General features: G+C 46.1%; 4 protein-coding genes across 15 annotated transcripts; 3 read left to right on the forward strand and 1 right to left on the reverse strand.

Moving 5' to 3' along the window:
- Nucleotides 12,593-18,422, forward strand: CCR2 (C-C motif chemokine receptor 2). Its single transcript, NM_001001619.1, is given in 2 exon segments — nt 12,593-12,918; nt 16,514-18,422. A coding segment is annotated over 1 exon segment (1,122 nt). The 5' UTR covers nt 12,593-12,918; nt 16,514-16,524; the 3' UTR covers nt 17,647-18,422.
- On the forward strand, nt 26,241-31,760 carry CCR5 (chemokine (C-C motif) receptor 5). 2 transcript variants are annotated; one of them, XM_013981569.2, is made up of 3 exons: nt 26,241-26,589; nt 27,216-27,268; nt 28,797-31,760. In XM_013981569.2, the coding sequence occupies exon 3, from the start codon at nt 28,808-28,810 to the stop codon at nt 29,864-29,866; it is 1,059 nt and encodes a 352-aa protein (XP_013837023.1). In that variant the 5' UTR covers nt 26,241-26,589; nt 27,216-27,268; nt 28,797-28,807; the 3' UTR covers nt 29,867-31,760.
- Nucleotides 46,346-54,366, forward strand: CCRL2 (C-C motif chemokine receptor like 2). Of its 10 annotated transcripts, XR_002337502.1 has the most exons (6): nt 46,793-46,921; nt 47,353-48,434; nt 52,220-52,409; nt 52,663-52,765; nt 53,660-53,855; nt 54,115-54,366. XR_002337502.1 is itself a non-coding variant. In NM_001001617.1 (3 exon segments), a coding segment is annotated over 1 exon segment (1,053 nt). In that variant the 5' UTR covers nt 46,396-46,477; nt 46,668-46,786; nt 47,353-47,364; the 3' UTR covers nt 48,418-48,465.
- LTF (lactotransferrin) lies at nt 57,744-89,609 on the reverse strand. 2 transcript variants are annotated; one of them, XM_021068563.1, is made up of 17 exons: nt 89,392-89,609; nt 86,659-86,816; nt 82,829-82,931; nt 82,307-82,489; nt 81,830-81,977; nt 80,952-81,007; nt 75,339-75,517; nt 74,705-74,879; nt 73,785-73,939; nt 72,246-72,336; nt 69,983-70,030; nt 68,692-68,847; nt 68,008-68,149; nt 63,602-63,669; nt 61,504-61,688; nt 59,647-59,836; nt 57,744-57,971 (listed from the first exon to the last, which is right to left on the reverse strand). In XM_021068563.1, exons 1-17 carry the CDS (start codon nt 89,432-89,434, stop codon nt 57,937-57,939), a joined length of 2,115 nt encoding a protein of 704 aa, XP_020924222.1. In that variant the 5' UTR covers nt 89,435-89,609; the 3' UTR covers nt 57,744-57,936.

Raw genomic sequence — 112,480 nt, forward strand, 5'->3', positions numbered from 1 at the left:
AACTGATCTACATATTCAAATCAAGTCCTATTAAATTCTGGTTTATGCAGAAATTGATACACTGATCATAAAATTTATATGGAAATGCAAGGGACCCAGAATAGCCAAAACAAACAAACAAAACAGAATGAACAATGAAGATTCACAATTGCTGATTTCAAAACTTATTATAAAGCTTCAGAAATCAAGACTGTGTGTTACTTGTATAAGAAGAGACGTATAGGGAGTTCTCTTACGGTGCAGTGGTTGGGCATCTGGCATTATCACTGCAGCAGCTTGGGGTGCTGCTATGGCATGGGTTCAATTCCTCGCCCAGGAGCTTCTGTATGCTGCGGGCATGGCAAAAAAAAAAAAAAAAAAAAAGACATACAGATCTATGGAACAGGATTGAGAGTCTAGAAATAAAACTTTATATTTACGGTTAAATGACGTTCAACAAGAGTGCCAAAGTAAGGGAAAGAATAGTCTTTTTAGCAAATACTTCTGGGATAACTAAATATTCACACTATTCAGACTAGTCTGAATTCACAGATCCAGATGAATCTGAGCCCCAACCTGGAGCCAAGCAGGCAGAGGTTCCAGTGAAACTACTGATGTTCTGCTACCCAGGGCTGTGCCAGCAATGAGGCAGTTTACAACTCTTCTCCCCTCAAAAGAAGAATAAATTTGGAGTTTCCATTGTGGCTCAGTGGTTAATGAACCCAACTAGTATACATGAGGACGTGGGTTCAATCCCTGGCCTTGTTCAGTGGGTTAAGGATCTGGCACTGCCATGAGCTGTGGTGTAGGTTGCAGACACAGCTCGGATCCCGCATTGCTATGGCTGTGGTGTAGGCCATCTGCTGTAGCTCCAATTCGACCCCTAGCCTGGGCACCTCCACATGCCGCAAGTGTGGCCCTAAAAAGACAAAAGATTTTAAAAAAAAGAATAAATCTGAATGCTTATCTCATACCATATGCAAAAATTAACTCAAGATGAATCATACAGCTAAATGCAATAGCTAAAACTATAAAATTCCTAGAAGAAAACACAGGACTAAATCATCATGACTAGGGGTAGGCAGTGGTTTCTTAGATACGACACCAAAAGCACCAAGAACAAAAGGAAAAATAAAAGAACTGAACTTCATCAAAATTAAAAGAACTTTCGTGCTGCAAATGATACCATCAATAAAGTGAAAAGACAATCCACAGGATGCGAGAAATATTTGCACATAATATATCTAATAAAAGACTTGTATCAAGTATGCATAAAGAATGCAACAACTCAAGGAGTTTCCGTCGTGGGGCAGTGGTTAACGAATCCGACTAGGAACCATGAGGTTGCAGGCTGGATCCCAGGCCTCCCTCAGTGGGTTAAGGATCCAGCATTGCCGTGAGCTGGGGTGTAGGTCTTAGACAAGGCTCGGATCCCGAGTTGCTGTGGCTGTGGTGTAGGCTGGCGGCCACAGCTCTGATTGGACCCCTAGCCTGGGAACCTCCATATGCTGTGGGAGCAGCCCCAGAAAAAGACCAAAAAAAAAAAAATGCAACAACTCAAAAGTGGGCCAAGGATATGAATAGATATTCCTCCAAAGAAGATACAAAAATAGCCAATAAGCACATGAAAAGATACCCAACAAAATTATCTATTGGGGAGATGCAAATCACAACCACAGTGTGATATCAATTCACGGTTATAATCAAAAACACAGATAACAGCTATTGCTGGCAAGGATGGGGAGAAACTGAAACTCTAATACATTGCTGGTAGGAACGTAAAACGTACAACAGCAGCTTTGAAGACAGTTTGGCAGTTTCTCAAAAAGTTAAACATAGAGTTATTATATGAGCTAGCAATCCAATTCCTAGGTATATATCCAAGAGAAATGAAAACATACGTCCATACAAAAACATGTACACAAATGCTCATATCAGCTTCATTCATAATAGCCCAAAAGTAGAAACAATCCAAATATTTGTCAACTAATGAGTGGATAAATAAAATGTGGTTTATCTATACAATATTAGAGCCACAGAAGGAATGAAGTACTGACACATGCCGCCACACAGAGGAAGCTTGAAAACATTATGCTAAGCGAACGAAGCCAGCCATGAAAGACTACATATTGTATGATGCCATTCATATGAAATGTCCAGAATAGACTCACCTACAGAAACAGAAGCAGAACAGTGTTTGCCTAGTTCTGGGCTGGGCAGAGGGACAGGGAGTGGGAGAGGTAATCAAGAGTGATTGGTAGTGTAGGTACAGGGTTTCTTTTTTGGGGTGATAAAAATACTTCAAAATTAGCTTGTGGTGATGGTTGCACAAGTGCTTTGTCCATTTTAAAACTGGGTTGTTTGAACCTAAATGTCCAATGGCAGATGAATGGATTAAGAAGTGGTACATACATACAACAGAATACTAATCAGCCATTTAAAAAAAAAAAAAAAACGACATAATGCCATTTGCAGCAACACGGACATGACTAGAGATTCTCATAGTAAGCGAAGTATGTCAGAGAAAGACAAATACCGTATGATGTCACTTAACAGCGGAATCAAAAACATGGCGCAAACGAACCTATCTACAAAACAGAAACAGATGCACGGACACAGAGAATAGATCTATGGTTGCCAAGGAGGAGGAAGGGGATGGAACAGACTGGAGGTCTGAGATTAGCAGATGTAAACTATTACTTTTAGAATGGATAGACAACAAGGTTCTACTCCATAACACAGGGAACTATATCCTGTGTCCTAGGATAGATCATGATGGAAAGTAATATTAAAAAAGAACATAAACACACACACACACAACTGTCACTTTGCTATACAGCAGAAGTGGCGCAACACTGTAAATCAACTATACTTTAATAAAAAATAATTTAAAAATAAAATTGGGTTGGCCTTTTTTTTTTTTTTCTTTTTATAGAGGAGCACCTGCAGTATATGGAAGTTCCCAGGCTAAGGGTCATATCAGAACTGCAGCTGCCCTCCATGACCACAGCAACACCAGATCCAAGCCACACTGGCAACCTACACCACAGCTACACCACAGCTCACAGCAACACCAGATTCTTTGCCCGCTGAACGAGGCCAAGGATTGAACCCGCATCCTCATTGTTACTAGTCAGGTTCGTTACCCACTGAGCCACAATGGGAACTCCCAGGTTGGCCTTTTTGTTGCTAGGATATAAGCACTCTTTATATTTTCTGGATACTAGACCCTTAACAGATACATGATTTGCAAATAGTTTCTCTCCTTCTATAGGCTGCCTTTTCACTTTATTAATGTTTTTTGATGCACAGATGTTTTAAATTTTGATGAAGTTCGGTTTATTTTTTTTCCTTTTGTTTCTTTTGCTTTTGGTGTTATATCAAAGATTCCATTCCAAATCAAAGGACATAAAGAATTATCTCTACATTTTATTCTAAGAAATTTTACTGTTTTAGCTCTTACAGTTACATTATTGAGTCATTTAATTTTTGTAAATGAATTGGGGAAGGGGGGTCTAACTTCATTCTTTTGCATATGATTATACATTTGTCCCAACACCATTTGTTGAAGAGAATACTATTTCTCTATTCAATGGTCTTGGTATTTCTGCTAAAAATCAGTTAGCAATATATGTAGGAGTTTATTTCTGGACGCTCAATTATATTCCACTGATATATATGTTTATCCTGATTCCAGGATAAACTGACATAAATTACGGTAGCTTTGTGGTAAGTTATAAAATTGGGAAGTTGAAGTTCTCCAAAGTTGTTCTGGTGTTGTTTCAACTGTTTGGAGTATTAAGTGTCCTTTACAATTTCATACGAACTTGAGGATCAGTTTTTCCAGTTCTGCAACAGGACACTGGAATTTTGATAGGGATTGCGTTAAATCTTTAGATAGCTTTGGACAATACTGCCATCTCAACAATTTAAGTTTCCCAATCCATTGACATATGCTGTCCTTCCATTTATTTAGGTCTGCTTTAATTTCTTTTGAATTAGGGTGTACAAGTCTTTTACCTTGATGGTTAAATTTATTCTTAGGTATTTTATTCCTTTTAATGCTACTGTCAGTAGAAATGTTTTATTAATTTCCTTTTCATATTGTTCATTGCTGGTGCATAAAAACATAACTGATTTTTTTTTTTGTCTCTTTTTTTTTAGGGCTACACCCGTGGCATATGGAGGTTCCCAGGCTAGGGGTCAAATTGGAGCTGTAGTCGCTGGCCTATGCCACAGTCACAGCAACTCAGGATCTAAGCCACGTTTGTGACCTACACCACTGCACACGGCAACACGAGATCCTTAACCCACTGAGTGAGGCCAGGGATCAAACCTTCGTCCTCATTCATGATTACCTGTCAGATTCATTTCCACTGAGCCCCGATGGGAACTCATTTTTGTACACTCATTTTTGTTTCCTGCAAACTTGCTAAACTTGTTCATTAGTTCTTACAGGTTTTTCCCTGAATTCTTTGGGATTTTTTTTATACAGGATGATGTCGTCTGTGAATATAGTTTTACTTCTTCCTTTCCAATTTGGAAAACTTTATTTTAGTTCCTTTTCTTGCCTGATCACTCCAACTAGAACTTGTGCATAGTGTTAAACAGCAGTGGCAAAAGTGGGCATCTTGTCTTGCTCCTGATCTTAGAAAGATTTAGTCTTTTACCACTGAGTATGATACTTACTGCGGGGTTTCATATATGCCCTTTATCACAATGAGAAAGTTTCCTCATATTTCTACTTTTTTTAGTGTTTTTGTTATGGAAAAAAAAAAGGGTGTTGGATTTTGTCAAATGCTTTTTCTGTTGAGATGATCACATTTTTTCTCTAATTCTATTAATGTTGTTCATTATTTTACTGAACCATGCTTGCATTTCCTGGATAAATCCTAGTTGGCCATAGAGAATAATCTTTTTAAATGTGTTGCTGAATTCAGATTGCTAATATTCTATTGATAATTTTGCATTTATATTCATAAGGCATATTGCTTTGCAGTTTTCTTGTGATGGCTCTGTCTGGCTTTGCAATCGGGTTAATAGTGACTTCATAGAATAAATTAGGAAATGTTTCCTCCTCTTCTATTCCTAGGAAGAGTTATGAGAAGGATTGATGTTAATTTTTCTTTATATGTTTGGTAGAAATCACTAGTGAAACCATGTGGTCCTGAATGCTTTCTGTTGGAAGGTTTTGAATTTCTGATATGATTTAATTTTTTTTAACATATCCTTTCAGATTTTCTACTTCGTGAGTTAGTTTGGGGTAATTTATGTGTTTCTAGGAACTTTTCTATTTCATTTAGATTATTTAGTGTATTGGTGGACATTGTTCACAGTATTCTCTTATAATCTTTTTTTATTTCTGTAAAGTTGTTAGTAATAAATCCTTTCAACTATTTTCAGTTGCTTGTATCTGTTCTTAATCAGTATAGCTAGGTTTGTCAACTTTGTCAATCCTTTCAAAGAACCAACTTTGCTTTTAGCCTACATCTCCATCCTGTCACACTGGTGAAGGTCTCTCTCCTTCTCACTATCTTCCACCACCCACTGCCTACCCAGGAACCCAGGATGAGGTCTCAGTCCTATCTTCCAATCAGAATCTCCACCACATCCAGCTTTATGGGTTTCTTCTCATAGCACCTGTGCCAGCAAAAAGCACCATCTAGATTTCTTGTAATTGGGACACCTCAGAAGCCACACTCAAACATGATGTCAGAGGTGGGAGAGGAGTATCTATGGTCCCTAACATATGAAACCTCATCCTGGAGGTACTCGCCTCTTCCTCCTACTCACTCCATTATGGGGGGGTGGGGGACAGGTAATGGTGGTGAGAGTGAATTCTAGTTTCTCAATTCCCAGAATCAGCCCCCAAACCAGTGCTGCCATGTCCTGGGGGGTAGATAAAAATGCCTTCTATCTACCCATCCCCAGCCAAGGCTTCCTCTCCAGAACAGGCCACTTCTGAAGCATCTAGACTAAGACCTGAGCCTAGTCACAGAGTAGTTTAAAGCATCTCAGCTAGAGATGAACTCAACATTATCTCCCTGCAACACGGTTCAAATGACATCACCTGAAGACACCTGAGAGAGCACGTGACTGTACTAAAGATTCTGACTTCAATCTACGTCCCCAAGGTTTATTTGGCCTGAAGATATGGAAGCATCCCATCTCTACCTTTACACTCTAAGTTAACAAAGACACATTACCATTTTTGAGGATTTTTTTCTATTTTTCATCACATATTCTAGCCTATTCTTGGTTCACTTGGAGGTGGTAGTGAACTTAGAGGATGAAAGAGAAACATGTCTCACCTTTGTTACTTGACACTTTGCCTTTCCAAAAATCATCTGTAGTATCTGGGTTTTCCTGCTGAGACTATAGGCCCTGCTGCATTACTTCGTCACTTGGAACAAAAACAGTAGAAATAGTTGTATTATTTCTATTATGAAGACATGACCATAACACGTAAGGACATAGAACTGTGCTTTTTCTATGAATATTAGTCCAGATCGTTGTTTTTAACCAAAAATGAAGATGTAAAATCCTAGAACTCACTAATCTATTTTAGTAGGTCACAGGAAGCATGCAAACCATAGAAACCACAATCAACCAAAAGCATTGCTGCTGAAAAAAATACGGCAAGAGTTTATTTTCTAAAAGTGTCAACTGAACAAATCCAACTGACGATGTCAAGGGGGCATGTCAAAATACCCTCCGGATGTAGATAAACCTTTCCTATCTCCCTGCCGCACAGCCATCCTCCACAGCCATGCTTTTCCCCATGTTTTCATCTCACTAAGTACTGCCATCCATGGACAGGCAGAGAGGTTCTCAGAACAAATCTTTCAGCTTCAATGGTCTAACTCCCAATTCAGCTGCTGACCTCCAGAGTCTGAATAAACAAGAATCTTAAGCTTCTCATGGCCAGTATCAGTCTGGTTCTTTCCTCTCCATTCAGGAAGCATGAACTACTTTTTTTTCATTGGTTCACAGAAGAATTGAGCATCTCATCCCTGGCCCAGTCACCTTGAGATGACCACAGCTGTGCCTTCTATGTGACCCTGCTTGGTCAGCAGTCACACTAGAGATAGGCTGGTGACGTGTTTTTCCCTATGTCACTCAAAAGGCCATGTTCCTCTGCCAGACTAAGAGTTTTAGAAATCACGAACTCAGCACCAACAGGTAGATGATGGGGTTTTCAAATTCAAGGAAAAGCATTTTTCCTAACTCCCTCAATGTGCATAAAGAATTCTAAGGTGTACTTACTTCAGTTCCCAATTTTCTTTTTTCTTTTTTTCTTTTTAGGGCCCATCTGCAGCATATGGAGGTTCCCGGGCTAGGGATGGAATTGGAGCTACAGTGGCCTGCCTACACCACAGCCAAAACAATGCAGGAGCCAAGCTGTGTCTGCAACCTACACCACAGCTCAGAGCAACACCAGATCCTTAACCCACTGAGGGAGGCCAGGGATTGAACCCAAGTCCTCATGGATACTAGTCGGGCTCATTTCCACTGCTCCACAACAGGAATTTCAATTCCCAATTTTCTGACTATCTACATGGACCATGTGAAAACGAAGTGACCAAAAAAAAAATTGATGTGATAACTGTGTGATTATTTGTCAACCCCCCAGATCTACTCTGAGCCTCTCGAATCTGACATCTATGGCTACATCACCTGGACTCCCTCTAGCTCCCTCTTCCTGTTGGGTTCAATCACCAGGAGGCACTGGCAGAAGATGAGAGTGAGAGCAGGAGTTTTTTTTTTTTTTGTCTTTTTGCTATTTCTTTGGGCCGCTCCCGCGGCATATGGAGGTTCCCAGGCTAGGGGTTGAATCGGAGCTGTAGCCACCAGCCTACACCAGAGCCACAGCAACGAGGGATCCGAGCCGCGTCTTGCAACCTACACCACAGCTCACGGCAACGCCGGATCCTTAACCCACTGAGCAAGGGCAGGGACCGAACCCGAAACCTCATGGTTCCTAGTCGGATTCGTTAACCACTGCGCCACGACGGGAACTCCTTTTTTTTTTTTTTTTTTTTTTTTTTTTTTGTCTTCTTAGGGCTGCACCTGCAGCGTACGGAAGTTCTCTAGGCTAGGGGTTGAATCAGAGCTGTAGCTGCAGCCTACACCACTACACCATAGCCACATTAACACCAGATCCAAACCTCCTCTCACGGCAATACCAGATCCTTAACCCACTGAGCAAGACCAGGGATTGAACCCACATCCTCATGGATACTAGTCAGGTTTGTTACCACTTAGCTACCATGGGAACTGCTAGGATACCTTCTGATCCTGCTCTCTTGCCTGGCTGAAGTTCTGGTAGTGCCTATATCCTTTGACCTTCAGTGCTCAACAGGACTCAGTCTATTCTTTTGACTCTTCAAACATAGAGGTAATAGCTCTCACTTTTGCTAGCATCTCAGGGCTCCTCAACATCCCTGTTGGTTCTTCTAACCCAGCCAACCCCTTTGTGCATATTCCCATTCTTATAAAGTCTCTTCAAGATCTCAGCCAAGTATGTCATCTTGTCCCTGAAGTAGAGATAAGCCAAGGATTTGCATCCTGGCTCCACTGCTACCTACCACTGCGTTATCTCTGTTTATAAAATTACAGAACTGGATTTAAGGATGTCTAGTGTGAAGCTAAAATGTAGAGTGGTCCTAGTCAGCAACAGCAAAATTCCTGCGTCTTGACTTTCCCCATCCAAGACTGACTTAAAGGAACTAGCAGCAAGATACTGGAATAAGGAGATTTTATGAGTGGAAGTAGACCAAGTATCACTGGGGTGAGTATGACCTGTTTTGTTACTGACCCTTCCCACCCCTGCCCAGAGATGACATTAGGAGACAGTTGGGGAACTTTTCCTGTTCCTGTTCAAGCAAGGAGCTGTCTCCTAAGGAGAAATCTGGGGCCCTTCCTACCTAGCACAAACAAACAAACAAACAAAAAAAACAGGTCTTATGCAGAATACATGGTCACAACTTACTGAAATCTAGAAAGGACACCTGAACTGCCCTCAGTGTTTCTTTGTTGTTATTTTATTCACTGCTATTTACTAAGAGCCTACCACACACCAGGAAATGTACTAGCTGCTTCATATTTCCTTAAACCTCACAGACCCCAAAAGCTTTATTATTCCCATCTCATAGTTGGGGAAATGAAAGCCTAGAAATCTGTCAAGGTTACAGCAGGAGATCCTTCTACGCGGCCTATCCTGGAACGCTCCCGTGTGCATTTGGGAAGAATGTGCATCCTGTCGTTGTTGGGTAGAGTGGTGCATATATGTCTATTAAATCTGGTTGGTTACTGCGTTTGTTCAAGTCCTCTGTTTCCTTACTTCCCTATGGTTGTTTTATGCATTACTGAGAGCAGAGTATTGAAGATTCCAATTTTTCTTGTACAACTCTTTCTTTTTCCTTCAGTTCTTTCAGTTTTTGCTTCATATATTTTGGTGATTTGTCACTAGGTGTAAATGTTTATAATTGTTATTATTTTCTTCATTATCTCTCGTAAACCTTTTGGACTCAATGCCTATTTTGTCCGATATTAGCATAACCACCCCTGCTCTCTTTTGGTTAATATTTGCATGGAATATCTTTCTTCATCCTTCACTGTTAATCTATTCATGTATCTGAATCTAAAGTGAGGCTCTTATCGACAGCACAGCGTATAGTTAGATCATGTTTTTGTTTTGCTTTGTTTTATTAATTCATTCTGCCATTCTTTATCTTTTGATGGGGGGATTGATCCATTTATGTTTAAAATAAATACTGATAAGGAAGAACTTAATTCTGTCATTTTTCTAATTGATTTCTTTATGCCTTATAGAAATATGCCTTTTTTGTCCTTCATTTCTTTTTTGTCTTTTTGCCATTTCTTGGGTCGCTCCCGTGGCATATGGAGGTTCCCAGGCTAGGGGTCGAATCGGAGCTGTAGCTGCCAGCCTACACCAGAGCCACAGCAATGCAGGATCCAAGCAGAGTCTGTGACCTACACCACAGCTCATGGCAATGCCGGATCGTTAACCCACTGAGCAAGGGCAGGGATGGAACCCACAACCTCATGGTTCCTAGTCGGATTCATTAACCACTGCGCCATGACGGGAACTCCTGTCCTTCATTTCTTACATTACCATCTTGTGTGTTTAGCTGACGTTTGTCAGCTTTTTGTAGTGGAATGTTTATCTTCCTTTTGTATATGTTCTGTAACTTTTTTCTTTTCTGTGGTGGTTACCATAAAGGTCACATTCACCATCCCAAAGTTATAACATTCTAATTTAAATTTATACCAGCTTAACTTCAATAACATACAAAAATTCTGCTCTTTTATCTGGGAATGTCCTAATTTCTCCCTCAGTCGTAAAGGGCCGTTTTGCTGGTTAAAGGATTTTTGGTTGACATTTTTTTTTTCTCTTAGCACTTTGAATATACAGGTCCACTGCTTTCTGGCCATTAAAACTACTGATAAGAAATCTGCTTATAATCTTACTGAGAATCCTTATCTGTGCTAATTTGCTTCTCTCCTGCTGCTTTTGAGATGCTGTGTCTTTGCCTTTTGAGAGTGTGATTATAATGTCTTAATGTGAAGCTCTCTGAATTCATCTTACTTTGAGTTCATGACTCTTCTTGGATGTTTATATTCATGTTCTTCTTCAAATTGGGGGAGTTTTCAGACATTTTTTTTTTGGGGGGGGGGGCTGTATGCCTCACATTTATTTTTTTTTCTTTTTTTTTTTTCTTTTCCCACTGTACAGCAAGGGGGTCAGGTTATCCTTACATGTACACATTGCAATTATAGTTTTTCCCCCACCCTTTCTTCTGTTGCAACATGAGTATCTAGACATAGTTCTCAATGCTATTCAGCGGGATCTCCTTGTAAATCTATTCTAGGTTGTGTCTGATAAGCCCAAGCTCCCGATCCCTCCCACTCCCTCCCCCTCCCATCAGGCAGCCACAAGTCTCTTCTCCAAGTCCAAGATTTTCTTTTCTGAGGAGATCAGACATTATTTCTTCAGGTATTTTCCCTGCCCCTTTCTCCCTCTTCTCCTGGGACTCCCAGAGATCCCTTAAGATCCCAGAGATCCTTTTTCTTCAATCTTTTCTTTCTGTTCCTCAGACTCAATAATTACTATTGTTCTATTTTCAGGTTTGTTGATTCTGTCTCCTGACTGTTCAAATCTGCCTTTGAATTCCTTTAGTGAATTTTTCATTTTTGGTTATATTTTTCAGCTCCAGAATTTCTTTTTGGCTTCTGTTAAGGTTTTATATCTCTTTATTAATTTCTGCATTTTGATCATACATGGTTTTCTTGATTTTCTCCATATCTTCCTTTAATTTTCTGAGAATCTTGAAGACAGTTGTTTTAGTCTTTGTCTAACAGATCTGCCATCAAGTCTTTTTCTGGAACCATCTCTGTTGATTTATTTTTTTCCCTTTGAAGAGACCATTCTTTCCTATTTCTTTACATGCCTCCTTTCCTGTTTCTTTATATGCCTTGTGATTTTTGTTGTTGTTGTTGTTGTTGAAAACTGGACGTTTGAATCTAATAACATGGTAACTCTGGAAATCAGATTCTCCCCCTTCTTCAGGGTTTTCTGCTTTTTTTCTAATTTCTTTTTGTTTGCTTTTTATTTGATTGTTGTAATCTCTAGGAAAAGGATCAGTCTGAAGTGTGAACTTACAGTCTTCTCAGGTCTTTTCTGAGCCTGTGCTTTTTGCTGGATATGTGCGGTCACTTCTAATTTTCCCTGGAAATGTACTTGCTTTTGAAGGTCCCAGTCTCTAGTGTATGACTCCCAAAAAGAGAAAAATGAAAGGGAAAGAAATAAAAGGCTCTTTAAATCCCCTGAAAGTCACTTCAGCCAGAGGGGGAGGGACTTGCAACAATGGGGGGGGGGCGGGAATGCAACAACAATGGCCCTTCTTTCTGTCTGCAATTCCAAAAAGAGAAGTAGTCATCAGTGATCAGAGCAAAGATCCCCAATATTTGGAGGAAAGGGTCCAATATATGCCCACCCTGGCTCCAGCAAGCTGTGTACAAGCTGCTCCAGGAACACATGCACAGCTGCCTGCCAAGGTGTGTGGGGTGGGGGTGGGGGTGTGGTTGCTATTGTGCTGAAATTGGCCAAAATTAACTGCAATTGGCCAAGTCTTTCCCTGAAAGTTGCATGCCCTCAATAGACTCCAGAGTTCCAAAAGGGTTAGTTCAGACAGATTCTGCCAGTGGAACTGCTGTCTAGGTGAGGACAGAGATTCCTGGTGCTTCCCACTCCACCATCTTCCCAGAATCTCAATGGTGCAAAACTTCTTTCTAAGGAAGGGAACAACTAAGGACCCTTTTGTTAAGGACATCTCTGATACAAGGCCATTTAGCATTCCCTTTTCATTAAAAAGCCCTATCAAAATAAGATTTCCAACCAAATCCCAAATCCATGGTATCACTGAAATTAGTGCATATGATCACATAAAACATAGTCATATTCCCTTCACCATCACCAGCAGGCCCTGTTAGCATTCATCATCTGGGAGATGAGGTTCTTGTGAGCTTGCTTCATGCAAATTATTACTGGCAGAAGTCAGTGAAAGATTTTCAGATATAGAGACCCACAACACAAAGAAGCCCAGAGTCGTTATACCCAGGAGCAGATACAGGGTGTGTCCGATTCAACCTCAAAGTTGCATAAGCAAGATTTCAAAATGAATTCTACTCTGGAGACCTAAGCCCAGTGTACAATGTTCCTGGCTGGAAAAGAAGAACTACATCACTCTTTGTTTTCAAATCTTTACCATCACTCGCCCTTGTATCTCCGCCTTCTCACTCTGCAGGAAACTTTATTTCCTACTTCTGCACACCAAGTTTCTACCTCCAGTTCTGTTTGGTTCAGTTGCTGAGAAGCCTGACACATCAGTGCCACTTGGAAGAAGCAACAGACCGGTGAGTTGGGGGGTGCTTTTTCCATACTTTATGAATCAAAGGCTCAAAGCATCAGTGCTAGAGATGCAGGGACTGGGAGCACCCTGGGTGTCTGTATAGCCCAGGAACTTGGGGGATGGTCATTTGGGGATAAAGGGGTGGAGGTCGGTGTCTGCACCTCTCTGAATGTTAGAGAGACACAGATGGCAGTGAGGAAGCACAGAGCAGAGTGAGACCCCACCCCCGCCCCGCCCTAGGGCTCAGGTGGTAGGAAAGAGTGTGCTAACAGAGGACAATTAAGAAAGTAGGACAATCAGGCTTTTCAACTACTGCTCCCCTCCCCCTGAATTTTTGCCCCCTGTAGTGCGTATATGTAATAGTCCAGGCCCTGAACCAAAATTCACCTCTTGCCTCAATTCAGAGGCTGAAGTGAGGAATTCACTTTTCTTAGAGGCAGCTTCGAATCAATTCTGGATAATGTGTCTTTCAACACTTGAAAGTGACACCTAAACCAGTGCCCTTCCGCCACCTTGCTGAGTGTCTGCTGTGATATGAGCGAGGTGTGCTAGGGTGAGAGGAGATAGGTAATAAAAAGGAGAAGGTGGCTGGCACTTGAGAGGCCAGAGCATGAAAACAAAAAGCCTAGGAAACACATGGTGGAAATAAATGGTTGGGGCAATTTGCCACCAGCCTCCCCTCCTCAATTTGAATCACCACAGCAAAGGTCTGAGCTGCACATTTCTGACAGGTTTCCTGTCTGGTACTGTAGACCAGCATTTCAGAACCACTGATTCAATCCAAACCTGCCCAAAAAGATGAGGAAACTAAGCCCTGTGGTTAGTTATAGGACAGTCTGATGGACTTGCTGCAGCTAAGGGGTTGTGTGCTCAGTGCTATGAGATGATAAGGATCCCCGATATTTAAGTTTTTTATAAGATCTCCCCCTGGATAACCTGGGGGTGTAGGCCACAGAGGAGCCTTTTTTTTTTCTCAGCAGCTTGCAGCCTGCTAGTTCTCTGTTATTCACTTTTTCAATTGATATTTATTTAGCAGCTTCTTTGTGCCAGGCTGGGTTCAAGAGCACTAAGATATCTCATTGCAAAAGAAATCTCTCTGCTCTTATGGAGCTCACTTTCTGGCGTGTGTGTGTGTGTGTGTGTGTGTGTGTGTGTGCATGTGTGGGGGTGTGGATTTTTAGGCTAAGTGCCAAAGAAACTCTGTTCAAGGCATGGAAGAATAACTAGAAAATCCATTACTTGTTCTACATTCATCTCTGCTCTCAAAGCCAGAAGAGGAAAACCCCTGAGGGCCTTTGAAATTGGTTCAAATTCCAGCTCAGCTATTACTTGCTTTGTGGGTTTGGGAAAAATCATTTAGTTCATCCAAGTTTGTACTTCTTCAGTTGTAAAGTGTACACTTATTTCACAAAACTCTTGCAAGGATTAAATTATTTAACCATGCAAAGTATTTAGCACAGCACCTGGAGTTCATACAATTCATGACTATAATTTTTTAGGTGGATACATTTTTTTCCCCAAGTTTAATCAGAGATCTTACTTAGTCACTGTAGATTTCAGGAATCTGGTTCAATGATGTGAAATGCAAGATCTGTTAAATTGAAGAATGAGGTGTGTGTACACAGAGGAAAATAAATTCACTGTCACTCCCAGGAAAAAAATGAATGTTCTTGAGAACCACGTCAAATGATGTTAGTTGTCCTACTTATTATAATGAGTTTTGTGTATTTTTTCAGAGCCTCTTTTAGCCAGGTGTGACCATAAGAGCTGAAGGTGGAAACATGACCTAGTCTTTGATAACGTCCTTATTTGGAGGCATGCAGCATGCATAGTGTTATCAGATGATAAGAGTGATCTGACAGAGGAGGGGGGCTGGACTTCACAGAGAAGGGGAATTTGAGCAGAAGGCAGTGCAGGATGAAGGGGAATTCACTGGCCATTCTAGGCAGAGGGGCAAGCTTGTGCAAAACCACTGAAGCCTGCAGGAAATGGTGAGTCTGAGAGAAATGGAAAAGGACAGATATGGCTGGAGCACAGGATCTGGGACTGGAGAAGTGATTAGAGATGAAGCTGGGAAGAAGCCATGATGAGTAGTCTGCGCACTGCCTTTGAGGCCCCACCACATACAAATCGTGGGGCAACACCAGTTTGAAACTGAGAAGTGCCTGATACAATTTCAGCTTTAGAGAAGACAGACTGAAAAGGAGCATGGCTAGGCAGGAGGCATGAGCAAATGAAAAGGCCCAGCAAAGCCAGAAATAAGAAGCATAGAAGGCAAGAAAGTGGCAGCTGAAAGTGATGCAGAGGGAATGAATCCGAGGAGTTTATGAGGTAGAACTGACATAGTAATAATAATGTGGAGCATTTTTCTGTACTGGGTGATGCACCAGGCCTCTGTTTCCAAAGCAACTCAGCACAGTGAATATTTTATACATAAAGTAGCTGATAGTTGAAGAAGTAATTAGCCCCATTATTACACAACTTGCAGGCTGGAGGCAGGATTCAAATCTAGGTCTATGTACTCCAAAGGCCTGGCTCCTAATCTTCTGAAGAGGAGGGGACCCAGGACCATGTCAAATCTTATTTCTTAGGCAATGGAGTAAATGACAATTGCCAAAATAAAGAATCCACAAATTGAAGCAATGATTGGGGGCGGGGGTGTTGAATGTGAGGCACCCATACAATACCCACTTTGCCCTCCACTGTATCTCCAGTGCCTGAAAGAGACCCTGGCTCCTAGTAGGTGCTCAATAAATATTGGTTAAATTAATAGATCCATGGGGAGATATGCAGAAGGCAATGAAAAATTCAACTCTGAGGTGGGACTGAAAGGCAAAGCTTTGGGAAACAGTAGCCTACAGGAAACTTAGAACCTTGAGATTAGACAACACAATTCAGGAAGAACTTTGGAGCAAGGGTAAAAAGGTAAAAGGTAAAGAAATGGTGTGTAGAGACTTCTTAGAGTGTGGGTGAGAGGAGGGGACACCAACAAAGAAAATTAAAAAATGATGAGACAAGCACTAACCTCCTGGAAGCCAAAAGAGTTTTAAATGGAAAAAGTCAGAAGGATCAAATGCTTGACGAGGATGAGACTAAAAACTAGAGTGTTTAAAAAATGGGTTGTCATCTCAACTCTAGCACGAGAAATTTTGGCAGGATGATGGAGGCAGAAAGTTGACAGAGGTATCAGAACACTTTGAGTGGCAAGGAACAGAAACTGCAACTCATAATGACTTATTGTGAGCATCTCCTGCAGCCCCCTTGAGGAGTCCCCTTATATGCCATCACCCAGGAATAGGTCACAGGCCTTGTGCCACTGCAGAGGAGGCTGAGCTAGCAAGCGTCCAGCATGGCCAGCCTTATCATGAGAGTCAGGCTCTCTGGGAAGGCCAGGGGTATTGGGAAATGGCTGTGGGGAGATGACTGGTGTCTGCAACCAGGAATAAAGGGAAGTGATGGCCTGGCACACACGCTCTCAAGGAGATGGCTGTGAAGCAAAGACAAAGCCTGGGGCGTTGCTTAAGTGGAGCAGGGACCTTGGTAAGATGAGGGATTGCAGCCATTGTATTGTGCATCATCATTCCGTTCTCTGCTTACAGGGCAGAGGAAGATGGATGGCAACGACACGCTTTCCCGGTTCAGCCACAACGTGCTGCCCACATCTCACTCTCTGCTTACAATGAATATCAAGGGGAACGATGAAGAACCCACCACCAGTTATGACTATGACTACAGTGAACCCTGCCAAAAAACCAGCGTGGGACAAATCGAAGCCCTGCTCCTGCCCCCACTCTACTCACTGGTGTTCATCTTTGGGTTTGTGGGCAACTTGCTGGTTGTCCTCATCCTGATCAACTGCAAAAAGCTGAAGAGCATGACTGACATCTACCTGCTCAACCTGGCCATCTCGGACCTGCTGTTCCTCTTCACCATCCCGTTCTGGGCTCACTATGCTGCAGACCAGTGGGTCTTCGGGAACATAATGTGTAAATTTTTCACAGGGCTGTATCACATTGGTTATTTTGGCGGAATCTTCTTCATCATCCTCCTGACAATCGACAGGTACCTGGCTATCGTCCACGCTGTGTTCGCTTTAAAAGCCAGGACGGTCACCTTCGGGGTGGTGACCAGCGGGGTCACCTGGGTGGTAGCTATCTTTGCCTCCCTCCCAGGCATCATCTTTATCAGATCCCAAGAGGAACATTCTGGTTACGCCTGTGCCCCTTATTTTCCACTAGCATGGAAGAATTTCCATACAATAATGAGGAGTATCTTGGGGCTGGTCCTGCCACTGCTCGTCATGGTCGTCTGCTACTCGGGAATCCTCAAAACCCTGCTTCGGTGCCGCAATGAGAAGAAGAAGCACAAGGCTGTGAGGCTCATCTTTGTGATCATGATTGTCTACTTTCTGTTCTGGGCTCCCTACAACATCGTCCTTCTCCTGAGCACCTTCCAGGTATTCTTTGGCCTGAGTAACTGTAAGAACAGCAGTCAGCTGGACCAAGCCATGCAGGTGACCGAGACGCTGGGGCTGACGCACTGCTGCATCAACCCTATCATCTACGCCTTCGTCGGGGAGAAGTTCAGAAGGTACCTCTCCGTGTTTTTCCGAAAGCACATTGCCAAACACCTCTGCAAACAATGCCCAGTTTTCTACGGGGAGACAGGAGATCGAATGAGTTCAACATACACACCTTCCACTGGGGAGCAAGAAGTCTCAGCTGCCTTGTAGAGAAGTGGCAGTTCGCATACATACACAATCTATGTAGAATAAAAGGCTTCCAGGGTTTGTTGAACAGGACTCTTAAGTCTCTAAAGCAAGTGCCCGGGAACCACAGGGTTGTGTGACCCAAGAGAGACTTACGTCACTCCCTGTAGAGCCAACAGGTGCTCAGGGAATGTTCCAGGACAACTGTAGGCAGAGACTTGGACCCTCCAATGAGCTCATCGCAGCTCCTGGAAAACGTCACTTCGCCTTGTGCTCTGCTCTTTCCCTCCTCTTTACCACTTCTTCGCTCCCTCTCTGATTCTACCTATCTCTTTAATCAATCCCTTTCATCAGCTGGAGGTGGGGGAGAGAAAGGACAGGCACGGGTGAACAGAATGAGGGTGAGGGGGGTCAGGACCGAGGAGGATGAGGCGGAAGTGTGAGCATGGTTGAGCATGGATGAGGATGCAGGTGAGGGGTTCACTGCCCAGCCAGGCACTGGCCCTTAGCTCCGTCTCCTACCATCTTTAACTTTGAAGGCTTCCCCAGATCATGGAGAGCTTGAGAACTGTCTGAACTTTCTTTCCAGGAGCTTGAGTGGGACCCCTGATCCCCTTCTGCTAAGTGCATGACACGTGTCTGCTTTAGGATGGTTTGGCTGTAACAACCATGAACGCTACATTTGAAATCTGTTAAATAAGCGCTATTGTTCACATGCTTCTTAGGCCTCATCCTCCTCTACAAAAATGTATCAAATGTTTGTTTATAAAATATGCCTAATCCATAATGAGAAGAAAAACAAAAGCCCGTTTTGGTCTTTCTAGGGAAAGGGAGGGATGGAGGTAGTGACTTTGAGAAAGGGGTGGGCACTTCTAAGTTCCTTTATCAGAGGTGGTCGGGCGAGCTTGCAGGAGGACCCATGAAAACCCCTAGAAGGCCTCGTGTCTCTAGCTCTGACATGTTTCTTTCCTTCCTGCTGCCCTTGCCCAACTGTCCCCCGTAGCCTTTACCACATAACTCTGCCTATAGGATTGCCCCACCCCAAAAGCCAGTTTGTGGAGGTCCAGGAGAGCAGCTGTGGGGAGAATGTGTAACAGGAAACCCCTCTTGGGGCCTGAGAGAGGGAAAACAGTCACTGGGGACACAGGGTGTGTGCTCAGAGCAAAGAAGGGGTCCACTTTGGAAATCGTACATCAGCCCGTGACCTCAGGGTCAATTACCTAGATGAGGAAGACTGTTAGATAGGCTGGGAAAAAAATGTTTTCCAAACTACCTTCTGGCACCTCATTTCTGGATATAGGCAACATTCAGATACATACGTATACTTTCTTAAGGTAAAGTAAAAATTAATTTAAAGCTGAAAACTGCAACTTGCAATTGTGGTAAAGTATCACTTTAAGAGTTACTATTATGCCAAGCTAAAACCACTGTATTAGTCATAGACACAATTCTGGTGTTTGGCTTAAGATTGTGGAGCACATGGTATGTTTGGGAGCCTGCTGGTTCAACATAAATAGATGTTAATCAGCGAGTTGGAGGTATATGATCTATGGGTTTACTAGCTTATGGTGACATAGAATCTAAATAATATCTGGGTCACAACTCATCTCAACTGTGTTTTTATTCTCTCTGACTTGCTACCAAAAAAATTTTTTGGCATCATCATGAAGACTAGAGAATCATGGATGTAATCCTATTTAAATGCTTCATACTTTGCCCAATCCAAACAGGTCAAATTGCCCCCTTTGGCCAGGGGGAACTCCTAATTCAAGCTGACGCCTAGTCAAAAGTTTTAAAGCCTATTTGTAAAGAAGGGGAGTTGAAGAAGGTCACTTCAGTAAGCAAAGACTTTCATCTTGACTGAGTCAAGTTAGAGTGTACATTTATTTGCATTCCGATCTGATGCAAGCGTGAAACACAGGGCTCCTGGAACCCAGCAGCTGGGGAGTTGGACGTCACTATAGTTTTCCTTTCTTGTCTTATGGCTAGAGAAGGTTTCAGAAAGCAGTGTGATCCCTGGGTGGGGCATTTCACCTTCAGGTACTTGTATTATCCTAATGAATACATTACATTCTGTTTTGATGATGATGAAATGTAAATACTGTTTAAAAAGACTATGACTTGGAAAATGAATCAATGCTCTAACTACACCATTTTTTAAAAAACCTGTCTGATTACCAACCCCTGTGACCTCCTCCCACACTCTGACAACCACCATTCTATTCTTTCTCTCTCTGAATCTGACGATTTTAGATTCCTCATATGAGTAGCACTGCTCCGTTCATGTCCTTCTGGGTCTGGCTTACTTCCCTTAGTACAATGGCCTCTGGTTCCATCCATGCTGTCAGATATTGCAGGATTTCCCTCTTTCTTCAGGCTAAACAATATTCCATATACATAGAGACCACATTTACTTTATCCTTTTATCAGCATACACAGAATTTCAGCTATACGAGGTAAGTCCTCAATGTCTGCTTTACAAAAACAGTCTGCCTATAGAGAACAGTATTGCATACTTTAAAATCTATCAAAAGGGTAAATCTCATGTTGTAGTCTTATCACAATAAAAAAAATTTTTTTAAGCTGCCTGTTGTGTTATGCTGTGGTGGGACAGATTGTCCTTACCGTTGACAACTCTTCACTCCTTCCTCTGCGTGACCTGACACACCTGCCCTCGCCATTGCCACATGACTTGCAGTGTGCCCTCCTGGAGGGAGAACCTCTACCCCACCCATAGGCCGCTCAGCCAACAGCAAGTGAGCAGAACTGACATCTGCTTCATCGCAGCAGAGTCTGAAGTGGTTGGGTGCAGCCTCTGGCTCTCTCTGCTCAGCCGCAGGGAGACCCATCCCAGACCATGGCTCCTTCAGCCCAGGTGCCTGTTGAGTGAGCAGGAAGATACAGAGAGCAGAGCCAGGGCCCCAGCCACACAGAAGCCACATGTCACAGGTTAAGAGGTTCGAGTTTGCTGTTTTAAGCCCCTGAGTTGTGGGGGTGACTTGCGAAGATGCACAAAAGTTAACTAACACATACAGTACACATTGCCTTCGTAAATAAAATTTGGACAAGTGTCCATCTGTTTTTCCATCATGGAATTCAATGCGACAAACACTCCTAGTGTGCCAGGCTGGGGTGGGTATGAAAAGACAGCTATGTTTGTTCCCATGCCCTCAGACCTCCAAGTCCAGGGCTGATGATAGGAAGAAGCCGGGGGGAGAATGGAGTATTAAACAGCACGATGCACCGTGCAGAGCACACAGAGAGGGGTATGTGACATTTTTTGACAGCCCCAAGGAGAGAGTGACTAAATCAATGACAGTCCTGCATCAGAGTAATAACAGCTACAACAGGATTTTATTGCCACCAAGAAACTGCCACTTAAAGGTTGCCAACCATCTCCATCTCTAGAAGTGGAGACCTCAAGTCTCCTTCATTCCAGGAGAACATCTGAGTGGGCTGTTTGAGTCAGGCCAATGTCGGGAAAGATGACCATTCTAGAGGATGGGTATTGTAAGACCTTTTGGTGGAGATGGGACTTGACACAGTCCACCCCATGCCAGCCTCCTTGACCTGTGAGGTTCAAAGCAGTGGGGTGGTTTGAGCATTTCTCAGAGGGGCCCTGCAGGCTCCTGGGAGTAAGCCATCAACATGCCATCTTTCTAATTTGCTTTTTTTCGTTATTAAAATTACTTGACAAAGTGAAATGGCCTCAGGTGAGGCTGGCCAGCAGCAAAGGCCACCGAGGACGGCCAAGAGGAAAACTCACCACGAGAGAAGAGGTATCTGAGCTGGTACACTGACCTCTACAAGGCAGCCTGTGAATTTAGGGGAGGGCTGGCCCTGGGTGTGTTGAGTGGCTGAAGTTGGAAATCTCTCCAGACACCATCACTCTAGCACCGCGTTTATAACCTGACATCCCTGGGACAGCCCTGCTGCCTCACTGCCATGCCTTGTTTCTACCATCACCTGTCTCCAACTCCTCTTCCCTCTCAGCTGCTTCGCGGCCCAGTGGATGGCCTGCCCACGAGTGAGGTGCCTGCCTCCCCTTTCCGCAAGCCCTCATTCCTCATGAGGTTCTTTCAGAACCCCTCTCTTGGCATGGGGAGGGGGAACCCCACCCTCCTTCCCATCAACCCCACCCAATTTTACAACCCTTTCCTGTCCAATCTTGTCTCCTTAGACAGGACGAGGTGAGGGGGGTTGTCATGGTGACTAGGGGCACAGGGCTGATTCTGTCACTCTTAGGAAGCCCTCAGGGGAAGTGTGTGATCCCAGGTGTCAGTGGTTTTTTGTAGAACTGCAGGGAACTTAACACCTCTTTGCCCTCAGCCTCAGGCCATAGTTGCCTGTTCTGGGGCAACAGGAAAAGTCCTTCATAATATCCTGTTATGCAGAGAGCTGAACACAGAGCTTCAGGTGTGACCTGACCCAATGAAGATCACAGCACATCTAGTATACATCTTAATCAGTACATTAGACTTCTGTTGCCACACATAAGGTTGCGTTAGGCCCAGGTCTGGGCACTGATCTGAAAGAAATACCCAAAATGCATAGAGCAGACTTCCTGGTGGAGTTAGGGGGTTTCCACCAAGTCTGGACATATCTCATGAAGCAATGTGGAGGACCGCCTGTACGTGACTACTAGGGCTGATGACTTGCATGGGGCGGAGGACATGGTGCATGGACTGGGGAACTCGGTCATACCAAGAAGGGTCTAATGGACAGACACAGCGGGAGTGGAGAGGATGGCACGGCAGCCTCCCAGCCCCATCCGCCAGGGGTCTGGGGCAGAGGACGAAGGGGCACTGGGAGTCCTGAGACCCCGGCATGACTGCTGAAGCACCCAGGTGGCAACGTGTGACACTGGTTGTTGGGGGAGGGATTCTTCCTATTTGTTTAAGGACCTCTGGTGAAGGGGGCTTTGTGGACACTGGAACTTCCTCCTTGGTGGAGATATGAGAGCACTGACGCTGACACTCAAAACATGCTGTCCATGCTAGGGAACCATGGAAAGTTTCACTCAATGCTCTAATAGCAGAGCTCTGTCACATAGCCTTACTGCATGCTAAGGAACAGAAGAAGCCAGACAGAAAGAGGAGAGTGTCTGTGATTCCATTTATATGAAGTTAAACAGGCACACCTAATCCATGCATAGAAGTCACAATGGCTCCTGCCTTCTGGGGTGACAGGGCTACTCCCTCCCACCTCAATCAGGGCAGTGCTTCCATGGGTGTGTGTGTGTATCAAAACCTCACCAAGATGTACACCTAGGACAAGTGTGCTTTGCCGCTTGTAAGTTACACCTCAATTTAAAATAACAATTAAAGACCTGCATTTATAAGGAAGTTTTAACGACATGAGGAAAAGCCTATACTGAAATCTTTGGCCAAAAAAAAAGAAAAAGAAAAGTAAAGAAAAAAAAGAGCCACATAAAGAACTGGTATGTGTGAGAACAATTAATCAGAAATATGCACAGGAGGAGATGCCATTGCTCAGTGGCTAAAGAACCCAACTAGCATCCATGAGGACACAGGTCCAATCCCGGGCCTGGCGCTGCCATGAGCTGTGGTGTAAGTTCCAGATGCAGCTCGGATCCCATGTTGCTGTGGCTGTGGTGTAGGCTGGCAGCTACAGCTCCAATTCGACCCCTAGCCTGGGCACTTCTATAAGCCACAGGTGCAGCCCTAAAGAAATAACAACACATGGCATAGTGGAAATGAATCTGACTAGGAACCATGAGGTTTCGGGTTCAATTCCTGGCCTCGCTCAGTGGGTTAAGGATCCAGTGTTGCCATGAGCTGTGATGTAGGTTGCAGACGCAGCTCAGATCTGGTATTGCTATGGCTGTGGCATAGGCTGGTGGCTACAGCTCTGATTAGACCCCAAGGCTGGGAACCTCCATATGCCATGGGTGTGGCCCTAAAAAGGCAAAAACACTATATCACACACACACACATGGGAGAAGGTCTGGATTAAAACAGTGTTAAGAGGGACTGTTTTGGGATTGTGAGAATATGTCTAATTTTTTTCCTACTTTCTATTTTTCTGTCTTTCCTAACTTCATAGAGTGAGCATGTGTCAGTTTTATAATTAGACATTTGTTTTCAAAACTAAAAGAATCAGTTGCTATGTTCACAGCCCAGCTCACTGTTGGCAATAATGTAAGAGTCAGTGTGAGCTGCTGTGTGGCAGGGTATCAGCCCACTATGCTCATGCAGCTGGCCCTTGGGAACCCAAGGAGAAGATTCAATGCACCCCCTGCCACCCCATCCTATAAATGATGCTCTGAGTCTCGGTCCAGAGATGGCATGGGGCAAGGTGAGAGCAGCAGCCCCTGGAACATGGGTGCAATGATAAGACGCGGAGCAGCTGTGGAAAGGCTGGCCAGTACCGCACAAGGGGGCTGGCGTCAGACACGCCCCAACACAGACATCAAGTCAAGAGTGGCAGCCATTTGTAGCAACATGGATGGATCTAGCAATGATCATATAAAGTAAGCCAGACAGAGGAAGACAAATACCATATGCTACTGCTTATAAGTGCAATATAAAAAAACAAAAAGGACATAAATGAATTTGTTTACAAAACAGAGACAGACTCATAGACATAGAAAACAAACTTATAGTTACCAAAGGGAAAGGGGGGAGGGATAAATTAGGAGTTTGGAATATACATATACCCACTAACATCTACAAAGCCGATAACCAACAAGGACCTACTGTGCAGCACAGGGAACTACATTCAGCATCTTATAATAATCTACAAGGGAAAAGAATCTAAAAAAGAACATACATCTCTGACTCACTTTGTTAAACACATTAAATTAACATAACATTGTAAATCAACTATACTTCTATTAAAAAAAATAAAAGTCTAGAGTGGCAAACCAATCCAAAGATCATTTCTCACGGGGAGTCTGGATGCCATAAATATCAGAACCAGAGCCCTGCAAACTGGGAAACTGAGAGGGTCAATGTAAAAAGAGAAGCAGAGACTGTGAAACTAAGTCACAGCATGATAAACCACTGGTATGCTGCTGCTGTTGTATCCAGAGCAATGTTTCACTGGTTAAAGGCTGAAGACCCTTCCAGGGTCCTCATTTCCTATGCATCCCTGGGACGGACCCTTATCTGGAGAGGTGACCTAAGGGGGGGGGTCACATATTCTGCCACACTGTGCTTCCTTGTGTCAGCCTATGAACCCTCACTCTGCATTGCCCAAATGTGTCTGTTTCAAACCAACTTGGCCATGGAGTCATTTTGTATTTAAGGAGGGAGCTCCCCTGAGGCCCCCAAGTCTCACACATCATTTGACAGATGAGGAAATGGAAGCTGAGAGGGAGGAAGTATCTGGCCAAGTGCACACAGCCAGTCAGCAGCACAGTCTGGGGGACGCCAAGCCTCCTCCGCTACTCCACACTGCCCTCTGGGGGTGACTGCCCTCAAGTCCTCAGCCACCCCATGACAGACCCACAGACCACAAGGCCAAGCCCTAGTTCCGCAAGGTGGAGTGAGTACAAGCCAACTATTGCCACATACAGAAAAGTATCACTTGTCCATCAGCATCTGAGGGCTCTACCAGTCTATCACCAGTGAACACAAGGCTTCTCTTCTGCCAGCCCAAACTATATTTATGTTACCTACCTCCTGTGAAATTTTATATTCCCTTGTTTGCTACCAGTTTTGTACTCTTTTCACATTCTTCCTCAAGCATACTTTGTACTCTGTCCCTGCTTAACTAGCCCACAAAGGGCAGGCACCTAGGAAAAGCACTACACTCATTCTGTCATTTGATCTTCACCACAGATCTATTGAGTTAGGTTTGTGGGGTGTTTTTTTTGTTTGTTTTTTGGGTTTTTTTATTTTTTGCCCATTTTACAGGTAAGCAAACTAAGGCCTGGAGAGTTTCAGTAACTTGTTCAAACCAAGTCATAATGAGTGAAGCTGGGGGTTCAATCCAGACGCCTGACTAGAGTCCAGTTCTCAATCGCTGCCTCTTGAGTCACACATCCAGGGATGACTGGAACATTTCCATCATGACTCACTGTCCCGACTGTGATTACAAGCTCCTGGCTTTTTCTGTGTGTTTCTGGCTTTCCCCAGCAGTCATGTCCCCCTCTTCTGTAAGCACCAGACATTAGCTTCTCCCTCTCAGCTTCCAGCTTGACGACACTAATCTGCTCCAGACAAGGACCCCAGGGAACCAATTTCATAAGAATTTTATATAATAAATCTAAGAAAGGACCAGTGAGTAACTAAGAATCTGTGTTTATCGAGTGTGTATTATATGCTAAATTCCAGGCAACAAACCCAGGTTGGAATCCTCCCAACAAACCCATGAGGTAACTATCAATGGTCACATCCCACAGATAAGAAAGCTGAGGGCAGCGCCGGGCTTGGAGCCCAGGCAATCTGACAGCAAGAGGCCACTTGCTCTATCCTGTGTTGGCAATATCCACAGGTCTGGGGTCCCCTCAGATCACAAGCCAGTGCTTCTTATTCTGTGGCAGAGGAAAGAGAAGCCCCCAGGGGGCGCTCTTGTGGCTCAGGGCTGGCTCTCTGCTAGGTTCTCAGTTCTGCAGTCAACAAACAGTCCCAAAGTTTTCAGATAAGTAACCAACCACGCCAAGAAAGCTTGGTATGACCGCATTTAGGACTGAAGAAGAATCCTGAACCGACCCTATTCATCTGCTGTTTGTTGCCTGTTTCATGTGGAAAAATTCTCACAGAAATTCCAGGTATCACAGCTGTGGCTGTAAAAAAAAAAAAAAAGAAAGAAATTCCAGAAAGACTGTACCCTTGGAGTGAGGAACTCTGCTGCCTATATCCCTGGGAGAGGACAGACACCCACAAATGCCTGCTGACCTGAAGGGCTGCAAAAATGGTGATTAGGAAGAGTGAAAATTCATAATGACATGCACCAGGATGCTTGATCCAGAGGAAGATGGGCCACATGATTAGCTCACAGGTGAGTTAAAACCCTGAAGCAACCAGTTATTTTAGTCTGCAGAGGAAAACAATACTGGGTGGTGAGTATATGCATGTGAGTTGTGGTAGCCAAGGGGGGATGGCAGGATGGCAGATAAAGGGGTGCACTGGATGAATGTGAGGTGTTCCCTTCACTTTAAAATTGGTTCTAACTGGCTCTCCTGGAAGACAAACAGTAAGGGAGTCAGCATCTCTCATCCCACTAGCCTCCCCCGATAAGCCCTGTGGTCTTATACACATCACCTGCCTCTTGGACAACAGTTCCTTTCAGTAAAACTAGGGCTCTTGACCAAATGGAAATGAATATTCATCTCACTCTAATATCTTTCCATTCTTTCTGTTTTCTAACTGACTGTGTCGCAGGATGAACTGAGAACCAAAAAGAAATTGTGTAATCAGGGAAACTCGTGAATAAACTTTCAGACCAGAGATTTTCTAGTCTATTTAAGGCTCTGCTTTTAAAAAAAAAAAAAAAAGGAGGGGGCTATTCTCTGATGGGTATTTTTGTGTGCTGCAACACACTTATTCGCTAAAACTCCGCCCCCCGTCTCAGAAGAAACTGTGCATTTCCTACTTTTATGCTGTCTATATGTTTGATTTGCACAGCTCAGCTGGTCAGAGGAGCTGAGACATCCGTTCCCCTTCAAGAATCTCTCCCGGTAAGTCACCTCTCAGCCACTCTGTCTATTACTTCGCTCGGTTTGTGTGATGAGTAAAGGCCTTTACAGGAAACCAGAGGAGACATTAGAGAAACACCAGGTGCCCATTGAACTATCTTAAAATGTAATCTTTAAGATAAGGAAAAAGTTAGAATTTAGAATGAGTTTCAGACTGTGATAACATCAAAAGATACAAAACATGATTATGAATGAAAGACTTTATAGGGAACAATGCTACCTAAAAACAAAAACAAAAACCCTCATTTTTCAGAAGAAAGATTTTCAGGGAGAGGATGATTCCCGGCCAAAACCTTGGGAAATTGTCTCCTGGTAAGAATGGTGAAGAGAACTAAAACCTCCTTCAGGGGATGCCCTCTGAACGTGTGCCCAAGATGATCTAAGTCTCATTCTTTCTTTCTTTTTTTTTTTTTTTTTGCCAAGAAGGAAGCCTGAAAATTGCCAAATTAGTATCAAATTACAAATATCAAATCAAGTTTTTCAGCACATTTCATGAGTGATTCTCTTTCTGGCTCAGAATTTGAATGTGAGATTTTTCCATGTGCTTCTCTCAGCCACCTAGTCTGAGGGACCGGGATCTCAGGACTCACCAGGATTAATCACAGAGAGTTCTCAGGCAAGCAGTGGAACTTCAAACAGACCAAGCCAATCAGTGGGTTGCGAAGGGACTGAGCTATCTATCCCAGGATGCAGGATGGGAGATGGAACGTTGGCCACTTGGCCGTTTCTGGGGTGTGTTTGGGAGCTCTCAATCATAGAAGAAACTTCAGAGAAACTGAGAATGGCAGCCTGGACTTTACAGCTAGCTGCTGGCTCCTATGACCGTCTCGAAGTCTTGGGCATCTGCCTGTTTCATTCTGACTACATCGAGGCGCCAGACTGATGGTCCCGCTTTTAGTTCTCTCACCAAGGAGTGAAAGACAGGGGACCACAGCGATGAAGAGTGCAGGCTGCCTGAGTTCAAAACCAGGTGTGGCCTCGCTATGTGTTTTTGCGGGGGCTACTCATCCTCTCTGTGCTCTGAGGGCCTTATTTGCAAAACAGGACAATAACATGACCTGCTTCGCTGGGTCACCTTGGGGATTCACTGAGTGAGTGGAAGTGAAGCTCAGAAAAGTGCTCGGCATGCAGAGTGCCCCGGGAACTGTTCATTCTTTCCAACACACGTGTGATAGTGCTCTGTGAAAGCCTACTCCAGGGAACGGCAACTTCAGAACAGACTGTAAAACAGTGTCAGATCCTGGACATTGTCATCACAGCTTCATTCACTCACGTGGTTGTGTAACAACCGATTTCATCTGCTGAGGTGACGTTCTCCACCCAGTGAGCAGAGAAGCTGGTGAGAAACCATCCCTTACTGTAAAAGTTCACTGTGTGACCCAAAAAGGGAACTTAGTAGAAATACATGTGTCAATTTTTAAAACCTTAGTTGTGTATGAGATGGTTTGCATTCGTGGTGGATCACTAAATACATTCTAGGACTTTGTAAATGGTCTCTTCTTTATTATAGGGTCTGGCAAAATGGATTATCAAACGACGAGTCCCTTCTATGACATTGATTATGGGATGTCAGAGCCCTGCCAAAAAACCAATGTGAGACAAATTGCAGCCCGGCTCCTGCCCCCACTCTACTCGTTGGTGTTCATCTTCGGGTTTGTGGGCAACTTGCTGGTTGTCCTCATCCTGATCAACTGCAAAAAGCTGAAGAGCATGACTGACATCTACCTGCTCAACCTGGCCATCTCGGACCTGCTGTTCCTCTTCACCATCCCGTTCTGGGCTCACTATGCTGCAGACCAGTGGGTCTTTGGAAATACAATGTGCCAATTTCTGACAGGGTTCTATTTCATAGGCTTCTTTTCTGGAATCTTCTTCATCATCCTCCTGACAATCGACAGGTACCTGGCTATCGTCCACGCTGTGTTCGCTTTAAAAGCCAGGACGGTCACCTTCGGGGTGGTGACGAGTGGGGTCACTTGGGTGGTAGCTATCTTTGCCTCCCTCCCAGGCATCATCTTTACCAAATCCCAAAAGGAGGGTTCTCGTTATACATGCAGCCCTCACTTTCCATCCAGTCAGTATCACTTCTGGAAGAATTTCCAAACATTAAAGATGGTCATCTTGGGGCTGGTCCTGCCACTGCTCGTCATGGTCGTCTGCTACTCGGGAATCCTCAAAACCCTGCTTCGGTGCCGCAATGAGAAGAAGAAGCACAAGGCTGTGAGGCTCATCTTCGCCATCATGATTGTCTACTTTCTCTTCTGGGCTCCCTACAACATCGTCCTTCTCCTGAGCACCTTCCAGGAATTCTTTGGCCTGAATAACTGCAGTGGGTCTAACAGGCTGGACCAAGCCATGCAGGTGACCGAGACCCTGGGGATGACACACTGCTGCATCAACCCCATCATCTACGCCTTCGTCGGGGAGAAGTTCCGAAGCTACCTCTTAGGGTTCTTCCGAAAGCACATCGTCAGACGCTTCTGCAAAGGCTGTCCAGTCTTCCAGGCAGAGGCTCCAGATCGAGTCAGCTCCGTTTACACACGGTCCACAGGGGAGCAGGAAATCTCTGTCGGCTTGTGACCTGGCTTGGTTTCTAGATGCAGACCACAGGTGGGAACAGTTCTTTTAAAGAGGAAATTACTGTCATAGAGGGTTTAAGTTTCATCTATCCGTTTGGCATCTGCTCCAAGTATATTATATATTTCAAGCCCACCAATTCCAGAAAGCCAAATCAAAACACACTGATGAAACAGCAACCTTCTTGCCTCCCTTCCACATACGTCAATTTATTGGCAAACTCTGCCTTCACTGCAGAAGCTCAATGTAACAAAAAATCCTCAGAGAGGTGCTAATTGCTGAGTTTGGTTACCTGAACAAGAATAACAAAAGGAATTGAGGAAAGTATTGTAGAGTTTATTATCTGTGTAGGGTAACATCCAGGTTGCAAATGTGTTTAAAATAGGCCCTTCTCTTGCCGTGGGAAGAAAAGACACGCCCATGATCAGTTAAGAAATGGCACCTTCCATGTGGGATCTCCCCTCTGAGGTGTGGTTAATAAGTTCTGCAGATGTTCATGCCACGGACGAAGCTTGGCTGTGGGCAGACGTACGGATGGCTGGGGGAGCAGAGGAAGGATGGGGCTAGACCACGAGGAACCTGGACAGCATTGCTCATCAAAGTCTGAGAGCAGAGCAGGGATTCCTGGCCGGTGCTGCAGAAGGCTCATTCCATGACCGAAGGATGACCTGGAAAGGTGAGCATGCAGGCAAGGAGACCAGCAACAATCTGAGGGAGGAGGCTCGACTTAGGTCGAGGCTGGGGGATGGGAAGGAGGGGTGCATCTTCACAGCTTTAGGATGAGAGTCGGCAGAACCTGGGGCAGATGTGGCTTGGTGTTGAGGGGCAGAGAGGAGTCAGAGAAAACGCCAAGGTTTCAGGCAAGCATTGGAGATGCCCTAAAAGAGACACTGACGTGGAAGGAGGAGGAGGTCTGGGTCACAACAGGAGTAGGTGGAAGAAGAAGGGTCCAGTTTTGTGAGCTGAACACAGCCCTAGGCAGGCAGACCCTGGGCTGAAGGTCACTGACTGCTCTTGCTCCCAGCTTGGATCATGAAGCAAGTCCAGGGGCCTTTGAAACACCAGTTTTAAGAATGCATGAGCCTGAGGCCCAGGAATACTTTCAGGGCAGAAATGAGGTCTAAGTGAGGACTGATTATATAGTTAACAAAAATCCAGAGCTCTGTAAGCACTGAGTAAAGAGGTCCCAGAGACCTGAGGGAAGCCTGACGGACGGGTCCCGCCTCCCCGGGCGCAGCACTATTCCGGATGCAACTATCAAAAGGCAAAGGGAAGAAGGACACACTCATTTGGAAACAGGCTGCCTCAGGCTTTATAAGCCACAAAACATAAAATTCACCAACCTCCGTGTTTCAGGCTGAGTGTGGGGTTTTAAATATACTAGATCTAAGATGCCAGCTCCAAACAAATTTTACCCAAATACTAAGGGACTTATTCATTTCAAGGAGAGGATTATGATATTTTTTTTTTTTTGGAGTTGCGATTTACATTATTTTGTACATGCCTAAGACTATTTTGAGTTTGAGAGTAGCTAAGACTATAAAGATGAAGTAGGGAAACATAGAGGAAGAAGACTCTCAGGCGATAAAGGGGTCAGAATAAGAGGTACTACTGATTTTTCTCCAGCTCCAAAATGTGAAGCTTGAGGGCTGTGGCTGTCAACAGGAAGTAACTGGAAGGGTGTTTTCTTTTGCTCTTAAGGCTGTTGAAAATGCATACTAGACATATGACCCTCACTTCTTGGTCAATTCAAATATTCTGATATCTGATATTTGCGTATGTAGACATAGAAACATACAGATATAGATACACGCATATATATGACATTTTTATGTATGTATAAAGTTACAAATTGCCTGGAAGAAAATATGCATTTAATAAAAACTCTATAAAATAATTTATTGTATTCTTGTTCTTTCAGCTAAGTGTACATTTAGAAAATAGCATGTAAAATTGTGAGGGCATTTTGTAAATAACTGTCTTGGAAAATTTCACACACATACACACACACATACTAAGAATGACTTTTCTAAGTATTTTTACAAGGTGAGCCTCTCCCTGGGTCAAGAACAAATTGTTTTTAAAGATGTTACCAGGAGAGGAAGGGAATGGGATGGACTGGGAGTTTGGGGTTAGTAGGTCAAACTATTGCATTTGGAATAGATAAGCAATAAGCATAAGGAACTACATCTATTCACTTGTGATCTCAGAATGGAGATTCTAAACAACTGACCCTGGGAAGAAGGTTGCTCTTCTTTCATTTAAAAATCTCTCCCTTGATCTTGGCTGTAATTGCAGTGATGCCAAGTGGTGCCCTGTGGATCTCTGTGCACGTGTCTCTTACCCTCAAAGAGGACAGACAGGTGCTCCAGGTGGAGGTGACCTAGCCGGGCACATTCACAGGCAGGACAACCCTGGGTTGCCCCTGCTGCCCTGTCCACTTCCAAAGTGGATTCTAGGGCCGGCCACAGTCCTACACAGAGGTCTGTGGAATGAGCAGGAGACATGGACAACTGGAGCTGGCCCTCAGGACAGCCTCTCGCTAACCATACTAGAAGGACTACCTCCCATCTCACAGGGTGGGAGGGGGCTGGGGTGAGAGAGGAGGGAAGGGCCAGGGAGAAGGCAGGCCTGCCCCATAGGACAAAGACGGCTGCAGCAGCCGGCAGGGTCAGGTAGGAGGGCACAGTCTGGAAAGTGTCAGCTTTTACGGACGATCTATATGCACTTCTTATCTTCTTTCCCTGTGAATAAATGAATCCAATGCTAACATGAAGAAAAAGCTGTCCGAGGTGGCTGTGGCCTTTCCAGGGTGCATCCCCATCAGCCCTCACACGCACTCCTCAGTCAGTCCCCATTTGCCTGGACTCCCCCCACTCTGTGCCCCTGCTCTGCATGCCCCCCCTCCCCACTGCCCACCTTGTCTCTGCTCACCCCTTAGACGGACAAATGAGTGTGAACTCACCATGGCCTGTAGGTTCTGACTCCATTCACTGCCTCAACCCAGAGGCCCCATCAGGGAGGGGGTTTCATACATGCCATGGAGAAAGTCAAAGAAAAGGTGAGCGTCCTTAGCAGGAAGGAATCATATGCAAACTCATAAATGAGAATTCTGCTGACATATGCTCCAAGGTTCTTAGTGGAAGCAGCTCTAAATTAAAATGCACTGTCATTTTCAATTAAATTTATATGTCACTTACTTTCTAACTGAGAGAAGGACAGACTCCCACTGTGTTCATGACCCTTGGCACTAACCCTTCTAATGAAGGCATGACACTTAACACCAGCCACCCTGCAGGTGAGAAGTGAGACGGGAGCCCGAGGGCAAGTCCTGACCTTCTAATTGCTTTGGCTCCTAGTTGCTAACACATTCCTCACCCACAGTCAGAGTATGTGGGCACTTCAAAGACCCACAAGAGTGGACAGAAGAGGCAAAAACAGGCCTTTCCATAGCTCCTGGGCAATTAAATAAAGTTCACTGTAAAAATCTTTCTTGTATTTTTCCAAAACATAGTCAAACTTTAAGATTTTAGATGACGTCATAATTGTGCCAAATTCTCCGTTTTTCTTTTTTGTAAGCATTTTTACAAGTCTAATATTTGGCTCCATATTGGTACGACTTTGAGAATAAGTTCTGTGTCACTGTGATTCCGTCATACTTCAGGAACTTATTTTTGTTTCTTCTTAAAGTGGTAACTAGACACACTCAAATGTCTTTTTCAAATTAAATTCAATGGGAAGAATTTCAAGGCCATTAAAAACCTTGGACTATACTGCCCCCGTGTGGACACTTAGCAAACCACCAAGGGCTTCCAGCAGCATTCTGCAGACAGGAGGGCATTTTTATACTCCGCTATTTAATACTGGTCTCTGCTGGCATCATTCCTGTTGTGAACAAGAAGTATTTCCACGGCAGCTCAGGGTGAATGGTGTTTAAACTCATTCTTGTTATTTGTGAAGAGCAAGAGGAGCAGCAACAGAGGCCACACTGATGCCTGCAGTGAAGGTCCTAGTTGCCCAGGGCCAGTATTTGCAGATCACTGAACTCACAACCTCGCAACAAGGTCACAAGATATGCTGTGACAAAGCAGTTTTCAAAGTCCATAAAATGCCACAAGCCCCTCCCACGTATCCCCTGTATATATATACAACAGTCCTTGCAGATACCAAGAATTTGAAGCAATCAGATACGACTTGGGTGTCAATGGGTTTCTTTTTCATTCACACTCTCCTTTCTTTATCACCATTGTTACAACATGTAATTTGAAACTGAAAAGCCTGTTAAGGATCTACCGTCCCATCCCCTCAGACAGAGCAGAGACTCTGATGTAATAGGGCTGGGTCACAGCGCCATTCTGCTTTCAATCACACATGAGTGTCCTCACTGCATCTGGGCAGCCACAGACCAGCCCCGGGGTGGAGCAGGTGGAGGAGTTCTAATTCCCGCCATACTGGCACCTGTGTTCACGAGAATTGGGCCTGGCACTCATAAGAGCCATGCCCGTGGCCCTGGCTTATTCCGGATGCACACGGGGTCACCTGGGGAATTTTACAAATAGGGACATGAGTCCCACACCCAGTGAATCTGATTTCATCAGCCTGCAACGAGGCCTGTGGTTTTGACTTTCAGAAGTTCCCCAGGTGATTCTAAGCATCACCAAGTTTGAAAACCACTGCTTACACCCTGCAAACTGAGAGCAGATTCGGGAGAGGGTGCCTCTGAGAAAGATGCTGCCCAGCCTGGAAGTGAGTGGGCTCAGGAGTCTAGATTCAGATCCTCGATTTTCATAACAGAACATTAGCTGTCTTCCCCTGGGGCTGGTTTTTAAAGCATGTAAATCTAGACTTAATTGGCAATATAAAATATCTGTTTTCAAGGCTCCAGATATTTCGCTTTTATTTCTGGTTTTGGATTCTGTTTTGACCCATCCATTCCAAGTGAAAAGTAAATAAAAGTGGGATGTCTGGTGCCACGCTGAGCTTGGCAGCTCCAAATTCAAGTGAGAACAAGTTTCTCACATATAAAAAGTCTGAGATGTTTTACAAGTGAATATAGATAAATTTTACTTCTGTTGGCAAAAGAATTCTCCCCCCCCACCCCGCCAACTGCCCCATTTCTTCCTCCCTCCAGTAAGCCCCACCTTTAACCATGTCCAGTAAAGCATTATCCCCAAAGAACTGGATAACATGCGAGTCCCTGTCAACCCTGGGTGTGGCAATGCTAATTATGCAGAGAAATCAACAGTCGTAGAACAGCAACAGTTCATATGTGTCTAAAATTCCGAAGATAAATTCCTCTACTTACGCTTATTTCCATTAGCTAACATTTTCTAACATATAATCAAATCAGAGCTCTCTGTTGACTGGTTAACCTACTCTTTCCTGCAGGGTACAAAGAAGAGTCTGGCAGATGAAAAGAGCAGGTATTTAAAAATCAGATTGACTTGGAGTTCCCCTCGTGGCTCAGTGGAAACAAATCTGACTAACATCCATGAGGATACAGTTCGATCCCTGGCCTTGCCAAGTGGGTTAAGAATCCGGCGTTGCTGTGAGCTGTGATGTAGGTCACAGATGCAGCTCGGATATGGCATTGCTGTGGCTGTGGTATAGGCTGGCAGCTACAGCTCCAATTCGACCCCTAGCCTGAGAACCTCCACATGCTGTGGGTGCAGCCCTAAAAAGACAAAAAATAAATAAAAGTAATAAAAATAAAAAATAGAAATCAGACTGACTTGAGTTCCAGACGGTGGAAGCTTGAAGAAGGAACTTAAAAGACTCTGGATCCCAGGTTCCTTTCCTGTAATTTGGAGTACTATATATCTGCCAGTGAACTGTGCAGGGATACAGTGTCTAGACCAGCACTGTCCAGTAGGACTTTCTGTGAGGATGGAAACGCTCTGTATCTGCACTGTCCAATACAGTGGCCACCAGACCAGTGCGTAATGGGGCTAATGTGACTGTGGAACTGGGTTTTATTTTCATTAATTTTAAGATGGCCAATGGCTACATTAATGAACAGTGCAAGCGTGGCATACATACGACAGATATTCAGTAAAAACATCAGTACAACTTAGATCCTGGCATTAGAGATTGCTATGTTTAAATTCCTATGCATGACACTAAAGATTCCTAGGCCTCAGTTTCTTCGTCTGTAATATAGGGCTAATAATAATACTTACCTCACAGATTGGTTCAGAAGATTAAATGAAAAACTGCATGTTAAAGACTTAATGCAGTACCTGGCCCACAGAACGAAGCTCTTGTTACTGTTGGCTACTTTCCTAATAAGGGCTGTTTGCTCTTGAGACTAGGATTCTGCTCCCCCAGAGAATACTCCTTGATGGGGGGGTGGGGGAGTGTGAGCCAGCTCACCTTCTGCAGTGGAATAGAAAGCACTGCAGACCTGGGAGGGCTCTTTGGGTATGAAATCAAACACCACAGATTTAGAATAACGGATGGAAAGGGCCTCCCAGCTTTATGGCATTGTGTTAAACCCATCTGACCTTATGGATCTCCTTTGGAAAGCCTTTCAAAGGGAATTAACCTGACTACGTAATTCTGGTTGGATGCAGACCCAAAAGCTCAGAGCAAAATGGGAGATGATGGGTACGGGTGGCAGGTCAACGCCCCTCCCCTACCCCTGGGATTCTGACAGAAGCTTACACACAAGGAGAATCAAAGTAGGGATTTATTTATTAAGAACTAGGTAAGTACTGAAGATCCAACCAGCTCTGGCAAAGTCCCGCGGGCAGACGTAGCTTGGACAAGAAAGCACTGGGATTTCTCACCACTGCCCTCAATCTAGATCTGGGGTCCCCACCCTCAGGTGTGCCTGTGGAAAGGGGAGCAATCAAGAGACCCCCCAGCCCACTCTCCTCCTATGGAAGCTGGGGCAGTAAGGGGTGGGAGAGGGATGGTAAGTGTCCCTGCCAGCCCTACGCTGAGAGGGAGAAGGGATTTAGGCAGAGGCTCGGCCCTCCATGGAGCAGAAGCAGAAACCTGAGGAGATGAGAAATAAGGGAGGTCTCCCTAATACTGTTCAGTTGTGCATTAACCATGTGCTGCTCGTTCATTCATTCAACAATCATTTGTGCAGGGCCTACTACATGCAAGACACCAACCATGCCACAAAAGAGTCCTTGTCCTCAAGAGACTTGCTGTTTAGAGAGAAAGGCAGGCAAGTAAACAAAGCAACCTGGTGCTTGAAGAGCATGTGTGAGCCGAGTACAAGGAGAAGGCCCAGGGATTCGGAGCAGGGTGAGCTCTCCCAGCCCAAGCACAGGGGCCTGGGAAGGGGAGCCTGCAAGGAGGCAATGTGCACTGGAGCAAACTCCTTAGGTAGAGCATGGGGAGGGGACAATCAAGCAGGTGTGCAGAGGTGACAGAGAGCAGGGCACAGGCTAGGGGACTCAAGTGGCACAGCCAAGATGAGATGGAGGGATGGATGGATATTTAGATTAGACAGATAGATAGATAGACAGACAGACAGGCAGGCAGCATGAGTGTGGATGAGGGAGGGCATTCCTCCAAGGGAGGTCAGGAGTGGCGGCCAGTACGGAGGGAGAGAGGGGCAGGACCAGGAAGTGTCCCCTCCAGGCGTCCCCTGGGCAAACACTCTGCCCTCCCTTTGAACAGAAGCAAAGCACAAGGTGACAGGGAGTCCAGAGTCTCCCCAACACAGCATACCCAAGTGCATTCGCTATTTATGATTCCACATTCCCTATTTACACATTAATTCGACATTAACTGAGCACCCACCATGTGTGAAATCTATGTTCAGCTGTCAGGGGTGGATTCTAACCTATGAGCCACAGGAAAATGTCTGACACTCTCAGCTTTGCTTTTCAGAATACATCTTATGCCTGGAGGACAAAAGGAGAGAACCAGGGAAGGAGCACAAACCAATGGGAAGCAGTGGGAAGAGAAGCCGAGGATCACGTGGGCCCCAGGGAATGAGGTTTCCATGCGAGCAGAGTTATTTCCAGGTACCTGAGGCTCTCTGCTTTTACTGCCAGGGTTTTATCGTGGCCACAGCCACAGCAATGCGGGATCTGAGCCATGTCTGCAACCTACACGACAGGTCACAGCAACACGGGATCCTTAATCCACTGAGCGAGGCTAGGGATCAAACCCACATCCTCATGGATACTAGTCAGAGTCATTACTGCTGAGCCACAATGGGAACTCCTCCCTCACATTTTAATCCCCCACCAGGTTTGGCTCTACCCCTGTACTTTCAGTTAAATGACTGCATCCCGGGGCACCATTTAACTCGTTGCTCTGTGCCCTACATTTTCCTTGAACTGGTCCTCAGGTCTGGAGGCTTCATCAGCTGCAGGGGGGACTCCTTGGGGAGACCCCCTGTGGGAGGGGAGAGTCCTTCCATGGCTCCCCACAGGGGGTGGGTGCACTGTCACCAGGACCGTGACGTGAACACTCATCAGTGGGCTCAGGGCAGTTAGATCAGTTAAGAGAGTCCCCAGTCGGCCCTCAATGGTCTTTCCAGGGCACTGCAGTGGACACAAATTAGAGACAGCCTGCCTGATCTCCAGTCTAGCTTTGTGCTACCCAGGCAAGCCAGTCAGACTCTTGCTCCCCGAGATGGGGACCTGACTGGGGCCCACAGTGGTGGGCAGTGCCCTGGCAAAAGGACACAAAACTGCCTGGGGGTGTGGGGCTTTCCCAACACAGAACTGCCCCGGGTCATGTCTTTCCCAAGGCCAGATGGCTGGTGATTCCTTCGGTCCCGTGATCAACCCCAAGTATCCGCCAGCCCTCCCTTTCACTGCTGGACCAGCCTGAGTGCGTCCCTGCTGTCTGCACCGAGGGCACCTTCAGGATTACAGACACACAAGTCCCTACTTCTCCCACACACACAGCAAGGAGTATTTCTCCACGCCACACTTTGCACCTGCTACCTACTTTTTTCAGTGGAGTGGACAAGTTTTCAAACACAGAGGCATAGATACTCGTTCATCAGTTGTGGAGTGAATGCTTGTGACCACCCCCGCCCCAGCCCCACCCTGGCATTCCTAGGTTGAAACCCTAACCCCAATGCCATGGTGGGAGGAAGTGGGGCGTCGGGAGGTAATTAGGTCATGAGGGTGGAGCTCAAGAAGAGGATTAGTGCCTTTAGCAAAGAGAAGGGAGAGCTTGTTCTTTCCCTGTTCTTCTCCTAGGAGGGTACAGTGAGGAGGGGGCCAGCTCAGCAGACAGCTGGTTGCTGGCACCTTCATCATGGACTTTCAATCTCCAGAAGTGTGAGAAATAGATGACTGTTGTTTAAGCCACCTGAGGTGACTGATGAGTGTTCACGTCACGGTCCTGGTGACAGTGCACCCACCCCCTGTGGGGAGCCATGGAAGGACTCTCCCCTCCCACAGGGGGTCTCCCCAAGGAGTCCCCCCTGCAGCTGATGAAGCCTCCAGACCTGAGGACCAGTTCAAGGAAAATGTAGGGCACAGAGCAACAAGTTGAATGGTGCTATGAGGGAGAACCGTTCATCAGGACTTGGATTTAGGGAGGGAGGGAGCAGGGAAGGTCAAGGCCTGGGCCCAGTCCAGAGGCATGGGGAGCACTGGCTCTAGGATGCAGGATGATGGGTTCAGTTTTTAGGATGGGCTAAGGTAGAAATCACAGAGGACATCCAGGCAGCAGTGTCAGGAGAGGCTGGTTGTGCTGGCTTTGAACCCAGCAGAACAAATGGGTGAAGATCCACATGTGGGGTGGACAAATGGCTCAAGACAGAGCCCAGAGGAACCCTGGCAACAAAGGAGCCCCAGAAGAAGAAGGTGTGCAGGGCAGAACCAACTGTAGAGGACAGAGCTCTGAAAGGAAGAGGAAGTGTCAGTGATGTCTTACTGCTGCAACAATGCCAAGTAAGATAAGAGCAGAAAAAAACATCTCCGGACCCTGTGAGGCAATCCGAAAGGCACGACCTAGACGCTCCTGCCTGATCTCTTCTTGGGCTGGGGGCACAAAGGCAAAGGAGCACAGAATCATATTCCCTGCTTCCCTAAGAAAAGCACGACTTTTGTCCCCAAGTTCTGGGCTCTCCGAGGGGCAAGGATCAGCGTCTGGTTTGAAGGTCCTGGTTTATAGGCAGAGGAAGGCACCCTTTCTAATGCCCCTTTCCAGACGGTGTGGCTGAATCTTTGGAATCAGGAAGGGATGGGCTTATGGATGCAGAGATAGGAGCCAGCTGAGGTCCCAGAGCCTGGAAGGGAACCGTGGTGGAACCTCTGAGGAGCCTCAAGGACCGTCCCTGGGGGAGCACTAGGCAGGAAGGGAGCACGGCCTTCAGTCTCCAAAACATGGGGCTCACATGGGCCTTGGCCTTCGCAGGAATCCCAAGCAACCACTCATGCTAAGGACCAGGGCAAACCCCATCCTGCACAACTAAAATGTGCTATGATTTAATTTTGTTACAGGAAATATCCTTAAAGTAAGATGCTACTTAGCTTATTATCCTATGTTCATAAGAAAAATATTCTTATCTACTTAAGACATGGTTGGTCTCAGATCGGTGACTGTCCAACAGGACTGACCCTATAAAAGCTGGATTCAGGGGAAGGAGAGGAGAATGGAGAGCTGGAAGGTGGGGAGGGAGGGATAGGCCACTTCTCTTCCACTCTTCTCTTCACACCCTGATGACAGGGGTGGTAACTAAGGAAACAGTCAAGTGGAGCAAGTGCGGCCTCACTGCACACATGACCCCTCCTCCGCACACAGGACAGGCCAGGCTCACGGTCTTACCACATGGCTGCTTGGGAAATTTCAGTTTCCGTTTCTTGTCATTCCGAGTAGATGACATTTGCAGGAAACCAGAACTCTCAGCCCGTGCAGTAGGTGCGACGGCGCTCTCCCCCCATGCCCACTTCAGTCCTGGGGATGGGGCTTCTGCACTCCTCAATAGGAACCACCCTCAGCCACTGGGACCTGCCTGCCCTGGGGTGTCTGAGGCTGACCACTGGCTAGTGCAAGAGTGCAGAGGCCGGCCCCTTCTCTCACTGTGGGGTGGCGCTCAACCACCACCCCAGAGCTCCTCGAAGGACCAGCCGAGGCCTCAGCTGTACACACACTGCGGTGGCTTCTCCCTCTGCCCGGCCCTGCCTCACCCACTCCCTTTCACGAGTGTCTCCCAGAAGCTGCCTAACAAGACCCCTGCTTCTGAGAGTGCTCGATTCCCAGGAATGCCATCTAAGATGACCTGGTTCTGGGTTTCAGCTCTTCCACAGAAACTCAGTCACAGATGCTAATAAGTAATTAAATATCTCCACCTTGAGTTCTGTTACCTTCCCTTCTGAAATTCAAGTAGATGGTCCCTCAAAGACGCGAAAGGGAAGACTCAGGAGAAAAACGGAGGAGAGTGGCAGAGGCCTCTGCACGCCTGTCTGTCCAACTCCTATTCAGGCTTCGGGCTTAAGACTCCACCCTGGAAACCTTGCCCAGTGCTTCCGCCCGGGCCAGGTGCCCCGGATGACGGCTCCCTCAACTCCTGTGTGCTCCCCCAGCACCGCACAGGACCCCCTGAATTGGAACCAGGTATGCACCTGACCATCTCCCTCCTGAAAGTCAATGCCACAAGGGCAGAGAAGGGGTCTACTTTGCTCCCCATTTTCTCCGGGGCCCTGGCAAAGTTTCTGGCACTTGGGAGATGTCCTGCCGGGTCCTGGCAGGAAACGAATGGCACACAAGTAGGTCAACTGAGGAACGTTTGAAAGAGGGCTCTTTACAAAGATTTAGGCAGGGTAGAGGGAAAACACAGTACATAGTGGGGTACTTGGTGCTAGTGAGAGTAGGTCACCACTCCTGCTGCTAGGAGCAAAGGGCAATGGAGGGAGTAGGAGCTGCCATCTGACAATAGCTGCTTGGAGGTCAAGGGACACATCAACCCCACCAGGAAGGATACTCCTGATGCCCCACCAGGAAGGAGCCAGGGAGCTAAATCCCTAGACCCCGCTATCTAATCTCTTGCCTAAAACTCCCCATTGGCCAAACCCAACTGAAGCTCAGAGGACAGAGGAGCCTTCTGTTACAAGATAAGGATCCCTGGACATAAATCAGGATGAAGAGAGTAGAGAGTAGATATATTAGAGCAGAAGGAAGATTTATATGGCGGTAGACACACAATACTTGGGAAATGAATAAATGAATGACATTTTCCAACAAATATTCACTGAAATGCTACTCAATGGATATTTATCATTCTGATCACTGTCTCATGAAGACAAAGCAAAGGCCACACACATAAAAAGGCTGCTAAGTGTAACTCCGACCTGGGGGCAGAGAGCCAGGCCTTAGGCTGTGTGAGATTAGGATCTGGAACTGAGAGATCCTGACAGAAAGCTAGCACTTGGGAAAAGGTGCACCAGAAGAAATGCACCCAGAGGCACAGGACAGTAACAAAGCTTGTCTGTTTTTGCCTTGGCTCTAAGTGATAGGGGAAAACTCTCCCCTGAGAATCCAAAACCTCCATCCCATGAAAATCTGAGGTTCAATTTTACAATACTCTCGAAATGGGAGACCCCAAAACAAGCGAGAAGATCTCATCTGACCAAGGATGTCCTAGGGCTCCTGGTGGAAAAAAACACACAAGTCCTCTGGAAAAGGGTGTCCCCACTTCAGCCATATGAAAATTGCTGCAGAGAAAATAATCCCTAATAAATATGAACTCACATCACAAAAGAGACTACAAAACGCACAAGGAAATGGATCACCCTGAGCAACAGCTGGAAGACCTAACAAACTGTAGGATTAGAACCCGAAAGAGTTGATTAAATCATGATTTGATGAAAAGCGTTTTTGTAAGGACTCAAAATCCTAAAAAAGGAACAAAACGCTATTACCTGAACCCACTCAATGTATACAAGGATATACCCCACTCTTGTGTAATTTGTCTTATTGTCCTAATTCAGCACATTGTCTCAGAATATGAAAAATCCTAAAAGCCCTTCTAGAATATGAGAGCTTTTATTCAGCAGGGTGTTCTTTTCTGAGGGATACATTCTCACCTTTCACTTGTCTCCCAAGTGAAGAGTATTTAGATAATTCTCAGACCTTAATGCTTTTCCTTCCTTCTTCTGTACTGTATTTGTAGTTGGATTAGGTGAACTGAATAAATGAGTGACATACATGTACGAGGGAATGAGAATTGTAACATGAAAGTTTTCTAGACTAAAACTGGAACTGAACTTAAATAGACATTTTTCTAAGAAGTCAAACAGACGGCCAAGAGGCACGTGAAAGAAGCAACATCATTAATCATCAGAGAAATGCACGTCAAAGCCACAATGAGATATCACCTCACACTGGTCAGAATGGCCATCATTAATAAGTCTACAAACAATAGATGCTGGAGAGGGTGTGAAGAAAAAGGAACCCTCCTGCACTGTTGGTGGGAATGTAAACTGGTGTAGCCACTATGGAAAACAGGATGGGGGTTCCTCAGAAAACCAAATATAGAACTGCCATATGACCAACAATTCCACTCCTGGGATATACCCAAAAATATGACACCATATTTTGAAATGATATATGTATCCCAATGTTCAGCATTTTTTAAAATAACCAAGACATGGAAGCAATCTAAGTGTCCATCAACAGATGAAAGGATAAAGAAGACGTGATGTGTGTGCCTATATATATATATACACACATATATACACATACATATATACATACATATATATACATACACACACATATACTATATGTGTGTATACATATATACATACATATATATGTATACATATATACACACATACATATACATATATGTGTGTATATATACATACACACACACCAAAAAAATGGAATATTAGCCATAAAATATGTATGTACATATATATGTATATATATATATACACACACACACCAAAAAAAAAGGAATAGAGCCATAAAAATGAATGAAATTTTGCCATATGCCACAAAATAGATGGTCCTAGAGAGTATTATGCTTAGCAGAATAAGTCAAAGACAAATACTGTATGTTATCACTTATATGTAGAACCTAAAAAATAAAGACAAACTGATGAATATTACAAAACAGAGATTCAAAGATGCAGAAAACAAACTAATAGATACCAGTGAGGAAAGGGAAGCAGGGAAGGGGCAAGATAAGGGTAGGGGATTGAAAGATACAAACTGTTACGTATAAAATTAATAAGCATCAGGATATACTGTACAGACAGGGAACCATAGCCATTATGTGTAACAACTTTAAATGGAGTATAATCTATAAAAATACTATGCTATACACCTGGAATTAATGCAATATTATAAATAAACTACATTTCAATTTAAAAAAAAAAAAAAAACAGGATTGAATTTTACTGACAAAGAGAAATTCAGACCCTCAAAGGTAAGGTGTGTGAGCTACATGCCAAAGCCACAGAATGTGGTGAAGTTTCACCAATAATGATGACCCTATTACGGTTCCAGATGTTAGAATGGTAAATAAAACCTTCCTCTGCCCTAGCTTCAGACTTTTAAACCGTTCCTTCCTACCAATTTAGAAGTCTCAAGAATCCCACCGCCTTGGAAATCTAACACACAGTTCAGTGATTATAGATAACGAATCTGTATTATAAACATTAACCTTGCTAGGAGAATAGATCTTAATTGTTCCCACTCCTAGGGGAAAAAAATATATATATTTTTTCGGCTGCCCTGCAGCATATGGAATTCCTGGGCCAGGGATCAGATCTGAGCCGCAGCTGCAGCAACACCACATCCTTTAACCCACTGTGCTGGGCCAGGGATTGAACCAGCGTCCTGGTGCTGCAGAGACAGCACCAATCCCACTGAGCCACAGCAGAAACTCTCCTAGAAAAATTACGTAGCTAACACTACAATAGCAAGCATACTGCAACATAAATGTATCCCATCAATACAGGTATGCCTTAAACTGACACCAAGATTTTTATCAATTATATCCCAATTAAAAAAAAAAATCCCATAGTCTGGGTGTGGATAAGCAGAATGCTTGGAATCAAGCCAAAATAAAATAATTCTGAAAGTGAAGGCCATATAAATATCTCCCTAAATATCAGGAAGTTAGGGTGATCCTGAATTTACCAGTTTTTCTTTGGGAAATTTCAAATTTCACATGATTCTCTGACACAAATGTGGCACCTGCCTGGTGCTGTTTTCCTTCACTTAACCATATAATATGAAGAGTGTGTGGTTATGAGTTTTTCAAGTTTCAAAGTCTGACCTGACCCTCATTTCCTTGCCTGAGACCAACCACTGAGCATCAGGCATTAAGGCACCACGAACCACCATCACTTACTCAGAGTTCTGGGGTTGCTGGTGTGGCTCCAAATAGCCCAACCACAGCAGGAAGAGCCCCAGGAGGACCACTGCTGGTGGCAGGGCTGTGGCCACCACTGGTGGGCAGAGCTTCCCAGGGTTCAGGGACCCTCACTCACTTACAGAAGCCACACTGGGGGTTGCGGGGGGACTTGCTGGGAAACAGTCACAGCCCAGGTTCCCACTGGCACCAACGCCTCCCCGTGCCTCCACATGGAGCAATATCATGAGTTTCCTTTGAGTTAAATTTAATGCTCAATCACATATTTGGCCAGGCGTTTTGTTTGTTTGTTCTTCCTTTCCCTTCATGGTTTGCTCAGTTCTGTTTTTAACGAGTCCACATTCCACACCAACGACTATCTCAAACACATCTTTGGCATTAATATACGTCATTTAACATCTAAATGACGTGCTAAACTAACACATGAAACTAGTCCTCAGTTAGGTCCATCACAGGTACAAAGAGTTGATCCATGAGATGTTCATACAGATTTCCCAGTTATTTCAAGTTCTTTTTATCAGTCTTTCTTCCACGCTGCCCCCCCCACACCCATCTTCCTCCCCAAGCCCTCCTTCCACCATTCCGAATCCAAACTTCCAGCTTCCTTTCTCTCTGGCCGCAAACCTCACCTCACCCCAGCCTCAGTCTGGGGTGAAATGTGTTCCCCTCACATTCTCTGCACGGCAACTTGATGACGCCTCTGTGTCCTCACCACGGAATTTTCCTGCGCTGGGCCTTCCTTCTTGGAGCAGGGTTCGCTCCTGATGTCCTAACTGCTAGGATCTCATCCATGTCCCCCAGGCTCACTGGTACCGAGGCCCCATCTTCGCACCTCCCCTTCCCAACTGACATCCCTCTGTGGATTCTACTGTCCCCAAATCCTCTCTTGGGACCCCATCCTTCAGCCAAAGCACATGGCATCTCTCGGAAGTGACAATAAAAGCCCAAGCTGCACGTCTCACTGCAACTTCTCAAAGCCCCTGCACGTCTCACTGCAACTTCTCAAAGCCCCGTCTCACTGCAACTTCTCAAAGCCCCACATGGCATCTCTCAGAAGTGACAATAAAAGCCCAAGTTGCACGTCTCACTGCAACTTCTCAAAGCCCCATTTCAGGGGTGAAATGCCACAGGTGAGTGCAGGCCCCCAGGACAGCTCTGTCCTGGCCACTAGCCACTCCTACTCAGAGTTACAGGGTGGAGCACTCTCCTAGCCCTCCTTCAGTATCTCCGAGGAGCAGCAGCTACTTACTTCCCTTATCTGGGACAGCCAGCAGGATGGCCACAGGGAAATCAAAGGCGGGGTACGCAGTGGGGGCAGGGGTGGCAGGGAGCAGGAGGAGAAAACAACTTCCCGGTTTCTCTTTACCGAGGAAGAAACTTCGGGGGTCTGGGGGAACTCGCAGGTTGCTTTATTTTGGTTAGTCCCTGAGACCTATGATGGGTGGGGCAGAGCCACCAGGGGGACAAACAGTGGTTTCTCCTGCCCCTAAGGGTCAGGGACCGGCTGTTTAGAAGGAAGCCGGCCTTTCAACTGAGCCCAGCAGTTCCCACAGCAGCTTGGAGAGCAGGTTGGAAGGCCGTGCCCTTCCCTCCCAGGAACTCGGTCAGTGGTAAGTCATCAATGCTTTTAACCAGTTATGGCCATGTTGGTGCCGAGGGTGGTTTCACTTTTGCAAACACTTACTTATGTCCTGCGAGAGAAGAACTCAGACCTCTCTGCCTGTCACAGAAAGCTGTTACAGGGGGTGAGCAAACTTTTTAAATGCAAAGAAGTTGTGACGGACACCAATTCGGTGAAACTAAACCCCGGGACTTAGTTCTCGCTAATTGTGTCTATTCTTAGCGTGGCTTCAAGGAGGCAAGTCTCATTTTTACCAAGAGAATGAAGTTGTAGAAAGCAGGGAAATGCTTGCTTTTGTCTCCCTGTGGTAGCTCGCATACTGTTAGACACTGAAGTGCTTAAAGAATGGATGAATTCTAGCGCGGCTCTCCGGAAGCAAGAGCATGTTAACAAAATGTTTATTTTCAATCTTCTGAGTTGCAGGCCTGCTCTGGCTAAAATTAAACACTAGAAAAGGGCAAAGGTGGCTGCACGGGCTCTGATCAATCCTGTGTGCTGTTTCCTCCAGGACCACACAGCTACATGAAGGGAAAATAATCTTTCATTTCTCCACAGGGCAGCCTGGCGATGGCTAATTACACATCAGCACCAGAGGATGACTATGATGTTTTCATAGAAGATGACCTCAGCAACGACGAAAGAGAACTGTGCAGCCCATACGACCCCCAGGCTCTCTTGGCCCAGCTGGTGCCCTACCTCTTCATCACGGTGTTCTTGGTTGGCCTCCTGGACAATATCTTGGTTGTACTTATCATGGTAAAATATAAAGGACTCAAGCAAGTGGAAAACATCTATCTCCTCAACCTGGCAGTGTGTAACTTGTGTTTCTTGTGCACCCTGCCATTCTGGGTTCACATGGCCTGGCATGAGGGGGATCCTGGCGAGCCCCTGTGTAAAATTCTCTTGGTGCTCTACTCTGTAGGCCTGTTCAGTGAGGCATTTTTCAACGTCCTTCTGACTGTGCAAAGGTACCAAAAGTTTTTCCAAATGAGAGGGTTTTTCTCGGCCACGAGGATGGTGGCTGGCAGCATCTTCCCAAGTGCTCTGGTGTGGGTCATAGCCGTTCTGGTCATGTTGCCTGAACTTGCTTTTTACAAACCCCAGATGGAAAACCAGAAATACAAGTGTTTCTTTGGCAGACCGCTCTTCCTACCAGCTGATGAGACATTCTGGAAGCACTTTCTGACCCTAAAGATGAACATTTTGGGATTTCTTTTGCCACTGTTTGTTTTCGTATTTTGTTATGTGCGAATGAGGAGAACATTGAAGTTCGGGGAGAGGGGGTATGACCTTTTCAAGCTGGTTTTCACCATAATGGTTGTTTTCCTTCTGATGTGGGGACCCTACAATATTGCACTTTTCCTGTCTGCTTTCAACGAACACTTCTCCCTGCATGGTTGTGAGAGCAGCCACAACCTGGACAGAAGCACTCTGATCACGAAAATCATTGCCACCACCCACTGCTGCGTCAACCCTCTCCTCTATGTGTTTTTCGACGAGGCATTTAGGAAACATCTCTACCACTTTTGCCATCTGTGTAATGACACTGCACCTCAACCCACTGAGGAACCTGCCCAAGGCACATCAAGGGAAGAGCCCTGCCTCTCCACTAAAATGTAAACTAGCTCCTGCCAAAGGTGAGATAAATAAACATCGATTTTTAATCTCATTATACTGCTTTGTGCAATATCTTTGACACATCTGTACATAAAATAGGGGCCAGGAAGAAAAGGGGGAGGTGAGCAAACATTTATCAAGTACTAAATTTGTCTCAGGTGCTGTGCTAGGCTCCCAACAAATGTGAGCTCCTCCATGTCTCCCTGCATGTTCATGGTGTGGGTGGAATTAGTCTTGTTGCTCTGGAGAGGAAACTGAGGTTCAGAAATTTGCCTAAGATCACACAACTAGAGGGCTACAAGGCTGGTCCACAAACCTGGGTGGCATTCATTGCAAAGCCTACGCTTTGTCCAGCATGCCAAACTTCCAAAATTTGGGGACAAAAACACATGAAACAGATATACACTTTAAAATCAAAAGGACCATATTCAAATTTTTTTTTTTTTTTCCTATTTCTTTGGGCCGCTCCCGTGGCATATGGAGGTTCCCAGGCTAGGGGTCGAATCGGAGCTGTAGCCACTGGCCTACGCCAGAGCCACAGCAACGCGGGATCTGAGCCGCATCTGCGACCTACACCACAGCTCATGGCAATGCCGGATCGTTAACCCACTGAGCAGGGGCAGGGACCGAACCCGCAACCTCATGGTTCCTAGTCGGATTCGTTAACCACTGCGCCACGACGGGAACTCCAAAAAAATTTTTTTAATTAAAAAAAAAGGACCATATTCCAAATTAGAAGCAACCCATTCACACAGAAGTAATTTATCAGGCACATGTTCTTTTAGGTAACTGAAAGAGCTGGCAAGCTGGAGGCTCTGGATAAAAAGAGGAAAAGGGACTTGCTTGTGGAGTTTTCTGGGTTTTCTTGGCTACTTGCTATACCCCCAAGGCCCCCATTACCCCCAGCCTGTGAGTCTCCCAAGGTTTTTAGTACTCCTTCCTCACATTTAAATAGCAAATGCAAGATTATGTGTAGAAATGTTTAACACAATGCATGTTTTGTCCTTTTCAGTGTAACACATACCTTGGGCCTCACCAGCCTCCAACTACAAAACGTCACACTAAGCATTTGCCTGGGGCGATCCAGTGCCCATGTTTTTGTTACACATCCCAAGCAGAGATGACAGATAAATTACAGGATGCCCCTGGACCACAAGCTCTCACCTCCATCACTGAAGAGGGAGGAGGCAGGGTGGCACCTAAGGGAGACCGAGTAGGCAACACAGTCTATGGCCGTCACTGAGGAGTCCGCAGTGGGTGACATTCTTTGGGAGGTAATTAGGTTTAAACGAGGTCCTGAGGATGGGGCCGACAGGATGGGGTTAGTGTCCTTATAAGGGACACCACAGGGCTTGCTCTCTCTCTGTACCACGTGAAGCCACAGTGAGAAGGAGGCCCTCTGCAAGCCAGGAGGAGTGCCTGCACAAGAACCTCGCCATGCTGGCACCCTGACCTTGGACTTCCCAGCCTCCAGGACCACAACAAATATTTCTCTTCTTTAAGCCACTCATCCATGGCATGTTGTTACAGCAGCCTGAGCTGATTAAGATAGGGCTCACCCTGAATAACGTCAAATAGCAAATAAAAAACCATGATAAGAGCGAGACCTCAGAAGAAAGTACTCCAGCAGAGGTAAAAAGAGGTTCAAGTGGCAAAGGAGAAGGGCCAGAGACATTCTCATCACAAACCTGTATGAGTAAGTCTGGATTCTCCATCCTTTTCTTCCACATATGGGACAGAAATCCCAGAGAAAATGACATCATTTCTGGATATGATGATGACAGAGTCATGAACTCAAAGAAAAAAGCTTTTCAGAATTTTCAAAATTAAAACATGGAATGTATACAATATATAAACAATTATAGTGGTGGAGAGTGAAATGGTTATTGAAAATCAAGGTTGTGAGAGAGGATCCAGCTACAATAGCCTACACATGTAAGTAGTATTTTTGGAACACTGATAATCCAGCAAGGTCTTCTTCCCTTGTCCAGAACAAGAAGACAGCTGTCCTATAGACAAAATGACACATGCTGCACTATTTACAACAGCCAAGACATGGAAAAAGCCCAAGTGCCCATCACATACCGATCAGATGAATGGAGACAGAGGATGTGGTGCAGAGGACAATGGAATATTACTCAGCCATAAAAATGAATGAAATTCTGCCATTTGCTGCAACACGGATGGACCTACAGAATATTACGCTATGTGAAATAAGTTAGACAGAAAAAGACAAATACTGCATGATATCATTTATACGTGGGTGGGATCCAGAAAAATAACACAAATGGATGTATATGCAAAAGAGAAATACACTCACAGATATAGAAAATAAACCTGTGGTTACTGAAGGGGAGAAGGATAAATTAGGGGTATGGGATTAACAAATACAAACTAATATATATAGAATAAATAAGCAACAGGGATGTATTGTACAGCACAGGGGGATCACAGACACTTACAATAATGTATAATGGAGTATAATCTGCAAAAATACTGAATCATTATGCTATACACCTGAAACTAATACTGTGAATCAACCTTACTTCTTTAAAAAAAATAATACATGCTTTTCCAAAAACTATTGCATTAGAAAACTAACAACCAGCAAAAAAGCCAAAGAGAAGGTGGCTAGCTTTTCAAGAAAAACTGACAGTGTTTCTGTTCTGCCTATAAATTATTTTCTAATGCAAAACCTTTTCCCTATCAGGCCGAGATAATTCTGATTTGGGACATTTGAAAGAAAGATTAAGTTCTCATCAGAAAACTCCAATTCATCTGTTTTATGTATATGTGGGTACAAACAGAGTGACTTCTAAAAAGGTAAACATGATTGATATAGCAAGTGAAAAAGGAATAACATTTGAAGTTGAAAAAAAAAAATACAGGAGGCCCAGTTGATTTTGAATTGCAATTAAGCAGCAAAAAATCTTGTCTACTCCTTTTTTCAAATGTGCTGTGGCCACATCAGATCAGTCATCCTCCCATCTAAGAGCTCCTCACCCTTTCCTACCCTCAGGCTCCCTGTGAACCCTGAATTTTAATAGGATTTCATCCTTTACAAAGTGCCTTCACAGTCATACCTGCACCACAGAGCAGTCCTTCAAAGAAAACTGAGTATCATCAGCCTCAAGTATAGAAACTGAGGCTTAAAACACAGTTCTCAGGGGTCAGAATCTGGGCTGGACATTTTCTGATATCAAATCCAGTGCTCTTTCCTCTCCTCCACCCAGTACTTCCTTGCTTGTCTATAGAGCTTAGTTTATAGAGTGAGTTCCTGTGTATTACTGCACAGGATTTTTTAACAACAGTCCAAAGGATTGGGGGAAGGCAAGTCCTAGGATTGCTGCTCCCCTCAGCCACCCATTTGTAGACCCTGAGGAAAGCAAAGTTCTTCAAAGCACCATCTCTGGCACATCCAATAAATAGAAGCAAGTCTTTGATCTAAATTTCAGGCTCAGAATCCTTTGATTTTTCCCTGTGGTGTGGCCTTTAGCTAGGAGCAGGGTCACGAGTCACCTCCCTGGAGGCCCCTGCCATGCCTGCTCAGGGAGAGGGTGGGAAGGGGTGTCTGCCTCTTCCTGTGGACCCCGACACAAGCCATCTGGCCTCCTGGCGCCTGAGACAACTGGGAATAAGACACCTTCCCTTGCAGAGCTGCTGGCCAAGGGCTAAGCCAGCAGCGCAGTGACTGGCCCATGGGAAGCTGTCCACATACCAAGCACTTTTCCTCACTCCCTCCACAGATTCGCCTACACCCTGATGGTGCTTGAGTTTCAGAGCTCACAGGCCTCCTCTTCCCCAGGTCGGCCTCCTGCAGCTGCTCCAGGTAAAAGAGTATGTGGGACAAAACGACCTGAGAACATGAGGCTCAGCCCCTGCTTCTCTGTCGGAAGGAGTGGTGGAGACGATCAGACCATTTCACTTACGTCACCAACGACAAAATATGTTTTCCTCTGCCCTCAACCACGCGGTCAGCACAAGAGTTCTGCTCTGTGAGTTTGCGGACAGCCCTCCCCACCAGAGCCCCTGCCTGCATGCTCTTTCAAGTGTCCGTCTTTGCAGTGCACCTCCCGCACACTTCCTGGGGGTGCACCTAGATTGCTCAGCTCAGGACCTTCCCCAGCTGCCCCATGCAAACAGGCCCTCCCTCCTCTGCAAAGCACATAATCCATGTCCCCAAGCCTGTGCCAGTTTCCTTTGGTGACAATCCACATATACTCACTGTCTCCACTCTTGTCTCTGAAGGACTCCAGGGCAGAGTCTGTCGAGCTCATCTCCAAACAAATTAGAGAAGATGAGATGTGGTGATGGATGAGAAGGTGGCTAAGAGAGACTCCAGCCAACACAGGTGCTGTTATTCCCCAGGAAAGAGGTGACACCCATGCCTGTGAGGGAAGAGGCAAGAGGGAGGGGTTGACTGCCAATGGATAATGGGAGCACTTCCTTAAAAAGAGGCTTAAAGACATTCCAGGGGAAACAGAAAATATGAGCATGAACAAAATGTCAGATGGTATAGAATTATCATTTTCAAGTGTGACAATAAAATGTTGATTATGTGGGATAATGTCCCTATGCTTAGAGGATGGCATGCTCAAGAATTTAGAAGTGCACAGAGTTCTCTTGTGGCTCAGGGGGTTAAGAATGCAGCACTGTCACTGCAGCAGCTTGGGTCACTGCTGTGGTATGGATTTGATCCTTGGCCTGGGAACTTCCACATGCCATGGGTATGGCCATTGAAACCCCAGAATTTAGAAGTGAAATGTTATGGTGGCCACAACTCACGTGCAAATCATTTAATCACACACACCAGGTACCAGGTATAAGGAATAAGGAGGAAAAATAGGTCAAAATGTTAACAGCTGTCAACTCTAGATGGAAGGTGTGTGGATGTCCTTTGAACCCTCTTTTTTACCCACAAATGCACAAAGGGAAACTTTCATAAGACCAAGTTGAAGGGGAAAGCTGACTTTGATACTGTCTGGGGGAAAAAAGAAAAGAAAAAAAGACTGACCACAAGTACAAATTTTAAAAGTCTCCTCCTTTCTAGCTTTTCATGATTGGGATCAAACTCAATCTGCAGGAGAGCTCCAGAGAGAACAAGGCCCCGTCCCTCATTTCACCCCCACACAAAGCTGAGGCCAGAGAACGTCAAGACTTACCCAAGGTCACACAGCCACATAGCAGCAGAGCTGGGACTGGGCTCTAGCTGTCCTACTGCACAGGCCCCTTCTTTCCCACTCAGGCCGGCTTGTAATTATTTCTGAAGACAATGGCGGGGGAAAAGGTTCTGAATACTCTCTGGGTAACAGCTAACTCCCAGAGAATAAGGTACGCAGGCTCAGTCTGATTCCCAACGACAGAAGAACGGACGACGCTCCTCCCAACGTACTGGGACAGGAAGCTCCAAGCACCTCAGAGCAGCGGCTTTTCCCTCAGAGGTAAGTGCTAGAGAAGCAGCCTGCGGGCGGGCCTCCCAGCCCTAGTACAGCGGAGCGCTCTGAGCAGGCGCAGGCACAGTAGCAGCCTGGACGCCATCCCCCGCCCCCCACTCACACACACTCCTCCACCCCTCCCCACCCCCGCCCCCGCAGCACAGACGCTCCCCGCACCACTGGCCCCAGGTGTTGCTAAGGGTACCAGCTCCAGGCCTTCGCAACACCCATGCAAAAGTAGCAAGGGTCGTCCTTGTGCTTCTAGAGCCCCCCCAGGAACTGGACCTGCACATCCGGCAGAGGCAGAGCCCACTTTGCTGGAGTGGACCAAAGGAGCCAAGGGTGCTCCCACCTCTGGACAAAGAGCAGCATCCTGGCAAAGGGGTTGGTTGGCAAATTACAACCCTTGGACCAAGCCCAGCCTACCTTCTGATTGTTTTGGGTGGGGGGTGAGGGGCTGGTGTGGCACATGCGCAAAGTGTGGCTTTTACATTTTTAATAGTTGGAAAAAAATCAAAGGACAATTTCATGGCATATGAAAATCAAATTTCAGGGTCCATAAATAAAGTTTAATTGAAACACAACAACATTCACTTATTTACATATTGCCAGTGGTTGCTTTTGCACTGCAATGGCTGAGTCCAGTGGCTGTGACAGAGATGGTATGTGGCACTCTCAGGCTTGCCACTGCTGTTTAGTGCATTGCAAATCACAGCAAGGCCATCACAATTCAATAGCATTTCAAGTACCGCACTGTGATGCTGTAGTTCGATAAGAAACATCACAAGGTCTTCAGTCCTGAGTGCTGGGGAGATAGGGGTGTCTTTCGTTATTCATAATAAACCCCATACTTGAGTTTCAATCAGACCTGAGTTTGTGGGGATGAGGTGACTCTTGCTGCTTCCCTCCATACTTCAGGGTGTGAACTGGTTCCCAGCACCAACCTTGTGATTAGAGGATTGGAACTTTCAGCTCTACTTCCTGACCCCTGACAGGAAAGTAGCTGGGAAATCACCAGTGTTTAATGATTTAATTATGTCTATATTATGAAACTTTTTTTTAATTGGTCTTTTTTTTTTTTTGCCTTCTCTTGAGCCGCTCCCGCGGCATATGGAGGTTCCCAGGCTAGGGGTCGAATCCAAGCCACAGCCACCGGCCCACCCCAGAGCCATAACAACTCGGGATCCGAGCCGCGTCGGTGACCTACACCAGATCCTTAACCCAATGAGCAAGGCCAGGGATCGAACCCGCAACCTCATGGTTCCTAGTCGGATTTGTTAATCACTGAGCCACAATGGGAACTCCTATGTTATGAAACTTCTATACAAACCCTAAACTACAGGATTCAGAGGTTAGTGAATGCATTGGTGTGTTGAGAGAGTGCCACACCCTAACAACACAGGGACAGAAGCTTCTATGCTCTGGACCTTTCCAGACCTTAGCCTATGTACCTCTTTACCTGGCTGTTCTTTTGTATCCTTTGTAAGATCCTTTACTATAAATAGACAACCATAAGTACCATGCTTCCCTGGGTTCTTTGGGTCTGTCAGCAAATGATCACACCTGAGGAAGGGATCCTGGGAGACCCCTGTTTGTAACCAGTTTGAACAAAAGTGTAGGTAACCTGGAAACCACTGCTTGTGATTGGCATCTGAGGGAAGAGGACAGTCCTGTGGGTCTGAGCTCTTAATCTTGGGGGTCTGTGTTAACGCCATGTGATTACTCTCAGAATTGAATTGACTTGTAGGAAACCCAGGTGGCGTCCACAGAGAATTAGAGAATTGTTTGGTGTAGGAAACCCACATATTTGAAATCCTAAGTGTTGTGAGTAAAGAAAACTCTTTCTCCTTATACTCATAGAGCCATACCACATTTTATTTTATTTTTATTACCAGTACATATCCATCATGTAAAAACAAGCAAAGTGAACTTTGATATCACTATGGATTGTGGATTATTTTGTTATTAAATTAGATGACAACGCACTGTATTTAACATGCATGAAACTTAGTTGTGGGAGTTCCCACTGTGGTGCAGTGGGTTAAGAACCTAACTGCAAAAGCCCAGGTTGCTGTAGTGGTGGGGGTTTGACCTCCCCCCTGCCCCCGGGCCTGGCCCAGTGGGTTAAAAGATCTGGCACTGCTGCCGCTGCGGAAGAGGTTGCAGGTGTGGCTCCAATTCAGCCCTTGGTCCAGGAATGTCCATATGTGGCAGGTTGGCAATTAAAAAAGAAAACTATAGTTGTGCTAAAAGAATACAATACGTATTGACATTTCCAGACTAAACATTCATTACACTATTCCAAACTCATGGGGAAAAATGGTCAGAGAAATTAGAAATTTTAAAGTGAAATATCTTGTCACCACTGAAAGGCTTCAAAACAAAAACTGATATAAGGCAGCAACGAAAGTTTCTAAATAGCTCACTCGTTAGCCAAGCAAGAAAAGCCATTTAAATACGTTGATTAATGAAATCATGGAAATTAGGTTTGATTGCAGTGTAAATAAAGGTGTCCAGAGAAAATTAACTAATTTGAGACTGGTAGCCTTTCACTGACAACTCTTGCTTAAAGAGTTGAAGACACTGAGGGAGTTCCCTGGTGGATCCAGTACTGTCACTGCTGTGGCAGGGCTTCGATCCCTGGCCCAGGGAACTTCTGCATGCCATGGGTGTGGCCAAAAAAAAAAAAAAGAGTTGATAACATTGGGAACAATATCAATAGTCAATTTAAAAAGAAGGCAAATGATTTTAAGTGGTTTTTCTTGGTTTTCAATGAGTAAATAGATGTTACAGATGCCCTCAATTGTTGTCTATTTGAGGAATCAGTGGTGAGTCTGGAGTGAAGAATTAGCCTCCATGAAGAGTGTACATGGAATAACCACAGGCAAGAGTATTTTCCAAAAAACTGAGGAAACACTAATTCAGTACAATCTGAAGTGGAACCTGCTAAAGTGTATTACAACAGATGGTCATTAAAAATATGTGTTGAGGGAATTTCTATTGCGGCTTGGCAATAACAAAACCTGACTGGTATCCATGGGGTGCAGGTTTGATACCTGGCCTCACTCCATGTGTTAAGTATCCAGCATTGCTGTGAGCTGCAGTGTAGGTCTCAGACATGGCTTAGATCTGGCATTGCTGACATAGGCCAGCAGCTACAGCTCGGATTCCACCCAGATTCCACCCCTAGCCTGGGAACTGCTGGTTCAGCCTGGATCTCAGAATAAAGAGTTGGGTTCATTACCGCTGAGCCACGAGGGGAACTCCCCAGGTCGGTTCCCTCTTAATTCCCTTCCTGGCATCAGGACATTGGGTCACAATTGAAAACTGTCAGAAAATCATCTCTAGATTACTTATAATACATAACACAATGTAAATGCTATGTTGAGAGCCCACTGCAAATTCAAGTTTCTGGAACTTATGTTCAAATATTTTCGATCCTCAGTTTGTTGAATTCAAGGATAGGTAAGCCACGGATACAGAGGGCCCTGTGTATTCCACATTTTCCTATAATGTACATTTACTACACCTGATGCTATTTACTTAAAATACCAAATACTCATAAATCTATTTGACACACAGTTTCTTCCACTGATGCCTTGATTCCTACTTTCTCTTCCTTCCCCCTGCCTTAGACACACACACCACACACACACACACACACACACACACACACACACACACTGAGACAACTATGTGAATGACCAAGCAGGTGCCCTTGGGGAAAAGAGTTGCTTGACCAGACCTTAGATTCCAGTCTATCAGGCAGCAAACCCAAAACTGCAGGAAAGAAGGGGGATGGAACCTGGAAAAAGTGGAAAGAAAGGTCCCACAGGTCAAGTATATGGTCAGATGATTTCAGTATGAAATTCTAGAAAAGATGAATGGCACTTATAGGGAATGAACATCAACAGAATTTCTAATTTTATTTCTTGCTAAGAGGCCAGCAGGGAATTGTGAAAACGGATGAGCTGAACAAAGTCTGCCCTCAGGAAGGGAGAGAGGCAGGCCCAGGGCAGCTGGGAATCAAGACGGGAGGAGGGAAAGCTGAGGCCCCTGGGGAGGCGGGGCAGCTTCTTTTCCGGTTTTACCTCATCATGAAGGCACAGGCTTCCAGAAGCGCTGTGGACACAACAAAACACGAGATTCAGAAACTGATTGCTTTTTAAAAAATCAGTACATCAATTAAGGAGGACACTAAAACAGACCTTCCTCTGCCCCTCTCCCACCACCCCAAGTCAAGGCTTACTATCCTACATTTCCCCACAGCCCCTCCTGCCAAGAGCTTCAGAGTCTCAGGGAGGGCACAGCAGCTCCAGTCCTCACCAAGCTGGGGGATTCCCTGCTCTGGCCTGAGTGACACAGCCCCCAACCCCTTGTCTCCAACTGAATCAACTGTCACACTCTCAAGCTCACAAGGCACTGACAGTTCTCAAAATTCTTCTGGAATAGGAGTAACTGACCATCTTCATGCAAATCTGTTTGCCTTACTGTCCAGCTACCCATTCACTCTCTCACCCACACATTCCTCTTGAGCACCTGCTGGAGATTCAACACTGACAGATAAGCCCTGCCCTCAAGGGGTATACTGTCTGTGTGATCCTGAGCAGGCTGCTCCCAAGAGTAGCCCTGCAGGGGGATGTTTTAAGTATAGCCCTAGATCCACCTGCATCTCATTTCCCTGAGATGTTGCTGGTCCCAACCTTGGCACTACTGACATTTGGGACATTCGAAGCAGGTAATTCTTTTCTGTAAAGGCTGTTCCTGCGCCTTGTTTAGTAGCATCCTAGCTTCTACCCACAGATACCGGCAGCACTCCTAGGTCACGAGAATTAAAAATACCTCCTGATATTGCCAAACACCTCAGGTGCAAAATCTGCCACCCTCCTTGAGAACACAGATTCTCAGCCCTCCCCTCCATGCCTGGACCACCACACAATCCCACCAACACCTCCAACTCCCTTGGTGCAGGACCGGAATTAGGACTCTGGATGGTCCCAGTGCACAGAAGAGGCAGAACTTGCTGACCTGTAAGAAGCATCGGGCTGGAGCCTTACGATACTCTGCTATATCTTCGAAGTGTTTTAAAAGGATTTGGTTATTACCAATACGTTTTCCTGGCTAAAATGTTTTTTGAGAATTTGTATTATTTATGGTTAGTACTTATGGTAACTCTCTAGAAACCAGAATTTGTCATTGCTCAATATATATGTACATACGTGTCTACATATGTGTGAAAGTATATACATACATACATTTATAGTCACTACCAGCATTATAAAAATGTGACATATTATCCACTGTTTTATTTTATTCTCTAATTCTTTCACTTCATCAATAAGAGGGTGATTTCCTAAGGTATAGAGACATTGCGTTGCCTTAGTGTTTTTATTTTTTTTATTTTTTTATTTTTTTGTCTTTTGTCTTTTTGTCTTTTGTTGTTGTTGTTGCTATTTCTTGGGCCGCTCCCGCGGCATATGGAGGTTCCCAGGCTAGGGGTCGAATCGGAGCTGTAGCCACCAGCCCACGCCAGAGCCACAGCAACGCAGTATCCGAGCCGCGTCTGCAACCTACACCACAGCTCACGGCAACGCCCAATCGTTAACCCACTGAGCAAGGGCAGGGACCGAACCGGCAACCTCATGGTTCCTAGTCAGATTCGTTAACCACTGCGCCACAACGGGAACTCCGCCTTAGTGTTTTTAGATCCACCCCATTCCTAGAATGTTTGCTCCTCCAAGCTTGACCTTTACCTACAGTGGATTCTCAGTGATGCTACCACCTAAGTTCTACTTACGGGAGACTGAGCACTGTTTCAGGTTAGCGATGGCTGTGACATACTCTGATCCCAAATATTTTTCGTATGTTGTTTTGCCTTGGAGTTGGGCCAGACACTCCGTGTTGTCGTTGAACAGAAGGTTTTTGGTCTCAGACCGGAACAAGCAAAACTTGTCCGGGCAGTCTTTTCCGTATCTTCCAAACTGAGCCTGTGTAAGAGGGGAGACAGGGAGAGAGCAGCTGAGGAAAAGAAGAGTCTATGGACTTGGGGAGGCCAAGAACATTTCTTCTTTGCAGGCGTGGCTCCGGGAAAACCATGGGGAAAAAGGAGTGGAGTTCTGAAGTCGCTCTACCATCCTGGCCTGGGTCTTACCTGCCCCAGGTCCCCCTGCCCCTGCCCCAGCCCAGTGCCCAGGCCCCTCACCAGTTCTGAGCTCATCTCCCACCATCTTCCCTTTCTTCTTCATCTGCAGCCTCTTCTCTTAGAATTTCTTGTAGGTGACTAGGTGACAGCTGAGGGTTTTGAGATCTGCCTCCAAAGTTAACCACCTCTAGCATTCATTCCAACAGGCCAGCACTCAGAGAGGCAGTCTGCACTGGAAATCCTCTCTGCCAAGGACCAGGTCATTGCCTTGGGCAGGTCACTTAGCCTCCTGTGGCCACGGTTCCTCCTCCACGCCCAGCACTCCCACAGAGGCGAGCTCTAAGAACCAAGTACCTCCACGGAGGTAGCCCTCTTACCCACACCCGTGAGTGTGCATACTGGGGCCTCCTTAAATGCTAGTTATTGGGCCTGTTTTTACATTCTAGAAACACTGTCTTTATTTTATTTTTGTCCTTTTGCCTTTTCTAGGGCCACTCCCACGGCATATGGAGGTTCCCAGGCTAGGGGTTTAATCGGAGCTGTAGCTGCTGACCTATGCCAGAGCCACAGCAACTGGGGATCTGAGCCGCATCTTCAACCTATACCACAGCTCACGGCAATGCCGGATCCTTAACCCACTGATTGAGGCCAGGGATTGAACCCTCGACCTCATGGTTCATAGTCAGATTCGTTAACCACTGAGCCACGACAGGAACTCCTGGGACATTGTCTTTAAAGCACACCTAGAAACATGCTGTTTTAACTCAAAACTAGACGTTCTATTAGAGAATCTCAGGCTTTAAGGAAATAATAAGATTTCCTTCAACCACTTCACATGGATAGCCTTAAATCTACAGAAGCTGAGTTTGTTGTTTTTAGAGATTACAAATGCAGGAACCTTGTCTAGAACATGGTCCAGGTGGCCCAGGCTCTGGGAACATCAGCAGAGTAAACCAATCTCCACCTAGTCGTGTGAGGAAGGCTGTTGCCTCCTTGGTTTGCCTGAAGAACAACAGGAGGGTGGAGGAAGGAAAGGAGCTCCCAGCCAGGCAGTGAGCACAAGTCCAGGGCACAAGATGCAGAGCAACATCACAGTGCAGAGCTAATTTTCTCATCATCAGCTTCAAGCAGAGAGACGAGAAGGGAAAGCTGGAGATGGGCTGAGTCCCCTAGCTCTGAGACGCTCCCACCAAACAGGAGCCCACACAGGTAAGAAAGCACAGGAATTTCCGTGTGGCTCAGCAGATTAAGAGCTCTTCTAGGCTCCATGAGGATTCAGGTTTGATCCCTGGCCCCGCTCAGCGGGTTAAGGATCCAGAGTTGCCATGAGCTATGGTGCAAGGTCACAGATGCAGCTCGGATCTGGTGCTGCTGTGGCTGTGGTGCAGGCCAGTAGCTGTATCTCTAATTTGACCCCTAGCCTGGGAACTTCCATATACCATAGGTACGGCCCTAAAAAGAAAAACAAAACAAGAAAAGAAAGAAAGCACAGGAGACCCTGGTGATCCATACCTGCTCAGTGAGTAGCACCTGTTCCACCTGTGCTGCCTTTTCCTTCCGAGAGACCACAGCATGACTGGGGGCCACAGCCAGGTGACAGTTCTGAGCCTCAGTCACAGGCTTCCTGGTGCCATCAAGGCACAGCAGCTCAAAGTCATCTGACCTCAATTCCCTGGCCCACTCTTCTGTGTTCTGTCCTGGAGATAGAAAGAGGGGTGGCATCAGCCATGGCTGTGTGGCTGAATCAACACATCCTTTCTCAGTGCTGTAACCAGCCACTGGCCTCTTGAAATGCACACACTGGGGGTGCAGTGATGTGAAGGAGAGCAACTAAAGCTCCACAGATTACACCATCTTCAAACACATCGCACATCAGTGCTATAGCTTCACAATGGAATATTACTCAGCAATAAAAAGGAGTAAAGCACTGACACTTGCTACATTGTGTATTAATCTTGAAAACAGGATGCTAAGTGAAGGAAGCCAGTCACAAAAGACACATATTGTAGATTCCATTTCTGTGAAATGTCCAGAATAGGCAAATCTATGGAGACAGAAAGTGGACTGTTGTTTGCCAGCTCTGGGGGGTGGGGAAGGGACGGGTAATAGGTATATGACTTCTTGAAGAGGTTCTGTAAATGTTCTGGGACTGTGTTGGCAACCGTGCAACTCTGTGAAGGTGCTGGAGACCAGTGAATCATACACTCTGAATGGGTGGATTTTATAGTATGTAAATTATATCTCCGTAAAGCTGTTACATTGCTTTAAAAGAAAACCCTCCATGTATGAGGGTGAGTTCCCAAAGGAGTGCTGGCTTGTGTTTAAGAAGAAATTGTTTCCTTTCACATTCAAACGCTCTTAGTGTAACCAGAGGAAGGACAGGAACTTCTATGGGTTTATCAAATATGTTTAAGCCGGAGTTCCCGTTGTGGCGCAGCGGAAATGAATCCAACTAGGAACCATGAGGTTGCAGGTTCGATCCCTGGCCTTGCTCAGTGGGTTAAGGAGCTGTGGTGTAGGTCAAAGATGAGGCTAGGATCTGGGATCTGGCGTTCCTGTGGCTGTGGCATGGGCCAGCAGCTACAGCTACGATTCACCCCCGAGCCTGGGAACCTCCATATGCCTCAGGTGCGGCCCTAAAAAGACAAAAGACAATATATATGTATATATATGTTTAAGTCAATTCCAATAAAATATAGTTGTAAAGTCACAGAAAAGCTTAAAATTAAATTTGACAACCATCTGCTCCCTGGAGATCACTGAGATTCAAGGTTCCCAGATTTGCAATGTACTTGGATGCATGCATATACTTGCATGCCTGTGTGTGCAAACAGAGCTCCAAGGTCAGCCCTCCCGTTTTGCTCCTTCTGCCCTCCTCCCACCCTCTTAAGAGAATACTTCCTCCTTAGTTTTGTCTGCTTGACACTGAGACCATCCCAAATTTACATGTCTGGCCTCAAGCGCTCTCCCCAGGGACTAGAGGAGGGGCAGGAGGAAGCGGGAGGAGGGGCTGTGATTGTCACTGTCTCTGAAGAAAGGAGCGAGACAGTTCCTTCTCAGGGGAGGAAGTGGCAAGTCTTCTGCTGGGGGGTGGAGGGGAGCTGGGGGGAGCGGCTAAGAAGAGAGGTGCAGTTTGGAAGGTAGCATATTGCTACCAGTCTTGAATTTGGTAATTATTATTTTCACCTTAGATCAGAAGAGAGCGATTATTCCTCTAGTGACTGGTAGGTTTTACCTTCCTCACCGGCCTGTGATTTGGTCCTTATTAACTCCCCAAGGAGTTTCCACACTGAGGGCTCACATGTGCTGAATGATGGCTTCTACTTCCTTTTTCGAAAAGGGAAATTTTACGTGTATGTGTTAAATTTTGTTTTTTTAGTCTCATCCACCTTCAGTTTCCAATGGGCTGAGACAGGCAGATGGTGTGTTTCTGGTATGGACTAGACAAAGCCAGGGAGATATTTGCTCCTATGTATGACTGGTGTGTGTGTGTGTGTGTGTGTGTGTGTGCGCGCGCGCACCTGTCTGTCTGTCTGAGAGAGAGAGAGAAAGAGAGAGAGAGAGGTAGAGGTAAAAATTCTGCTTTGAGGAGGAAAACATTATCACCTACCATTCGTGTTGTCCAAGACAGTGACATCTTTCACAAACGCCACATCCCCAGCATTCTCAGCCAGGCACCTAAAATATTCCCGAGAATTAAAACACTGCCAGAGAAGAAAATCTCTTAGAGTTTTCATAAATACACATTCCAAAAACTGAAACATGGAAAAGATGAGGGCAAATATTTCCAAGAACTTAGAACTTATTATAAGAAATTGTTTCTTTTATGATAAATATTGAGTTTTATTGTGATTGTTTACAGTGAAATAAGACATTTTTCATACTTACCTATTATTAGCCATTTCTTTTGGTACCATTACATGACTGAATAATATAATAGGTCTTTGAAGTCTATACCATGGTTTCATTCACAGGAACACCTAAGAAATTCTTTCTTCATGGCTCACGCTCAGCAGCTCAGAATGGTTCATGATAATAATAGAAGTGAAACAGCTGCTTGTACTTGGGCAGAGTACAATATGCTGGATGCTTTACAAATATTGACTCTTTTAATCCTCAAACTAATTCTGGAGGTAGGAAATATTGTTCTCACTTTACAAGGAAGGTATTTTAAGATATATTTATTCTTCACCTTCGTAGAACTTAGGCTTTAAAATGGTAGATTGTACACATATGTGTACATTCCCTACTTCTAAAACTCCTATAAAATGACATGAATGAGTTTTTTTTTTTAAGTCATAAATTTGGAGTTCCCATCGTGGCTCAGCAGAAATGAATCTGACTACCATCCATGAGGAGGCAGGTTCTATCCCTGACCTCACTCTGTGGGTTAGGGATCTGGCGTTACTGTGGCTGTGGCGTAGGCTGGCAGCTACAGCCCTGATTTTGACCCAGGTGCAGCCCTGAAAAGACAAAAAAAAATATTTTAATAAAAAAAAAGCCATAAATCCATGAGAGAGAGGAAGGCAAAAGGGAAAAAGTTAGAATGTGTGAGCCATAATTGACCCAGCAGAGAAAAGAAAGCTGTGACATAAGTTGAGCATTGGGAGCACCTAGGAGAAAGGTAATGAGCACAGCAGAACTCCAGAAAAACTCAGCTATTGGAAAATCCAGGCACCACTGAAAGTGGCTAAGAACAGAAGGACTGGATAGAGCCGATACACATGCAGTGTACATACACATGCCCAATCCAAAGAAAACCCACATACAGAAATGCCATTGTGAAAAAAAAGAAAAAAGAAAAAAAAATACCATTGTGGAGTTTCAGAACACTAGAGATCACAAAATACATATATATTTTTTTTTTGTCCTCACCCATGGCATGCAGAAGTTCCTGGGCCAGGGATGGGGCCCACACCACAGCAGCAATCTGAGCCACTGCAGTGACAACACCAGGTCCTTAACCCACTGAGCCACAAGAGAACTCCAAAAAAAATCTTAACACTACTTTTTTTTCTTTTATTTTTTGAAATCAAAAACTTTTCAAGAAAAGTTTTCAAAGTAGTTTACATTGGATGAAATCCAAAACTCATTTTCCTAAAGAGTATTTTTTATTCATTGTTAAATCTCTGGCAATTTAGAGAGAAATGTAAAACATATGTGTCTAATCTAGTTACTCTTTACAGAATATTCTTTGTGTAGACCTATTTGTCCAAGACACTTCATAAGCCTTCTAAAGTTTAGTCTCTGAGTTAGGAAGTTAAAAATAAATGGTTAAAAACAAAAAATTGTTTTCAAGAAAAAATGTTATATACAAAGAAACAGGAATCAAAAAAAGGGGAACCAGGGAGTTCCTGCTGTGACACAACGGCATCAGCAGCTCAGTGAGTTTAAGGATCCAGCATTGCCATGAGCTACGGTGTAGGTCGCAGATGCGGCTTGAATCCGGCATGAATCCGGCATGAATCCGGCTTGAATCCGGCTGTGGTGCAGGCCGGAAGCTGTAGCTCCGATTCAACCCCTAGCCTGGGAACTTCCATATGCCTCGGGTGCAGCCCTAAAAAGACAACAAAACAAAACAAATAAAAAATACTAGCTTGTTTATTCCGCTGGATTTTGCTTCTGGCAACTTTTTTTTCCTGTGTGTTTATTTAACATGTTCTAATTACTTTTTACTGTGTCTTGCTCATTGTTATTGAAAGAGTATTTCTAAGTAGTCTTTGAGGACTAACTTCAAGACGCTATCTTCCAGACAGCTTCCTAGAGGGGCCACTAATCTGGGACCACTTTTTAATAAATGATGAGCTGATAATTTCTGGACCATCCTAGGGGACATAAGTTTGAACTACAAATCCAGACATAAGCTAGCCCACGGTTTCAATTTTTCAGGGATGGCGGGTATTTTTCTCCCTGTTTTCCTCAGCATCCATGCAGCCATGAAGCCCCCTGGGAGTGGAGTGGAAGCTACTTCTGGTTCATTCCTACCTTAAAGACATATGCAACCTCTTGAGTTCAAGCTTGTCAGAATAGGTAACTATCCTTAGGACAAAGTGGCTCCACTTAGCTTTCTGAATTCCTACTCCATTTAGATTTGTCTGATAATCCCTTATTATTTTGTCAGTTATTCAATGCTCTTGAGTGTGTGGGTGTACTTAACTCAAAATTTTTTATTGTGTTTAAAGAAAGAGTTGGTCAAAACAGCTAATGCTGCTATATTTCCTACAAGGAAATCCTGTCAAAATTCCTAGGGAGAATGTTTTCCAGGCTACATTTATTCAGCCAAATTATAAATCATTTTAAGGGTAGAATAAAGATGTTTTTAGATATGTAAATACTCAAAACACAGCAATTCCTAGTCACCGTTTCTCAAGATGTGTCCTGTTGCAACAAAACCAAGAAAGCTAAACATGTGGGATCCAGGAAACAAGTGATTTAAGGTAAAGTAAGACAATGGAAAATCCCAGAATGATGGTTAAGGGGACTCCCAGGAGCAGAGATGTGCAGGGGGCCTCATGAAAACCAATCCAGCCTGGGGAGGAGGGTGGAGATCTTCAGGTGCAACATTCCCAGGTAAATCATGAACCTGAGGCATGTTTATGCATGATTGTTAGGAGATTTATACTACCAGTAAAAGGTTTTGAGATGAATGAGTGATTTTTTTTTTTAAGAAGTACAGAAAATTAAGCAAGTTTTTAAAAAGATATCTATCAAATCCAGAGTCAGCCAAACCTTTGTACAATAAGGGAAATATAATCTTATTATTCCACATGTTTAATATGAGACAAATATTTACATATTCATAATAAGCACTGAATATGTCATACTCTTCTAGGATACTAAAAGGAGGTGAAGTTATGGTTATGGGTAGAAAAGGTACAGGAGCAGTATGAGAGGCTGGATCTTCTTTCATAATAGGAAGTCAGCAGAAAATAGGTGATATTTAGAAATTAAGAATCAGCAATATATAAGGATGTTAGTTGGAAACATAGAGATGAGTAGGACTTCTGGTTCCAGCTTTCGATTTGAGCAAAAGACAAAGAATTTCCTTCTAGTATAAATAGGAATACTAAAGTGTAGCTGTTTTGAGTGAGATAATATCTTACTGTAGGTGTGAAAAGGAAAACCACATGATTCCTGAGGGTTTTTATCAGACATGTTGGCTATTCAATATTTCTGAGTAGAATTACATCACAACTTTTCCATTTGCAAAACCTTAACCCCTTGAAGACATTTTTTTTACAGTCACAAAATATTTTTCAGTGAATCTCTCAGAGAATAGTAAAACTACTTTTTTACCATCCCACCACTGGAGACAACCTGCTGAATTTATATTAAAAAGGTCCAAGACCATGAGGGCCTAGGCATTCTCAGGTGTATGGCGCCATCTGGTGGTGAAATACTTTCTTGGCAAATAGAGGAAAAGACTGGGAAGAGCTCAACATCTGGATGCATGGGACTGTAAAACGTGGGTTGTGGAAAGTTATTGCGAATCACTAAGCGTTTATCATCGGTCAATTCTGAAAACTTATCTTTTGGTTTATTTTTCACTAGTGGAGAATAACACTGCAATACTGCTTTCTCTTTGCCATTTCTAAGGCTAAACTTAAGGAGAAAGGCGAAATGTGAGACATAATGGTGACCTGGAGTGGGGAAGACTACGGGTAAAGAATTCTTCTGCATAAAACTGAATTGCACAAAGGACTTAAAACACCACAAACTCTCTCAATTTGATTCTGAGGCCGAGGGCACTAAGGTCCGCCAAGGCTGACCTTGGCTCCAGGCGAGAGGGAGGAGTCTAGCAAAGCTGAGGTCAGACAGCCCCAGGCCAGCCCCCACTCTTGGGGCAGTGGGTGTGGAGGGAGGAGCCCTCACTGGGGCCACACATCAGCTGATCCCCAGGCCGCCCCACGATTCTGCTGCGACCCCCCACATGGGGTCCCTTAGAAATGCGGTGCCAAGATGCTGGAGGATGACGGACAAAGCCTGGTCCTGGTGAAGCCTGGCCACAGCACTCACCTGAAAGCCCCGGTGTAACCATAGTATCTCTCATTACTGTTGGGCACACACTTGTCCACGCCCTGGTCATTGCCAACACACAGTGCACAGAGATTGGATCCCGGCTGAGACCCAGGAGCACAGCTTTGACTAAAGAATTCGTCTACAGAGAAGAAACATGGGAAGTCAGTTCACACCTTCTTGTCACCAGGCCCACAGGTAGGGTGTGGCCCATGCACTGAGTTGTGAACAGGATGTGTGGAGGAGGAGGAGGAGGAGGGGAGGCTGAGCCAAAAGCCTGGAGGTCTTAGTGTCCTCCGCAGTGCAGAGTAAGAAGTGAGTTCTGCCTAGGAACCAAAGTCACCTTTTATGAGGCAGGCAGGTGGCTTTTCCCAGATTAGGAAGCCAGCGCCTGGGACAAATTTAGAGCTGGAGCTCCAGAAGGCAAAAAATAACCTGTGTACTTCTCAGAGCCAGCATCTGTTCTTAAGGCCAGCTCTGTGTCTTCCAGTGGGGAGGATGGGATGGGGAAAGTGTGTGGAGCAGCTCACAGCACATCTACGACTGCAGGAAGCAGCCACAGGGTGAACTTGCTTACACCAACGGAGGCCTGTGAGCCATAGTCAGCCTGCAATTCCCTGCCCATCCCTTTCCCAAGTTCCTACCACCCGCCCCCACCCCAGAATGCTCCCTTGGGACTCTTACCAAATTTGCAGGAGCCTGTCTGGTTGACAAGCAGGCCCATGGGGATGTTCCAGCCTGCTGTCCTGTCCACAGCAGTGTGGCAGGACTTCGTGCCTCTCACAGAGTTCCAGGTGATACCACCATTTGCTTTCCTGACAACCGCCACGGCAAAATACCCTTGGACAACAGAAGAGCAAGGTTTAGTCTCCCAGGGCCTGGTAAATGGACTCTACTACAGCTGTTGGCAACCCAGGCTGACAAAGATCAAGAAGCATTGCCAGGCAATGACTCTCCCAGATAACTGACCATTGTCAAATAGACCAAAAAAGCTTAAGCTACTCTATGTTAAAATGAGATTGATCCAAGCTGTGAAAAAAGCTGATCCTTTTTCTTCTTTTTAGGGCCACACCTGTGACATATGGAAGTTCCCAGGCTAGGGGTCGAATCGGAGCTGTAGCTGCCGGCCTATATCACAGCCACAGCAACACAGGATCTGAGGCACATCTTCGACCTACACCACAGCTCACAGAAATGCTACCGGATCCTTAACCCATGGAACAAGGCCAGGGATCAAACCCGCATCCTCATGGATACTCGTCAGATTTGTTTCTGCTGAGCCACAATGGGAACTCCTAGTAAGCTGATCCTTTAAGTGATCATGGGGGACTGTCCTTGACCAGCCATATACTGTCTTTGAGTTATAAGCCAGCAATGCATTTACATTTTCATCGTGGGCTACTCAAGTCAAACACTGAACAACAAGCATGACTCCACAAATCACCAAAGGCAACATGCAATACGCAACTACAAATGCATTAGGTCAGAGCCATGAAGGCTGTGTGGATGAAGGGGGCGTGTTCCCAAGACCTTGGACTGAGAGAAGGTCATCGGCATGCAAACCTCCTCCTGATAGCAAGCACCTGGCAGACTCTGCTGTTGGGCAAGTGGGGTGGTAGACAGAGCACAAGATTTAGCACAAGGGACCCTGATTCCAGGCCAGCATCTGTCACAGTATTATCTAGGGCTAAGAGTAAGATCCAGGGCACTGTTTCCTCATCCATACAAGATGGGGGTGTAATACTCCTCCTACCCCATGGTCAGGACACAATGAGGAACTCTGAAATTTCTCTGCCATGTGTGAAGGTCCACATGGACATTAGTTATCGTTACTCATCTCTGAATGATTTGCATCTGCAAAAAAACTTACAGCGTCTATGGCTTCATCTCTGTGAGGGTTTTTAAGTTCCCACACCTTCGCCTCCAGTAACAAGAACTTAACCCTTGACCCTGAAAGTAACTGATTCCAACTCACCTTGTGTTGGTCTATGCACACAGTCTGAGCTACTGCTTTGGCGAGATTCTAAAAAAATAAACAAAAGATCATGAAACATATTTTTAATGTTTACATACTTTTAAAAAGTACATACATATCAAAGAACATACATTGGCATGGTTTTGTGCATATGTGTTTTTAATATAAATAAATGGCAGTGAATAACAGATGTCACCATTTTTTTGTTTTCAGCCCAATACTATGTGTTTTTTTTTTTTTTTTTTGTCTTTTTGCTATTTCTTTGGGCCGCTCCCGCGGCATATGGAGGTTCCCAGGCTAGGGGTCGAATCGGAGCTGTAGCCACCGGCCTACACCAGAGCCACAGCAACGTGGGATCCGAGCCGCGTCTGCAACCTACACCACAGCCCACGGCAACGCCGGATCATTAACCCACTGAGCAAGAGCAGGGACCGAACCCTCAACCTCATGGTTCCTAGTCGGATTCGTTAACCACTGCGCCACGACGGGAACTCCCCGATACTATGTTTTTAAGTTGACATCACCATTCGGTCTGTAACTCACTGAGCTGAGTTAGGGCTCCCAAGTTCACTGCTTTCAGTGTTGTGTCACTGACATCTTCAGGTGTGTCTGTGGATGTACCCAGGGGAAGAATGGCTGAACCTAACCTCTGGACATTTCAATCACCACATAAACCCATCAACTATCTTTTGTGTTTACGCCACTTGACAATGCGTTTATGTCCCTTGCAACCAAAGGACGCCTATCTAATCCTTGCCCGTTGGAGGTAAGGGGCACATTGTCCCATCTGCCTGGACTCCTCTAGTTCCCTTTGGAGAGGCCAAGGATAAAGGGGCATTTTTTTAATGTAGCTTCAGCACTCACCAACCATACATTCAGACTCAGCAAGTGGCTTCCCCTTTGGAGAAAGTCCCATTACTCCCATTTCATGTGATGGATAATGTGAATCTGTAAGTGTTGTTTTATTGGAAAAGTGTTTTTTCAATTGAGGCAACATTGGTTTATAACATGAGGTACGTTTCATGTGTATAATATTATATTTTGACTTCTATATACCTACAGTAGGCTCACCACCCAAAGTTTAGTTTCCATTCGTCATATACAGCTGACCCCCTTTACCCATTTCGCTCTCCCCTGACCCCCCTCCCCCCCCATCTGGTATCCACTACTCTAAGTCTCTGAATCTGTGTGTTTGTTTTGGTTTGATTTGGTTTGTTTATTCTTTCTGTTTTTAATACTCTGCATATGAGTGAAATCAGAAGGTATTTCTCTTTCTCCTGCAGAGAAATCATAAAAGACTCTCGACAAAGCAGAATCAAGTCCAAAGAGACCATCCCCAGCAGTTCCATGGAACGGAGATGCATATACATGCTCACCAAACGATCTGGACACAGCTGTTCACAGCGGCTCTTTTTACAACGGCCTCCAACTGGAAATTACCCAAATGCTCATCCACGGTAGAAAAAATAAATAACCGCGGCAGAGTCACACAACAGAATACTACACAACAATGAGATGTAACGCTGAGCAAAGGACATTTTAAGGAGCACATGCTGTGCAACTCCTTTTACATAAGTTCAAAAACAGGCAGAACTGATCTATGCCATTTGAGCTCAGGAGTCATGAGCCTTGCGGGAGGGAGGGAGCTGGTGACAGGAGGACACTAGATTTGTGGAACCTGCCATCTTGATCTGGGCACCAGTGCATGCGGATGAAACAGTTTTGGAAATGTCCTTGAGAGGTACATTTACGTGCACTTTTCTGTCTGTACAGTATACTTTACTAAAACCTTTTTTTGTCTTTTCTAGGGCCACACCTGAGGCATATGGAGGTTCCCAGGCTAGGGGTCGAATCGGAGCTGTAGCCTGTGGCCTACACCAGAGCCACAGCAACGTGGGATCCGAGCTGCCTCTGCAGCCTACACCACAGCTCATGGCAACTCGGGATCCTTAACCCGCTGAGCGAGGCCAGGGATTGAACCCACAACCTCATGGTTCCTAGTTGGATTCGTTAACCACTGAGCCACGATGGGAACTCCCCTAAAATCTTTTTCAAAATTAAGAGGAAACCAATCCGGGTTTTGTCAGTTCTCGCCACAGTAGGCTGTCTGGGTAACACAATCCCTTTCATCTGTTCTTTCCTCTGATTCTCCTGCTTGACTCTGTCCATTTCAATGTCTCCCCTAGATCCATCGAGTAGGGTTACTCCTCCCCACCCCCAAAGCCCAGACAGAATGACCCAGAGAGGACGCTTCTCCACTTACTTTGGTTCTCTGCCAGGACAGGCACCAAACCACACTTGCCCGCAGTGTAGATAAATCCTCCATCCAAGCTCATAGCATCAGCTTCTCCTTTCTGCAAAGACAAAGTATAGCACTGGCTGCCTTTCTTTATGGCTCTGAGAGAATAGCTTTCTGTTAGGTGCCCCAGTGAAGCAGCAAGGGTTGCTTAAACTGAGCACCTCAAGGAAATATCATGTGTGCTATTAAGTCTCTACCAGCCCTGCATGTCTTTCATGCTGTTACTTCCATTGGAAAGACTGGGCACAGGTTGCCTGGTCCCCTGAATTCCCCATTTGAACTTGGAGCACTCTTGGCACACCCTCCTGGACCAGCCTCCCTCACTGAGAAGCCGGATGGGAGTAGCTGGCCTTGTCTAATGTCTAGTCTCCACGGAATAGCACCACACTCAAAATGCTAAACAGAAGTTATTCAACACGTGAGCAGAAACAATTAAGATGGCTCTCCATCAGATTGAGTGAGCCCACATGCCAGCACTGGAATATGGATTCATCGAGATTATAAAATTCCCTGTTAGGCTCAGAAAGATTTTTTTTTAACAACTGTATTAAAAATAGTTGGAGGAGTGGAATTCTCATAGTGGCTCAGCAGGTTAAGAACCTGACAAATATCCATGAGGATGTGGGTTTGATGCCTGGCCTCATTCAGTGGGTTAAAGATCCCGCATTGCCACAAGATGCTGAGCAGGTCGAAGATGTGGCTCAGATTTGGCATTGCTGTGGCTGTGGTGTAGGCTGGCAGCTGCAGCTCCCATTCGACCCCTAGCCCAGGAATTTCCATATGCTGCAGGTGCAGCCCTGACAAGAAAAAGAAGAGTTGGAGGAGTTCCCTGGTGGCCTAGCAGTTAAGGATTCAGCATTGTCACTTCTGTGGATTAGGTTCCATCCCTATGGGGGGGGGGGACTTCTGCATGCTGAGGGAGAGGCCAAAAATAAAGTTGGAGATGTGGATGAAAATTTCTCTTTAAGGCTGCACACACAGGGTTACTGATATTAGTGAAACAGGGAGACAGAGAGGAATAGGGTCAAAGCTAAACCGAGCCCATCCACGTAAAAGATATCCCAAAATCATTTTTAAAGTGTTTCCAAAGAATACATCACATGAGGAAATGAAAAGGGCTCAAACGTCATAGCTGGCATCATCCAGTACTGTTTATACCCGTCAGCATAGACGAACTGAGAAATCCTGGAGTGGGAAATCAGCAAAACTCTAACTGTAGCATCTCTGTGTGAGGTTTTGTTTTGGTTTTGTTTTTACATCACACCTTTCTATATTTTCCAAACTACCTGTGTTCCTCGTGAGTTGTTTAAAATCCGAAGGGTGAAAAGCCCACAGTAGTTTGTTGACAGGGGGGCGTCCATTCCCACACTGCGCAAGTGCGAGCCAACCGCGCCCCTGGGGCCTGAGCGCCCCCAAGCTTAGGTCTCACTTGGAAGAGCTCCTCAGTCTCCTAGGAGCGCTGCCCCACCTCCACCAACTCCCGAAGGTCCGCCGGCCACCTACCAGCACCTGGACGATGCAGTCCTCGGTGGTGGAGGCCAGGCTGCAGTTCAGGTTCTGGCTGCTCTGGCTGCTCCACTGCCGGCACTTGCGCAGCTCCTCTGGACCCACGGCGCACCACACGACCTTCGCCTGCCGCGCCTCCACCTCCGCTGCCGCTGCCCAGAGACAGGGCTGTCAACAGAGCCCCTAAGCCCAGCCAGGCCTGCAGACCTCCCTGGAGCTCTTCCCGCCCCGCCCCTCCCCTCCCTGAAGGGGACCTATTTCCTCCAAGGGAGAGTAGAATCGGGCACTTGCCCCTTCCTCCCCTCATCTGCCCCCACCTCACAGCTTCCCAACCCCCGCTTCAGGCATAGTTCCAGCTGTGTCTCATTTCTATACCTTTGGCGGCTTCTCCCCCACCCCCATCCCCTCCCCCACCCCGCTTCTAATCCACCCTTCAAGCCTTAAATAATGACTCGTCTAATATCTCATTCCTATGGGATAAAATCTCTAGGACACAGACAGTGGCAGCCCCAAGAAGTGGCATTAGGGTAGCTTGCACCCTGCCATGAGGGCCCCCAAGGCCAGCAGTCACCACCACTAACAGCCTCCCAGTTCACCCCAATTCCACCCAAAGCCTCCAGGGGAGGATAGGCTGTGGCTGAGCTGGTCCACTGTCGTGCCCCCAGCCAAGTTCGGGGCCTAGGCACTGGGCTTGTCCCACCAGGCCTCTGGATTCATCCCAGGAGGGGCCCTGGCTCTCTTGGATCTTGTTCATACTTCTCACTCCATAGAAGGCAAATTGACTTTTCTCTCAGGACTGGGGAGACCGAGGTACCCAGGTTCATGTGGCAGTATGATCCGGGGGTGGTGCTAAGGTGCTCCCTAAAGCCTCACCCATGGCTTACCACCCACACCAGCTCGCCCTGGTCCTCACTCACTTTCCCTCAGGCCCTGGATGGCAGTAAGGTACGGGAGGCCCAGGTACAGCTTAGAATCTATCTTTGAGGGGATCTTCAAAAACCCGATGGTAGCATCTCTAAACAGGAGGTCCTTCTGCTGACCAGGAGAGCCAAAGAGCTGGAACTCCTGTGGATTGCTTTTTCCAAACTTTTTCTAATTAAGGAAAAACAGAATTATGATGTCAGTGGTAAATAGGAAACAAAAACACGATGTTGCAAAAGAGTATCTGGAACATAGCAATGGTTCTGAGAACAGGAGCCGTGGTCAACTTCCCATAGTGGGACTTGGGCCATCCCTGTGAAATAGCCCGGTTATGGCTTAGTCTTCACAAAGTTCCTGGGGTCCAAGCACCTAGAGTCCTGAGAATATGGCATCGTCCTTCCCCCACTTCCGCTCCAGCCTCTGAGACACTGCCTGTCAGTAATACTAGAGGGGGCTTCGTGGTTCCTGCTGGTCAGAGTACAGCCTAGGCTGGCAGGCCACTGACCCTGTAAACTCCTGAGGCTCCAGGAGACTTTTCGAGTGGCAGGAAGTTAGGGAAGGAAGGAAGGAAACCTCCCCACCAACAAATGCAAGCAGGTGGGGGTACCGTGTGGGGGCGGGGGGAAATACCTGTGACTGGTAGAGAAGCTCCCAGATGGAGTTCTCCTTGCCATTCACACTTCGGGCCACAACAGCATGAGAAGGGACCCGGGCAAGGTGGCACTCCCTGAATGCTTCCACTGGCTTTCGAGTATTGTCTGGGCAGAGTAGCTCGTATTTGTCCCGGTCAGCCTTCTGTGGCAGGTTCTCTAGAGAAAGAGAGAGGTGGAGGGGAGCCCTGGTGAGTCGACCCCAGGCAGTAAGCATAAGCTTTAGTTTCCCTCACCCCATAGAATTTGAACTGGAGGAGACATCTTACAGAGTTGACAATATTGAGGGTCAGAAAGGCTGTGGGAGTTCCCTTCATGGCTCAGCGGAAATGAATCTGACTGGTATCCATGAGGACGCAGGTTTGATCCCTGGCCTCACTTAGTGGGTTAGGGATCCGTCGGCATGGCTATGAGCTGTGGTGAGGGTTGCAGACACAGCTCGGATCTGGCATTGCTATGGCTGTGGCTTAGGCTGGCAGCTGTAGCTCGGATTCGACCCCTAGCCTGGGAACCTCCGTATGCCGCTGTTGTAGCCCCTAGACAGACAGACAGAAAGAAAGAAAGGCTGTGGATTGCTCCAGGACATTCAGAAAGGTAAAGACAGTGCCCAGAAAGCCTTAGGGGCCAGCCCAGTGTTTCTCGGATTGGGTCATATGGCCCCTGGGTTGAACCAGACCCATCTGTTTCCATGGCAGCCCCCCTAGAAAAAGGCCACATGGTAGGGATAAGCCCAGGGTGCCAGCCAGGGCTGCTGCTTTACTCACATTTCCAGAAGGAATATAAGTGATAAAAATGTTAAATGCAGACATACAGTTGAGCCACTTCTCAACACTTGGGTATATCAAAAGAAGGGAAAATACTTTTTATGAGTAAGTGCATCCCAAATTGGAACTCCTTGTCTATATCACATATAAATTGCTTCAAAATACATAAAGTTACAGAAACCAACCCAAGTTGTTTTATGAGATTAGCACAACCTTGACCTCAAAATCAGAGAAAGAAGTACAGGAGGGAATAATTACAGGCTTGTTTTACTTATAACATAAATGCAAAAATCAAAGTAAGTCAGAAAGAGAAAGATAAATACCATATGATATCACTTATACCTGGAATCTAATATAAGGCACAAATGAACCTTTCCACAGAAAAGAAAATCATGGACTTGGAGAATAGACTTGTGGTTGCCAAGGGGGAGAGGGAGGGAGGGGAGTGGTGGGGGAGCTTGGGGTTAATAGATACAAAGTATTGCCTTTACAATGGACTAGCAATGAGATTCTGCTGTGTAGCACTGGGAACTATGTCTGGTGACTTATGATGGAACATGATAATGTGCAAAAATAGAATGTATACATGTATGTGTAACTGGGTCACCATGCTGTACAGTAGAAAAAAAATTGTACTGGGGAAATAACTATTAAAAAAAAAAAGTCGCCCAGGGGAAATGAATAGATAAATGCCCAAATCAGAAATACTTAGTTAACTCAATATAGCAGAGTATTTAAAAACTCACAGAGCAAGATGAAGGTTTATCATTTTATTCCATTCACAAAAGAATGGATGAACATTAAAGAAGCTAAAGTAATTCACCACATGAATGGATTGAAGGAGGAAAACCATGAGATGATGTTCATCTTAACAGGGGCTGAAAAAGCAGTTATATGTTCACATCTACTTGTGTTTTTTTTAAGTTTCAGAAAACTAGTAATATAGAGAACTTGGCAAAGGTATACAAACTTGATAAATGCCACCTCTCTAAATATCTACAGCAAAATCATACTAAAAGAAGAAAACTTAAACATTCACTTCAAAATCAAGAATAAATCAAGTGTGTCAGCTTTCACATTGCCAACATAATACCAGGTTATCTGGATTTCACAATTACAAAAGAAATAAGAGATAGAAACACCGAAAGGAAAAAGTTTGTCTTTTTCCTTCCAGTGTTTCTATTTAATGATGTAATCTAGTTATTTAACGATGTAATCAGCTACACAGAAAGCCAACAAAACCAAGAAAGTACCAGTAAAACTGACAAGAGAGTCTAGCAGGCAATACTACAAAAATCAAGTGTTATCCTCACTAGCAATAACCAAACAGAAACTAATACAGAATAGAAGATACTATAATAGCAACTAAAACCGTAAATACCTGGTAATTAGCCTCACTAAACAATGCATTAGACCAAGAGAAAAAAATGTTAAGTTCTATTAAAAGGCATGAGAAGAAGTGTGGCCGCTATTCACAATAGCCAAAACATGGAAACACCCTAAATATCCATTGACATATAAATGGATTTAGAAGATATGGTACATATACACAATGGAATATTACTCTGACATAAAAAAGAAAACAAAATAATGCCATTTGCCACAACATGGATGGAACTAGAGATTCTCACACAAAGTGAAGTAAGTCAGAAAGAGACGGACAAATACCATATGATATCATTTAAATCTGAAATCTAATATATGGCACAAATGAACCTACCTACAGAAAGATACAGACTCATGGACATGGAGAATAGCCTTGTGGATGCCAGGAGGGAAGGGGAGGGAGTGGGAAGGACTCAGAGTTTGGGGTTAGTAGATCCAAACTATAGCATTTGGAGAGGATAAGCATGAGATTCTGCTGTATAGCACAGGGAACTGTGATGGAACATGATGGAAAATAATGTGAGAAAAAGTATATATATATATATATGTATGTATAACTGTGTCACTTTACTGTATAGCAGAAATCTACAGAACATTGTAAATCAACTACAATTAAAAATTTTTTAAAAAATGTGTGATTGGAGTTCCCATTGTGGCTCAGTGAAAGGAATCCGACTGGGAACCATGAGGTTGTGGGTTTGATCCCCGGCCTCACTCAGTGGGTTAAGGATCCCGCGTTGCCGTGAGCTGTGGTATAAGTCACAGATGCAGCTTGGATCTGGCATTGCTGTGGCTTTGGCGTAGGCCGGCAGCTGCAACTCTGATTAGACCCCTAGCCTGGGAACCTCCATATTCCGTGGGTGTGGCCCTAAAAGGACAAAAAAAAAAAGAAAAAAGAAAAGTGATTAAAAGGGAAGATTTATCATGATCAGGACATAAATATATCAATTTTTCATGGACCAATTTAAATTCTATACAATGCTACTTAAAATTGAAGGATGATGCTTTTAGAAATTCAACAAAATAATTCTAAAATTTTAGTTTAAAATTTTTGAAAATAGTGAAGTGTTCGGGGAAGGCTCACTCTCTCTCTCCACAAGCTATTAAGAACCGCTACCAGCCAAAATGATAAAAGCAGAAAAATACAAATAGACCAATGATACAAAATAGCTCAGAGGCTGATCCATGACCATAAACAAGCTCGAGGTGTAAGTGTCTCCACACATCAGTAGAGAAAGGGTGGAATTTTGCCTCTTTTTTTTTTTAGGGCTGCACCTGAGGCATATGAAGGTTCCCAGGCTAGGGGGGTCTAATTGGAGCTACAGCTGCCGGCCTACAGCACAGCCACAGTACACCAGATCCGAGCTGTGTATGTGACCTACACTACAACTCATGGCAACACCAGGTCCTTAACCCACTGAGCAAGGCCAGGGATCAAACCTGCAATCTCATGGTTCCTAGTTGGATTTGTTTCCACTGCACCAAGACAGGAACTCCTATAGTCCTTGCTGAAAGGAAAACAGTCTCACTATAAAAGGGTGAAATGCTGAAGCTGAATCTATACCTAATTTCCTAGGAAGAATGCATACAAACAAATGGATGGAGGAAAGCCTATAAATCTTACAGAAAATCTTTATGATATGGAAGTGAAGAGAGTGTCTTTAAAAGACCCCAAAACACAAACCAACAGGGCAAAACTGACCAATTTGACTTTATCAATATCAAGGTTTTTTGTTTTTTTTTTTTTTTTTTTTTTTTTTTTTTGCTTTTTTAGGGCTGCTCTCATGGCATGTGGAAGTTCCCAGGGTAGGGGTCGAATCAGAGCTACAGCTGCTGGCCTATTCCACAGCTGATGGCAACTCTGGATCCTTAACGCACTGAATGAGGTCAGGGATGAAACCCGCAACCTCATGGTTCCTAGTAGGATTCGTTTCCGCTGTGCCATGACAGGAACTCCCAATATCAAGGACTTTTGTTCAACAAAGGTACTACTAACAGATTTTTTTTTTTGACTGAGTCTAGAATAAACAATGGCTGGATATCTAGAAAGAAGGAAGGCCTAGCCTTGAATCAAAATCATGCAGAAATAGGTATGAAAATCAATAGAAAAATACTCAAAGATTATAGAAGAAAAGGAAGTTCAAATTATTAGCAAATATACTGAGACGACCAAACTCACTAGATTTCAGAGAAATGCAAAATAAACCAATAATGGCATATCTATTGCTTTACAACCATAATTCAGACAAAAAATATGAAAGTCAAAAATGCCCAGAATCAAAATTGTGGGGAAATGAAAACCCTTGTCAAGTGCTGGTAGGCGTGTAATTCCTAAGAGTGACCTGGTTGTCCCAGGTGGGTGTGGGGGTCTGTCCCTGGTGGTCCCGGGTGGGTGTGAGGGTCTGTCCTTGGTGGTCCTGGGTGAGTATGAAGGCCTGTTCCTGCTGGTCCCGGGTGGGTGTGAGGGCCTGTCCCTGATGGTCCCAGATGGAATATGTTGCCCTCTCTCTAGTGGTCTAGTGGTCTTGCTGGGAATATGTCAGGTGTGTCCCTGGAGTTCCTCTTATGCACACCCAGCAATTGCACTTCAGTGTGTGGTCTCTCAGAGATCTTCTGCAAGAATAAGAGGACACACATGAGGACATGAGTCCTGGAGCTGTTGTGGTCGAGGGAATGACAGGATGACCCAGTACGTCATAGGATGACAGATAATAAAATGTGACACGTGCTTTCCACAGACCATTTCTCATCTGTCAGAACCCCTGCACCAGATATGTACAACAATGTGGATAAATCTCTAAACCAAAATGCTGAGTGGAAAACCTTGGCTATGTCATGATCAATAACTACCGATAAAGCTTCTGTGAGCTTAGGACCCAGAAACACAAACCAGCACTATACATTTTGCAAGACCACACATATCTTGGCAGACACATGTCAAGCACCCTGGCATGAGTGTCTCTAAGGAGGAAGAGAAAGATAGTAGGTAGGGGAGATTCAAAGAAAACTGATCGTTTAAAACACGAAATAGCGGAGTTCTCATTGTGGCACAGCGGAAACAAATTTGACTAGTGACCATGAGGTTGCGGGTTCAATCCCTAGCCTTGCTCAGTGGGTTAAGGATCTGGCATTGCCATGGTGTAGATCACAGACACAGCTTGGATCCCCGCATTGCTGTGGCTGTGGCATAGGCGGGCAGCTACAGCTCCAATTCGACCCCTAGCCTGGGAACCTCCATATGCCACAGGCATGGCCCTAAAAAGCAAAATAAATAAATACATTAATTAAATTACATTTAAAAAAATAAAATATGAAATAGCATAAAATAACAGCTGTGCCCTACAGATAATCCTGTGCCAGGAAATGAGTCAAATCAGGACAATATTTGGAAGGGTGATGAAATGAAAGGAGGTAGTACCCATGGCTCTGTCCCCTCCTCTTACCAAACACTGTACTCTCCTTGACAAAAGCCACATCTCCAATCCCTTTGTGCAGACAGCTGTGGGATGAGAAAGCATCAGATGGTCAGCACAGAGCGGTCCTCCTGGACTTCTTCCTCAGACCTCCCTGTGGGACAGGGCCCTGGGGCTTATCTTCTATGGGCACCTGATCTCGGAGGCAGGTCACTAAGCCTTTGCTCCCCCCCCCCCCCGCCCTGGGAAGGTGGCAGGGGTCACCTGCAAGTAGATTCTGAGGAAGAAGGGTTCAGCTGCTAGCTAGAGTAGCCCACTTTCCCCGTCAAAGCCTGAGAGGGTAAAACTTTGTCTTTCTATGTGAAAGAGTTTTGAAGCCTCTACACCAGAGGGTAAAAGTAGTATCCTTGGCCCTGTGGGTTTTTTCTCCCAGGACTAAGTGGCAAATGCATCCTGGCCAGCGGAGCATGGGGGAAGCAGATGGGAGGAGGGGAGCAGACTCAACCTCAGCACGGGGTGCAAAGGGGGTTTAGGGGCCAATCAGACGGAACTCATGATCTCTCGGCTCCAGGACAGGACAGGCTATCCTGCCAGACCAGGAGCCTGGGACAGGTCTTCTCTTGAGAAGACTCCTTTAGTCCCTCCGAGGTTAGGGAGGGGGCCAGAGTCAGCAGGAAGAACCCAGGACAACACAGGGACAGAGCCAGATGCAGAGATCTCTGGGGAGACAGAGGTGAGTGCTCATGGGGCTGGTGTGGAGGGGAGGGGGCACATGTGGGGCCTGGGGGGCTGGAGGGAAACATGCTCTGGGCAAGGTCAGCGCCTTCTTGGTTGCACAGCAGTAGAGAAAGGGCCTCCTAGCCTGAGGCCCACATGTGGGCCACTAAGGAGCAGACAGTCTCACTTACTTGAAGGCACCGGAATAGCCAAAATACGGTTCCTGGGAGGAACAAGCACATTTATCTTTCCCTTTCCCTATGCACAGCTGACACAGGTTGGGATACGCATTTCCATCTGCGCAGGGCACACAGCTCTGAGAGAAGAATTTGGCCACAGCTGTTGAACAGAGAGAGGTGAACCAGAGAGTGAGCCAGCCAGGTCCCAGCCAGTGGCCCCTGCCATGTGCCCTCCCACAGGCAGAGAGTCTGCTGCTGCCTGACAGCCAGTGCAAAGCTCAGAGAGAAGCACCTTGGATGAGAGCAGACTCAGCCACCCCCTCCCTGGGTAGACTGCATCTGTAGACTCTGCCCCTGCAGGTTTCACATTGTAAACCTCACTCCTGCCTTGGATTCAACTCACATGTTCCCCTGGGCCATCCCAAAGGGGCTTGGGAATGTGTCACTGGAGTAGAAACCCCAGCCTGAGATCACCCCCAACCATCTTACCTTTCTGGAGGGGCTCAGGTGGCCCTGCCCAGTCCAAGAACCGGCGAAGTAACCCTATAGGGATATTCCACCCGGCAGACCTGCCAAGGCCTGTGTGGCAGGACTTTCGACCTTGTAGCTGGTTCAGCTGAAAGTTGAAACCTTTCTTCACTACAGCCACAGCATAATAGTAGGTTTGGGGATCTGCAAAAGGATGGAGAGAATAAAGAGCTCTTTGCCTGGATGGGAGGGAGAGAAACAGCCCCAATCTCCCCGCCAACTGAGCCCCAAGTGGGAAGGGGACTGTGTGCTGCATTTCACCTGCTGCACAGTTGCCCAGAGTCCGCTGTTTCCCCCAAAGAACTCAACGCCTCCACCCCGAGTGGGTCAGCATCAGGCCTGATGAGCCCAGGGGCTCTGTTCTCTGCAAGTGTGAGGCTGTCCGAGACCCCTCCTCTGTGCCTCATCCACTGCAACTCCATGGAGCCCAGGGCCCAGGCCCAGGTACCCACCCCAGCTTCTGGGTCTCCAGGGAGAACTCACTCTCTTCTGTCCCGTAGATCTCCGCTGCTACCGGCCGCAGTTTGTACTGGTCTGCTTCAAACACCAAACCACCATCAAGGGTCACAGCATCTGCCCTTTTTGCCTGAAAGCAGAACCCAGACCAGTGTCAGGAGAAAGCCTGCCCTAAGCCAGACAAGTGAATTTCAGGACATCAGAAGGCTCCATGGCTGGAAGGATCTTCCAAAGGATTAGCTTGTAATCACAGCCATGTGGGTGCTATGAGAGGTAGTGTTTTAACAGAGCAGGACTCTGTGAGGCCTTCCCAGCGTGGACCCCCATTCAACGTCCTCTACCTGCCTTTTTATCTATAGAAAAACTTAAGTCAAGAATCAATTAAATCAGAGAAGTGAGAAACTACAGTCCAGCAAGACAAAATAATAATTTAGCCATTCAACAAAGTCAAGGACCTTCAGTTCTTCCTCCAGGACTATATATTCTGAGCCAAGTCCTTGAAGCTGTTTTGCAGGTGCTAAAGCCCCCACCAGGTGGAAGAAGTCAACTGTATGCTGCCCACAAGCATGTAGACCCCAGAAGGGTTGGAACCAGAAGGTTGATGATGCTGACTCCCACTTACCTCACCACGCCCCAGCCAGGAAAACGTCCACGAGCCAATCACACCCTATAAGACTCCTCACTACCCCCTTCAAGGTGGGGGCACAGTCCGTGAGGCACTAGCCTGCTGTGTCCCCTCTTTGCCTGGCTGTGTCCTGTGTTCTCTCTTTCCCTTTTTCTGTTTCCTCCAACACTGTCTCCACATTTCTATCTGGCATTGGGGTACGGAGGCAGCTGATATTCTGGCAACAGTGGCAGGAGCCCAGGGCCCTTCTCTCTAGGTAATGAGCCCCTGTGCACCTGCTTTAGTTCCTGAAGCCGTCAAGTGACTTCTTTGTCACGTTTCTTAGATCGCTCCTTGGATCACACGCTTCACGGTCATTTCTATGAAAAGGTATTCTAGATGTTTTCTCCTCTGTTTTTGCCCCATATTTATTCAAGTTCTCATTTACTGAATAGACAATTTAACTAGTAATATATCTTAAAATTATCATAATAAACCATGTTCATCCTCTTTGGCCTATTACTTCTCATATGCTTACCTCTTTCTCATATTTGCAATCCGGTACAGATAATGTTCTGTGGATTGCTTTAGTCATCTACATTTTCTTACTTCTATAGAGTCTTCGCTGATTTTACTGACTTCATGATATTTTATTATAATGTGGCTGTTTCGTAACTTATGAAATTAAAAATTAAAAATTCTCCCCAATGTTCAGCACTTTGATTTTTTCTAACATTTTTTCTCTTAAAATTATACTTTTGTGGAGTTCCCATTGTGGCATAGTGGTTAACAAATCTGACTAGGAATCATGAGGTTGCAGGTTCGATCCCTGGCCTTGCTCAGCGGGTTAAGGATCTGGCATTCCATGAGTTGTGGTGTAGGTTGCAGATGCGGCTCAGATCTCTCGTTGCTGTGGCTCTGGCTCCGATTAGACCCTTAGCCTGGGAACCTGCATATGTCAAGGGAGCAGTCCTAGAAAAGGCAAAAAGACAAAAAAAATAATAATAAAATTATACTTTTGTAGACAACTTTGTCCTCATAGGGTTTTCTTCCTTCTGATGAACTGTTGCCTTCAGATAGACATCTGAGGGTGACATCATCCAGACAATGAGGTTTTGTTTTGTTTTTTAGGTCTGCACCCACGGCATATGGAGGTTCACAGGCTAGGGGTCTAATTGGAGCTGTAGCTGCTGCCTACGCCAGAGCCACAGCAATGTCAGATCGGAGCTGCCCCAGCAACCTACACCACAGCTCATAGCAATGCCAGATCCTTAACCCACTGAGTGAAGCCAGGGATCAAACCTGTGTCCTCATGGATGCTAGTCAGATGTGTTTTCTCTGAGCCATGATGGGACACTCCGACAATTTGGATTTTTATCTCCAAAGCCCTGGCTGTCATTGCTATACCAATTTAGAGGGCCACACACAGAGAGGATCGGTTTCACTACAGAATCACCAGTGAGCCAGGCTTTCATTTTATTAAGTGTTATTATTTAGAAAATGCAAGTGCTAACAAATTTCTTAGATTTGTATTTCTCTTAATTATTAAGGGGAACATTTTGGCAGATATTTCTATTAATTATGAGCTCTCTCTGCTCATACTGTTTTTCTTACATGATCCTACGTTTCTTGACAATTTGAACTGGTTCTTTAGAGTGTAAATAGCAGTCACTTAGAGCTGGAGCATATTCATTCTAGTGCTTGCTAAACTTTTTAAGTATTTTTAATGGCTATGAATTAAATTTTTTATATTTTAAAATCTGTCCATTGACTCCATGTTTTAATTCATTGCTTAAGAGCTAAGAGATTTCTCTTCCCTCTACAGTTCTGCTAATGAACCTGTCTCCTTAGGTTTTCAATAATACACTTTCTATTTTTAACCATTTAATCTACCTCAATTTTATTTTTTGTGTGTGGCATACTGATTTCAAATGGGGCTCTTATTAAAAAGGCAGATTTTGAGAACTTCATGGATATTGAACATGTCAGAATAGGGTTTAGGAGTCTGCATATGTATTCATTTATTTTTTGCTTTTTAGAGCTGTACCCAAGGCATATAGAAGTCCCAGGCTAGGGGTCAAATTGGAGCTATAGCTGCCAGACTACGCCACAGCCACAGCAATGCCAGATCCAAGCCAAGTCAGCGACCTACAAACAGTTCACGGCAATGCCGGATCCTTAACCCACTGAACGAGGCCAAGGATCAAACCCCCATCCTCATGGATCCTAGTCAGGTTCCTTAACTGCTGAGCCACAATGGAAATTCCAGAATCTGCATTTTAAACCAGGAAATGCTGGTACTGTCTGTCCACAGGCCATAGTTGTAAAATAATGGCCTAAAATATTGTTCAAAATAGATTTTTCCCCCAGGTACTGTTCTAGGAACCCAAGATATTAATGGAAACTTTTACATAAATTACCCACTCTGTGCTAGAATCAAGTACACACAACCAAAGCACATGGCAGACACACAACATTTGTAAAGTGAGGAAAAATTATTTCAGTAGGTCTTGTACCTGAAAAAACAAAAACAGGAACCTGAAATCATCCATGAGTCATGATTCCCTTTTCTCTCTCTCTCTTCAAATGTCTTAGACAAATGTCTTTCCAAAGACCTGTGCCTTGGCAGGTCCCACCCACCCAAAAACATGATGTGCTGACTATGATGGGCTGAGCTTATTTCTCTTTGAGTTCAGCGGTAATGCTCTGCTGTGGAGGCTTTCCTTATCAGAGTAATCTTGGGTTTTGCCCAGGTCACATACTCACCTAATATGACTACTTCTGTGTCATTTTTGCACAGTTGTTATTCACAATTTCTGTGGCAATCCAAGCTTTCCTACCCATGATTCTCCACTTTAATTTCTGTTTCTTTTTTTTTAATTTATTTTTATTTATTTATTTTTTGCTTTCTAGGGCCACACCCACGGTAAATGGAGGTTCCCAGGCTAGGGGTCGAATTAGCTACCAACCTACACCACAGCTCACGGCAACACGGGATCCCTGACCAACTGAGCGAAGTCAGGGATTGAACCCACATCCTCATGAATACTAGTCAGATTTGTTTCCACTGTGCCACAATGGGAACTCACTCTGCTTTCAAAATAGCGTCGTGTCCCGTGAGAGACGACAGCTCCCAGCTGACAGGTGTCCAGCAAGAACAGCAGAGTGAGCAGGGAGAGCACATTTTCTATTGTACCTGGATCCTTTCCCTTCTTTTCAGTCTGGTCCCACCCAACCTATGGCACAGACTTACCGCGATGGCCCGGATACAGTCAGTGGGAGAAGCCCTCCTTATGCAGAAGATGGGATTAGTTCTTCTTATCTTTGATTGCCACTGGCGGCATTTTGAATACTCTGCTGTGGATATGACACACCATCGAACCCCTTTCTTAGGGGCAGCCAGACACAGTCCTGGAAGAAAGAGGACTGGGAATGAGGGCTCCCCCACGGCCGATGGAAGAGATGGCCTCATCCTCGGAGAGAGGTGTCCTTCCCTCCCAGCCCCCTCTGTAGCTAGGTCAGGCCATTCTACTCAAGTGGAGGTGTCTCGCTGGCCTAATGAGAACTCCACGCTGGCCAGAGGGCTGTGATTCTCAGCAAATTAGAGGAGATAATCAGAGCCTCTGGATTCTTTTTCCTCCTATGACCCTCATTCTTCCTACTCCTGAAAAAATGGTGATGCGCCCTTGCATCAGTTTAGGGAGTTCGCCCACCCGCTTTGTCCCCTTGCTGCCTGCATGGTAGACAGGGAAGGGTTTATTGCTCCAGTCTCTGGTGTGGCAACTGACTCTCAAAGACGTGGAGTGATGCTTAGCAGTGGCAGTGTCCAGCCTGGAATCCAGGTCCCTTTAGATTGCTGTCTACAAGCATCTCCTCAGAAAATGCCAAGGGAACAGAGAAGGAAAATATACCCAAACTCTTATCAGTAGCTGCTGTAGGTGCTATACAAATGGATCACATTGTATGAGAGAAAGGATGCTTATGGGGAGACAGAAATGTTCTAAAACTGACTTTCAGTGATTGCACCACTTAGTAAAGTTACTAAAAAATCACTGAATTGTACACTTGAAATAGGTGGATTTTATGATATGTAAAATATACCTCAGTAAAGCTGTTACCAAAACAAACAAACAAACAAACAAACCTCTTGGCTGCAAAAGCTGCCTCCCCTTTCAGATGTGCTTTGGGGTGGAACTCTCGGTCCTCGACCACCTTCTATTCACAGGTGGCAGAGTCAGACCAACCAAGGTATTGAGGCATGCTGTGAGGGTGGGGAGAAGATCTGTGGCTCCCAGGCTGAGTCAGCAGAGGCTTGGGGGCACCTGGCTGCCATACCCCTGCTCCACCAGCTATCATCCCAAGGAAATCTCTAGGGGTGCAATCTAACCTCAGAAGCTTTCCTGTAACTGTCCTGAAGTAAGAATTAACCCTCTGAGATTCACCCATCTGTGACCCAATAGCATTTCCTGGATGCCCTCTGTATACACAGCGCTGAGTGATATGCAGGGGAACGTGTAAGCAGACAGTACAGGCTCTCACCTCTCCTCTGAAGAGGGAAAAAGCCCAAAAAGAGGAAGCTACATATGATGAATGCTCTAGAAGAGAACAAATACCAAGCCAGGAGTGATGTCTCCATGGCCTCAGCCAGGAGTTAGGTGTGGGGACAGGGTGAGAGGAGGCATTCTAAGAGGGAGACACAATGAGCCATGGGCACAGCAAAGGTTGCAAGCAAGCACATTCCATGCCAGGTCTTTACTCAGCTCTTCACATGTTCTGCCTCCCTCAACCCTCCTGGGCCCTCTTTTTGCCAATATCCCCATTTTCCAGCTGAGGAAGTTATGGCTTAAACTAGCTATGCAGCTGCCTGAGGTTCCACAACTAATAAGTTTGAACTAGGATTTGAACCTAGGCAATCAGACACCCCACCCCCACCCCTGCTCTTACCACCGGGCTGGCCTGCCTGTTTAGGCTGCCGTGGAGATGGAGCTGGTAAAAGGTAGAGGAGGAGGCTGCACTGGGCTGCTGGAGAATGGGGATGGGGACTGGGGGAAAGTTTAGGAGTAGGGGCAGGCCGGAAGTACAGGGGTGACACCTAGGCTTTTCCTCTGAACTCCCACCCCACATACTGCCCAGGTGCTGATGCCCCCACAGCCCTTGCTGCTGCGGCTGCCCTGGACCTTTCCCTCCATTGCAGGAAGCCTTGCCCTCATATTTACATCATTAATGTCCATCATAGATGAGTGTCCTCTGAGCACCCCAAAAATTATTCAGATACCTGGGTACTCAACTAGCAATTTTGTTCAGTCCCTTCTATTTAGTCCCTTTTAGACTGGGCACATTTAACACCAGAAGCCAGTCCCTTCTCTCACACTCTCTGACTGAAGAGTCCCATCAACAGGGTCTGTGCTGCCATCCTGCCCCTCTGCAGTGGGAGGCTTGTGTACACCTTTGCATACCTTGAGGCATGTGGTATAGCTGGGTGGGAAGAGAGTTTTAAATGAACCTAAGGCTCGGAAAGCCTGTCTTTCTCAAGTTACACAGTCCATGCAGGAACTGGGATCTGACTCCAGCCTCCTGTGTGTTTTGGGCAAGTCACTCACCCTCTCTGAGTCCGATGGCCCCTCCACCTCTGGCCCCATGTAAATCCATATAACAGTATTATGGGTAGCAAAAATAGGGCAGGGTCCCAGAAGGCCGTTTGGGAAGCTCTGCCAGCTCTTGGCACAGGCACCACCAGCTTTCACGAAGCTCTGTTCTGGCTCCTCCTGGGCTAATGGGCTGGAACCAACCACTCTGGGCGCCTCCCCTGCACTGGCGCTAGTGCCAAGCTGGCAGGGCTTGGGAACCCGGGAGCCCGACCAGGAGGGCGCAGGTACTGGGACGTTCATTTGGAGGGCACAGGAACCGGGAAGCCCACACGGCAAGGTTTCCCCCCCACCTGCACATAGCAGCGGGGAATCTGGGCCCCCCAGGTACCTGCACTCACCAAGTGTCCCGAGGAACAGCAGGGCGGGGATGAAGAGCTTCATGTCTGAGGTCCTGAGGCGACTCGAGAAACGAAGGTTCTGCCACCTGTGCTGGCTCTGCAGCCCTTTATCCAGGGCGTGGTGACCTCGGGGGTTAGCCCCGCCCTGTGGCCCAATAAGCACCCCCTGCCTCCCCCTTTTCTCTCCCCAGGTCTCCTAGTTCCTTGAGGGGAAGAACCCAGGGGGGAGGGGCAGAGGGAGGTGAATGGTGCCCGGCAGGGCTTCCGCAAGGGAAGGATACTCAGCCACACCCACTTCTCTCATCTGCCCAGGGGCTGCCCAGTGGTTGGAATGTTCTTTCTCTCCCATTAGTCTGCAGCCCTTGGAGAGTGACAGCCCCTGAGTTTTATCTTCCTCAGGTCTCCTTGCCTCCTAGAGGGTGGGACACAGAGCAGGGGTCCTAATGTGAATCTTTGTGGATCATCTTGCCTCTGCAGATGGTACCCATAGTGCCTGAGAGCCAGTTAGGGCAGAAGAAAGCACTTCCATCTCCATGCAGCAGTCAGCCTGGATTTGGAAAGAGGACCCGTTTACTGGCCTGGTCCACAGCAGTCTGGCACAGCTGGCAGAGGTAGAGCTGCCCAGAGTCTGATCCAGGCTGCCTATGAGGCCCTCCCAGCTCTATTAAGACCACAAGACAGCCCCCAGAAAACAGCCAAAGGCCTCAGTGTCCAGGCTGTCTCTTGTCCCCTCATTTGCCAGTGAAAAGAATATCCTACTACTTGTTTTGTTTTTTGTTTTGTGGCAGATGAGGTCCCTAAGTGTCATATTTTGTCCTTATTTCAGGAAGATGTTTTTAAATTCTAAAGCTAGAATTCTGCTTCTACCTCTTTTAAATACACTCTCTTGATGCACAACAGCTCACATACAGGGGTCTCCAGTGCAGCCCTGGGTATTATACACTGATTGCAAGCAAACTAAATGTCCATCTCTGGCGGGGGGGATGAGGGTGTCACATGGAGTGGGACATACTGGGGGCTCCAGAAAGAATAAGCCAGCCTGTGTATATTGGTGTGAACTTAGCTCCAGGAGATACGAAGTGAAGTCAGCCATTAACAGGAAATCACAGGTCACCTAAACTCTTCCTCTAGAGGTTATTCTAGACAATATGTTTTTCTGAAATCTGCTTGTCCTGAAAAGCTGGTCTTGATTCATCTTTGCTTAGACTGCTTGGTACAAAAAGCATTTACTAGAGTAGATGGGAAAACCGAAGCTGAGGTGGGCACACAGTGGGCAGCACTGGGCCATAAAGAAACCCAGCCAGCCAAAGTCTTGGAGGCCCTCAAGGAGGCTGCGGGGCCTCTGCCCCCTGAAGCACAAGAGTGGGGTCTGATCAGAGACACTGATTGTTGGGCACAAGGGTAGGGTCCAAGTTTCAGTGCCAGAATCACTAGCCGAGTTTTGGAGTGACAGATCCAAGGTTTCATTATTTGGAAACATAGTGTTGCAACATTAAAAGTTGCTTTCATCAATAATTGCAATAAGCTATTTCAAAAATAATGAAGTAATACAAAATTGACTAATTGTCAGGAGCACAGAGGCATCTTTGTAGGTTGATTAGCAACTTGGCTTTGCTTTTCCATGATTATAAAATGAAGAAAGGCCACAGCCCATGTCTGTATCTCCAAGTGCAAATTTAAAAAAAGGGTGGGTTGGTTGGTCAGAGGCCCCTAGACCCTCTCATGTCTGTTACAGCAACTTGGCAGGAACACAGAGAACCTGCGGCCATAACCCAGAAGCTGAGCTTAAGGGCTGCCCTGGAGGCAGGACTGAGGTAGACAAGAGGGCAGACCATTTTCATGCTGTGTTTGCAGAGAATGGCCAAGCCTCAGGCCAGGGGTGTGCTCAGCTGAACACTTGAAGAGCAGCCCCCCAAAGCCATCTGCAGGGGAAGCTGATAAAGGGGGTAGGTCTGAACAGAAGACAAACGAAATTTAACTGATTTATTCCTCATTCATTCATTCATTCATTCATGCCAAAACAGGGGGGCACCATGAGAAATCAGAGAAGAGGGGTCCATTCTTGTCCACAGGAGCTCATGGCACAATAGGGGAGGGAAATGGGCCTAGGCTACCTGGGAAGAGACAAGACAGCATACACAGAGTGAGATGGGAGTAGAGGACTGACTGACTGGTTCCCATCATGAGGGTCCCAGAAGACTTTGAAGAAGATTTGACCTGGGTACCTGAAGGAAAGTTAGAGTTTCTATAGAGAGAGGGTTCAGGCAGAGGAAACAGCATGGTAAAGGCTTGGGAGCAACAGTGGTAAGCATGGGGGACAATAAAAGGTCACTCTGGGCTTTCTGGCCTGGAACCCCTTTTTGTTGCCGCACCCATGTTATACAGAAGTTCTCAGGTCTGGGATTGAACCTGCACCACAGCAGTGACAATGTGGGATCCTTAACTCGCTGAGCCACCAGGGAACTCCTGGCCTGAAACTCTTGTTGGAAGCATTAACAAAGTCACTTCCTCCATCCTGAGCTCCACGCAGGTGTCTGTCTGCCCCTGGGCAGCCCTCTCTGCAGGCACTGGCACCTACTGTCATTGGATCTACAATGGAACTCATCCTCTCCTCTGGCCCTGCACCTTCACACACGTTTCCTACCACTTTCCACCAAACCCACCAGACAAAGAGCCTCAGAGTCATCCGCATGTCCTCTGGCCAGCTAACCCAGTGCTGGGCACTTAATGGTTAATACTGGTTGAATGGATGAGTGAATGAGTGAGGAGGAGGGGCAGGAGGGGGGCAAAAGATGCTGCTTGCAATGTGTCAAATCCGAAAGACAGTGAGAGCCAGGGCTGGCTGTGCTGGCTGTCCCACGGCCTGTGTGCCTGGAGTCATCAATTCACCCATTAATTCAACATCCACCTACGGAGTGCCTCTGATGTGCCAGGAGCCAGGCCAGATCTTAAAGAGTCTACAAGGAAGTAGGATGCAAATCTTGAGATGGTGGCATGGCATGAATATAAGGAGTACAAAGAAGGTGTGGATGTGGTACAAACCCCTGTGTGATGGCAGGAGCTGGTATTTAACAGGCAGGTGAGGGAGCCTAATCCTCATCTCCAAAAACCCTATTCCTTCTCCATCCCTGAAATTCACACAGTGCCCATCTGCTGGCCCAGGCTAAGCCCTCCACACAGATGGACAGTAAACCCCATCCCCTACCCTCTAAGGAGTCCTCAGCTTCAAACCCTAAGAGGACTATTAAAAGGAAATGTGGGATCTGGGCAGAACCAGCTCCAGATGGAATAAAGGAGAAAAGGTGTTCCCGAGGCATCCACTCACATCTGGGCCCCAGCCTGGCCAACAGGAGAGCCAGGCCTAGTTTCCTGCCCCTGCTAGAGGTGTGGGGTTACTGGCTTGGTCGGGAATCACTTGTGAGATATTTAGGGATGTTGTGGTAGAAGCTTGGAGTCAGTCATGGCGGAAATACTGACGCCATGGAATTTAGTGAGTACCATAAATCAGGGCATTTTTCTCTCCAAAACTGCCAGATTACAGCACACCTCTGCCTCATTATTTGGAGGCATGCAATTGCCCAGGGCTGGGGCGAGGGGCACATCCTAGGATGGAATAGATAATAATCCTTAGCATTTAGATAGCACTTTCGGAGTTCCTGTCGTCGTGGCACAGCAGAAACAAATCCACCTAGGAACCAGGAGGTTGCAGGTTCGATCCCTAGCCTCACTCAGTGGGTTAAGAATCTGGTGTTGCCATGAGCTGTGGTGTAGGTTGCAGACATGGCTCGGATCCTGAGTTGCTGTGGCCGGCGGCTACAGCTCCGATTAGACCCCTAGCCTGGGAACCTCCATATGCCACAGGAAGCAGCCCTAGAAAAAGGCAAACACACACACACACACACAAAATAAATAAAAAGAAAAAAAAATAGTATACAGCACTTTCAACACCAGAGCTGTCCTTCACCTTGAGTCCCGGGACTCCAATAATAATGTGTACGTTTAGAAAGCCACTGTTCCCGTTCTAAAAAGGGGGAAACTGAGGGTTGACTGTGGTCACTCAGTGTGTGAGATACAGAGACCAAATTGCTAACCCCAAGTTAAGCCCACAGCCGAAGTGCCCTCTCTTCCCCTGGGCCAGAAACATTTCAGAGCTCCGGATGCACACACAGGGGCCCAGGGATGGCCTCTGCTCTTGATCTCCTGTGGATCAGGCGCTGTCCAGCCCCTTCATACATCAGCCATGAAGTACCTCATTAGACCTCCTCGCAAATGAAGGCACTCAGACAAAGCAGCTCATCTACCATCCTGCAGCTAGAAAACTGCCGCTGACCCCTGACCCTTTTCCCGTGCTCCCTTATTGGTGTGGTCATTCCCAGGCTGACCACCTTGAAGAGAGAGCAAAAAGCAGGCAAGAATGAGGAAGAGATGGATGGAGAGCTCCCTGCTTTCCTGCCTGTGCGATAACCGTGATTTTCTGGAGCAAGGCCGGGAGTCGGGCCCTCGCACAGAGCCAGAGGTCCCCTAGAGTCCCTGGACATGCCTGTGGCAGCGGGATGCTGTCAGAGGAAGCTCAGCCAAAGGGCAGAGGACAGGAAAACATGCCTTTATTAACTAATAGGCCTTGTTGCCAAATGTTGCCCAATTTACAAAGAACCCACAGAGACAAAGAGCTTCTTTCTCCTTGCCAGCCTTTTTCTCCTTCCTCCTCCTCACCTACCCTTCCTCATAATCAGGATCCTCAGCCCATGTGGATCCTCTCCTCACGGGGCCAGCCTGCTGAGTGATACTCTCCCCAGCAGTCGAAGGGGTGGTGGAAACACCCCAGGTTTCCCCAGCTTAAATTCTGGCCAGGGTAGAACCCATATCCCTGGCAGAAATCTGATTCCATGAGCACATAATCATCACCTCCATTGAGAATGTGCAGCAGCCAGGCCCAGGAAAAGGCTTCCAGGAAGGTGCTAGCCGAGGGCAGCCTGGAGGGTGGCAGGGGCTGATCCAGGGCCAGCCATGCAAATTTCTTCCCAGAAGGAATGAGGCCCCTTGGCTAGGGAAACCCCTAGGCAGGAAGCAAATGAGCCTGGGAACCCTTTTGCTGCCCCTCTCCAGGGGCTGTGTTCTGGCAGGGAGGGGACCTGCTTCGTGGCCTTAGCATCTCAGCCTGCAGCTGCCTGTGCTGCCTGGGGAAATGTCAGGTGGGCCTTCACTGGGAAGGAGCTTGAGATGGGTACTCAGAGGGGCAAGGAGCCCTGATCTTCCTCCATTCCCCTGGACAAGGCTGGTACACTGTCTGACCAGCTCCACCAGGCGCAGAGTGCCCAGCCCCTAACCACTGCTCCAAGTAGGCTTTCCTTCCTCATCCCACCTTTCTTGGCTGGACAGCCTGCCAGGATGAGGGAGATGTGGTTAGAAGCTCTGGAAGTGGGCTTGGATACCTGCGTTTGAACCTGCCCCAACCTAAACAGCCATCTGGACCTGGGCCAGTCTCTCAACCTGTCTAAGCCTCAGCTTCACACCACATGTAAAAAAGGGACACAAGTGATACCCACCTGATGAAGCGGGTAGAGTTCAAATCTGATGTTTGAGATGTTTACACAGGCTCAGTACAGACAAACTATTGTCCATATTTGCAGACACTCATGAGCCCCTGCATGTGGGGCTCAGCTGGGCACAGGGGTACAAGGGGCCTCTGGGGCCATCTGGGGGCACCTGCTCCAGTGAGAGGGGCTGAGAGCCGCCATCCAGTGTGCAGGTTTACCAACAGAGCTGTCACAGGGAGCTTTGCCAATGAAGGGTACAGCCCACCTGGGGTTGAGACAATAGCAGTTATTTTTCCCACATGACCTTCCTTGTAACAGAGCACGAGGCTGTCCCCAGGGGTCCATGTTTTCCGCAGTGTTCAGTCTTACCCTGTCCTGCTCTCTGTTCCCTTCTTCATGTCTCTGCTTCTAATCCCTGCCTCCTCCCCACTCCTTCTCACTCTCTGTCTCTCCTCGGCTTCTTTCTCCGTCTCTAGCTCTGTCTCTCCCTCCCTACTTCTTAAACATGGGTCTACACTTGTCCTGGTTGTTCCTCCACTAGGAGCCTGCTCTGACCCTGGCTGAGCTTCCTCCTACCACAGGCACTGTAATTACTGACCTGTCTTACACCTACCTCTGATGCTGAGCTCCAGGGGGGAAGGGTCTGTGGCTGACCCATCTCTGGCCCAAGGGAGAGGCTCACTTAAAGTGTGTTGACTAGGCAAGTGTGGAGAAAGGTGGGGCAAAAAGCCAAGGACCCCTCTACCAAATCCTTTGATTACAATTCTAATTGATGGTACCCTTCTCACCCTCCAGGAGGTAGGAAAAAAAACCAGCACAGTGGGTGGTAGGGATGGGGGTGGCTGTACCCATCTTTCCCTCTCCCCATTCTGTGCCCTGCAGAGTCCTTCCAGTAGGTGGGACATTCTGGTCCTGCCGCTGACCTTGGAGAGAAGCAGGAATACCAGAGCTGGACAGCACCCAAGACCTCATCTAATGGAAAAGAGAAGAAAGAGCCCAGCCCAGATGAACAGGAGAGGTGAGCCCTGCCCTGTGCAGCATCTGCCTGCCTGGTATCCTGAGGGGGATCAGTAGCAGGGAGTTGATAGGAAAGGCTGGAGCAAAGATCCCTCCATTTCCCCCAGCACCCAGCACTCTACTACAGGACCTACTTCTACCAAAAGGCCTCCTTTCTTCCCTACAGCCCACAACAGCTTCCAAAGGCAAAAAGGGAGGCCCACAGGAGAGCACAAGGGAAATGCCAGTGATAGCTGGGAGAACCGTGGAGGCAAGGGGCCAGACTTTCCCCCCAAACCCTCATGTGCTCCCCTTTTCAAGACCAGAGGTGCTGTCAGCTTAGTGGGTTAGCATGCAAAGGCTTGCTGGAATCTCCAGAAGGGTCCTCGGCAAGCTAGGGTTTCTCTCTAGCACCTGTCAGATGGGCTTTCTGCAGGGACACCCCCTCCACTCTTGTTCTTTCCCTTCCCTCTCCCTCTCAGCATTAGATTCTATCCTCCTTGGTCCCCCATCTACTCACGTTCAGGAGCAATCAGAAGTAAAACTAGGAGGTGCTTGTGTGTGAGCTACAGCACCTGTCCTACAAGTGTGTCTTATCACAGAAGTGATACTCTCCCAAGGTCACTGAGCAGTCACTAGCCTGGGGTTCTCTCCAGGGCATCCTGTGCACTCATCCTTAACCTGCTGCATGTTTACATTGAGACTGAGCGGAGGGACATGGTTGGGTGGGAGAAGCGAGATGCCTCCTTTTCTTAAGCCACTGAGCAGATCTTGATCCAGAGAAAAATCTTCCTTCAGTGAGCATTAATTTCCAAAAAAATCCAACTAGGAAGACTCTTAGAGTTCAGCCACATGGTTGGTCCTCTTGAAGAGAGCTGACCCCCTGGAGCCCTGGTATTTGTTGGGGGATTAGGAGGAATCAGAGGGGGAGAGGGCTGAAGGACAAGAGAGCAAGAGCTCTGAGCCAATAGAGATGTTGCCCAATGTTGCCCCATTTGTAAAGGAAACTCAGCAATCAAAGAGCCTCTCTGCTTGTCCTTCCTGCCTCTTCTCCATGTCCTCCCTGCTCTCTGGAGCCCCTGCCCTTGCTTGTGGTCTTCTCTCTACTCCAGGCTGGCAGGCCCAGGCCCAAGATCAGTCTTTGGGGTCAATACTTGTGTATCTTTCTGATTCTCCTTCTCCTCTGCTCACTCTGTGCCACCTGGGGCCCAAATGCACCCAGTCTTCCTTCATCCTGCCATTGTTCCCACACGTTCCTTTTCATTCCATGGTTACAAGGAGGCCTTGGGCTCCTGACCACTTCCCCTGCCTCTTGGATCCCCTACTGCTGCCCATCCCTGAGGGTCCCATAGGGCTAGCCATGGTTCCAGGGCCTGTTACCTTGCCCTTCCTCTCTTCTCCTTGCATTCTGTCCCTAAGGAATCTCATCCTTCTTCTTTCTTTGGATGAAACAATGCTCTCTGTGCTGAAGACTCCCAGAACCATACTGTCCACTCAGATCTCAGGTCTACTTGGAGGTGTCCTCAGCCGAGAACTGGACAGCTTAACCTGAAGTCCCACCAGCACCCCAAAAGAGCACACCTAACTTCCAGCGCTGGATTTTTCCCTCCCTCTTCCTCCTGCTAAGTACAGCTTAAAACCTGGAAATGATAGATATAGCAGCTTAAACAACACAAATGTATCATCCTAAAGTTCTAAAGGTAGAGGTTCAAGTCATCCTTAGTGGGCTAAAGAACACCTGGCTGTGTTCATTCTGGAGACTCCAGGGGAGCCCACTTCCTTGCCTTTTTTAGATTCTAGAGACTGACCACAACCCTTGTATCCTGGGCCCATATTGCTCCCATTTCTGTTTCCATTGTGGTATCTGTTTCTCACTTTGACTCTCCCACCTCTTTAGACAACCTTTGTGCTTATATTGGGAACACTCTGATAATCCAGGATAATCTCCCCATCTCAATATTTGTAATTTATTCACATCTGCAAAGTCCCTTTTGCTACGTAAGGTAACATATTTACAGGTTCCAGGACATGTACATCTTTGGGGTCCATATTCAGCCTAACAGGCTAGTATAGTGTGATAAATTGTGTATATGATGTAATGCCTAGAGAAACCACTAAGTAAACTATACAAAGAGATACATTCAAAAACGCAATACATAAATCAAAATGGAATTCTAAAATATATTTAAACAGCCCACAAGACAGAAGTCAAAATAAAACAGTGGGAATGTAAAAACAGAGGAAATAAACAAAACGTAAAAATAAAATGACAGGGAGTTCCTGTCATGGCTCAGCAGAAATGAATCTGTCTAGCATCCATGAGGACACAGGTTCTATCCCTGGCCTCACTCAGTGGGTTAAGGATCCAGTGTTTCCATGAGCTGTGGTATAGGTTACAGACATGGTTTGGATCTGGCATTGCTGTGGCTGTGGTATAGGCCAGCACCTTTCACTCCAATTTGACCCCTAGCCTGGGAACCTCCATATGCCATTGATGCAGCCCTAAAAAAAAAAATACAATAAATAAATAAATAAACAAAAAATAAAATAACAGACTTAACCCTGATATATCAATAATTATATCAAATACAAATGGATTGGCAGAGTGATTTTAAAAAACAACCCAGGAATTTCACTCATGGCACAGTGGGTTAAGGATTCAGCAATATCATTGCAGAGTGTTGGGTCACTGCTGTGGTATGGTTTCAATCCCTGGCCCAGGAACTTCCACATATCATGAGCATGGCCAAAAAACAAACAGAAAAAACCCAACTCAGTCATTGGCTGTCTATAAGAAATTCACTAAAATATATAACAACATAGCTAGGTTGAAAGTAAAAGGATAGAAAATATATACATCATGTAAACATTAATAAAAACAAAGTAGGCATGGCTGTATTATTATCAGATAAAGTTAAATTCAGAGCAAAAAATATTAGGGGTAGCAAGGAACATTACATAATGATAAGAGTTAACACTCCAAGAGGTCGTAACAATCCTAAATGTGTAGGTGCCAAAAAAGCAGAGCTGACGGAACTGAAAGGAGAAATAGACAAATCCACAACCACAGTTGGAGCCATCAAACTTCTGTCTCAACAACTGATAGAACAAGGAGACAGCAAATCAGCAAAGTGAGGAAGAGCTAATCAACTGTTACAGAACACTGCCATATACAGTGCCATATATGCCATGCAATGCCATATAACAGCAGAACACACATTTTCCTCAAGTATCCACAGAACAATTACCAAGATAGACCATGTGCTAGGACATAAAACAAACCTCAACAGATGTAAAAGAATTTAAATCATTCAAAATGTGTTTGGTTGCAAATAAATCAAACTATAAACCAATAGTAAAGAGATAGGAACATCTTTAACACTAGAAACTAACCTTCACACATCTAAATAATCAAGGGGTCAGAGTCAGAAATGGGAAGCTTGAGTTTCTCCCAAAAGATAATGAAGCCATAACTTTGAATAAGACACAGGTAGTTTTAAAACAAGAGGCTGAGCCAACATATTTGAGAATCGCAGGTATGAGTGTTCAGATATGGGAGACACACACACACACACACAGATGGAGGGAGAGAATGAGAGCCCATTATTCTTTGGAGAAGCCCCTGTGAAATGAGATAACTTTCTTCTGGCTCTCTCCTCCCCCATGTCTCTCTTTTCCCCTCCCCTCCTGTCCTGCAAAGGGCTAACCTTGAGTCACATGGCTCTTTTGAGTTGGCTAGAGCCAACCTACCTATTATAAATCCCTTACTCTAGCTGGCTAAATAATCTTTTTCTTTTCTTTTTTTTTTTAAATGACTCTCATACAGACAGTGTAAAAACATAAATGTACCATTCAATAAATTATTCTGAAAAGAACACTGTTGTAACCACCACTCACGCCTAAAAAGAAAACATCACCAATGTCCAGAGGCCCCCTTATACCTTCACTCAAACCAACACACTCTCTCTCTCTAGTGCCAAAGTTAATTACTGTCCTAATTTTAACACTATACTTTTGCCTATGTTTGGACTTTATGTAACTGAATCATACAATGTGTATTCCTTTGTATTGATTCCTTTCACTCAACATTATGTTTGTGAGATCATCCTTTTTTTCATTTTTGTCTATTATCCTTATATCTGGCCACCTCATTAAATTCACTTATTAATTCTAAGGCCCCTCCCAGCAGCCTCAGTGGCTCATCTTGGTACTTTCTAATCTGCCTCCCAGCCAGCTGCCTCCCAACTCGCAGGTCCTACCTCTGCTCACAACATCTCTCTCCTACCGCCAAAATTCTCTGGGCTACAAGGGAAGTTTTCTCAGAGCCTATGTGGCCACTTGGTCACTTCCCCAGGAGCTGAAGGTCATTATGTTGGTGACCAAGGACCGGTGATATGCTTTGCAGGGATTGTGGAGAATGCCAGGGACTGAGAAGGGGCAGTTCAGGCCCTGTTTCTGCAACTCATTCTCTGGTCACTGGGGAAGGTGCATCTGGGTGAGGAAGCAGTAGCAGGATGTAGTATGGATGTCCCAGGGCCAAGATGAGGATTTAAAGGCAGAAGATGACTGTAAGAGGAACTAGTATCAAAAGCTTGGGGACCTGATGGCTATTTGGAAATGGAGGAAAGAGTCAGAGAAGTGAGCAATTTCCAGGATATTTGGAAATATATTGGCTTGAGGTTACTACTATGAAATAACTTGACCAAAAAAAAAAAAAAATCAGACACTCTCAGAACTGAATGTTTCTTTTGTTGTCATTTTACAAATGGGGTCTCTAAGCCCAGAGGTGGCACATGGGCTGCCCAGACCTGCCAGACAGGGCTAGGTAGAATATGGTTTCATGGAGTTCCTGTCACGGCTCAGTGGTTAACGAACTCCACTAGCATCCATGATTTGATCCCCATCCTTGCTCAGTGGATTAAGGATCTGGTGTTGCTGTGAGCTGTGGTGTGGGTCACAGACACAGCTCGGATCTGGCATTGCTGTGGCTGTGGCATAGGCTGGCAGCTTTAGCTCCAATGCGACTCCTAGCCTGCGAACTTCCATATGATGCAGGTTCGGCCCTAAAAAGACAAAAAAAAAAAAAAAGAGAGAGAGAGAGAGACTCTGACTCCTTACTCCTAGGGGAAGAGGAGAGTTCCTTTCAGTAGAAAGCACCCTCACTGAGTATTTACTCTGGTCTAGGTGCTTGTCAAATACTTGGGTCACCAACATGAACCATACCTGGTCCCTGCCCCCAAGGACAAGCAAGCAGTCACCATGAGATGAGAATGTCTAAGAAGAGACACGGAAGACCATGTCTGTACCCAGTGCCTTATAAATCGGAGAGGGAGTCTGCCTCCTACCTATGGCAGCTGGAAAAGAGGCAAGGAATGCCTCCCCCATCCCCCTACCTTGGCATCTTCCAGTAGCCTTCACAGGTAGGCTTGGCTGGAGCGAAGTGACTGAGGGAGAGAATATGGGAACTGTGGGCCTTGTGGGAACCTTGAAGAACTTCCACTTTTACTCTGGGGGAGGTAGGAGCCATGGGAGGAGGAAGAGCGGGAGGGACAAGGGGAGAGCAGAGAGGCAACTGTGGAGGCTCAGCAATAATCAGGGAGAGAGATGAGACAGCTTAGTCTGGGGTGCAAGAGTGGGGAAGTGGAAAGGCTGTTGAATTCTTGGTGTGTTTCAAAGGTGGATACCGTGGGATTTGTTTACATTACCAGGGATGCAGGGTATGAAGGTCAGGAGTGGAAGATGATGCCAAGGTCTAAGAAGCTAAAGGATGGACTTACATTAACTAAGATGGGGAAGACTATGCAGGGAACAGATTGGGAGGGAATAGATTGGAAGTTCCATTCTGGACACCATCAGATTGAGAGACCCCTGGACCTCCAGATAGATTGTGAGAGAGGAAGCTCCCTGACTTACCACCGCCCAGAGTGCTCTGATACTACAGGACTCTAAGGCAGAAGTCTGGAGCTTTATTTAAAATTATTTTTTGGATCATGGATCCATTTTCTCTCCAGGATAATGCTGATGTCTAGTTATATATTTAAAAAAAGAAAAAAAAAAAAAAAGGAGTTCCCATCGTGGTGCAGTGGTCAACGAATCCAACTAGGCAGGAGGTTGGATGTTCAATCCCTGGCCTTGCTCAGTGGGTTAAGGAGCCGGGATTGCCGTGACTGTGGTGTAGGTTGCAGACAAGGCTTGGATCCCGCATTGCTATGGCTCTGGTGTAGGCCATCGGCTACATCTCCGATTAGACCCCTAGCCTGGGAACCTCCATATACTGTGGGAAGCGGCCCCAGAAAAGGCAAAAAGACAAAAAAAAAAAAAAAAAGGTCCAACTCCAGGGATTCATAAAACATTGTATCACGTCTTTGCTTTTTGTTTTTCTTTTGGGGGTTTTGTTTTATTTTATTTTATTTTATTTTGCTTTTTAGGGCCACATCCAAGTCATATGGAGATTCCCAGGCTAGGGGTCCAATTGGAGCTGTAGCTGCTGGCCTATGCCACAGCCATAGCAATGCCAGATCCAAGCCGTGTCTGCGACCTACACCACAGCTCACAGCAATGCCAGATCCTTAACCCACTGAGCAAGGCCAGGGATCGAACCCGCAATCTCATGGTTAATAGTCAGATTCGTGTCCACTATGCCACAATGGGAACTCCTTGTATCGTGGCTTTGGGTCATTCTCACATTTTGGGAGTCTAGGACTTCACAGCTTTCCTAACAGCCCCTCTGGGCTCCCAGACTGATCTTTCTGCCCCTCCCCCACCCATGCCTGTGGCACTCAAGTGCACAATCTCCCATTCAAGCCTTTGGCTCATCTGCACTGTTCTGCAGTCCCTTTTTTGCACAGGGACTCAGGAGAGGCTAGAGTTTTTCTCTGCACGGTCCACATCTAGCCCAGAGCCTGCCTCTGCAAATTTCATGACTAAAACTGCTTTTCGATTGATTTTTGACCACATCATATTCTTTCCATGAGCTAAGAAAAGGAAATGTCTACCCAGGCTGTAGGGAGAACAATGGGTACATTCGCTGGCCCTCAGAAGAGTTTGTGTGTGCTTTGGGACAATGTTTATTCATAATTTTATGGGCCACTTTGTGTTGCCCACAAATATCAGTGCACCATTTATTGACGTTAGATCTGAGCAGTGATAAGACATAAGAATTAAACCTATAGGAAGGGAGCAGAACTTCCTCACACTAGGCTTCTGCCCCAGGGACAGCCTTGCTCAGACTTCCTTCCAGGTGGGCCATGGGGCTGATGCATAAAGGACAGGAGACCTGGACAGTAGAGACACAGCTGCCAGTAGAGGTGCCCCCAGCTCTGTGCCCTCTGCCACTGCTTATGGGAAGATGCTCCAGCCATACTTTTTGCCCTGCAGGGCTCACGGGCTAACCTGCCCTGATGCCTGGCACCTCTATTCTTCACTCAAATTCTCAAGGCCAGCAGAGTGCGGCCCCTCCGGGAAGCCCAGGAGCTGCACCTGCATGACCTCTTCCTTCCTGCAGCCCACCACCTGCCCAGATCACACCTCGGCAAGTAGCCCTATGGAAGCAGTGTTTGCTTATGGAATCTTTTTCAGATATTATCAACCAGCCTGTGTCAACTAATTCGCTCAGCCATGGCTTTGGTTTCGAGGGAACTGCTGGTACTGAGATAGGACTACAAAGAACAACAGAATTTTGCTTAAAGCCCCACCACCAGACACATAAATAGGTACCACCCCTTTGGAAAACGATTTGTCAGTATCAGCTAAAGTAGACTATGCTCTCCAACCAGGCTGGGCTGCTAAGTGCTTAATAACTGGCTCTGGAGTGCAGTTCCAGCATGACTACTGTTTGATATATTTGTCTATGTTAAAGAACAAGGTAAAAGAGAAACTAGATGTGTGTCAGAACTTCATTCACTTAATGATGTGAGCAATTTCTTTCCTGAATCAGATACACAATCGTTTTCTAGTACTGGAAAAGTATTTTCTTAAATTTTGGGGGGGCTTTTTAGGGCTGCATCTGTGGCATATGGAAGTTCCCAGGATAGGGGTCCAATGAGACTTGTACACCATAGCCACAGCAATGCCAGATCCAAGCTGTATCTGCGACCTACACCACAGCTCACAGCAATCCCGGATACTTAACCCCCTGATCGAGGCCAGGGATCGAATCCGTGTCTTCATGGATACTAGTGTGGTTTGTTACTGCTGAGCCACAATGGGAACTCCCAATTTTCTCAATTTTTTTTGGTGTTATTTACCTTATAGCTATAGAGATGACACACTGATTACTTTAGTCTGCATTATGAACATTTTCTCTATACTTTCTTAAGTCTGACTCTAGACAATCAATACAACAATAATCTATTCAGCCCGGATTTGTAGCATTTGTCGATTTCCATGGTGTCTGAATTCCATATTACCAACGTGGATGGACATCACTGAGTTTGGAGCTGGGAATTGATGCGTAGTATCACATTATACAGCGTTCCTGCCATACAGATACAATAGACAAATAACATCAAGAACAACAAGAATGCAAGGGAAGGAAGGTCAGAGTGGGGTAAAACTCTGCAAACTCCTGATAATCTAATGGCTTGCTTTCAAGAACCCAGACAAGCCAGCTCTGGCACAGCACTGCCTAGGTGTGCATGTGAGCACCAAAAACACAAACAGGAATGTCCACAGGAGTGTTACCCCTAAACACCCAGAATGTCTCTTAGTGGTCAATGGGATGAATAAATTATAATACTATAAACTAAGCAATGAGAACCACTACTGCCCACTATAACATGGCTGGATCTCACAAATACAGTGCTGAGTGAAAGAGGTCGGACACCAAGGTGCTTCAACCATGACTGCATTTATATAAAACTCAAGAACAGGTCAAAGAAGCTTATGATGTCACAAGATAGGAGAGTGGAACTTTGGGCAGGAGGGGTGGGAAAGTGATTGGCGGGGCAGGAGCGGGGCTTCAGGGTGCTGATAATGTAGGGTCTTTTCCTTGATTTTGGCAGAGATTACGAGGGTGTTCATCTTGTGATAATTCACCTAGCTGCATGTATATTAGCCAGGCACTTTTCTACATGTATGTTATACATCAATAAAAAGTCTATTTTTTAAAGCCACCGGCATGAAGGCAAATGCCTGCATCCTCCAAGGGGGATGTGTCAAAAATGCTGCCCTGGGAGGCTCCCTGGAACTTGCAGAGCAGTGCTTTCTTTGAAAAGCCACCTCCTCCCTCAAATGTCAACTGTTGACAATGGCTGAAGAGACAAGGGGGAGGAGAGGAAGGGGATGGATACTTGCAAATGGACAAACATTGTGGCAGCTGAACTGGGCGTGGGCTCTGGGGAAGGAGAGCGGGAGAGAAGAACGAACGAATTGTTTGGCAGAACTTGCCAGCATCCAAGCACAGTGCCAGGTGCTGTTCTGATGCTGTGTGTCAGCCACCCCTGCCAGGTGGGTCCTGCCATCATTCTGTCCATCTCACAGATAACACTGAGACTGGGGAGTGAGGTGTCACCACAGAGCCCTCTAGGCAGACTCAGACCCCAAAGGCTGTGCTCCCCTCACCCCAGCCTTACCACTCCCCTAGGAAACTGTGTGTCCCTGCTGGGAAGGAAATGCCAAGAAGGTCCTGGAATGCTCTGCCCTAGAATGTTCTGCCAGTGTTCACCTTCCTCCCACACTGGCCCTGAGCCTCCATAAACTGGGGGCCCGGGCACACTGTTGTCGATCAAAATTAGCTGTGGTTGATAAAGCAGGGACATCAAAGGGGCCCCAAGGAGGAATAAGGAAACAAAGAAAAAATCAGGTCAAATGCTCCCCAGCAAGTGCTGATACCTAGAGCTTTGCAATCAGTCTTATCTCCCTTCCCCACCCTCACCCACCTTGAGTCCTGCAGGACAAGAACCTGTCACCTTGGGGCAGACAGGACAACTCTTCCAATCCTTGGGGGCCATGGCATGAGCTCCAGACAGGGAAGAGTATTTGAGAGACCTCTGGGCCTGGCCCCCAAGGCCATGCTTCCTCCCCAGCCACCTCCTGCTCTCCCAAAGCCCCTGGCAGCCCCAGGAAGAGCAAGCCTTTTTCCTTTTCTTTTGTGGATTAAAATCTAGATCAAGTCAAACCTCAGTCCAGTGCCCAGCTAGAGTCTCAGGGATCAAGGAAGCTGGGAGCAGAAAGCTCAGGGGTACGGGCCAGCTGAGCCAGAGGCAAGCAGCCTAGAAGGTGAGGACAAGGCCTGCTCGATGGGCTCCAGGGTCTGTTCTCCTGGGTTCCGGCTGTGCTCTGGGCCCAGACCAGCCGTGAGGGCTGCAAGACACTGTTCACTGCAGAGGGAAGCATAGCTTTCTGCTGGGGAGCAAGAGTGAGCAGGAATGGGGGTGCAGGCTAAGGAAGGAGAACTCATGGGAAACAGGGATTCTTGCAAGTTCAGGATGTTCCCACAGTTCCTGTGACAGCTGCCGGTGGCAATGGAGGACCACCTGCTTGCTTAATATCAATCACTAAGCAAGGATGCTAAGGTCACGGGCCAAGGCCAGTTGCAGGGGTGGGAGTTCCGAGGACCCACAGGGCTCCTAGGGAAAGTATGAGACCTCCTCAGAGGAAAGAGTCTGCAGGAGGTACCTGCCTCCTAGAAGGCCCTCAGGTCATGTCCTCCCTGTGCCCAGCCTTGACCTCTTTACAGAACCCACTCATGCTGACTGACCCTTTGCTCCCATGGGGGCTGGTAGTCACACCTGTGAAGTGGCTCCTCCTATGTCATCTTTCTCAAAGCTTCCAGTTAGGGTTCATTGCTGTGATGCTGTAGATTCATTGTCACTACAATTTGCTATGTGGGAACCCCTCACTTCCCCCAGGCGGCAGGAGCTAAGGCAGTGGACTGAATCGAAGCTGGGGGGGACTTCAGTGAGATAGATACCAGAGCTGCCATCCTCCACACAAAGGGCTCAGGAAGGAACTTAGAAGAGAAAAATGCCCTGGGGAAACTTTCTCCACTCTGTAAAGGCCAGTGAGCACAGGTGTTTGTGTTCTGTGAAGAGAGGCTCATGCTTCAAGGGTTCCACCTTAGAAGAGCCAGTGTGCAGGGAAAGCCCACCCCCTCTGGCAGCTGCACCGATAGACCCCCACCCACACCCTAGGCCGGGCAGGAACAAGGAAGCAGCTGTAAGGTTTCCTGCTTCCTTACCCACAGCAGCGCCCTCTCAGGGGTTGGGGCAGAGGAAGGCCCAAGGGACAAGTGACGCCAAGGGACACCAAGGTTGGGAAGGGATGATCTCAGGCAGGTCAATCACCCGGAACTCAGGGACAACATAAACCAGCCACAAGACAAATGGCACCTTCCAGCTTCCAACAGTGCACTGGGCTACAGGAGAGACATTTTTTTTCTTTTTTTGCCTTTTTAGGGCCACACCCGCGGCATATGGAGGTTCCCAGCTATAGCCACCAGCCTACACCAGAGCCACAGCAACGAGGGATCTGAGCCACATCTGCAACCTTCACCACATCTCATGGCAACACTGGATCCTTATCCCACTGGGCGAGGCCAGGGATTGAACCCCCGTCCTCATGAATGCTAGTTGGGTTCTTTAACCACTGAGCTATGACAGGAACTCCTGGAGAGGCATTTCTAATTCACCACTTTGAACCTCAGTTTTCTCATCTCTAAAACAGGAGTAATAATCTCCCAGGACTGTAGTGAGGATTAGATATTTATATATTTTTAAAAACTTGGCACAGTGTCTGGCCCATTAGAGAAAGATTGGTTCCAGCTTTGGCCACTGGGATCTCTTTCAGGTTGGTTCCCATATGCCTTTGCTATGCCCCATCCTTGTTTTTTGAAAATGTCCTTATTTTCTGGCACTACAAGAAGCTCCAGGCTCATCCTGTATGTTCCCCACCCCAGACCTAGAATCAGCTGTTTTACCAGGGAGTCGCCCTTTGTTTTACTGGAGAATGATAGTCAGAAACTAAACCTTAACACTGGGCATACTGATTGCTACTGGGCGATCTCAGCAGAGTGAGATAATATAGGTAAATCATGTACACAGATGTACTTACATTGTTGCTGGTATCTATCCAGCTGTGGATGTACTGAGCTGCACTGATGTCTCCATTCTAGTCTGGTCTTCAGGATTCACTCTAACCTCTTTGTGTATCTGCAACTTCCCTCTCCTGCCGTGTAAACAGCCTTTTACCATCCCATTTCCTTCTTTGTTCAACCCCAGCACACCTGTGAAGCAATTTCAGCATTGTAGCCCTCTGGAAAACAAATTTACCAATTAGAGTATGCTGTTTACAGCCCCTTTCATCTTTAGCCTTAAAATTTCCAGGCAAAAAACTGTTTTCTAAAGTGATCAGCCCCCTTTCCTACCAGCCACTTCAATGTGGCAATGTGGTTATGGCATGCATTTGTGTAAAATTTGTGTCAGTATCAACTTACTGCCTCCCAGCAAGGGCTCTGAGCTGTAATTCTGAGCTGCGTTTTCTTTAGAGCGAGCACCGTGAACTTTCTCAGCAGAGGGCGCTGGAAGGACATCGAAGGAAGAAAGTGCTCTCCTGCCATTTCCAGCATGGGCCAGGAGAGGGCAGTCTGAACTGCAAATTTGCAGCCTGCATCTGATGATGACCTTTCCCAGAGCCCTTGGAACACAAAGCAGGGAGCCCCTGGCAGCAGCCTGTGTGGCCTGCTGTACGCTGGCCCCCAGACTTCCTCTCCAAGCCCAGCGTCACATATTGAGCTGCCGCCCCCATGCAAGACTTCACGTGGCTCAGGCACTCAGGGCGCCTCCTGGCCCCCAAAGCTCCCTGTGAGCTCTCTGCTATTTGCTGGGCTGACTACACCTTCTCCAAGGAGATCTGAACCCCTTCCAAGTTGGTCCTCTCTTAAGCACTCTCCCTCAGCCCTATGGTACTATATAGTTTCCTTACACCTCAGAGTTACTCTTACATTATGTACTAGTTGTTTATTGACTCTTCTGCTGTCCCAGGAGCACTCCTGAGAGAGAAGTTTCCTTGGCCCCAGAAGAACGTGTCCTAGTTTAATAAAGCTGCCCAATTAAGGCATCTTGGGACCAAGGCTAGTGGGATGAGAAATGCAAACTCAGGCTGGTGGCTGTGCCCCTGGGTTGGTGGCAGGACAATACAAAGTATGGGTGAGAATTAGTGCAGTTTAAACTCTCATGAACTTTCAAAATCTGGCTTATCTACTGAAGGCTCACATGTGAACATGCATACCCTATGACCAGGCATTTCCACTCTTGGTTAAGTACCCAACAAAAAGGCATATAAATGTGCACAAGAAGTAGTAGTAGCCCCATTATTTATAACAAGCAAACACTGGTGTGGCTACATAGCAGTTTTCATTCAATGGAATATACAAGATTGGGAATCAGTAACTTACTGCAGCCTGGCACAGCATGGATGAATCTCACATACGTACTATTGAGGAAAAGACATGTTAAAAGATAAACTGAAGCACATTAAAATTTTCAGGAATTCAAGCATAGCTCAACTAGAATGAGGCAGCACCAAACTGAAGTCCCTGAATGTGCTCCACTGACAGAGGCTGGGAAAGAGGCTTTTATAGAGAATACCCAGAAGCTAAACAAGGAAATTATCTGACTGGCTATAGCTTATGCGGCTGCCTAACTTGGGAAAGCTGAGTTGGCTGTTTGTGATTGGTTGTTCTTCAGTTTCATTTTCTCAGATTCCAGTGCATTGATTCTGGCTGAGGTTTTCCTTTGCCTATGAAGGCTACCAAGGCAGCAGAGACATCTCAGTCTTACAGACTCCTTGCTTAATTACTTTAACAGAAGCAGGGGTTGTGTTAGACATTTTAACAAAAATTACATTTATTTAAAAATAATAGTCATTTTTTTGCATGATTAACAGGAGAATTTTTTTTGCATGATTAACAGGAGAATTATGAAAAAATGAAACTCCAAGATGCTCCAGGAGAGGCTAAGTGTTGAGGGTCCCTGCCCACTCTGGGGGTTCTCTATTTTCACAGCCAGAGTAGGCCAGGAGCTCTGCAGTCAGGTACCTTGGGCCTCAGAGTGCCTCTGAGCACTGTGCTGGCCTGTACATCTCATTCAGGTGTTCATAGGTACCACTGAGCTGCCCCATCTTCTGTGCCAAGGAAAGGATTCATGCAGCTAACCACTTGGTCTCTCATTTGTTCTGGATTGTTCGTTACATAAGCCTGGTCCAGGTTCTGAATTTTAACTCAGAGGGATGATGAATTTCAGTCAATAAACAGATAATCAGGAATGGGAACTTTTATAATATAGAGAGCAAGTAATCTCAACGAGAAGTGAAAAATTCTCACTTAAATGATAGTAATAACAGAGGTGCAAGAGTTCTCTTTGTGGCTCAATGGGTTAAGAATCTGACCAGGATCCATGAGGATGCAGGTTTGATCCCTGCCTTCATTCAGTGGGTTAGGGATCCAGTGTTGCTACAAACTGTGGTGTAGGTCGCAGATTCAGCTCAGATCTCTTGCTGTGGCTGTGGTGTAGGCCAGCTCCAATTCAACTCCTACCCTGGGAACCTCCATGTGCTGCAGGTGCAGCCCTAAAAAAAAAAGAAAAGAAAGAAAGAAAAACAAACCAGAGGTGCAAATGCAACTTTTAAAAGTTCCAAAGATGGAACATTCTAATCTTAGGAATTACTGATTAGGAGATTGATTAGGGTTTTGTCCATCTGAAGGAGGCATGAAATTGGTTTATAAAACTCTTTTTTTCTTCTTGCACTCAGTGTAGGACAGGGACGGAGCAAAATGAAAGAAAAATAGTGGAAGATATTTGTATTAAACTTGACTTAGAGAGTAATCTCCTTGGGGAATACGATTCCAGAGGCTAAGGTGGCCAGATTTGAAAGAGAAAAGAGGCCTCTCTAGGAGTTCCCTTGTGACACAGCAAGTTAAGTTGTCACTGTAGTGGGCAAGCACAGCCCAAAAAAAAAGAGAGAGAGAAAAAGAGGCATGTCTTGACCGAAATGTCCTCAAAGTTGGGGCTCTGAAAGAGGGCCTTATTTGGGGGATAACAAGATCAGGAATGATGGCATGTCCCAGGAAGATCCAAGGGAAAAAGCAGCTAATTATCAGCGAGAAAATGGAAGTGATGCCCCCAAGAAAGCACAGATCCAGAAACTGCTGAGAGCTACCTGCTAGAAACTGGTAGCAGCAGTTGTAGGACCATCCCCACCCCTCCTTCACCCCACCCTCAGACCCCAGACTGGGACAGTTCTACACAGCAGTCACCAAATTTGGACAGAATCCATTTAACATTCATTCAAGTAATTACGAGTACTCAGGCACTGTTTAGGTCAATAAAACTTCCCTGATCTCCTATTTCAAACTGGTTTCCTAGACACTAAGTCTATGTCAGGATGTGATTTAAAAACAAAACAGGCGTTCCTGTCATGGCTCAGTGGTTAACGAATCCAACTAGGAACTATGAGGTTGCAGGTTCGATCCCTGGCCTTGCTCAGTGGGTTAAGGATCCGGCGTTGCCGTGAGCTGTGGTGTAGGTCGCAGACGTGGCTCGGATCCCGAGCTGCTGTGGCCGTGGTGTAGGCTGGTGGCTACAGCTCTGATTAGACCCCTAGCCTGGGAACCTCCATATGCTGCAGGAGCGGCCCAAGAAATGGCAAAAAGACAAAAAGACAAAAAAAAAAAAAGATAAATATAGCATGGTGAGAGGGAAAGAGTGTGGGGTGCTGTTGTAACTAAGGAGATGAAGGAAGACCTCCTCACTGAGGTTACACTTCAGGGGAGACAGGGAGAAAGTACCTGAATGAGCTGTGCTCCAGCTTCTCCTGTTCAAGGAAGAGCAAGGAGGCCAGCCTGGCCATAGGACGGCACCGGGACACTTGAAAGAGCTCTGGCAACTCTGGAAAGGCTGATTTTTGAGGGGGAACACCAGCGGAAGAACTTGAGTTAAGGAGGTATCAAAATCGTCCAGCCAACAAATAATGAGGCTCTTTCCTCTTTATTCCAACCAACGATGAGGATGTGCTCACAGGCAGAGGAAGGAAGGAACGCACTACCTGCTGACATTGCTTCCTGCTCCTTGTACCTGGTGGAAAAGCAGGCAGGTGGCCCCAAACCTCAGCACCACTAGGAAAGGCCAGGAGGGTTTAAACACTTTGTATTTGCTTCCTCACACTTTACCACAAGCTGGGTGGCTTAAAACCATGAAGATTGATTCTCTTACAGTTCTGGAGGCTGGAAGTCTGAAATCAAGTTGTCCCCATGATGACTCATACCTGAAGGGAGCTCCTCTCGCACGTGTTTTCTCCATAGGGCACATCACAGCCTGCTTGTGCTTAGAACACGAGACAGCACGTTGGCACTACATTCAGCGCCACTTTAAACAACAAAATCACCACCAACAAGTACAGAAAAATTGAAATGTGTGGCACAAATAGACCGTGAAAAGGACACTTGCTTACAGCTTGAGAGCTGAAGCAAGAAGGCAGAATGGTGTCTTGTTCCATCTCAGCTGGGAGCCTGCGTTGGGTGACTCAAATTTTTCCCACTCTGTGCCTGTCCCAAGCTTTCA

This window comes from Sus scrofa, chromosome 13 (genome assembly GCF_000003025.6).
Source record: "Sus scrofa isolate TJ Tabasco breed Duroc chromosome 13, Sscrofa11.1, whole genome shotgun sequence".
In the NCBI taxonomy this organism is placed as follows: Eukaryota; Metazoa; Chordata; class Mammalia; order Artiodactyla; family Suidae; genus Sus; species Sus scrofa.

What these genes read in the sequence shown, in the direction of transcription:
- CCRL2 (XM_013981564.2), top strand. Translation starts at nt 46,814, where the DNA reads ATGGCCATGTTGGTGCCGAGGGTGGTTTCACTTTTGCAAACACTTACT. An exon ending in ACAGAAAGCTGTTACAGGGG is followed by an intron (nt 46,922 to 47,352) that starts GTGAGCAAACTT and finishes ATTTCTCCACAG; the next exon opens with GGCAGCCTGGCGATGGCTAA.
- CCR5 (XM_013981569.2), top strand. Translation starts at nt 28,808, where the DNA reads ATGGATTATCAAACGACGAGTCCCTTCTATGACATTGATTATGGGATG.
- LTF (XM_021068563.1), bottom strand. Translation starts at nt 89,434, where the DNA reads ATGAAGCTCTTCATCCCCGCCCTGCTGTTCCTCGGGACACTTG. An exon ending in TGTCCTGGCAGAGAACCAAA is followed by an intron (nt 70,031 to 72,245) that starts GTAAGTGGAGAA and finishes TTATTTTTTTAG; the next exon opens with AATCTCGCCAAAGCAGTAGC. An exon ending in GGTTACACCGGGGCTTTCAG is followed by an intron (nt 63,670 to 68,007) that starts GTGAGTGCTGTG and finishes GGAATATTTTAG; the next exon opens with GTGCCTGGCTGAGAATGCTG.